Source organism: Spinacia oleracea, chromosome 6 (assembly GCF_020520425.1).
Source record: "Spinacia oleracea cultivar Varoflay chromosome 6, BTI_SOV_V1, whole genome shotgun sequence".
In the NCBI taxonomy this organism is placed as follows: domain Eukaryota; kingdom Viridiplantae; phylum Streptophyta; class Magnoliopsida; order Caryophyllales; family Amaranthaceae; genus Spinacia; species Spinacia oleracea.
In genome coordinates, this window is record NC_079492.1 from 146,237,885 (window position 1) to 146,381,066 (window position 143,182).

At 35.9% G+C, this 143,182-nt stretch overlaps 13 protein-coding genes, 3 long non-coding RNA genes and 1 pseudogene across 22 annotated transcripts; 6 read left to right on the plus strand and 11 right to left on the minus strand.

The window, feature by feature from the left end:
- Positions 1–5,032: 5,032 nt before the first annotated feature.
- On the minus strand, positions 5,033–8,387 carry LOC110795544 (uncharacterized). Of its 2 annotated transcripts, XR_008922483.1 has the most exons (4): positions 8,181–8,387; positions 7,301–7,610; positions 6,745–6,842; positions 5,033–5,982 (listed from the first exon to the last, which is right to left on the minus strand). It is a non-coding gene; the product is annotated as an uncharacterized lncRNA (long non-coding RNA). The 2 variants fall into 2 exon arrangements; XR_002535321.2 differs by having other exon boundaries at positions 5,033–6,842; positions 8,181–8,384.
- A 1,372-nt stretch (positions 8,388–9,759) lies between these two features.
- Positions 9,760–13,554, plus strand: LOC110795091 (plasmodesmata-located protein 6-like). Its single transcript, XM_022000070.2, has 2 exons — positions 9,760–10,037; positions 12,709–13,554. Exons 1-2 carry the CDS (start codon positions 9,839–9,841, stop codon positions 12,963–12,965), a joined length of 456 nt encoding a protein of 151 aa, XP_021855762.2. The 5' UTR covers positions 9,760–9,838; the 3' UTR covers positions 12,966–13,554.
- Positions 13,555–16,944: 3,390 nt separating this feature from the next.
- On the plus strand, positions 16,945–18,496 carry LOC110795529 (inorganic pyrophosphatase 2-like). The gene is made up of 4 exons (XM_022000544.2): positions 16,945–17,217; positions 17,302–17,423; positions 17,590–17,794; positions 17,908–18,496. Exons 1-4 carry the CDS (start codon positions 17,080–17,082, stop codon positions 18,271–18,273), a joined length of 831 nt encoding a protein of 276 aa, XP_021856236.2. The 5' UTR covers positions 16,945–17,079; the 3' UTR covers positions 18,274–18,496.
- Positions 18,497–18,795: 299 nt separating this feature from the next.
- LOC110795534 (uncharacterized) lies at positions 18,796–21,603 on the minus strand. Its single transcript, XR_002535320.2, has 3 exons — positions 21,451–21,603; positions 20,767–20,958; positions 18,796–19,731 (listed from the first exon to the last, which is right to left on the minus strand). It is a non-coding gene; the product is annotated as an uncharacterized lncRNA (long non-coding RNA).
- A 15,864-nt stretch (positions 21,604–37,467) lies between these two features.
- LOC130463683 (uncharacterized) lies at positions 37,468–38,268 on the minus strand. The gene has a single exon (XM_056832891.1). The coding sequence runs from the start codon at positions 38,266–38,268 to the stop codon at positions 37,468–37,470; it is 801 nt and encodes a 266-aa protein (XP_056688869.1).
- A 9,811-nt stretch (positions 38,269–48,079) lies between these two features.
- LOC130462671 (uncharacterized) lies at positions 48,080–52,727 on the minus strand. 2 transcript variants are annotated; one of them, XM_056831415.1, is made up of 6 exons: positions 50,819–52,727; positions 50,473–50,726; positions 50,297–50,380; positions 50,138–50,221; positions 49,361–50,059; positions 48,080–49,279 (listed from the first exon to the last, which is right to left on the minus strand). In XM_056831415.1, exons 1-6 carry the CDS (start codon positions 51,864–51,866, stop codon positions 48,479–48,481), a joined length of 2,970 nt encoding a protein of 989 aa, XP_056687393.1. In that variant the 5' UTR covers positions 51,867–52,727; the 3' UTR covers positions 48,080–48,478. The 2 variants fall into 2 exon arrangements, with proteins under 2 accessions (XP_056687393.1, XP_056687394.1); XM_056831416.1 differs by lacking the exon at positions 50,297–50,380.
- Positions 52,728–53,779: 1,052 nt separating this feature from the next.
- On the plus strand, positions 53,780–55,220 carry LOC110794636 (inorganic pyrophosphatase 2-like). Its single transcript, XM_056832946.1, has 4 exons — positions 53,780–54,053; positions 54,138–54,259; positions 54,396–54,600; positions 54,714–55,220. Exons 1-4 carry the CDS (start codon positions 53,916–53,918, stop codon positions 55,083–55,085), a joined length of 837 nt encoding a protein of 278 aa, XP_056688924.1. The 5' UTR covers positions 53,780–53,915; the 3' UTR covers positions 55,086–55,220.
- Positions 55,221–59,392: 4,172 nt separating this feature from the next.
- Positions 59,393–63,325, plus strand: LOC130463876 (uncharacterized). Its single transcript, XR_008924067.1, has 3 exons — positions 59,393–59,509; positions 60,055–60,180; positions 62,667–63,325. It is a non-coding gene; the product is annotated as an uncharacterized lncRNA (long non-coding RNA).
- Positions 63,326–68,886: 5,561 nt separating this feature from the next.
- Positions 68,887–72,639, minus strand: LOC110795520 (transcription factor MYBS3). The gene is made up of 3 exons (XM_022000534.2): positions 72,251–72,639; positions 70,255–70,463; positions 68,887–69,861 (listed from the first exon to the last, which is right to left on the minus strand). The coding sequence occupies exons 1-3, from the start codon at positions 72,525–72,527 to the stop codon at positions 69,307–69,309; spliced, it is 1,041 nt and encodes a 346-aa protein (XP_021856226.1). The 5' UTR covers positions 72,528–72,639; the 3' UTR covers positions 68,887–69,306.
- Positions 72,640–78,204: 5,565 nt separating this feature from the next.
- Positions 78,205–82,122, minus strand: LOC110794627 (2-oxoglutarate-Fe(II) type oxidoreductase hxnY-like; annotated as a pseudogene).
- A 136-nt stretch (positions 82,123–82,258) lies between these two features.
- On the minus strand, positions 82,259–85,745 carry LOC110795499 (2-oxoglutarate-Fe(II) type oxidoreductase hxnY). 2 transcript variants are annotated; one of them, XM_022000515.2, is made up of 11 exons: positions 85,505–85,745; positions 84,679–84,871; positions 84,510–84,584; positions 84,326–84,377; positions 84,079–84,203; positions 83,850–83,950; positions 83,714–83,772; positions 83,083–83,139; positions 82,908–82,953; positions 82,711–82,790; positions 82,259–82,579 (listed from the first exon to the last, which is right to left on the minus strand). In XM_022000515.2, exons 1-11 carry the CDS (start codon positions 85,598–85,600, stop codon positions 82,516–82,518), a joined length of 948 nt encoding a protein of 315 aa, XP_021856207.2. In that variant the 5' UTR covers positions 85,601–85,745; the 3' UTR covers positions 82,259–82,515. The 2 variants fall into 2 exon arrangements, with proteins under 2 accessions (XP_021856207.2, XP_021856212.1); XM_022000520.2 differs by lacking the exon at positions 82,908–82,953 and having other exon boundaries at positions 85,505–85,731.
- A 9,460-nt stretch (positions 85,746–95,205) lies between these two features.
- LOC110795510 (pEARLI1-like lipid transfer protein 1) lies at positions 95,206–96,077 on the plus strand. Its single transcript, XM_022000528.2, has one exon. It carries the CDS (start codon positions 95,310–95,312, stop codon positions 95,796–95,798), a length of 489 nt encoding a protein of 162 aa, XP_021856220.1. The 5' UTR covers positions 95,206–95,309; the 3' UTR covers positions 95,799–96,077.
- Positions 96,078–100,799: 4,722 nt separating this feature from the next.
- Positions 100,800–105,475, minus strand: LOC110795493 (2-oxoglutarate-Fe(II) type oxidoreductase hxnY). 2 transcript variants are annotated; one of them, XM_056831237.1, is made up of 11 exons: positions 105,258–105,475; positions 104,906–105,098; positions 104,367–104,441; positions 103,628–103,697; positions 102,607–102,728; positions 102,384–102,484; positions 102,212–102,270; positions 102,023–102,079; positions 101,785–101,830; positions 101,213–101,292; positions 100,800–101,105 (listed from the first exon to the last, which is right to left on the minus strand). In XM_056831237.1, the coding sequence occupies exons 1-11, from the start codon at positions 105,354–105,356 to the stop codon at positions 101,042–101,044; spliced, it is 966 nt and encodes a 321-aa protein (XP_056687215.1). In that variant the 5' UTR covers positions 105,357–105,475; the 3' UTR covers positions 100,800–101,041. The 2 variants fall into 2 exon arrangements, with proteins under 2 accessions (XP_056687215.1, XP_021856201.2); XM_022000509.2 differs by having other exon boundaries at positions 103,628–103,679; positions 105,258–105,465.
- A 1,745-nt stretch (positions 105,476–107,220) lies between these two features.
- Positions 107,221–110,915, minus strand: LOC110795066 (transcription factor DUO1-like). Its single transcript, XM_022000045.2, has 3 exons — positions 109,809–110,915; positions 109,058–109,310; positions 107,221–107,910 (listed from the first exon to the last, which is right to left on the minus strand). The coding sequence occupies exons 1-3, from the start codon at positions 110,000–110,002 to the stop codon at positions 107,437–107,439; spliced, it is 921 nt and encodes a 306-aa protein (XP_021855737.2). The 5' UTR covers positions 110,003–110,915; the 3' UTR covers positions 107,221–107,436.
- Positions 110,916–111,049: 134 nt separating this feature from the next.
- On the minus strand, positions 111,050–119,029 carry LOC110795485 (E3 ubiquitin-protein ligase HOS1). Its single transcript, XM_022000505.2, has 10 exons — positions 118,580–119,029; positions 116,891–117,281; positions 116,317–116,451; positions 116,020–116,195; positions 115,445–115,852; positions 115,178–115,336; positions 113,928–114,422; positions 113,437–113,574; positions 111,934–112,658; positions 111,050–111,829 (listed from the first exon to the last, which is right to left on the minus strand). Exons 1-10 carry the CDS (start codon positions 118,685–118,687, stop codon positions 111,652–111,654), a joined length of 2,913 nt encoding a protein of 970 aa, XP_021856197.1. The 5' UTR covers positions 118,688–119,029; the 3' UTR covers positions 111,050–111,651.
- A 3,264-nt stretch (positions 119,030–122,293) lies between these two features.
- On the plus strand, positions 122,294–123,837 carry LOC110795479 (uncharacterized). 2 transcript variants are annotated; one of them, XM_022000492.2, is made up of 4 exons: positions 122,294–123,083; positions 123,173–123,244; positions 123,332–123,392; positions 123,510–123,837. In XM_022000492.2, exons 1-3 carry the CDS (start codon positions 122,421–122,423, stop codon positions 123,335–123,337), a joined length of 741 nt encoding a protein of 246 aa, XP_021856184.1. In that variant the 5' UTR covers positions 122,294–122,420; the 3' UTR covers positions 123,338–123,392; positions 123,510–123,837. The 2 variants fall into 2 exon arrangements, with proteins under 2 accessions (XP_021856184.1, XP_056689127.1); XM_056833149.1 differs by having other exon boundaries at positions 123,186–123,244.
- Positions 123,838–137,018: 13,181 nt separating this feature from the next.
- LOC110795465 (homeobox-leucine zipper protein HAT4) lies at positions 137,019–139,033 on the minus strand. Of its 2 annotated transcripts, none has more exons than XM_022000486.2 (4): positions 138,420–139,033; positions 138,009–138,331; positions 137,832–137,911; positions 137,019–137,715 (listed from the first exon to the last, which is right to left on the minus strand). In XM_022000486.2, exons 1-4 carry the CDS (start codon positions 138,943–138,945, stop codon positions 137,352–137,354), a joined length of 1,293 nt encoding a protein of 430 aa, XP_021856178.2. In that variant the 5' UTR covers positions 138,946–139,033; the 3' UTR covers positions 137,019–137,351. The 2 variants fall into 2 exon arrangements, with proteins under 2 accessions (XP_021856178.2, XP_021856175.2); XM_022000483.2 differs by having other exon boundaries at positions 137,832–137,923; positions 138,420–138,876.
- Positions 139,034–143,182: the final 4,149 nt, after the last annotated feature.

The following is a 143,182-nucleotide window of genomic DNA, read 5'->3' on the forward strand; positions in this document are numbered from 1 at the left end:
AACTCTACTTAATACTCCGAGGGGCTAGTTAATATACTAAAGTAATCAAGGTTAATTCCTCTATAAACTAATGGTGTGTACTATCATATTCAAGTCCTTAAGTATCATTAAAATTATTGTGAATTCGTAACCAGTAACACTAAAACAATTACATATCATTGTAATAAAGAGTCATGTGCCAAATTGTAGGGGTGTCTTTCTAGTCGGCCACTTATACTTTATAGTGCTGCTAGATCGCATTTGATTTATAAATACTTAAGCCCCTAAAACGACAAATTTATTGATTTGGAGTAAACTATCCACACGCTTACTCGTTCGAAATGCATAAAAACTTGTTAAGATAATGCTCGTGCTAATATAACTTTCGTATCAAAAGGATTGAAGTGTTAACTTTCCGCACAATATGATGATACCATGCTAGTATGTCATAAGATCTGTATAATTAGGTAACCATCGCTTGTCTAAATGCATATATTCCTTTTAAGTTTCACGATTGAAATTACTCTCTTATCGGTAAAATGTTATTAACATCATTCGAAGTGCATATAATAAGCAGATTTATTAGCTTAAAATATAAATGATGTATGCTAAATGCACTTCATTATCATGCAATCTCACATATTGATATGATTTGTTTAACTTTGCTCATTATCTTATATTCTCTACAGCATGATCGCAAGAATAAAATAGTCGGTATGTTTGAAATACCGGCAAAAATCGATATCACATATCAAATGTGAAGTATGGCAACCAACGAAATGTATGGATGTGATCAGTAGCTTTGGGGAAAATAAATGCCGTAGGGGCACTCCAATGTGAAGCGTAGCAGTCCATAAGGAATGGATGTGATCAGTAGCTTTGGGGAAAATAAATGTCGTTAAGGGCACTCCATTGTGAATCGTAGCAGTCCAACGAAATGTATGGATGTGATCAGTAGCTTTGGGGAAAATAAATGCCGTTAAGGGCACTCCAATGTGAAGCGTAGCAGTCCATAAGGAATGTATGTGATCAGTAGCTTTGGGGAAAATAAATGCCGTTAAGGGCACTCCATTGTGAATCGTAGCAGTCAAACGAAATGTATGGATGTGATCAGTAGCTTTGGGGAAAATAAATGCCGTTAAGGGCACTCCAATGTGAAGCGTAGCAGTCCATAAGGAATGGATGTGATCAGTAGCTTTGGGGAAAATAAATGCCGTTAAGGGCACTCCATTGTGAATCGTAGCAGTCCAACGAAATGTATGGATGTGATCAGTAGCTTTGGGGAAAATAAATGCCGTAGGGGCACTCCAATGTGAAGCGTAGCAGTCCATAAGGAATGGATGTGATCAGTAGCTTTGGGGAAAATAAATGCCGTTAAGGGCACTCCATTGTGAATCGTAGCAGTCCAACGAAATGTATGGATGTGATCAGTAGCTTTGAGGAAAATAAATGCCGTTAAGGGCACTACAATGTGAAGCGTAGCAGTCCATAAGAAGCATTGATAAAATAAAAATATGAAATATACCGGCAAGAAATATCAATGCAAAAATGAGCGAGTTGTCCTAAAGAATCAAGGGGGCTAGTCATCCTAAATATTAAATAGGCTAGTCGCCCGAATAAAATCAAGGGGGCTAGTTGTCCTAAAAATTCAAAGGGGCTAGTCATCCTAAATATTAAATAGGCTAGTTGCCCGAATAAAATCAAGGGGGCTAGTTGTCCTAAAAATTCAAAGGGGCTAGTCGTCCTAAATATTAAATAGGCTAGTCGCCCGAATAAAATCAAGGGGGCTAGTTGTCCTAAAAATTCAAAGGGGCTAGTCATCCTAAATATTAAATAGGCTAGTCGCCCGAATAAAATCAAGGGGGCTAGTTGTCCTAAAAATTCAAAGGGGCTAGTTGTCCTAAATATTAAATAGGCTAGTCATCCTGAAAAATCAAGGAGGCTAGTCGTCCTGGAAAATCAAGGGGGCTAGTCTTCCTAAAAAATCAAGGGGGCTAGTCATCATAAAAAATCAAGGGGGCTAGTCGTCCTAAAAAATCAAGGGGCTAGTGGACCTAAATATTAAATAGGCTAGTCATCCTGAAAAATCAAGGAGGCTAGTCGTCCTGAAAAATCAAGGAGGCTAGTTGTCCTAAAAAATCAAGGAGGCTAGTCTTCCTAAAAAATCAAGGGGGCTAGTCTTCCTAAAAAATCAAGGGGGCTAGTCATCATAAAAAATCAAGGGGGCTAGTCGTCCCAAATATTAAATAGGCTAGTCATCCTAAAAAATCAAGAAGACTTCGTCCTAAAAAATCGAGGGGGCTAGTCGTCCTAAAAACCAAAGGACCCAATCGGCCAGAGCAAGCAAAATAAATTATTAGTTTTATCTGCATATCTTCGACTCATGAGCAGAATCAAGATATCCGCCCATTCTGCGAACCTCTGCAGATAAGGGGGCTAGTTGTACGGGGTGATTACTTTTTCAGAGCAAGCACAACAGTCTAAGACGGTTGTACTTACTCTGAGGGGGCTAGTTGTACGGGATACTCCCGTTGGCCCATTTCTATACCAGAACATCATATTCTAGTATTATGGGCCCAAAGAGTAATAAGGGCCAAGGCCCAATCCATGACCTAATAATCTAAAACCCCTATAAATACTCATTTATGGGGGAAGGTAAAAGGGACCTCTCTACACTCTCTACTCCCTCTTCTCTGTATTCTATCTCTTTATGATATTCCACTAATGTTGGGCGTCGGAGGCTTCGATCCGGGGAACCTCCCCGGGTTCGGGGTTCACTTTGCAGGAAATCACCTCCACATTCAAGATACGAAGATCCGACCACACCACCTGATTCCAATACCGGAACAGCTATACACCCAAGCTTTACTAACAACATGATCATCTGATGAGTAAAATATTTTAAAATCGTCGCTCCGAAAATCATAACCAACCCCAACCATATGAGGACTACATGTATTGTCATAGTTTAATACCAAGTGAGGTATGTTGTTAAACGTGGTGCCAGTTATAGGGTTACATACCGAAAACCTTATTGTATTTTTTATTCCGGGATCATCATAAACTATTTTTCAGAAACAAAGTAAGCCATTGCTAGAACCAACAACGATAAAATCACTAGGAACACAACGTCTACCTAGCTTCTTGAGCTTCAAAGTGATAGAACTATTATCAAAATTTATCGCATGTAAGTGAGATGATGAATTATTGAAATCAAAGAGGATGAAGGAGGTGGAATTCTCATTATGAATTTGAAATTGGCTAATGTGAGATTTTATGAAGTAGGGGTTGTTGATTTGATCACGCCAACGCTTACAAACGCATTGGAGACGGAAAAGCGATTTAACCGATATTCTTTCAAGAATATTAGATTCGAGCTCCGATGGAAGGCGACCGGTATTCATATTTTTTTTTTGTTAGAGATTCGTGATTATATTGGTGATATTTATAATGAATTGGAAACCCTAAATCTAAGCGATAAATTAAATATCCTAAAAGACATAGAACTCTATTATGAGATAAACACTATCACCTAAACCTGATTTATATGTTAAATAAACGAAATCCAATTACAGAGTAAAAGACAAGTATTCATATTGGAGTAAAAGTCGGACAAATTATTATTGCACGCTGCCAGCTAATACAAATATACAATAACTTTCATGTCAGATTGCCAAACAAGGTTACCTGCTGAGGCGCTGACCCTTTTATATTCTGTTTTCTTTGGTAGTTACAGTTTGACTTCCACCACAACTTAAATTAGAAATATCTTTAATTATTTACAAGTACAAAAAATAAAAAGTAAAATAGTAAGATTATACTACCTCTGTTTCAGAAAGTTCTTTACAGTTACTATTTGCACGGACTCCAATGCAATATTTAACTACTAATATATCCAATTTCGTATGTGGAAAAATTATAAAAAATTGATATTTTGAAAATAAATACCGAGACCAATCTAACAAGATGTTACATGTAATGTTTTGATGTATGTAATAGTGAGAATTTATGGTCAAACTTTTCATATTTTGGACACATATTTCAAAGCGTAAAGAACTTTCAGAAACAGAGGAAGTATGTGACTATATTGTAAGTTACCTGTAAATCACCGAAAACGGTCAGAAGAATTTACTCATGTAAATAGTGCAAAAGATCACTTAGTTACAAGTATTACAAACTAATGAAAAACAGAAAAAGGTACTCCGTATTATATTACGGCACACCTCAAACCGTTAGATTACTTTACTAGAGTCAAGGTGGGAGTGTTTTAATTGTCATTTACATAATCCATGTGCCCATTTATTTCACTTATTTTATCTTATCTTATCTTATTAGCCCTTAATTCATCTTATTTATCTTATTAGCCCTTATTTAAATTTAATTGTCCTTATCATATCGTATCTTATTTAGTTATCATTTATCAACTTATTAGACCAACAGAGCCCAGGTGATACTAGAAGTTAGGAATGTAATCTAAGCTAAGGCCCAATGGACTTAAAGAAAAAGACTCATTCTAAACTAAGAGTAAGATTAGCGCTAGTATAAGCTAAGACTTCCACATCATCTTTTTATTAATCAGATTCTTGTCGAGGCCCTTTCAGATTACTTAATTTTTCCACTTCACCCATCGTACTCATTCAAGACTCCTAAAATTTATGAAAATAAAAAATAAAAATAATTGAGATTGAATTTACAATTTAAACGTCTTAAGTAGAGTCTTGGAATTCCAAGACTCTTGCTCAGACTTTTGTCATACTCTTCCACTTAAATGGGAGGTCTTAAGTTAATACTCAATAAGACTATTGCGTAGACCAGCGCTAATCTTGCTCTAAGGCCCAGGTCGGCGTAGTAGTCAATCGCCCAACGATGTAGGCAAAAGCAATGAAGCACGGTAGAGTAAATAAATATTTCAGCTAAGGCCCAATGGACTTAAAGAAAAAGACTCATTCTAAACTAAGGCCCACGTGGGCGAAGTAGTCAATGGCCCACGTCTGTAAGGCCCACGTCGACGAAGTAACCAATGGCCACCGGCCACCGGTGTAGGCAAAAGCAATGAAGCACGGTGGATTAAATAAATATTTAAATACTGAAAAGTCAAAGTGCGATGTCGAGTCAAAGTGTAGTATGGATCCATTCATCAGCAAATTTTACAAAAGCCTCAAAGTGAAGAGCATTTTACGTCAGCAAACTTTACAAAACCTCAAAAGTGAAGACCATTGTCAGCAAACTTTGACAAAAGCCTCAAAGTGAAGAGTATTATACGTCAGCAAACTTCACAAGTATCATAACCTATAAAATTCACTTACTCTTAAACCAACATTCTCCAACATTAACAACAATCTCTCCCTCCTTAACACCAAACCTTCCAATCTCAGATGGAGCAAAGTGGTACTCGAGACCAGCCAAATTTTCAGCAAATTATAGTAATTTGCAACTTCTCCATGTCTCCCAACAACATTCATCAACCACCACCTACGATTGAGCCGCCGAAATCACTCAATCCAAATTACTTAAATTGTATCTTCACCTTCATGGTCACATTCCTTCTAAGCTTGCTTCAGTTAAAAAGTCAAGGAGAAGATACCATTTCCCCCTTTTCCACCAACCCTTTCACCATATTACTCTCTACTCTTTGGCTTCTCCTCTATTGTTGTGCTTTTGCTACTTGCTTAAAATCATCATCATCATCATCATCAGCACCACCACCACCACTACCATCATTGACGACATCATCACCTCCTCCACCACCAACCATACACTTGCCATCATCACCACAAACAACTAAATATTCTCCAAAAGAAATGATGATTATTTGCGGGATGTTGGCATTGGCTTCTCTAGGGTCCCTCCTCTTTCCTAGCTCTGCACAACTTTACTCTCTCTATACCATGTATGTCTCTATAGGACTCTATGTGGTTTTTCATTGGGCAAGGTTACGCCACCGAATTTCTCAAGCACCTAGGGGGAACATCCTTCCTTTGCATATTAGAGAAATAATTCAACCTTAAACACAATAACTGCAGTGAATATTAGGAACACTTACAACTGTACTATATGTAAACATCGTTTAGCTGTGATTTAAATTTTCATGGAACTAGATTTAGAGAATATGCATCAACCCCTCAAAAGATCTCAGTAGTTAACTGGGTTTTTGAGCAAAGATTTTCTTTGTGAATCCTAAATTCTTCAATCCGACAAAAACAAATCAAGTTGAGGAGGAATTACCAGAGATTAAGATGTGCATGACACATCCATTTTTTATGTCTATCTAACAGGAAAAATATTTGAAGGGTCATGGAACCACGGATACCCTCAAACTTCTTAGTTTACCTCTATAAAAACATGAGTTCTGCAATTTTCTAGACATTTTCACTTTTGTTCTACTATAGTGCCCCCTAATTCCACATGTGAAACAAACCAAAGCCCCTAAACAGTAAAGAATAATCATCACATCAACCAGTAGTTTTATTTATGATCTTCCAAAAGCATTTTGGGTCACTGGACTCACTACTCTTTCCTATTTATCCTAACATTATGCTCGTACATATTGAAGACCACACATGCATGAAATGGGATTTGTGCTTAATTTATAATGGTTTTACTGGACTGTCAATCAAAGGAGTTCCTAGTTCCTACTGATCAAACATGTATTTGATTTACAGTCAATTGCAGACGATGGAGAGGGCAAGCAAACTACTTAAGCATTCAACTGTTCTATTACTGATAACAAAAAACAGATTTACACAAAATGATAGTAGTGCTTACAGGGCTTAGGTGTGCAACCAATCAGATCGAGAAAAACTTAAGTTCAATCAATGACCACATAGTTGGGTTTTAGGCTAAGAATCTGCAGTCCCTCAGTCCTGATTCAATATTCAAATACCAAATCTGAATGACTATCTGCTTTGACTTGATAAGAAGCAACATAGTTCAAATACCAAATGATTGTTATTATATGGTGACATTTGCTAAATTTTATTGACATGTTGAAGAAATTTCACAGAAACAAGAGGAAACACCCAAATGGTTGATCTGTAGAATAGTACCAGATTGAAGAGAGAAATACACAAGGGCACAAGGAAAGCTTGCTACTCAATGGAAGAAGGCAGGGAAATATAATATTTGGAACAACAAATAAGAACTTGAGAAGAACGCATATCATCAGACAGTTAAAAAGAAGAGAATTCCACATAATATCCAAGTAACAATTGATCATAAATTCATATTCATTCATCAAAAAGCAGGACATCAGGACTCAGGAATACATGGTTATCTCTTTAAGCACAATGACATAAATGCTGTTATGAAATCGACAACAGACCTGTGGAGGCCAAGAGCGATCAAAACCTAAACAGGCAGTTGCACTTCAACTCCGGATATCAGCAATTTGACAACATTGGTGACCTCTGTTACAAGTGATTTTCCCCAAGCGCTATCTCAGTAGGCAGCCACCCAAACTGGTCGATGCTAAATGCAGTGCGCATTGGCTCACGAGTCATGAGGCCCATGAGTCTCACTACCCAGCTCATGTGATAAACATAAAAAACGCAACGGATAGATGAGTTCTTCTGTGAAGTTTTTAGGAGTTACATACTTACATATCCAGTGCTCTCCCTAAGTCCATGGAACATCTGAAAATCAGGAAGGATATCATTGTACACTTGTACATAGATAGGTAGAACTATAGCTTATGTCATTGCATATAAAGTTGCCAATCCAAGACAAATGCGGTTCATCAAACATTTGTTTCAAGAAATGCAATTATAAATTCAACCAACACTGTGAAAATGTTACGCAACACATAGTAATAATAAATGCAATCCAATGCAAAATCAACAAAAACAAAATAAAACACCACTACCCAGAAATCCAGAATATGAAAATAAGCATCAAATACCAAGAAGTAGACACAGTTAATTGATACTGGTTACAAGAACTGCAAGCAACCAAACATGGGAATTTCGAAGGAAAGGTGATTTTTCAATTCATTCATATATATTAATTACCAACAAAAATTAATTAAAAGAGTAATCAACATAATTCAGGTATGCTTAGAGAAGAGCAATAGGACTGATGCCCAATAACATAAATTCAACAAAAAAAAATCTGCAAATGAGAATAGATATCGCTAAATTGAAGGTAATTAAGATCAAATCTAAACCAAAAGTGGAATACAACGAATACAAAAGACTTCTACTTACTGGAAATCAGCACCGAGCTTAGCAGAATCATATTTAGCTTCGGAAGCAATGAGAAAACTCTCTCTCCTAGGGTTTCAGAAATTGGGAATTTTTGTTCAGCGGCGTCATCACAAAACTCACGACGGTGAAAATTCTACTGAGGAAAAGGATGAAAAGAGTCAAAGTCTCAACGACAGAACGTACTCGTCTCGACTACTCGAGTACTCGGAGTCTCGATTGGATTACAAGAATGTGCCCAAATAACACCATAGTTCTTTACGCTTTAAAAAACATATTACAAAAAATAATAACTTTGACCATAAATTCGTACTATTATATCTATTAAAAATTAATATAACATGTCTTGTTAGGTTTGTCTCAAAATGTATTTTATAAATATATTTTTATAATTTATTGCCATGTAAAATTGTATATATTAACGGTCAAATATTGCACCGGATTCCGTGCAAATAATAAATGTGAATATCTTTTTGAAACATAGGTAGTAAATTAGTAATCCTTAAACCGAAGGAGAGTATCATGTGAGGGCCCTTACAACCAAACCTGTCAAAAGTCGACCCGACTCGAAAACCGACCTGAACCCGATCCAAAAATATTGGGTCTTGAACAAGATTTTGAGACTCATAACCCGATTTTATCTGAACCCGAGCAACCCAAAAAGTAATGGGTCAAAACCCGACTGAACACGTTTTTTCAATTATTGGGTGTAATATAATTTTAATTTGAATTATACGTCATTTTATGGTTGAATTTGACTAAATATAAAGTTGTGTAGGAAAATTCGTTAATTTGTGCCTGTATTTTATATATTTATTACCTAAATTAATAAAAATATAATACGCGTTTTAAAATCTCTCAACCCGTTGGGTCGACCCGAACCCAAAACACTAGGTCTTGAACAAGCATTTGTAAACCCGAACCCGAAAGTGACCGACCCGATTTAACCTGAACCCGAAAATATTTTTCTATAACTCAACTCGACTCGACCGACTCGTTTGACAGGTCTACTTAGTACTTACAACCCTATTCTTACAATAAATATAATAAAGCGCAATTTTTTTCCCTCAAAAACCTTGTATATTTTTTTTATATATATATATTTTAATTTAATGCTCTTTTAAAAATTAAGTTCAACCACATAATGATCGTAAAATATTTAATGCGGAGTAAATTACAAAGTGACTCCCTTTTATTTATTGCATCTAAATGCAACTCCTTTTTTAATTGTTGATATTAAAAATCAATATTATTAACTAATGTCCACTTTAAAATTCATTGTCATTAATACTAATGTAACATTTGAATAAACTACTCTTTTTTTTTTTTTTTTAATTAAGTCGGTAATATGTTACGCGAAATGTATTTTTTTATTGTCCGGAAACTCGTACTAAATACTTCGATATCTATGAATGAAAGGGCACTGCCAAAGTCAAAGACATTTTATTTATTGGAATTATTCTCCTCTATAAAAAAATTCCAAAGACGACTTTATACGGATTAGTAAACATTATCAAGTATTTTTAAACAAAGCAGAAGAATTACTAAAGAGAATTGGTCCTAAATCCTAATAATACTCTCTATAAAATGCTGCTTCATTCGTCTAACCTTGTATACAACACTATTAGTTAATATATTAATATTAATACTTCTCTAAAAGAATGAAACAAGCAATAATCCAAGCACGATTTCTCATTCTGTTCCTAGTTTGCAAGTCAATTTATGGGCAACAAACTTCCACCCTTATCACTGAGAATGCCTTTCTCGGGATCAGTTGCTCAAAAACCGTCCCTCGTAGCGCCATGTACGGCCAAAATTTTATCAAGACTCTTGCCGCTCTCGTTGTTCACGCAGATTTAGGTGAAAATTTTTAACTTACATTTTTATTTTACATAATGTACTCATTGTTTTCAAAATTGCTAACCACGCCTCATAAGAACGATGCATTAGACCCTGTTTGGGTTCATCTTATTTCATGAACTTATTACTTCTTTCAAATTTTAATCAGATCGATCAGATCAGAAAAATAATTCAGATAAATTTAGATCAGATCAGCTTATTATTATTATTATTATTATTATTATTATTATTATTATTATTATTATTATTATAAAACGTTACAAGCTTAACAAGCTACAAAAATCAAATGAACTACAAGAAGTTGGAGGGGAGCCGAGATACAATCTGGGCCCCCACTCCTCTAGCTATGGCAAACCCGATCCTGCTGAAAATATGGGCAGCTGCCCGCGCCCCAATTTTTTTTATTTTTTGTTATTGATATATACTTATATCATTGTTATTATTACTTATATTTTATAACTACTTTTGCTTTAATACAAAATTTTTATTGTCTAGATCTGACCCGATATGTCCGGATCATAATCGGTATAATCATATCATATCCAAATCATGTCTAGATCAAAATCGATATGTACATATCATAACCGATCTGTACAGATCATGTGTAGATCAGAAGAGATATGTACATATCATGTCCAGATCAGAACCGGTCTATAAAGGTTATGTCCAGAGAACTAATCTGTCCATGTCAGAACTGGTATGATCTGATCATATCCATGTCAGAACCGATATGTGCATATCAGAATCGATTTGTGCAGATCAGAACCGATATGTGCAGATCATAATCAATCTATACATATCATGTTCAGATCAAAACCGGTGTGTCCGATCAGAACTTATCTGTACATATCATGTCCAGATCATAATTTCTCTGTACAGATCATGTCCAGATCAAACAAATCTGTGAAAATCATGTCTAGAGAATAACTGGTATGTGTAGATCATGTCTAGATCAGAATCGATTTGTACAACTCATGTCCAAAACATAACCGATTTATACAGCTCGTGTCCAAAACAGAACCGATTTATACAGCTCATGTCTAAAACATAACTGATATGTTCAAAGCATATCCAGATCAGAACTGATATGTACAAATCATATCAAAAGTGAACCAATCTGCCCAGATCAGAACCGGTATATCCAAATAAAATGTCCAGGTCAAAACCATTATGTCCATATCAGAATCGATAGTCTAAATCATGTCCAACTTAGAATCGATCTATCCAGACCATGTCCAAGTCTATCTAGTATATGGAATAATTAAATAATGACTAAGGTCAAATGAATAATTTATAATAACTATATTATGAATTTGAATAAATTTTATTTTACATGTAAATTATTTAATATTAATTAATAATTGTAGTTTTTTTTATTATCTAAAACTTAATTATGAAAAATCAGATATGATCAGAAAAAAAAGTTCAAATCAGATCAGATAAGTTTAGATCAGATCAGAAAAAATAAGTTCAAATCAGATCAGATAAGTTTTGATCAGATCAGATAAGGAGAAATAAGGTGAACTAGACGGGCTTTAGTTGTTATATCAAAAGGTCTTGCACGCACATGGTGTACACTAAACTTATTATATATCCGGATAACTTTATCCAGTTTTTAATGATAAAATAAAACACATTATCACAAAAAAATTGATAACTTTTACATATACGGGGATAACTTCATTTTGAGTTAAGTTTTACTCCCATATACAATATTTATTGTACTACACCACTTTTAAATAAGAATTTGTGTTATCACGTGGTATATAAGATGAGATATGATATAAGTTAGCTATTTACCAATTTTACTTTTTTATTCTGTTGTCTACAAGACCAAAACTACAAAGTATTCCTCAACTTATTTAAGTTTTTTCTTGTGCTTTATTTCATAATTTCAAGTTCATTTATTTAAGCAGAAATAACTTTATAGTAGAAAAAATAAAGTAAAAATATTGAAACTACTCATATATCGTGACAAATCCAACATCTTAAATGAATAAGTTTTTTCTTACAAATATAGATACCCATAGATGTTCGACGTTTCTATCTGCTTAAATGGAACTAGTTTTGTTGAACCTATGACTCACAATATTTTATTTTTTTATTTAAAAGTATGCTCATGTTTACTTTTTTTGTGCAACAATGGAGAAAAAGAATGAAAAACGAAATAGAAAATCAAACAACAAAAGGCGATAAGTAAATATGATTTTTTTAGAAAAACCGTAAAATAATTATTCAATTGAAATTGGAATGTGAAACTAATGAAAATAATTAAGAAAGAAAAGACATGATAATATATATAAAAATATTGGAAATACAAGAGGAAGAAAATGAAGAACTTTATTAAAAAAACAAAATAGATATTACAAAGGAAAGAAAAAGGGAAAAAAGTGGCGAACCGTTGTTCTAAATTTCCTATTTAATTCGAACAGAGTGAGCAAAAAACGAGATACCCGAAATGGAACCGGAACCTGCAAATCAAAACTTGGTGTTTTCCTATTTGAACTGAAATATGTTGGTATATATCCTGTAAACATCATTTTTAATATGGAATATCCGAAATGGGTAACCTTTATGTTTGTTGCTCATAAAATAAAATCGGGTTATGGGTCATAAAATCTTGTTCGTATTTTCGGGTGGGGTCGATTTTTAACAGGTCTAATTATTACAGGTCATCTATCGGGCAGCAGCACGGAGGGTAGTGATGCAGAAGCAGCACAAGGACTTTATTATTGTAGAGGAAGTGATACAGTGAGCGCTAATGAATGCGCTGCCTGTGTACGAAATGTAACATCAGGATTAGCAGATTCCGTAGAGTGTGCAACAGGAAATTCCGCCATAGTCTGGCGAGGATTTTGCACTGTACAAGTGGCTAACTTCGCCATAATCGGGCAACTACAAACGGAACCAAAGAATGTCCGTCCCTGAAAAAGTCACCCCGGATGCTTCGTTGGTGGCAGATGATATCAGGGATTTACATAGATTAACTCTCTTGAACGCTGAAGACAACTATAAGCAAGGTTTCTATTTTAGCAGCATGGTTCTTCAAAGCATGAGATATCACGTTATAGCTCAATGCAATCCTGATTTGCTCATTCAAGATTGCAAAACATGCCTAGACCAAGCCTTTTCCGAACCATGTGAACCACAACAGTGTGGCGCTTTTAGCTCCATGCTTTTGGTTTTGTACCCAAGCTGCCAATACATGTACGGTTATGAGTGATCGTATTACCCCGGCCCGGCCCGGCCCGGCCCGTCGTTTTACATGCTTTCTTCTATTCCAAGACCAAGATTGTTGCTCGTGTATGTTTTTTCATGTTTGATTGTACTAGTTGTTGGATGGCGGAGACCGTGCCCCAAAGTTATCTAAATCTATTTTGTGAATATTAAGCTATGACGTGATATCTCATGTTTTGAAATTATAATTTATTTTTATTGAATTGAACAAAACAAATAATGTTTACGTTATTAGGTTTGTAGCCGCAATAGAGAATGCTCATGAAATTAAAAAAGTGCACTTTTTGCATTATCTTAAATATGCTCCTCGTACTTGAACTTGATTTGGTTTCCCAAGGTAGCCAAAGTAATTTGTATAAGCTAATAGTCTAAGAAACAAACTTTTTGTCATAACAAAAGAGCAAATACATACTTCTTACTACCTCCGTTTCATAAAGTTCTTTACGCTTTGGAAAATGTGTCCAAAGTATAAATACTTTAACCGTAAATTATCACCAATATATACATCAAAACGTTACATGTAAGATCTTGTTAGATTGATCTCGGGATGTATTTTTAGAATATCAAATTTTTATAATTTTTTCACATAAGAAATTGGATATATTAATAGTTAAATATTGCATTGGAGCCCGTGCAAATAGTAATTGTAAAGATATTTTTGAAACGGAGGTAATACTTCATATCATCATATGTACTCCGTCCGTATTAAAATAGGAGACCCACTTCCCATTTTCGGCCATATAAATAGAAAATAGGACCTTTTACCAAACTGGCTACTTTTACAATTTTATTTACCAAAACGACTACTTTTGAATTATATTTCCTAAACTAGCTACTATTTATTTACCAAAATGACTATTTTGACTTTGAGTAAAAAAACATTAAACTAGTTTGGTTTGGTTTTTTTTTTACTCCGTAATATATAGTGAACCAATTTTTTTGGGTTTTTTTTAGTATCTTGTTATTATTTTTTTACTAAAATGTAAGTACTTTGTATTTTCTTGAGTTAATTTTTTAAATGAACCATTCCCCTTTTTATATAAAAAAAAAAAAAGCAAAAAACAAAAATGGACAATTTGCTTTGCTAATAGCCCCAAAGTCTTCTCAAATATAATCAATCCAAAACATAATCACAAACCAAAGAACAATTACTCCGTACTTTATTTTTAAAGAAATAATAACTTATACTCCATATTATACATTAGAAAAAACTATAGTACAAACATAAGGAAACAAAATTAACATGCATTTGAAGTAGAATAAAACTATGAAACAAAATACATTCAATCAAAAGTTCCTTATACATAAGGAAACAAAATTAACATGCATACGGAGTACTTAGAGTTTCGATTTCTTATTAGATTGAAACCAAAATTACAAAATATTGAATATAATGAAAAATAATTAAGCCTAAAATATGCATGAAAAATAAATCAGTTGGGGAAATTGGAAAACGCCAGGCTCCAGTGACGTCAACTTAAATATTAGAAAGACAAAAAGAACCCAAAATTTATATATTAAATCTGTCCGGAGTCCCTAAAAAACCACATCGGTTCCCTATTTTTAAAAAATAATTCAAACCAAATTGGTTCACTAAAAAAAAAAAAAACTCAAACCGGTTAATTAGTTTTTACTTCAAAGTCAAAATAGTAGCTAGTTTGGGAAATAAAATTAAAAAGTAGTCATTTTGGTAAATAAAATTGTAGAAGTAGCTAATTTGGTAAAAGATCCAAAAATAATACACTTGTCATTTTTAGTAACTTTTTAACCTCATCATATAATTAAATAATATATTTATTTTACCCTATGAGTTGACCCACTAACACATTAAACAATAAATTTCATAAACCCCCTACCCCTCCAAAATTTAATGGTCCCACTTATTTTACTTGATTAAAATATTTATCCAAACTCCACTTGCTTTATTATTTTATTTCATTCAACTATTCTTACTTAATACCCGTGACCGGCCAAGTATATCTCCTATTTACATACGGAGGGAGTAGTAGAATGCAATAACAAGACAACAATTACACAATTTAATAATTTATAGGAAGAATATTCAAGACACTGTCTTTCGAGAACTCTTGAATCACCTCACTTAGACAATTTGATGATTTATGTGAACAACCTTTTATACCCCTTATAAAGTTTATTTAAATGCAATTTTTTTTTTTACCATTATTGTTAATCCTCTACCAATTAATTAATTCCTCCGTTCTATTTTAGTTGACACATTTCTTTTTGTCAAGTTTGCCAATCACTCATTATAATACAAGCCTTTCAGTTTATTGCAAAAGAACATACATTTTGAGTAGTACATATACGCAAGGCCTGAGAGGCTAAGATCGTATCGAGTTACTAATTAACAACTTCACGTCATTGCCATTGTGTAGTGGCGCTCTTTCTCGTATTTATCTGCCTAGATTAGACGTGGTTATTTAACTGGTAGGTCGGGAGGCCCAATGCAATTCGATGAAAAGCAAATCGGGTCATAAAAGAGTCATTTTAAAGTAAGTCAATATTGGGCGAATCGTAGTAGGTTACGAGTCAATATCGAGTCCAACGTGGACAGATCCAATAAACAGGCAAGGAAAAATGAAAATAGATAGGGAGATAGAGGAGTACATGTAATTTTATTTTATTTTTATACGATAACTATTTTAGTTTTCAAAAATTTTGGGCTATTAATTTAACTCTGTATTTACTTTAGTCATGCCATGTTTAACTTATGCAATAAAAAAACACTTCAACAGGTCTTGCATGCACGGTGTACACTACAAAAATTTGTATCTTTAACGAAAACCTAATTACGACGGGTTAAAAATCCCGTCGCAAAAATCTTTTGCGACGGGGCTAACAACCAAACAAGGACGGGAACAACCATCGCAAAATGTCTTTTACGACGGGTTAACGACGACATTTTCCATTAACGACGGCCCCCTTTTATGACGGGTTCACGATAGGAAATCCCGTCATTAATCAACGATTATTGGCTTTTAACGACGAGATTTCTTGTAGTGGTATAATAAATTTATTGTAAATCGCAATAACTTTTACTCATTTTGTTTTGGTAATTTTAACATGTTTTGATTAACTTTGACTTACATGTTTAATTACCTTTATACCTATTAGTGAATGAAATAATTTTTATTAAAGCGAAAAAATTATCAATATAGAATATATAACTTTTATATTATACCGCGATAACTTTTAAACATTTTTACATTATTCCCGTATTCGATATACAATATTTATTGTACATTAACTTTTAACTAAAAATCTGTGAAAGCACTTCTAACTTGACCATAATCCTAAGTTCCTTAGGTTTCCAATAACTGGTTCTATTCCAAATTACGATAATTTATGGTAACGAAAGAAACACAGATTCCTTGGTGGTAACGCAAGAACAAATTAAAGAGAAGCTCAAACCTAAATTTATTTTAATATTAAAAAAAAACGCTAAAAAAGAATACATAAAATAAAAATCAGGATATTACTAGGATATCTGCTACTCCGTACAAAACAAAAGCATATTCCCCAAGATTCCCGCGCATTTTATTCATCTTCAAATTGCACAATTAACTAATTACCAAATTATTTCCTTAATTCTATAGATTCTATTCTCACCTAAATTCAGATCCTTCCTCCGTATCAAAAGATGCTACAGTATATTCCTTCAAAGTTTAAACTATAAATACCTGACTACTAATCCTCCAGGTTAATACACAAAGCCAAGAATTAATAGACCAAAAATCCCATCAAAGTTTCTGTACTTGTTTCAACCTAGTAATATTCTTTAGAAATGGAAGGAATAATGGTGGTTTTCGACTTCGACAAGACGATCATTGAATGCGATAGCGATAATTGGGTAGTTGATGAGTTGGGTTTTACAGAACGTTACAATCAGCTTCTTAATACCATGCCATGGAACTCTATGATGGTTTGTTTCTCTTATTTATACTCTGTTTTCATTCATCGTGTTGGTTCAATCGATTAATCTCTGTTTGTTTAAATGATGAAACAGGACACATTGATGAAAGAGATGCACACACAAGGAATAACAACCGATGACATTGCTCGAGTTTTGAAAACAGTTCCGATTCATCCTCGCGTTATTCCGGCAATTAAAGCCGCCCATGCTGCTGGGTAATTAAAATTCCTCGATCTTGTTTAAACATTAATTACTCCTTCTATCAGAATTGATTGTCTTGTTTATTGCATTATTTAACTAGTAACTAGTAAGACGAATAAAATTTTACATATTATAGTATGTTTTTCCTTAGGAATAAAAGTTTATGATTATCTTATGCAGATGTGATTTGAGGATTGTAAGCGATGCAAATACATTCTTCATTGAGACCGTACTGGATCATCTTGGATTAAAGAATTGTTTCACAGAGATTAACACAAACCCAGGTTATATTGATGAAGAAGGGAGATTAAGGATATTACCAATTCATGATTTCACCAAAACTCCTCATGAATGCAACAACCCTTGCCCTCCAAACATGTGCAAGGTAATTATATTTTGAAATACTTTTAATATAATTAAATTGTGTAACGTAGATTAAATGTATAATAGGTTAGTAATTCATGTCTAATTACTTGTTATTATTCTATAAAATTGCAGGGTTTGGTGATAAAAAGGTTATTAAGTGAGCATAACACCAAGAAATTCATATACTTAGGAGATGGAATTGGAGATTATTGCCCTTCATTAAGGCTAAGAGAAGGTGATCATGTTATGCCAAGAAAGAATTATCCAGTTTATGATATGATTTCAAGCAATCCAATGCTTATTAGAGCCAAGATCCATGAATGGGCTGATGGTGAAGATCTGGAACGGATTCTACAGTCTCTAATCCAAGAAGATATCATCATCTCTTCTAATGGAGATGATAATAATAAAGTTGCTCAGCAATTGTTCGACTTTGATTACAAGCGTGGAATGTCGCCAGTTATTACTTGCCATAAAGCTGTATGTGTGCCTTATTAGAAGTTGGATACCTCTTGTTATTATACCTACGATACTAAAAGAAGGGGAGAAGAAAACCCCTTGTAATTTTTGTTTGTTTGGTACTCCCTAGAAAAACTAAAGAGAATCTCTTGATTTTGTATTTATTTTTTAGGGTTTGATCTTAGGTTTATGTAACTAACTTTTGTTTCTCAATTGAAACAATTAATTGGTGAATGAAGATGTATATTACATTATTACTGCACCTGTCTCCTTAGTTCGTTACTTAGCTTTCTAGCACTATAGTTGATTCTAGTCGGATCAATAACCATTAGGGTTGATTTCGAGTTTATGTCGACTCTGATGGCATTTGTTGATGGATTGTAGTATTGTATACTTTTATTATTGGCCCAAATAATTTTAGTCTCTATTAAAAAAAGGCCCAACAAAAAGCAACATCCAAACCAGTTTATCGACCCACTTTAAACAGTTAACCTCGACTCTCTTTTTTCCGTTTTTTTCTTCACCCAACCGTCATTCCGTCAATCAGTAAGACTTGAAACAAGTTGTAAACTTCTTTATATTATATCATTACTCCATTGCCTTAAAGAGGCTCCCGCAAGAAGCGGGATAAGGGGGATCAGACATAAGCAACCTTACCCCTGCAATTGCAGAGAGGTTATTTCCAATTGACCCGAAAGCAATAGCGGGACGACAACGGGACGACCATCTTCTACTTCATGAAAAGGAAGCGAAATGGCTATGGGATATTTGGCTCCATTGGATATGGACAAGTATCCAAAATGGATATTGGATACATTTCGTAGGAGGTTCCTTTGTTGTGGACTTGTGGCCGTTGCTGACATGCATTAATATGTCAATTTTGTACATGTAAAACCAATTCCTATAAAACCAATTCCTCGGTCTGAAGAAGTCCTACAACCAAAAATCATCCTCCATTAACAATTTTCCAACTCGAGCTCTGGTGCTTCAAACCAACCAAAATTTAAGCAAATTATAGTAAATTGCAACATCTACATGTCTGTCAACAACATTCATCAAGCACCACCTACAAATACAAATACAATCCAGTCGCTGGAATCACTGAATCCAAAAGCCTTGAATACTATCTTCATCTTCATAGCCACATTCTTTCTTACCTTGCTTCAGTTGAAGAGTCAAGGAGACCATACCATTTCCCCCTTTTCCACCAATCCTCTCACAATACTACTCTCTACTATTTGGCTTCTGTTCTATTGTTGTGCTTTTGCTGCTTCCTTAAAACCATCACCACCAACAACTACTAAATGTTCTCCAAAAGAAATGATGATTTTTTTTGGGATATTGGCATTGATATCTTTAGGGTCACTCCTCTTTCCTAGCTCAGTCCAACATTACGCGCTCTATTCAATGAATACCATAATCGGACTGGGTATGGTTCTTTATTGCGCAAGGTTACGCCATCAAGTTTCTCAATCGCCAAGGGGGATCCTACTTCCTCTGCATATCAGAGAAATAACCCATCCTTAAAACAGTAGTCAATTACTGCAGGGATCACCAGGAACAGTTATAACAGTATACTTGTATATATGCAAACATTGTTTAGCTGTGATTTCTTTCATGGATCCAGATTTAGAGAATATGCATAAGCTCTTTGTGGTTAATTACTTAATTGGGGTTTTCAACAAAGACTTTCTTTTGGGAATCCTAAATTATTTTATCAAACCAAAATGAATCAAGTTGAGGCGGATTAAGATGTAACACAACACAACACAACACATCCATTTATCATGTGTATCAACCAGGACAAATATTTGAAGGGTTGAGGAATCATGGATAGGGGATACACTCAAGCATCTTAGTGTACCTCTAGAAAACATGAACTATGCAAACTTTCTAGACATGTTACCCTTTGTTTTAGTATAATCCCCCTTATTTCCACGTTAAAATTGTCTTTACCCCTGTATTGTTACTGAAAACCCTTGGTTTTATCTCTACATAATCATGTTAGTCTCTTCTCTATAGGAATGTAAAAAGAATAGACATAAAACGTGTTACAATGGGGGAATTTTGTACAAACAACAGGGCCTCCCGGCGGTCTGGTAATCTATTTTGCATGATTTTTTAGGGACAACATATACACACCAAACATGACATATGATTTGCTAAGAACCCTCAGGTAACTAATCATCAATACAAATACATAAAACTGTCTTGATTGCACAGATCAAAGAATAGCCGAAGTTAAAACTAGAACACCAAACTGAACACATTCATGTACTTGTGCATACTTAACCTATGCATATGCAAATGCAAATTTACACACGTGAAAAAAAACAAAGCCCCTGTTATCAGATAATTAATTTATGATCTTCCATTCTTCCAAAGGCATTTTGTGTCGCTTTTCTTTCCTAGTTAACCTAACATTAGGCTATCTAGATGAAAAGAGATTTGTGCTTATGTACTTCATTCATAATGATTTTAATGGGGTGTAAATCAAAGTACTGTGAAAACTTCAACTATAGCTAGGTTCACCTGTACTTCCAATGTTACCGAAATCAAACGCAGTACTGATTGGCTTAAGTCTCTCTTGAGTCTTGAGTCTCCTTATCCAGCTCATGTATAGTGATAACCACTACAAACGTGGCCGATAGCTCAGCTCTTCCGAACACTTATTAGCAGTCCTACATGGCTACATCCTGTGTTCGCCCTCAGTCCATGAAACACCTGAATAGTCAGAAAAGATTTAATTGCAATTTGCAAACAAAATTCCCAATCAATTTAAGGAAGAACTTTTGTTAAATCATAAATTCAAAACACAGTGCAGAATATGATTCAAAGACATACTACTGAGTACTGACATAGTAAAGAAAATGCAAGATTAATAGAATCAAATTGATAACAGCAATACCCAGAATATGAAAACAAGGCATAAAACAAATACCATGAGGGAGGCGAGGCGCAAACATGGCAATTTTGATCAACAAATGCGTCAAGTAATTCCGGAATTAAATTTAAAATTAAGACGAAAATTAACCGAATTTAAGAACCCGAAAAGAAGAGCATCAAGTCAATTTGAAAAGTTAGTAACCAGAATTATCTCAACTTCTCAAGCTTCAATTATACGAATTCTATACAACAAAATCTGCAAATGATAATTCAAATCGCCAAATTGTAGACCAGTAAAATCGCATCCAAAACAAAAACACTTCTACTTACCGAACATCATCTCGAGCTTCGGAATCCGGTCCCCTCTCTCCTAGGGTTTTGAAATTGGGAATTTTGGTTCTGCTACATTATCACAAATTGGCACTTCCAAATTTCAATATTAGTGGATGACGAAATGAGATTTGTTTTTTTTTTATATATATATTAAATAAAATAAAATAATGGAAAGTTGCGACAAAATCAAGATAGCCTTTTCACTCATTTTTCCTGAATTTATCTGAACTGAAATTAACTGAATTTATTTTAACTTAATTGAACTTATCTTAACTTATTCAAATTTATCGAAACTTATTTTAGTTATAAACTAGTATAGTGCCCGTGCGATGCACGGTTTATAATCCTAATATTAAATTTGCATGAAATCTAAATTTTATTTGCAGACAATCTATAACAAAAAAAAAAAAAAGAACTTATAATATTTTCTATTTAAAAATTAATGGTGGATAAAATATGTTGTTAATGTCTTATTTATTAAAAAAAAAAAAAAACTAAACAAATAAGGGTACAAAGATATGATTGTTTTCGTCCTCGTTCATCACCCGTGTCAAATATAAAATTATTCTCATCCACCCTATACTTCGGTAGTGATACTCCTCTAATACTCCCTCATCGTCTATCTCATTAGCCTATCACTTAACACCTATCTCCCCCATCTATTTTATTCGGCTATAAATGACTTTGAGGCGGGCGGATCGAGCCTCCACAACCGTACCCGCGTAAAACTTTTATCCCCTCCACCAACAGTATGTATGGTACCAAACCCCAATCCCATTCATGTTCGTCTTAATTATGAGATACGTAATTAAATTCATCCCAATTAAGTACCTCATTACCCAATCATTTAACACATACCCGCCCCATTTACTTTATTCAGATAGAGATGACTTTCAGGCGGGGAGGGACCTCCACACTCGTAACCACGTACCTAAGATCTTATCCCCCTCCTCGCCACCCACGATAGGAACAATAGTACCACCCAGGCCACCCCGCCCAATCACTTTCCTGGAGGGTAAACAATATAATTCATCCCCGTTCACTCACCCTCCCGTGTATTTACACCAGCCTCAAACCCACCCCAGAATCAACATTTTTTTTGTTTTGGTAAGAGAATTTTGAATTTAAAACTCTATTATAGAGTTTTCTACAATTTGATTGTCTGATTAGAGTAATTGAGTAAATGAACAAAACATTATAATATGTAGGTTAATAGTTTTTTTTTTATGAAAGATTCGCGATACATTAGTTGAATGATAAGAGAGGCGGGCGAGGCTAATAAAAGATTCATGCATCCTCGACCCGTCACCCTCTTAACCCAAAAAACCCGCCCCACTGACAATCTTTCGTCCCTATATTCGTTAAATACGTCACTTTGTCTTTCATGCATCTTACTTTTGAATATATTGACATAAGTTTATTATTAAAATTGATTTTATTAGCTATAGTATTGATGAAAATATCTAAAAGTGACATATATAATTAGAATTGGGTGAGGGTTTGGGTCCTCAAATCCAATAATTCAAACTCGCCCCATCACCAAGGTGGCCTGGTACACGTTATCCTCATATCTATTCACCAACACCAAATCTCTATTTATTAGACAATATTAGTCAATAATCTATCTTTATATTCGTCGTTAGAATAAATTAATTAAGTCTGGACTCGCCCATATCAAGTGTGATGCATGGTTTATATATCAAAATATTAATTTTACACAAAATTTTATATATAAGGGATACTACAATCCTTTACATTCACATAGAAAAATTATTTTTGTCGTTGCAAACATATTAATAATAATTTTGTTACAATATAAGATACTACAACGTACAATATAATAAACCCTTATTATAAGATATAACCATTATAAAGTCTATGTTGGCTTATGGAGTTAGAAATCAAAATCATCTTTGCCCCTTCACCCCAAATATGATATAATATGATATATTATTAGTAGAGCAAATATGCTTACCCACTTTGTTCGACCAAATATTCATTAAAAAATGGCATACTACACCCTCTTAACTCAATTGACCCATTTAAAAATTTATCTTATTCATCAACTTTTAAATCTAACTTAATATAAATCGTAAAATACGAAATTAAAATTTTACTAAGTTATATGTATGTCTATTGTCTTATCTTGTTATATCACAAATTAATGTTTTTGTAATATCTAGTTTTGCATGTACAATTGCGGGGTGTGCCCTTAGCACGAATAGTCCTTAGTTCAATTCACATAGACTCTCTAAACATATCCTACACTTGCGGTAGAATAAACAATGCACTCCGGCAATATTCAATAAGCTCAAAGTATGCTAGACATCCCGTACTATAGCATAATCATAATAACTTGCATGCGCAACACTCATACATGCATACCAACTTGAACAACATGCTTGACAAAATTCAACGATTATAAAAGTCCATAATATGATAGTTCAACAGAATTTATAAAGCATTAATTAATTCATAACATGCTCGTTCACATAGATTCAATAACAATTCTCACATGCTTGTCTACACATCAAACATGAATTCCCAACACATAAGTTCACATGATTCGCATTCAATACACTTCATAAAGTCCTCAAGGGATGGGTGGTCACCCTAGTCTTGTACGTACCTGGAATACCTAAGTACGGGGGCCATTGTGCGAATCTATCTATATAATATACTAAAAGAGAGGAAATCAATGTGGTGATGACAAATGTCACTCATTGATTGACCTCTCTTTTAATATTAATTAATTAATATGTAATTGTTTTTGTCATATTTAACTTATTGTATTTTAGGTAACAATAACTAATATGGAAAAATAGATAAATAATTAAAAGATATTTTTACTAATTTATATAGAGAATTTCCTATATATGTATATATAATCAAATTCTACACATAATCTAATTCAAACATACATCGCATATGTTAGGTTTAGTATTTGAAATTTATACGGTTTATAACAACCAATATATGACATAAAAATTAGTCACTTATAACAAAAACTATCATATAATCTATTTATCTTAGGTACTAACCCGAAGTTTACCATTTATACGTTTGGCCTAAATAGTTAACCGGTATTTGCCTGTTATTCTAGGTTTCATACGTAGTGTATAAATAAATGGTTAGTTAGCCAATACAATTGATTCATCACCAGTTAAAAATAGATTTGAGATATTTATACACACCATTTAACATTAAGGTATATTGTTAAAACCTTATATTTGACACATTTTTCGGAGGTATTAAGTTTTAACAAGTGTAATATATATAGAATCTTAGTGCATACGTGTAATACCTCATATTTTTCGTAATTTATAAATATATTTTATTATAAAATATATTTATAGGAATTTGTATGAAATTAATTTCATTTAATGAGGATTAAATGTGTTTTTATTTTAATTAATTTAATTATTAATTATTTACGAAAACCGTATTTTTATTAAATAAATTCAACAAATTTATTTAATCGGGATTTGTTGGGTCGTATTTTGAAAATGAATTTAATTTAATCAAAGCCCAGTTAAATTCCTTGATCAAACCCAACAAGGCTTGCAAGGAATTAATATTAAACAAGCCCGTAAGCAAGCCCAACCTTAAACCCTAAAACCTAGCCCATAAAGGGATGAGAACCTATAAATACCCCTCCCCTTCATGAGATCCCCAACCTTAATTTCTGAATTTTCTCTCTCCTCTCTCTCTCCTCTTTCGTCCGCCCTTTTCTTCAGCCACAAGGCACGAGCCTTGCTTGCTCATGTGCTTGCTCGAGTGCCTTGTGTCGTGTGCCCAGAACGCGCCTCACGCGCACCCTCGCTGCATCTCTCTCGCCTCACCTTGCAGCCAGTGCGTAGCAGTCGTGGATCGTTGCTATTGTTGTGCCTCGCGTGCCCCTCTCCCTCTCGCCCTCGCCCTCGCAGCCAGCGCCAACACTCGTGCTCGTTGTTGTTGCTGTGTCGCTGCCTCTCGCCCAGGCCCTCGCTCGCCCACTTGCCCACAACACAGCGGCTGCCCGCACGATGTGGCTGCTGTGTTGTGCGCGACTTGTGCTGCGTGTCGTGCTCTTGTTGTTGCCTCACCGTCGCTGCCCACACACACAACACATCAATTGTTGTGTGTGTGTTGTTGATTGTTGATAATCAAATTGTATACTTTCAAACTTTTCAATTTTTCAGTTTTAAATTGTTTTAATTATTTAATTGTGATTATTTAATTATTTGGAGTATTTAAATTGATTGGAACGGTTATGAACACCGTGTTTTAATATTTAGTATTCGAATTGATGAGATTGGTTTTGATTCAAAAGAATTATAATTATCAGATTTAAAGGTTAATTAAAGTGTCAATTTTTAAGGTCAAAACATGATTTTATTAATGATCCACTAGTAGGATTTTAATTCCGATTGTTCAAGCGATTGATTCACATAATTTAATGACGATTTAAATTATGGGAATCAACTTAATTTTTTAGATTTGTTGTTAAGCTTTAAAGGGTTGATTTTAATGATTTTTAAACCTAAAAAGTCAATGTTTTATGCTAGGACTTGAGTTGACTATTTGAGACTATTAAATTGATGAATAACGATTAATTTCTAATTAAACCAAGGGTTTTAGTTTCTTAAATAGTTGCTGGAAATTTAGTAAACATGATTAATAATTAAGTTTCTCCTTTGTGTTTATAGGAGTTTTGCATATCAAGTGTGATGCATGGTTTATATATCAAAATGTTAATTTTACACAAAATTTTATATATAAGGGATACTACAATCCTTTACATTCACATAGAAAAATTATGTTTGTCGTTGCAAACATATTAATAATAATTTTGTTACAATATAAGATACTACAACGTACAATATAATAAACCCTTATTATAAGATATAACCATTGTAAAGTCTATGTTGGCTTATGGAGTTAGAAATCAAAATCATCTCTGCCCCTTCACCCCAAATATGATATAATATGATATATTATTAGTAGAGCAAATATGCTTACCCACTTTGTTCGACCAAATATTCATTAAAAAATGGCATACTACACCCTCTTAACTCAATTTACCCATTTAAAAATTTATCTTATTCATCAACTTTTAAATCTAACTTAATATAAATCGTAAAATACGAAATTAAAATTTTACTAAGTTATATGTATGTCTATTGTCTTATCTTGTTATATCACAAATTAATGTTTTCGTAATATCTAGTTTTGCATGTACAATTGCATGGATATAATATGAAGCATATCAGTTGCGTTGACACATAATCTGTATGCCGTAGTAATTCCATTTAATGTTTACTAATTACTAATACATAAATTATAAATATATTTTTTAGTTTAGCAACAATATCTTTTAAAAATATACTTCGTAATAAGGTGTTGAACTGAAGTATATCCTCGTATAATTTATTTGTTTAATTAGGAAGGGGAAAAGAGCAGGAAAATATTTTTAGTATGTTTATTATCAACAGAATCTTTAGATTTATAATGAAAATCAATAATATTTTTCCTAAATTTAAGTGTTTTAATTATTATTTTTTAATTAAAAGAGAGGCGAATCAATGAGTGACATTTGTCATCACCACATTGACTCCTCTCTTTTAGTATATATATATATATAGATTATACTTAGTCAATACTTATTTTTCCCGAACTTATCTGAACTTATCTAAACTTATTTTTCCTGAAATAAGTGGAAATAAAGTGAACAGAACATCGCCGGAGCATATAACCCTAGCAAAAGTTAATTTTTTTAGCTGAACTAAACTAAAATAAATTGAACTAAACTAAATGATTAGTAAATAGTAAATAGTAAATAATAAATCATATAATAAAGAATACTTTTTTGGGAAGCAAAGAATATATGTGGGTCCATGGTTAAGTGAGAAATTATATAATATTAGTAGAAGTATGATATTTAGAGAAACGGAGCGAGTATTAAGGGACGACTTTGGAAGGAAAGCGGAGCGACTATTGAAGGATGAGGGGAGTAAATAACAAATAATGTTTACTTTTGGGGCTACAATTCCTCCCTACTACCAAAGTGTCTAGCCCACACATTAACCTGACCCAGATTGAGCTAAGAGTAGGTGTGTCAATTTGGACTAACAGTCGGGTTTGGGTCGAGTGAATCACAGCGGGTTGAAACGAGTTCATTTGGCTAACGGGTCGGAATGGATCGAGATTTTAAGTACAGGTTTCTATCAGGCCTGTCAGGTTCATATCGGACTAAGTTATAATCGGATTGGAACATGCATGTCGGCTTACAGATGGATAAAGCCGGATTGTAACGGGTTCAATCATATCAGGGTCAGACTCATATCGAATCAGGTTCATATCTAGCCGGGTTCATTGGATAGCGGTCAGAAACAGGTCGTGTTGAACAGGTTAAACTAGATTACATTGCGTTTGGGCTCTTGTCTGTTTGGGTTCTTATCAGTTCAGGTTAATATCGTTTTAGATAAATCAATAGAGGGATGAAATTGGTAGTAGGCTGTAATTCGTGTCGGGTCAATTTGTGTCCATATTATAAAATCACCCTATTCGAGTTAATACGAAAATCACAATTTCCAGTTTGGTTATAAATTATAATACTAATGCCTTATTTAAGGGACATGGACGATGGCTTACTTTTAAAAGTGTTAAGAAATTAACATCAACAGAGTTGGTGAGTAAATTGTGTATAACTTGGTTTAATAATCGATAGAGATAAACTAATATCACTTTGTATAAAACAAATATTTATTAATGAACTAATAACGTTATAACTAATAATTAATAATGATGAATGGATAAATAATAAATTTTTAAATTAAATTTTGTAAATGCAAGTCTCACGTATATTCATATTGGTTTAAACAACAACGAGACAAAAAAATTCAACAACCAAATGAGACAAACAAGTTTAATTGTTAATGAATTGAGTCAATTTAATTAAACAACACTGATTATTTGGTTGGTTATAAGCTGAAATTGTACTTCGTATTAAATTAGATCAATTTAATTTAAACATAAACGACTTAAGTAAGTTTAGCTCACAACATGTTCAAACAACAACGAGTCAATTAACGAATCAAATGAGTTCAGTTGTCAACAACTTCAATCAATCGGTTGAATGCGAATCAAAAGAGTGTAAGACTAATAAAATAATAAGAATATGAGTCTGTGACTACATAAGTTTTATAACGGTTTGTGTTAAACATATTAAGGGTTGTAAATGGTTTAGGTTAAACGGTTACAACTAGTAAACGGTTCGGGTTAAACAGGTTAATTACGCGTTGTAAATAGTTTGGGTTAAATGGGTTACGGTTAGTAAACGGTGCGGGTTAAATAGGTTACGGGTCGTAAATGATTCAGAATAATCGGGTTACAAGTTGAAACAGTTCGGGTTGTAAATGGTTTGAATTAAACATGTTTTCTTCGGGATGAAACGGATGGGGTCATTAATGGGTTTCATATCCATTTGGTTCGGGTTGCCGCTAAACGTTTGTTATTAGGTTTTGGATCTAAATCAGTTTATTATTCAGGTTGGTTCGGATTCGGGTATATTATAATCGGATCGGATCAAGTACGTAATGGGTTCCAACTCGCGGGTTATAAACAGTTTGGATTCCAAATGATTGGACAAAACTAAGGAGTTTAACGATTCGGGTTGAGAATTGACAGCTCTAGCTTTGAGTGATTCAAGCCCCAATAGAACGCTTCATTTTACGTATATACCTATAAAGAAAATGGGACTTCCTCAACAGCCCAATATTATTGCCTTTTCTCAATACTAAAAGAAAGTTTTTCAGTTCTCTACTGTATCACTATGTTTCTTAAAAAAAATTAGGCTCCGTTTTATTGGACTTATTTTGACTGAACTTATATTTATCTAAACTTTTTTGAATTTAACTGGACTTATCTGAACTTAACTGAACTTATTTTATCTGAAAAAAACTTATTGTATCTGAAATAAACTTATTTGTGTGTGAAAATGCATGAAAAAAACTTATTTTTGTTGATTTTATATTATCTGAACTTATCTGAACTTATTTTGTCTGAAATAAGTCAAAATAAATCGAACAGAACAGAGCCTTACTTGGTACACAAAAGACATTTCTAGGCTAAAAAACCCGTTAAATCTAACTTCTACTACGCATGGTTAACTCATTCACTCCGAGGTTGTTTTTTCGCGTATCAGATATGTGTGGAAACACACATATCAGCTAAAAGACAAATAGCTAAAAGACAAAATAGGAAGTAACATTTTGTAAAAAAAAGTACCATTCTATAAAAAATAGTATCATTCTGTAAAAAAAAGGTACCATTTTTGTGTTAAAAATTACCATTTAATTTCTTTTTTGTCATTTTTCCTATTTTGTATTTTGCTATGATATGTATTTGCAAACACATATCTGATATCCGAAAATACTTCTTCCATTCACTCTCTTCCTCACTGCTTACCTCTATTTTCCCCCTTAAAACTCACATTTTTATCCGTCAACAAACCTTCCCTTTCTCATTTCTCTACGGAATCCACCGCAATACGACAAATCATCTTTGAGCCCCCATGGAGTATGAATTACTTCTCATTTATTTTTAATAGCGGATATAAACATCATATCACATTATAGCGGTGTCAGGATTTTTTTATTAAAGGTTCGAAATTTTGAAACGCATATGAAAAAAATCAAACCCGACAATCCAAAATCCTTATTACAACTGATAATATGACGGTGCATATATAGGCCAAATAACATTAAAAAAATTACAGATGAACTCGAAGAAATGATGTTTTAGTTTGAACCTTTCATCTAATATCAACCTATTCAAATCATAATTTCTATCTAACAAAAATTTAAATTGTAAAGCAACAAGTGGGTTATAACTCTAAACTAAAATCTAACATTATATTGTTGAAATAACTAATTTAGCAACTTTAAATCAATTGAATGGAAAAGGTAATTGTAAATGTCAAAACAAAAAAAAAAAATTATTGGAGAGATTTTATATGTTTTGGTTTTCGAGATGTAAAGAAAGAAGAAAAAAAGGAAACAGAAAAGAAATGGGGCAGGATCCGAAACAATTCCAAACAAGAAAAAGAGCGATTTGACTAAAATATTACAAATTTAGAATAATTATTATTTACGTCGTATTTATTATTGCCATAATATATGCTAACACTTATTTTCATATATTATAAATAAAATAGGGTCAACGTGAATTATGTGAATAGCAAAAAAGGTCAAACCGTTGCGAGTTTTCCGGGACAAAGGGAGTAGTATAAAGAAAAGATTGTGTTTTACTTCATCTTAAAAAAAAGGAATTAATGCATTAAGCTGTTGACCTCCCTCCTCCGTAATTTGTACTTCCTCCATTTCTATATAGTTGCAATACTTCCCTAAAATGGAAATGTCACAATAGTTGCAATACACCTACAATGGAAATATTTTTTACCAAAATTTACAATTTTACACATAAGATAAAGTAAGTAATGTGACTAAAGTGGTTGTGGCCCCACTCAAGTATCACTTTCTTAAATACCGTGTAGAAGGGTATGTTGCAACTATAAAGAATCGGAGGAAGTACTTGTTTACTCGATGAATGAATCATGTTTCTGGTAATGGGTAGCCGTGAACAACTTTTAATGTGTTTTTTTTTTTTTTTTTTTTTGGTGTGAGCACCCGGTTCACCTTTTGGCTAATTCGGATTCGGGACGAGTTTTGGGTGGATAGGTTCCTATCCCCTCCCAATTACTGTTGCGGGGGATCGATCACGGGTTCTCCTACCAAATTTAGCCCCAATCACCACTGAACCAACATGCAATTGGTACTTTTAAATGTGTTTAGTTGCTATCATTTTCAGCTGAACGCAAGCTTGTTTGTATTATGTCATCCACGTTGACTTAAGTCTTAAGTTATTAATTACCCTTTAAAGCGAAAAGCTTTCCTTAAATTTTTTTTTTTTTTTTTGAAAGGTAAGGAGAATATACTTAGGAGCCTCTCCGCACGAGAGTCACTCCTGAGTAATCATTACACAAGATAGTAGCTAATCTCTGGCTATTAGTAGGATCTATATACATATTTCCAACAATTAGGTGACCGACATTCGCTATCCAATCTGCAGCCGAATTTGCTTCTCTGAAAATGTGCTTGATATCCCACGTGGTAAAGAGGGTGAGGAGATGTTTGATATCAGAAATAATGTTACTGATCTTCCAAGGAGTAGACCACACCCCTTTAACTGCATTAATGATAAGAAGATTATCACCTTCGATAAGGAGATTATCGATCTGAAGACGCCTAGCTTCTTGTAGACCTTTGTGGAGAGCGATGGCTTCAGCCATGAAGGCTTGAGTTTGACCAAGATTAAAAGTACATGCTGAAATTGAAATTCCTTCATTATTACGGATGATGATTCCTGCTGCTGCTGAAGAAGATTTACTGGAGCCGTCGAAGTTGAGTTTGAAGGTGCCAAATGGAGGGGGGTACCAGCGAACCATGATTGGAGGGGAAGGGAGAGGTGGAGGGGTGGAATTGAGGGTAGTGATAGGGGTGCCCGTAAGCTGGTGATAGTCAAGTTGGAGACGAGATTGCCATTCATGGTAAGCAGAGTTTGCCTTGTAGAAAACCCGGAATGGGTTGAAGGACGCATTGTTGAAGGTACAATCGTTTCTTTCCTTCCAAAGGGACCAAATTAGGAAGGTGAACTTACATAAAGCAGAGGGGTACTTCCTGAGAAGGGTTAGATTTTCAAGAAGGTCGTGGGAGGTGATAAAATAATCCAGCCAGTGTTTAGTTAATTGGAGATCCCACAAGAGTTTAGAGGAAGGGCATTGAATGAAAAGATGATTCATAGTTTCAGCATAAGTATCACAAAGTGGACAAACATCAAAAGGCAGGATATTACGTTTCTGGAGTGTACTTCGTACAGGAATGCTATTATGGCAAATTTGCCATATAAAAATAGCAATTTTAGGTGGGACGTCTAAGCTCCAGATCCAGTTATAGTTCCAAGTATGGGAATAGAAAGGTAACCCATGAGCTATCCAAGTCGCGGATTTGACGGAAAACTCTCCCGTCGAAGTAGCTCCCCAAATTGGAGAATCCTCAAGGTCTCTAGTTGGAATAGGTAATCCCTTAATTTTCATAGCTAAGGCGGGAGGAACTATAGATTTTAATTTATCACTATCCCATTCGTGGTTAGGGAGGATGAAATCAGCAACACGTAGATTCGAATTAACTGTATTGATATTCAATTTTAAGTGACTAAGGAGATTATCCTGGATAACCCAGTTGTCAAGCCAGAAATTAATAGATTTGCCGTTCCCGAGTTTCCAACGAATACCTTTGCGCAGAATCTCTCTTTGGCAAAGGATATGACGCCAGATAGAGGAGTCTTTTGGTTTAGGAATATATTCAAAAAAGGTTGAGTTGGAGAGATATTTTTTCCTAATTAATGAGACCCAGAGGTTTTCTTCGTTCATTAAGATTTTCCAGCCAAGCTTCGCAAGGAAGGCTTGGTTAAGAGGTCTTGTTTTCCTGAGCCCTAGACCCCCTAGACTTTTAGGTTGACAAATCTTGTTCCATGAGATAAGCGGGGTATGGTTAGAGGAAGCGGATTGTTTCCAGAAGAAGTTACGATGGATAGAGTCTAAATTCGAGCATGTTTTTTGAGGTAATAAGAAGGAGGAGCAGACGTAAGCCGGTAGTGCTTCGAGATTACTTTGAATGAGGGTAGACCTACCTGCTTTAGAAAGGAAATTTGCATGCCAATGGTTGATCCGAGAGATATTTTTCTGGATTATCGCATTATAGTCTGATTTGGAAGGTTTAAATGAAGAGAAGTGGGCACCTAGATATCTTCCGAGTGAGGCAGATTTAGTCATAGAGAAATTCCCAGCAAGTAAATCTCTACGGGAATGTTCTATTTTTTTGAGAAGATGATCGCCGATTTATGAAAATTGACTAGTTGACCTGATAAGGTGCAGAAGGAAGTTATCACAGATTTTAAATGATTTGTAGCTGATGAAGTAGCTTTAACAAACAGAAGACTGTCGTCAGCAAACAGGAGGCAGGGAATTTTCGGAGTGAGAGGGGCAATACGGATTCCAATTCCTGAGTTCGGAAGTGTGCTACTTTGGGAAAGCATAAAAATGAAAACTTCCATACAGATAAGAAAGAGATACGGGGATAGAGGGTCTCCTTGGCGGATACCTCTCGAAGGTAAGAAGTGATGCGTTGTAGAGCCGTTGATTTTAAGAGAGTAAGAGACTGTTGTAACACAAGCTTTAATCCAGGTAATCCACTTGTCCGGGAATCCAAGGGCGTAAAGGGCGGCCCAAAGGAAGTCCCATTCGATTCTATCATAAGCTTTTTCCATATCGAGTTTAAGCGCACACCATCCAACCTTTGAAGTGGATTTTTGGAAGGTATTTAAAATTTCTTGTGCTATCAGTAAATTATCGTGGATAGAACGTTCGGCCGTAAAGGCATTCTGATAGGGGCTTATGTGATGTTGGAGAATAGGTCTTAGTCGGTTGACTAATAATTTCGATATTGCTTTATAGATGGTATTACATAGGCTGATGGGTCGAAAATGATTGGGATTTTCTGGGTTATCGTTTTTTGGAATAAGAGCAATTATGGTGTGATTCAGGGCTTTGGGGAGTTTGGCATGGTAGAAAAAGCCCTTGATTGCAGTAGTAACTTCTGGAGCAATTATTGGCCAGTAAGCTTTAAAAAACTGCGGACCAAACCCATCCGATCCCGGAGATTTGAGCGGATCCATTGAGAAGAAAGCTTCTTTAATTTCATCATCAGAGTAGGGTTGGATGAGATCGTTTTGTTGTTCCTGAGAAATCCAATGTGGCAGAAAGGAGAGATCAAGTTGTCTATTAGGATCTGAAGTGGATACGAACCGATGTTTGAAGGATTTAAGAAGACAATCTTGGACCGTGGTGGGATCGGATTCCCATTGTCCTAAATCGTTTTGTAGACGATAGATCGTGTTCCTGGCCGACTGGGATTTGATTTTTTGGTGAAAGAAACGGGTGTTTCGATCACCTTGGGTAAGCCATTGTTTTTTACTAAAACTCTTCCAGGTGGATTGACCGAAAGCAAGTAATTTTTCTCGTTGTTTAATCATTCGAAGGAGGTGATCCTGAAGGATATTATTGAAAGGTTGAATTATTAATTTTGTTTGCAATTCCGTGATTTTGTCGCTATTTTTTTGTAACTTAGTAATATGATTCCCATATTTTGTTTTTGCCCAATCCCGAAGGCGAAGCTTAATATTATAAAGTTTAGATCGGATCCTGTAAAAACGAGAGCCTTCCTGTCGGACTCTCCATTCTTTTTTAACAATGTCATGAGAGTCTTGATCAAGCGTCCACATGTTGTTAAAGCGGAAAAGGCGATTAGAATGGATGTATTCAGAGTTTGAGTCAAATATGACAGGAGCGTGATCAGATACCGAAAAAATACCATACTTAACGGTGCTCTTAGGAAAAAGGTTGTAAAAATGTGAATCAACAATGGCGCGATCAATACGTTCAAGGAGGGAGGAGTCTTGATTAGATTTCCAGGAGTACGCCGTTTGTACACAAGGAACATCGACAGCTTGGTGGTTAGACAGAAAGGTCGGGAGGCGTTTACATTGATGTGAGTGAATGGGGTTCCCCCCCAGTTTATCAATTGGGGAGAGGAGTTCATTAAAGTCCCCAATAAGGAGCCATGGGAGAGTGGTGTTTGCATAGAAGGAGGAGAGATCATCCCAAAAGAGCGATTTTTCCTCCTCTTTTGTTGGGCAATAGATACCTGATACGAGGAGAGTGGTGTGAGTTGGTTTATATAGAATTGTTAAATGTGCACATCTGGGTGTTAAAGTTGTATTCAAAACCTTGATGTTATCTTCATTCCAAAGCGCCCAAATACCCCCACAATGATTGACAGGGTCGATAATGAGATGTTTCTGGAATCGAGTCGCTTTAGTTATAGTTTGGCTGTTGATATTATTTGTTATTGTTTCAATCACAAAACATAAGTCCGGTTTTTCTTGATATTTTAGGTTCATTAGTTCTGCTATGGCGTGATCACGTTTACCACCTCGGATATTCCATGCACAAATTTTCATAATAATTTGGAAATGAGAAAATTGTTCGTTGACATACAGTTTTTGACATAATGTGTACTAATAGGTGTGAAGTGTTGTTCCTGAAGCACAAAGGAATAAAGAAAGAAAAGATACAAGGCGGATTTAGAAATCCGGTCCCGATAAGGAGTAGAATCCTTAGGCAATTCAATAGCAGAGCTTTGGCTCTGGTTCACAATATTAAACAAAAACAAGGCGGATTTTAAAATCCGGTTCCGATAAGGATTGAAGTCCTTAGGCAAGTCCGTAGCAGAGTTTAAAGTCTGAGTTGACAAAATAAAAACCCAAAAAAGTTCAAAGCAAAGAGAGTCCTTATACAAGCGGAATGAAAAATCAAACTTTGAGAGCGAACATAAAAAGAAATTCGCAAAAGGTCCAATCTTGGAAGAGCTCCTGAAAAAGAGCAATCCAGCAGCAACCACCCTGTACTATCAGCAAGAACCAGAGAAAAGTTGAACCTTCTGCAGCTAACAGAACACCGTAACACAAATTAGAGTAATACAAGGTATAGAGAACCCAAATGACCAGGCATAACAAGGAAGAGCTTGCAATAAAACTGGTTAGGGGGAGACTAAAATAGTTCTCAGGCCAAGAATGAAGAGCATTCTTAATTGCATCATCGAACTTGGACTCAAAGAAGGTTTGCCTCACAGAATTAGGCATCAACCTTCCAAGCAGCATCCCAAAGCATGGGTACCTCAACATGGAAGGGAGCCAAGTCTGGAGAACTGAACCTACAAGACGAGTCCACCTCATACAGGTAACCAAGGGGACGAAGGGGAAGGCAACCACAAACATAAAAAACCCAGTGGCAACCTGAATAAAGGTAGCAACACAAGACAAGAGAGCAGAAAAACAATCATCCAGGAGTAATACTGCAGAAGATTGAAGTAACAGAGGGGCAATTCGAACAAAAACAACCCAAACTAAAATTCTATTAAGAAGCCTGCATTGGAGCCCAGAAAACCAGTACATGATTGAGGAACGTGCCATAAAGAAACCTAAATCTAGAACATACAGACAATAAGGGAAACGAAGTCTAGAATTTAGAGAAAACATGCTACATAGCCAGTTAAAAAGAGTAACCCACAAACTACACCATTTGAAATTCAAAGGCTGCATAGTAACAATAGGATTGAGGAGCGAGCAGCTGCAAAAGTCTGGGCAGAACCAGGCAGCAAAAGTAGACCAAAAAAGCCAATGCAGGCCTATCATAACTTAATTGATAGGAGAAGAGGGTGGAGAGAGGCTAGATGAGTCTCTCTTTCTCCTCTTTTGAAGATCAGGCAGCCTTGGGGGCGTTCCAGGATTGAGAAAATCATCATGATTCTCCCAATTATCCATCTCATCATCATCAACCATATTAAGAGGAACATCATGCCTTTCGGGGGCAAGCATAATATCATCAGAGGTGAGATCAGGAAGGATGTCATCATTGCCCGGATTAGGCAAAGAAGCAGAAGCAACATTGGTAGCATCAATGTCATTGATGACACCACAGAATTCAGTAGTCATAGTAGGTGGTTTGAGAGTCACAGTCTCCCCTGTGGAGACTTGAAAATCAGCCAACTTTGTGAAGGGATTGGCAACAGGAATGGGCTCACCAGCAACAACCAAATTCGTATCAGTAGGTTTGACAGTAACTGGGGGGACATAAGGGTGAAACCTAGAGCGGTTGCCCTTAACAAAAATACGAGGTTTGGCTCTCCTCTTAGGAAGGACAGTACACCAATCAGATGAGGTTGCCTTATCAGTGTGGGTTGGAGCAGAGAGAGAAGCAGAATCCAGCTTTGCAACAACTAATTCAAGGCAAGGAGGGGGCTTGTTTGGGCATGAGTTCATAGTGTGTTTAGGATCTCCGCAAAGCGGACACACTTCCTACACTCCCTCGTAAGATAAGAAATACTCTTGACAATGAGAGCCAAAGTTAAGAGTGATTGATCGTGGAACAGGTTTGGTGATATTGAGATTAACACAAACACGAGCAAATTGCCCTTTTTCAACATTTTGTTGGGTAAAGCGGTCAAGTCTGATGGGGTGACCAATACAAGACACAATTTGGTTAAGATACCTCCAAGCCCAATATTCAGTAGGTAAAAATGGAATCTTAATCCATTGATCCACACTAGTAATGCGACAAAACTGAGCTCTAAACCCTGGATACCAAGGCATCAACACAAAGTTCAGACCTTGGACAAACCAAGGTCGACCATTCCAAACATCAAGCTTAGTGAGAGGGTTATCAAACTGAATTAAGAACCACCCATTGCCCAAATATCTGAATTTAATCTCACCCTTAGTGTTATTCCAGTCTTTGTTAAGTCTAGCTAGAATAGCAGCTTGAGGAATGAACTCCCCCCAAGCTTTCCCAAATAAACAAGACTTTTCCATAAGAGAGACCTCATCATCAGCAAGACGAGGGGCATTGAGGGAGATTACAGCGAGAGATTCACTGTGAATCTCTGCAGGGACAGTGTGTGAAGTGTGCGAAGGTGGGGAATTGGGAGCATCAATATAATTGTGACTTCCCACAGACTCTGAGTCCGAGTGGGAGAAGGTGTTGGGGATGGTGTTAACTGAACTACCAAGAAGACAGGCAGATTGAGGTTGAGAGGAAACTGTAGGATTGTTTGTCTTGAAAAGTGAGGCATAGTTGGAGGTTGAAAGATTATCAGACATGAATGAAATTAACAGGTAGTTGTGATTATAGTGAGAGTGTAGGAGAAGGAGATGTGAGAGTGTGATGGTGTGATCACAACAGTGCAATTGAGGTTCATATTTATAGTGGTGGTGATTTAAAAAAGGGCGGGGAAAAACAACCAAGGTAATTACTGAGACCATACAGAAAGACATATTAAGAGACATCTTATTAACCACAAAAATCAGAATCCCATGGCAAAAAAACACATAGTTAATGAGAAAGTAGATAATATTAATACCAATTAACAATAATCCATAATCAATATTAGATCTGAGGGTAGAACAGGCAATTAAGGGGCGATTATACAGGAGATTAAGAGAAACGTGAGCATCAAGGTGAGATAAATAACACACATTAAACCAAAAACCAAAACCAAAGGCATCATGAATACGAACAGAGCAAGAAAACACCAGATCAGAAACGATAAAACGAATATGACAATTTCCAAGATAATAATTAGCTAAAAATAGGTACTTCCCTGAGAATTTCGAAGGATTAGAGCAACTCAAGCAAGCAAAGGCCGCCGAACTCGTCAACCAAGACAAATCAAACAAAGGATTGGACAAGATGGAGTAGCAAGGATTCTCAATTAAGATTAAATCCATTAAAAGTGGATTTCCCTCATAATTACAGACGGAGAAACCAAGGCCGCCGCCCAAGACGAAAATCTCAACCCTCAGATTAAGATCCAAAGGTGGAGAAAAAGAGACTGAAAAAATCTCTTCATTAATCTTAATTAAAAAGGCATTAATGTAGGAAGTAGGGTAATAATTACCCTGTAAACTAGAGGAGCTTTTCTGGTTTTGGATTTGGAGAGCAAATCGAACAAAATCAAGGTTCAACAATGGATGCGAAGGAGAGGGGAAGGAGGCGGATGAACCGAGGTGTAGGGGGCTAGGGTTTGTTTTGTTCTTTGGAATCTCATATGGCTTTTTTTTCTTTTTTCTCTTTCTCTCTCTAAGTTTCTTTCTCTCTCTCATTGTGTACGGAGTATATGAATATGACATCTAACTTAATACATGATGCTGCTTTCCTTAAATTACAACATATATTGTCTATTGGAAGGCGGACATGCCAATATCTGATATGTATTTCAATATACATATTGCCCCACTAAACGACAAAATAAAGATAAGACAAACATTAAAACAAGTGCCATTTTTCAAAAACAGACATTTTATATGAAACCAGAGAGCCCAGAGAGGATACTTGTAATAACTTTGTAGGTATTTGATTTTAATATGAATATTTATTACTTTTGGGATGATATATTTTGTTAGTATTAGTATATACGGAGTATTGTGTGTTATGGACGATGGTGACATAGCACCCTAAAAATCCTGAATACGCCATTGCTGAGAACTCGATTTTTTTTTTGCTCCGCCACTGGGCAGGGACAATGCTGGATTTTGTACACGCCATTGGTGATGGGGCAAGGATGGGGATGGAGGGACCTACATCCACATTCGCCCCCACCCAATATTGACATCCCTATTTGTAAGATTGACAATGTGGGTCGCAAAGAGTAATAAAAACTATAGTTTGTTAATTAGTTAATCCGTAAGATTTATGCAATCCGAACTTTAAAGAAAAAGTAGATATCTTTACTAATTTAAATGATACGGAGTATCATTTAAAATACTAGTACAAACTTATAAAATCGGGCAATTACACATCAACCTAAAGGTTATTGGTGGTAGAGAGTAAATAACAACTAATAGAAAAAACAAGAAAAAATAGTTTACCATCAAACTAAAGGTTTTAGTTGGTGGTAAAAGCCTAGAAGAGAGAGTAGAGAAAAAAAAATTGACTTTATGCTACTGGACTAAAGGTTGGTCATCGGCTAGAAGCCTAGAAGAATAATCACAATTCAGTGAATTCACACATCGTCACATCCCCGTGTTTGATAAGTGTTGCTTTTTTCTGATTGAAAATGACTGCAATTTCTAAGAAAATTAAGGTTACAGATTGGTAGTATAAAATGTTCAAAGTCAAACATAATCCTACATCAATAATCTGAGAATTTTCTATTATTTTTTTTATTTTTTTGACATAAATCTGAGAATTATTGATGGAGGAAAGTGGTGCTCCAAACCAAATAAATTTGCAGATTATAGTAATTTGCAACGACATCTCCATATCTGTCAACAACAACATTCATCAAGCACCACCTACAAATACAAATACAATCCAGTCGCTGGAATCACTGAATCCAAAAGCCTTGAATACTATCTTCATCTTCATATATAGCTACATTCCTCCTTACATTGCTTCAGTTGAAGACTGATACCACTTCCCCTTTTTCCACCAATCCTTTCGCCATACTACTCTCTATTCTTTGGCTTCTGTTCTATTGCTATGTCTTTTTAAAACCATCACCACCAGTGGTGGATCTTTGTGATGGCTGGGGTGGGCCTGGCCCCCCGGCCGAAAAATTTTATAGTGTATTTTTAGTTACGGCCACCCAAAAGTTTGTGTATAATTGTATTTTAATTTTTCTCTACCGGCCCCTCTCATAAAACCGTTCAAGGTCCGCCACTGATCACCACCATTGTCATCCTTGAGGTCGCCACCAACAATAATTACTAGATATTCTACGAAGAAATGATGATTGTTTTTGGGACAATGGCATTGGCTTCTCTAGGGTCACTCCTCTTTCCTAGCTCTGCCCAACTTTACTCTCTGTATACCATGTATGCTTTCATAGGACTCTGTGTGGTTTTTCATTGGGCAAGGTTAATGATGAATGGCAGTGGCGGCGAAGCTATGTGGGCCATGCCCCCCCTAAGATTCTAGAAATATTTAGTAAAAGTTGCATTAATGAATAACTTCCCCTTGACTGAGTTGGTATTTGATGTTTGCTGCCTATATGCTAGTTTTGTAATATTTGATAAATCTATCGTTTCTTGTTTACGAAATCCATTGAACTTATATTCGTTTCTCAAACTTCTTTTATTGTTTCCATTACATTTTTTAAGTGCTTTAGATTTTTCATGAAATATTATTCAATGGAAATAGATAATAAGTGTTTGGGCTCCCAATTGATTCTCAATTGGGCCACTAAGTCCAAAGCCCAATGGCTCTAAACAACAATATCAAACCTACCAATGGCTATTCAGCCATCCATTAAGGCCCAAGGCCCAATAACAATAAGTGACCTATGGGCATTTATTATGCAAACACTATAAATAGGCCGCCAAGGCTCACACCTCAAGGTACGTCCAATTTATCGCCTTAAGACTACTCTTCTAGAGAACTTCTCTCTAGAATCCGAGCATCATTCTTACTTAGGCATCGGAGGGGCTTTCCTCGGAAACACCCCCGAGGCCAGTGACTTTGCTCTTGTGCAGGTGAATTCGGACTCCACTCATTCAAACAAGCAAGATCTTCAACACATACAAAAGGGCCTTCATTCGAAGCCCATTGTTTCCATCTTTACAACACCGGAACAATTTGGCGCCGTCTGTGGGGAAGAACACTTCAAAGCCTTTGGAAGACATCAACCACCTCTTTCCGCGAAAATGGTGAATGATGTTGTTAACAATGACGACGATATGATGGTGCGGTCAGATTCAGAATCTGACCAAGAGGGGCACCCTCAATCGATGGCGAGGTCACAGCCAAGCAGAGCTACGACCGCCACAAATGCAGGACCTCCGATTCCAACTAGGGAAGAGCTCACTGCGGCCATGACCATCATGCAAAACTTCCTCTTCAATGAGAAGCAGCAAGGACTGGCAAACGACCGCAGAGAAGAGAGGAGGACCAGGCGAAGGCTGAACGAGCCACCCAGTGCGGAAGTGTCCAGACCCGAACGAGAACTCCTTCCCTTGACAGGAACACACTTGACGTCGAGGTGGACGGAAAGCACGTGGGACACCCAAAAAAGGGCACAACAGCAACCAGATTGGTTTGCGAGACCATCGCCTACTCCAACAGCTCTCCAAAGCGAATCAACTACTCGTAACACTCGGATCCGAAGCTCGGTGCTCAGCAGGTTGAGGCCCTCGGTCCACTCAAGGTTAAGACCTTCGATCCACACGAGACTCGGGGTAGGTGAGTCGAGCAGATCTGGCGAACGACCCGAGGTCAGTAGCCGAGAAAGAAGAAGAGACAGGAGGCATGATCGAACCCCTAGCCCCCATCGTACGCCCGAACGTTCTAATCATAGAACCTCGGCAAACGAAGGCATCAGGGCTAGACTCGGGAAAAGAATCATGACTCCTACGTCATCCCCTTTCTCGGACGAGCTGATTACGGAAGAAATACCGAAGGTAAGACTGCCAGCTCACCTAACCTACAGCGGAATCACAGATCCGAGGGATCATGTCATCTCCTACGAGCAGCAAATGTTCTTGAGTCCCTACTCCGAAGCATGCTGGTGTAAATACTTCCCAACCACGCTAACCGGAGTGGCGGGAGAGTGGTTTAGATCGCTGCCGAAGGGATCGATCAAGAGCTGGAAAAAGCTGAAAAAGAGATTCTGCACACAGTTCGTGAGCAACAATCGCCCCGAGCGAACCACAGCAGAACTGACCTCAATCCAACAAGAAAGAGACGAAAGTCTGAGAGAATTCATGGCCAGATTCATGAAGGAATCAACAAACATACCAAACTTGCAGCCAGACGTGGCCATCTTCGCCTTGAAGCACGCGCTCCAGGAAGGGAAGTTCCGTGACGAACTCTCAATGAAGAACCCCTCCAGAATAGCTGACGTGCTCCAAATGGCTGACGCGTTCATCAGAACCGAGGAGTTCAACAAGGCCGCTGCAAGACTGAAAGGATCGTCGGATCCGAGAGACACAAAGAATACCCAGAGCAAGCCCGAGGGTAGCTCAAGGAAGGGGAAAGAGAAAGTAGGAGCTAGAGAGATGAGCCCGAAGAAAGACGGGAGAAGGGGTGAACTTCAACCCAAGTACACCAACTACACTCCACTAGCTCTGCCCCGAAAGGAGATATTCAGCCTCAACAGAAATGACGAAAAGTGGAAACTACCTGGGAAGCTCAAGTCCAACCCAGCTCGGAGAAACAAGAACAAATGGTGCGAGTTCCATGATGACTTCGGTCACCATACCGAAGAATGCAACTCGCTGAAAGACAACATTGAGGACCTCGTTCGCCGAGGCTACCTGAAACAGTACTTGTTAGACCGAAGGGAGGAAAAAGAAAAGGCCGCAAGCGGCAAACAACACGAGCAACCCCAGAAAAGGGTCTACGAAGCAACAGGGCACAAGAAAAATGACATCCTAGTGGTGTTCGGGGGACAGAAGTCTGGCCAGGCCAGCAAAAAACACCTAAGAGCCCTCTCCCATCGGGTCAACTTCAGCGCGGTGGGAGACAACCAGCCACACCCCCCGAACATGACCTTCACTGCTGATGATTGCTTCGGAGTCCAGTACAAGCATGATGATCCTCTGGTCATCTCCATGGACCTCAATAACCACAACGTACATCGAGTATTAGTCGACGGAGGAAGTGCCGTCAATATCATCTTCAGAAACTGCTTCGAGCAGCTGATCCTCGAAGAGCCAGAGGAAGCACTGACGAAAGTCAGTTATCCTCTGATCGGATTCAACGGATCCGCAGCTATCCCTCGAGGAAAGATCACCCTGCCAGTCACAGTGGGCGAAGGCCAGGCAGCAAAAACCCTTCGGGACGAATTTTTGGTGATGGACTGCGACTCCGTATACAACGTAATCATGGGGAGAACCATGATTCACAAGATGCAAGCAGTCCCCTCCACATACCACCAGCTGATGATATACGTCTCGGATGCAGGATTCGCCGAACGAATCAGGGGTGATCAAGAAGTGGCGAGAAGAACCTGCCACACTGCTGTCCGAAAGCCCAAACTAGAGGACGGCCCCGAGGAAGAAAAAGGAGCTAAGGGAGAAGAAAGCGAGGCAAAAAGAAGAAGAGCAAGCACGAGCAGCTTGTCTCCCGCAGAAGTTGATGCTCGCCCCGAAACCCTATCTCCCGAACCAGATCAAGAAATGGAGGATGTCTTCCTCGAAGATAATTCAGACAGGAGCGTCCGAATAGGCAAGGGCCTAAGCTCGGGGCTCCGAATCGATTTGATCCGACTACTCAGGGATCACAAAGACATCTTCGCATGGTCAGCAGCAGATATGCCAGGGATAAATCCGAAGCTGATTTGTCACAAGCTGGATGTCAACGCTGAAGCTCGGCCAATCAAGCAAAAAAAGAGAAATTACTCCTCGGAGAAAAACAAAGCCATCGCCGAGGAGGTTAAAAAGTTGCAAGAGGCCGGATTCATCGAACCATGCATGTATCCGAAGTGGCTGGCCAACGTGGTGATGGTCAAGAAAGCGAACGGCTCATGGCGAATGTGCGTAGATTTCACAGATCTGAACCGAGCCTGCCCCAAAGACTGCTATCCCCTGCCAAGGATAGATCAACTGGTTGACTCCACCAGCGGCCATGCACTGCTCAGCTTCATGGATGCCTTTTCAGGCTACCACCAAGTATTCACGCACCCCGATGACAGGGCAAAGACAGCGTTCATCACAAGCGCAGGAGTGTTCAACTACAAAATGATGCCTTTCGGCTTAAAAAATGCCGGAGCCACCTACCAGAGGTTAGTTGACCACGTCTTCGCCGACCAGAAAGGGAGGAACGTGGAGGTCTACGTGGATGACTCCATCGTAAAAAGCATCAAGGAGGAAGACCATGTCAAAGACTTGGCAGAGACCTTCGGAAATCTGAGGAAATACAGCATGAAGCTGAACCCAAAAAAATGCGTCTTCGGGGTGAAGTCAGGGAAATTCCTCGGATTCATGGTGAGCGAAAGAGGAATTGATGCGAACCCAGACAAAGTCCAAGCGGCATTGGATTTACCCGAGCCGAAGACCAAGAGAGATGTGCAGAGGCTAACCGGCAGGTTAGCCGCACTAACAAGGTTCATATCAAAAGCCTCGGACAAGGGAGCCCCCTTCTTCAAGGCACTGAAACCAAAGAACCTCCCCGGAGGAGAAGCAGAACCAGTCAAGAAAAAGGGGGTCCCGAGGAAAGTGGATCCCGAACTGATATGGGAACAGGAGCAAAAAGAAGCTTTTCAGCAACTCAGAGCCCACCTAGCTCAACTGCCGACACTGGCCAGACCAAAGGAGGGGGAAACCCTGTACCTATATGTCGCAGTTAGCCCTGGAACCGTCAGCGCAGTGCTTCTTCGGGAAGAAGAAAAGAAGCAACAGCCAATCTACTTCACCAGCCGAACACTTACAGGAGCCGAAACCCGGTACCCACTCATCGAGAAAGTCGCATATGCAGTAGTGGTAGCTGCACGAAAACTGAGGCCATACTTCGACTCCCACCAGATCACAGTGCTAACTGACCAACCGCTCGAAAAAGTACTCGACAAAATAGAGAGGTCAGGAAGATTGGCTGCCTGGGCCTTCGAACTATCAGAGTTCGGCATCAAATATCAGCCGAGGACAGCAATCAAAGCACAAGCATTGGCAGACTTCTTGGCCGAGTGCTCATACCAGGAAATGTTGGATGATACGAAAAGCACTTGGGAGGTCTTCACTGACGGATCTTCCACAGTAAACGGCTCAGGGGCAGGAGTTGTACTAATCCCCCCGACGGGGAAAAGCATAGAGTATGCATTGAAGTTCGGCTTCAAAGCAACCAACAACGAGGCCGAATACGAGGCCGCAATCGCAGGGATAGAGCTTTGTTTATCCCTGGAGGCCGAACATGTTCGCCTCAAAACTGATTCCCAGCTTGTAGCCAACCAGATCCGAGGAGAGTATGAGGCCAAATGGCCCAGCATGACAGCCTATTTAGCAAAGATTAAAACCTTAACGTCAAAGTTAAGATCCTTTGAAGTCATCCTCATTCCCCGAGGACAGAACGCGCAAGCAGACGCACTGTCAAAACTCGCAAGCTCGACACTCATCGACCTAAACAGGTCGGTCCACGTGGAAGTTCACCAGGAGAGAAGCATCGACTTGCTACCCACCACAGTATGCAGCTTACGCACCGAACCGAGCTGGATGGACGCAGTAGTTGCATACAAAGAAAGGGGAGAACTTCCTGAAGATAAGCTGCAAGCGAGAAAACTGAAAAGATTCAACAGATGGTTCATCATCAGCGCCGAAGGAGAGCTCATGAGGAAATCATTCTCTGCTCCGCTGCTAAAATGTGTGGGTCCAACAGACGCTGACTACATCCTAAGGGAAATCCACCTCGGGATATGCGGAAACCACATTGGAGGTAGGACATTAGCACATAAAGCCCTTCGGGCTGGGTACTGGTGGCCCACTATGGTTTCCGAGGCAAAGCAGATGGCAAGGAAATGCGAGAAATGCCAAAAGTTCGCACCAGCCATCCATCAACCAGCTCAAGCCCTACAATCAACACTGTATCCCTTACCATTCGCACAGTGGGGGTTAGACATCATTGGTCCCTTCCCCTCAGCGACGAACCAGAAGAAGTGGTTGATTGTAGGAGTCGACTATTTTAGCAAATGGATCGAAGCCGAAGCTGTCTCCTCCATCACCGAACCTCAGGTCCGCAAGTTCATATGGCAGAACATCATCACAAGGTTCGGCATACCAAGACTGATGGTCTTCGACCACGGGAAACAGTTCGACAACACCCCGTTGCAAAAGTGGTGCAAACAGTTCGGCATACACCTAGCATACTCGGCAGTCTGTCACCCACAAAGCAACGGGCAAGCCGAAGCCGCTAACAAACTCATCCTCAACGCACTCAAGAAAAGAGTCGAGGATGACAAAAACAAATGGTTAGAAGAGCTACCCGGAACGCTATGGTCCCTTCGGACCACTGAAAAAGAAGCTACCGGACAAACACCGTTCCACCTTGTATACGGATCCGAAGCTGTAATTCCTGTGGAAATCGGAACAGAAAGCCTGAGGATCCAGGCATACAACAGGTATGATGGGCTCCAAGGAGAAAGCAACAACCAGCTTCTATCCGAAGCTCTCGATCTACTGGATGAAGCTCGGAACGATGCAAGGACACTCAACGCAGCCTATTTGCAGAGGGTCAACAAGCATTACAACCGAAGAGTCAACGCCAGACCCCTAAAAGTCGGTGATCTAGTACTCAGAAACGCCGCCTCGGTTCAGAAAGGACGGATCCATGGCAAACTCTCAGCCACTTGGGAAGGACCATACATCATCCATTCCGAAAAAAGGCCAGGCACGTATATGCTGAAACAGTTAGATGGAACAATTCTGAAGAACCATTGGAATACCGATGTTCTCAAGAAATATTTTGTATGATCTCTGTCTGTAAACCAAGTAAGTTGTTTAATGAGAAGAGGAAAGCCATTGGCACCATGTGTTTCATTAAACTTATCTCTACATTTATTGTCCCTTTATATATATTGCAGCCTCGGATCTGATCAATCCGAGACCAAAAACAGGTTGACTTTGCCCATTCCTTGATAAAATGCAAGAAATGACCAAATCATACACTTCAGGGAACCGTCCAGAATCCTCGGATTCGCGGTACCCTAATAAAATTTGTTCGCAACAAACAGTCGCTCGAATCAAGTTATAAAACTCCGGCTCAGATCCACGGATCGCCGAAGGCATAACTAAAGAGGCAGACTAGCGATCTCTTGCCCAGGTTTCCGAACCACAAGAGATCGGAAGAACAATCCAAACCTCTGAGCAGATCGACGGATTTGAAGAGTCTGGAAACTAAAGAGTCTCTTAGCAGATCTACGGATTTGAAGAACTCACAAAGTCAAAGAGTCTCTTAGCAGATCTACGGATTTGAAGAACTCGCAAAACTAAAGAGTCTCTTAGCAGATCTACGGATTTAAAGAGCTCGCAAGATCAAAAGGTTTTTAGCAAGTCTACAGAAAGAGGAGCTCGAGAAATCTACGGATTTAAAGACCTAAAAATTGCGAAAGAACAAGTTGAAAAGAAGCAGCCAAGTAACAAACATTCATTTTTTATTCAATATTTGGGGGAAGTACAAACACATCGAAAACCTCAAAAATTGAAAACAAAATGAAACAAGTTAAAATCGGCAGCCATCAACAGACAATACCGGCCTACCGAAGTACTAAAGAAAGCAAAAAGAAATGAGTACAACGCAGCGCCGAGGCAAAAGGGGGAAAAGCAAGCACATATTCGGAAGTCCTCAACTGGAACCGACCGACTCTGAAGAAGACGACTGCCCGAATCCCTAACTCTTGGGAGTCTCAGAAGCGGCCCCTAGGGGAGCATCCTTCGAAGAACCCCCAGCAGTGGTATCACCTTCGGAAGTTGCCTTCTGGGCCCGAGCCTCTGCAAGAGCAGCTTGGCGTTCAGCTTCAGCTTCATCTCGATCAGCTTGGCATTCCACCAAGTGGTCCTCGGCCTGCATCCATAGAGGAACTTTCTCGTTCCAAGGGAAGTGAGGCATGTGCTTCGCAAACATGCGCCGAGCACCCAGGATGCCGTTCCAGTACTGCTCTCTACACTGATCAGCAGTGTAGAGGTTGACTCGCTCCTGCTCCAGCTTCCGAATATAGTCATCTTTTTCCCGAAGCTTCAGCCGAAGGACAGGCACCTTATCAGCTTGCTGCTGGATCAGCTCCCGATGCTGGACAAAATGGTGGAGCCTTAACTCCGCCTCTTTACGCTCCTTGTCGGCCGCTTCAAATTTAGACTTCATCTCCTGGAAGAGTCTATCTTTTTCCTCAAGTTCGCTAGCGAACTTAGCGGCCATATCCTTCTTCTCCTCAGCAAAGGAAGCGATCTTCTCAGCATCCTCTTCAACTCGGAAGATGAGCTGGCCAACCTCGGTCCCGATCTTCTCAGCAGACTCTCTAGCCTCGCGACTATAGTGAAGGTACAGCTGCTTGAGTTCCGTAAGCTCGGAGAGGAGTTGCCCAGCCTTCTGGTCCAAAATGGGAATATCACGAGCATAAGCCTCACGATATTTCCTCAGTTGTTTCTCCTCAACCGAGCTACACTCGGAAGCGAACGAAGACCAGAAAACAGCCTGGGAACGAGAGAAAGATGAGCAAAATAGGAAAAACATAAAACAAAAACACAACTCAAAGAGAAAAATCTAGCAAATTACCTCGTTCAGATAGTACTGGGCCATCATTGCCGGATTCCTCTCTTCGGCCCCAGGAACCCTCCACTGCGGGTTAGCACGAAGCAGATTCTCCCGAGCAGCCTCGGGGCCCACCAAGGATCCCACGTGAGCCAAAGGGTCCTCTCCCAAAATCGGAGCCCTGGCATATCGAGCCATCGCCTCCCTTACTTCTTCGGGGATCCGTTTTAGCGGAACATCCGAACAGGGATCAGCATGGATCAGCCTATCCAGGGCCGAGGTAGAAGTAGAACCCAAAGTTGAGTGGCGCCTCTTCCTCGTCAAACCTTGCTCGGGCTGCTCCTCCTCTCCAGCAGAGGGAACCTCCTTCTGAACCTCGGGGACCGCAGCTTCGGGGCCCGAGAGATCTATCATCTCCTTGTCTGGACTCTTCTCCCTCTCGAAGGGAAGATCAGCAGACTCCTTCTTCTCCCCAGCTACCTCAGGGACATCCGAACCAGGAACAAAATCGGCTTCAATCGCCTCCATCACCTCGGTGATATCCTGGATTTCGATCCCCAAAGCAGCAGATGGTTTAAGGGGAGAAGGGATGATATCTTCCTCGATCAGCGGCTGATCCACGGCCGGCGGTTCAGCAACCACCACACTCTTTAACTTCTGCCCTGGCAAGGGCATGAAGTGAAGAAGATTCTTAGGAGGAGGCATGACTTCCGAAACTGCTTCCTGCATAGCAAGCATTCAAAGATTAGTTTCCGAAAAGGGGAGAAACGAACTACAAAAACTCCAAGTCAGAACAAATACCTTCTCCGAGGGCTGAGAAGCCTTCGCTTTCTTCGGATGCGTGGAAGGCCTCAAAAGAGTGCTACCCTTCCTTTTGCGTTGATCCTAAAAAGGGGAGACCAAGGGTCAACGAATGTAAAAGAGGAAAAAGGAAGAAATAGAGAAAAAAGCGGGAAATACCCGGTTCCTAGATAAAGAGATATCTATCCGAGCCGGAGATGAAACCGAAGGAACGGCACGCGGCACAGCGTCAGTCCCAGGACCCTAAAAAGATGGTCCAGGACCAAGACGTTAGCCGACGGCCAACCGAAAAGAAAAAGATAAACAGAAAATCGAGCCTATAAATGAACACTCACCGGATCCGAAGTCGTCTTCAACTCAGGAAGCACAACCTTCACAGGAACAGCTTCAACAGAAGAGGCGGAATCCCACGGATCAGCTCGAACTTCGGATATCCGAGCAACCCCCAAAGGAGACAACACGTAATCCTTCAGACGAGGATTACGAGGGTTATCTTTTCCGAACTTGTACTCGGGAGCCGGGTCGTGAATAGTCTTCAAATCCAAAGAAATGCCCAACTTCTTAGGATCAATGCAGCTAAAGCCGTACTCTGCAAAAACAAAGCACAAAACATGTCAGCAAAACGAAACAGGAAAGAGGACAAACTCACTGAAAAAACGGTCTCAGCCGAAAGACACCTACCCCTGTCAAAAATCCTGCTGAGACCGGCAACAGCAAGAATGTCCTCCCTCAGAATGTAATTGAGATTCGGGAGCCAGCTAGACGGCAGTCGGTGGTTATCCTCTTGAGCCAAGAACCACTGGAGGAGGTCCACATAGTGGCGATGGTTCCGATCTGGAGCCGCCACACCCCTCATATCAGGATCAGGAGCCACGAACCACTTCGGAGGACGATAAAAGTTGGGATGCTTCGGATCCGTCGGCACACGGACGAGCAACCACTCCGTCTTCCAATTGTGGTCAGAGCTAAGGTAGGGGTACGCCGTGATGTAGTTCGGATCCCCCCTCTTTCGGGACTTCTTGTTGACAATGGTCCACCAACCATACCCATCACCCTTGGAAGCATGGTTGAGAACCAGATCGTGAAGATCCCGAAAAATAGCGACAGAGCAAGGGAAATTGACGAAGTCACACACCCATCTAAATCCGATTATGTGCCTCATAGATTTGGGTGTGAGCTGGGCCAAACTAATGTTGTACGACACCAAAACCTCGGATACGAACGGATCCAAAGGAAAGCGGAGACCATTCTCCAAATGGTGAGTATACACGGAAATGAACCCCCTCGGTGGATGAGTCACCCGAGGACGCTCTTGTTCAGGAAGCTCGCACCAGTACCCCAAGGCATGCTGAATTCCGTATAGCTCCTCGGCCTTCCGATGATAATTCCCTAACTTCGCTTCCACCAACCAGTCACCGCTGACCGATTTCTCCAACGGACCGTCGATCTGCGTGGTCTCATGCAAAATTGAGGCATACTTGCCCTTCGGATCAGCTTCCGACCAATGAACTGGAAACTCGGAGTAACGACGACGAACACCCGAAAAACCAGCTCTCTCACCAGAGGTTGCACGTTCATCTTCGGAAGCATCCCAACCAATCGAACTCTTCTCCAACGGCCTCTCCGAAGGTCGACCCCTCGAAGATTTCGGTAACCTCCCCGAAGGCACGTTCTCTCTCTCACTAGAGGAGCCAACAACGAACTTGTTTTTGCCCCTATTCTTTGCCATGGTCGCGAAATCTCGATCTAGGGTTTAGATTGAGGGGTAGAAGGAAGAACGAAGAAAAAAGGAGAACTCAGAAACAAATTACCTTTTTCCGAAGCGGAATTCGCCGATAAAGCGAACAACACAAGTTCCCGAAGTCTAAAGTTGGCCGAATTTCGTAGATCTGAAGAAGCAAATTGCACTGCGATCGCCGGAATTTAGAGAGAGAATGGGTTTGAAATAAGGAGTAAAAAGTTTAAAAGGAGCAAGGCACCCAGTATTTATAGAAAAGAGAAAGGGCGCATCAACTTCCTCAAACCCACGATCTCCATGACACAGTACAATTCCCAACACTTGTCATCAATGCAAATCATCCCTTTTCAAAAAAGAGAGGGAACTTTCGGACTTCTGACAGCTGGAAACCCACCCATTTAATTCTAAATGGACCGGGTCTGGGGGGCATGTTGTTTGGGCTCCCAATTGATTCTCAATTGGGCCACTAAGTCCAAAGCCCAATGGCTCTAAACAACAACATCAAACCTACCAATGGCTATTCAGCCATCCATTAAGGCCCAAGGCCCAATAACAATAAGTGACCTATGGGCATTTATTATGCAAACACTATAAATAGGCCGCCAAGGCTCACACCTCAAGGTACGTCCAATTTATCGCCTTAAGACTACTCTTCTAGAGAACTTCTCTCTAGAATCCGAGCATCATTCTTACTTAGGCATCGGAGGGGCTTTCCTCGGAAACACCCCCGAGGCCAGTGACTTTGCTCTTGTGCAGGTGAATTCGGACTCCACTCATTCAAACAAGCAAGATCTTCAACACATACAAAAGGGCCTTCATTCGAAGCCCATTGTTTCCATCTTTACAACACCGGAACAATAAGTATGTTGCCCAACAAAATATACGAAGTATATACGTTTAATACTTAATTAATAGATGTTACTTAATGTTCGTTACCTAGCTACTTTAAACATAACGGTACTTAGCCGGTGTTATTTAAAACTTATTTGTTTATGGTGTTCAAGTATTTTAGGGTTCGTATCTTCAAATATTAAAAAAAATTGGTCAATTTATATTTTACTATAATAAACAACAAAAAAAAGATAGTTGAATTGATTATTTAAATTGTAGTATTTTATTTTTAGGAAATTAGACAAGTAATCCAATACAAAATTTCGGCCCCCGTATACAAAAGATCTGACTTCGCCCCTTGAATGGAATTGTGGCACTCCACTCGCCGCTTAGGGGGAACATCATTCTTTGCATATTGGAGAAATAACTCAACCTTAAACATAATAACTGCCGTGAATATTAGGAACACTTATAGTTGTCGTATGTGTAAACATTGTTTAGCTGTGATTTCAATTTGATTTTTACTTTTATTTTTGGTACCTCTTTGTGAACCCTAAATTCTGGGCACAACAGTGGGAACCTTTGGTCTTATGATCTTATCTCTACATTATCATGTTAGTTTCTCCTTTAGGGGGTAAAAAGAGTAGATCTGTAGATAATTAGATATATATCATATTATCATCCAAAACGTTGAACTAATTAAACGCGTCACAAAGGGAAATTTTGTACAAAACACGTACAGTGCAGTAATCTGAAACTCTGAATACACAACATATACTACGTAGTATGTACACACCAATAATGAGTAGTCCTGTCAAAAACCGATCTAGCTAGAATTCCGTATTTATCAATCCAAAATTTAATGGGTTCAAAATGTTGTTATAAACTAAAGTTTCACTTAAACTAGGATTTTGCCTTGCAACAAAAGCATATTCTCAAAGATTCCCGCGCATTTTACTTGTGTTCCAAGTACACCTTCTAATTTTTAGTTACCCAATTACTATATCCTTAATTACGTACATCTAAATTCAGATCCATCATTGGTATAATCCTCTCGTATCAAAAGATTCTACAGTATATTCCTTACTAACCCTTTCAAAATATAAATACCTCACCACTAATCCTCAAGGTTAATACACAAAGCGAAGAATTAACAGCAAAAATCCCATCAAAGTTTCTGGTTTTTTTGCATTAGTAATTTCATCAGCAATGGAAGGAATAATGGTGGTTTTCGACTTTGACAAGACGATCGTTGAATGCGATAGCGATAATTGGGTAGTTGATGAGTTGGGTTTTACAGAACGTTACAATCAGCTTCTTAATACCATGCCATGGAACTCTATGATGGTTTGTTTCTCTTATTTATACTCTGTTTTCATTCATCGTGTTGGTTCAATCGATTAATCTCTGTTTGTTTAAATGATGAAACAGGACACATTGATGAAAGAGATGCACACACAAGGAATAACAACCGATGACATTGCTCGAGTTTTGAAAACAGTTCCGATTCATCCTCGCGTTATTCCGGCAATTAAAGCCGCCCATGCTGCTGGGTAATTAAAATTCCTCGATCTTGTTTAAACATTAATTACTCCTTCTATCAGAATTAATTGTCCTGTTTATTGCATTATTTAACTAGTGGAGTAACTAGTAATATTATGAATAAAAGTTTATGATTATCTTATGCAGATGTGATTTGAGGATTGTAAGCGATGCAAATACGTTCTTCATCGAGACCGTACTTGATCATCTTGGATTAAAGAATTGTTTCACAGAGATTAACACAAACCCGGGTTATGTTGATGAACAAGGGAGATTAAGGATATTACCAATTCATGATTTCACCAAAACTCCTCATGAATGCAACAACCCTTGCCCTCCAAACATGTGCAAGGTAATTATATTTTGAAATACTTTTAATATAATTAAATTGTGTAACGTAGATTAAATGTATAATAGGTTAGTAGTTCATGTCTAATTACTTGTTATTATTCTATAAAATTGCAGGGTTTGGTGATAAAAAGGTTATTAAGTGAGCATAACACCAAGAAATTCATATACTTAGGAGATGGAATTGGAGATTATTGCCCTTCATTAAGGCTAAGAGAAGGTGATCATGTTATGCCAAGAAAGAATTATCCAGTTTATGATATGATTTCAAGCAATCCAATGCTTATTAGAGCCAAGATCCATGAATGGGCTGATGGTGAAGATCTGGAACGGATTCTACAGTCTCTAATCCAAGAAGATATCATCATCTCTTCTAATGGAGATAATGATAATAATGTTAGTCGATTGTTCGAGTTTGATTGCAAGCTTGGGGTTTTGCCTGTTATTTCCCATAGAGCTTTGCCTCAAACTGTATGTTGGCGTTTTTAGAAGGTGGAAAGGAAAACCCTCTGTAATTTTTGTTTGTTTGTAGAATCAAAACTAAAGAGAATCCCTTAGATTTTTTGTATTTGTTTTTTAGGGTTTGATCTTAGGTTTATGTAACTAAAATTTATTTCTCAATTGAAGAAATTAATTGGTGAATGAAGATCATCTCATAACTAGTTTTGAAACCCGTGCGATGCACAAGCTTCTTTTATCTTTTATTTTTATTAATTATTGTTTGGGTGCCCAAATTGACTACAATTGGGCCTACAAGGCTACAACCCAAAAGCCCAAAAGGTTAGAATAACAACATACAAGTCATTCACCCACCAAAGGTCGGTCAGCCAACCTATATGGTTCGGATACTGAAATTGAAAGCAATAAACAAGTAAAGCATCACCACAATAAGTAAAGGAATTATTGAAAGTGCGCACACAACCACATCACCTTAAGGGTGCAATATTGAAGTGCAATATTGAAATGCGGTATTGAAAAGTGCGATATTGAAATTGCGGAATTGAAATTGTATTATTGCATTTGAGATCCGAACGCCAAACGACTACTTAATAGAACTTGAATGTAGAACTTGAATATTGAACTTGAACATTGAAATTAAGAGTCTTGAATCTAAAAGATTAGACCTTTTAATGTTAAAAAGGCCTCACCTTTAATGTGCTCCATAACTTAAAATTGATTATAGTTTAAGGAAGTGATTACAAGCAACCTTAAACATCATTGAATCTTGAAAGTAGGACTTGTATATGAACACCAAAAATGAGGGTTCATGTGTTCTAGTTTGGAAAAGGGTTTGCACTTTTCCAAACATCTTTGAACTTGTATAATTAAAGTTGGGGTTTTTGAAGATTTGATGCTGATTGTTGTAAGGAATACTTTCAAGGATGAAAGCTTCAACTTACTAATCATGTTTTTTGAAAAAAAAGCATAAAGATTGAAACTTGAAACTTGTAGAAGGAGTTTGGATGATCATTTGAGGGGGTTTAATTCAAGTATGAAATCCCCTCAAATATTACTCTTTTTTGACATATCCTAGTTCAAGTGTGTATAATCAACACAAGAACATCATAGGATTAGTAAACTTGAAATTAAAAAGGTAGAAACTTTGATTTGGAGAGTCCTCGGAAATTTACCTAGATTTAGGGGTTGATTGATTTCCAAGTTTGGACTCCCAATTTGCTTAGGACATTAGAACATTGAACTTGTATCTTGAAGTGTTTGTATGAGTGTGTTTTGTAGAGATTTTATGTTGAATATTGAAGGATTTGAAGCTTGAACATTGAAGGATTTGAATATTGAATTTTGAAGAGTTTTGAAGTTGGCAGAGCTTTGCTACTCGAAATTGAGCGATTCTTCTTTGTTCGTGGAAAAAAGGGGATATTTATAGGAAAGCTTGCTGGGATTAGGGCACAAGCGTAGGTACACGTGGCACAGGGCAGCTGGTTCAAGCCAGCGCGCCGCTTTTGTCCTTTTGCGCGTTTTGGCGATTTGCAAAAGATGCGCTTTGTACCTTCTCCGTCCTTTTTCTTGGAGGTTAAGGAATGGATATTTATGTATTTTAAAGATATATTTTCGAGGAAGATTCTTGAGATTTCTGATTTGTACGGGTTTCGCTCGGTTTTACGGGTCGGCGCCCAGAATGCTCGATTTTGGGGCCGGCTCCCGAATTTGACTTTCCATACATGATTTTGAGTGGAAAAGTACCACGAAAAATGATGTTGGCATCCGTTTCTTGAGATTGAACTTGGATTTTGAAATTGTATTTTGGAAATGTGTTTGGGCTTGAATTGGAACCCGAGGTTAGGATTTGGGCCCAAGGTTTGTATCTTTGAATTGGAAGTTGAATTGAACTTGTATGTATTGGAATTATGAACTGGAGTTGGATTTTTGGAATTATAAGTTGTTTGGATTGGAATTGTGTTTGCTTTGAGATTTGTACTTGAATTTTGAACGAAAGTTCAGAATTGAATTGAATTATGTCATTTGCAACTGGTCGCTTGTACTTGGAAATTGATCGCCTAAATCTATTGGAGTTATCGTCATTGGACTCTAGGGGAAACACAAATTTGGTGTCTTCACTATGAAAATTAGACACTAGAGCGGAACAGTCAGTATCAACTCGTAACCGTTGAATTTGCCTTTGAGAGACCCATTTTAGAGCCAGAAGTTAAGCTTTTGCCTCTGCATGATCAGAAGAAACTACCCGTCGTTGCCCCGCCAATCCACTAATCCCGAAATTAGAGTAGAAGAAATCGTCAATCCACTAATCCCAAAATTAGAGTAGATTCCTTCAATGTTGCAGCATACAAGAGCTTCTTCCCGCCATTTTCTACCTCTTACTTGATGCGATTTTATTCAATGTTGGAGCCCAGGGATGAATTATTTACCCTTTCATTTAAGGGGCGGGCCATTCTTTCCATTTTCTTTTCTTTTACCTTTTTATTTGGGTGAGTATGGGTGATAAAACCCATTGTCCCCCCCAACGATTTATCACCCCTCATAGGTCGCGAGAACTCCACTTAACTACTTTTTCCCCTTTTTTCATTTTCATTGTTTAACATTCTTTATCCATTTTTATTTTTAGTAAATTTTTTTTAAGAAAAAATATTACACAACCCTTAAGGTTATGAAAGGTAACTCTAAGTATTGATTAAAGTAATTCCCGACTAATATGAAGGTACCAAATTTTATATGACAATAATATCTTTACAAAAATAAAGTAGTTTCACAAGATTTACATTGCTTTTCTAATTTCCAGTAATTTTTCCAGTTAGCATTTGTCAAAAAAAAAATAAAGAAAAAATAAAGTAACACTTAAAATAATAGTAATGTGTTTTATTCATAAAAGTAACTACGCTAAAATTGAAAAAGTAATATACGTAGAAGTACTTCAGTGTTTTGTTTATATATTATCTGTTTAAATGAATTAAAGATAACTACCTTAAAACTAAAAAAAGTAAATGAAGAGAGTAATTCGTAGTAAATAACTATTATTAAATAAAACTAAAAATATTTTCTCATTCTAAGTAAAAGTAATTGTGCATATATATAATTTAAAAGTAACAACATTAATATAAATAAGGTAACCCTATAACAATAAAAGTAATATTCAGTATTGTTGAAAGTACCTATAAACTATAAAAGTATATGGCCTAAGACTATATTAGTAACTACGTTAGAACTATAAAAGTACCTGACTCAAAACTATAAAAGCATCGGAGCCTAAAAGTATAAAAGTAAATGAAATTAATTATGCTTAAGTATAAAAATAAATGAAATTAATTGTGCTAAAACTATATAAAAAAATGAAAGTAATTGTGCTAAAACTATAAAAATAAATGGAAGTAATTGTGCTAAAACTAAAAAAGTATCTGTGTAAAATTATACAAGTACATGGCCTAAGTCTATAAAAACAACTCTGTCTAATACTATAAATGAAGATGAAGGAAATTGGTTTTTTTTTTTGGCATACTACCTCCGTTCCTGAAAGTTCTTTACGATTTTCCTTTTAGTCTGTTCCTGAAAGTTCTTTACACTCTACTTTATTCCATTTTTAACATATAAATTTTACCTTTATACCGTCATTTGACCCACTACAATAATATTTAATATTAATTTTTATCCACTCAAATTGTTGGACAATTCTTAGCCATTGACTTTCTACTTTGTTACCCCGCCGTCACATATTCACCAAAGTTTCTTAATTACCGTGCAAATAATAAGCGTAAAGATCATTTAGAAACGGAGGTAGTACATAATATGATATGTAGAAAAAAATTAATAATTAAATGTGGTCAGGGGAAAGAATTGATCCGGCTCCTACGCTTTGTGCTGATAAGGTCCAAACCACTAATTCGTTGCTAAAGGTTACATATTGATTCCTCGAGATAAGAAATATGCGATTTGGGCGAAAGATTTCACACTTGTGTGAACGCGTCACACCATCAAGTTAGATGGTGTTTATTAATACTTCGTATGAAAGAACGGAAGAAAATAATAATTTCAACAAGTAAAAAGTAACAAAGGTTTACTAAATATAGACAAAAGTGATTTACATGGAATTTTATTTTCTTACAAAAGAATTCATGAGTCATGACAACTTCCAGTTTACAATTATAGATCATGCATAAATGGATAAAGTAATTAAATAATTTAATTTCTAACAAACCTGGCTAACAGATTGTAATACTCTATATGTATATATAAATAGTTATTTTGGGTGGAAGATATATCAAACCAGCTAAACTTGCATAATTATAGATAATCCTTAACTTATATAAGATAGATACTTCGAAATATATCAATATACTTAGTAATCTTCGAAATATATTACTTTGTACTTAAAATGGAAGGAAAATTTCTTTTCTACAAATCCACAGAAAAAGTAGCAGCCATTTTTTTCATACTAACTCTCGGTTAGTGATTACTCTTTATTTATAAACTAGATTAGATCCCGTGTACGCACGGATTTTGATATTTTTTTCACAAAATATTTAACTGAATATCTCCCAAAGTACTGCATAGTTATAACATTTTTAACATACTCGTTTAAATTTATTCATCTAATATGCATATTTAAAATGAATATAACAATTTGACCAAAATATTGAGTGATATATTTTCCATTATTAATATAGCAATTTGACTAAAATATTACAAATTTAGAATAATTATTATTACGTTTTATCTATTATTTCCATAATTTATAAACTAAAATTTGTTTCCATACATAAATAGTTATAAAAAACGTGGAGAATAAAAATTAAATAAAACAGATACTCTTTAATTTCTTGGGAAAGTGGTTTTTGGCGGGAAAAAATCGCACCAAGAATTGACACGTGTCATTCCTGGTGTCTCTTTTAGTATATAGTAATAGATAAATTGGTTGTAATTTTTTTTATAAACTCTAAAATTATTCATATAAGTAATAAAGATTAATGTTATATTTAAATCTTGACAGTGCAAATCATGACCGGTAAAGCCGTTGGTATGAGTTGTGGTATAGACGGAGACTCCTGCCAAGCCACAGATTATCATGTGTCGTGTTGTGTTGGATTTCACTGCCTCGGAAGTAAATGTATAAAAGGTCAGTGGAATTATTTTGTATTACATGGGTTCACTATCCCTTCATCACAATCGAAATCTACCCCTCAAATCTTTTCTCATCATAACAAAACAATCGTAAAGCAGATTTCTTCTGTTTGTTTCCTTATTGGAAAAACTATAGAAGAAAAGAAATGCAAGTGGAAAGTAGAGAATGGATAGAGGAGAGGAGAGAATACGACAGAATGAGGAAGTACAAATACATATCAGATATGTATGGGGAAATACATATCAGAATAAAAGACAAAATAGGAAAAATAATAATTAAATGGTACTTTTTTAAACACAAATGGTACTTTTTTTTTTTTACAGAATGATACTTTTTTTACATGAATGGTACTTCCTTTTTTATCTTTTAGCTATTTGTCTTTTAGTTGATATGTGTGTTTCAGATATGCGAAAAAACGAACCCACGAGAAAATAGGTAAAAAAAAAAAAAAAAAAAGACATTCCTTCATTTAAAAAACTAAGGAAATTATTTTACATTCTATGACAAAACAAATAAAGGAAAATGAGAAAATTAATTTGCGAACTTTTCCTTCAAAACAAATGAAGTCTTTACTCGTTTTTTTTAAAGGAAATTAAATTAATTGATCTAGGATGAAAAATAAAACTGGAGGATTTAGAGGGGCATAAAAATGAGGAATTGAGATTCTTGTTGAAGAGAGGAAAGAGATACCGGGTGTGGAAAAGAAGAATATCGAGCATGTGAGAAATGTAGAAAGAATGTATATATAACAACGACTCGTATACATGTATTGGGAGAAAAAAACATCTCATAATGGTATTTTCCGGTAAGTTTAAACTACAGATAATTGATTTTATTCTGATTAATTTGGCCGAAAAATGTTACTAATTGATAAAGTTTCACTCTGGCCCATGAAACATCATATGTGACCCATATAAAAGAAAGGAACCTCGAAAGATTTAAGATCTAACCATGGAACATCACATGTGAGAGTCCCACGTTGGTAAACGAGGAGAGAAATAATCACTTTATTGATGGTGGGTGGTTTTAAGGTGGAACCTCGTACTGTTTTGTAAAGTGAACTCTCTCTTGATGGCGGGTGTGGCTCAGACTCGCATTTAATACTAATGAGTCGAATTGCACAATTTAAAGGGTAATGTCTGAACTTGATATGGTTAGTGAGTTAAGCATACGTGTAAGGATCCACGTTTGAGTTTTTTCATCTTTAAGGACCTTATACAGGTTAGGTCCTTTAAGGACCTCGTTACACTTTTCTAGTGAGTTTACCACACCCTTAACTCAATGAATTTTGATATGGTTAATGAGTTAAGCATACGCTTAAGAATACACATTTGATTTTTTCATCTTTAAAGACATTATACGATTTTTTCTCCTTTAAGTACCTTGTTGCACATTTCTAGTGAGTTAACCATATACCCAGATACCCTTAACTCAATCATTGGGCCTCGTTACACGGTAAAATATCGTGATAAAAAAATTATTATTATATAATGATAAAATGTAACTATTTAAATAGAAAGTACTCCATTAACTATTTAGTTAGAAAGTGTTACTATTTAGTTGATTAACTAATTGTACCTAATAACTGTAGTTGATCACAGTGTGTTACTATTTGATTAGGTAGTACCTTTATTCGGTTTTAAATTGGTCTTGTAGTCTTGTACAATGTGTATGTTTTTGTAAAAAATATTATGGACAAGGGAGTATGAATAAAGAATATACGATGTTATGATCTTTTTTTATCGATAATAATTTATTTGCGATTATCAATGAGATATTTGTTTTATTATCAATATAACAATGACTTTTCCTTCTCCGTAAATTTTTATTAAATTAATATTCCTTAACTACATTACTATCACTAAATTATACGTAGCATTTACCAAAACCCGAATATCGTCATCATAAACTTTGCCCTTTAACCCTTTAGGGGATTGATTATAGTATTTTCAAAAAAATATATTTAAATACTCAATTCGCTTGATAATAATATTTTGTGTGTATTGATAAACATGAAAAGTAAAAACTGAAACGTCATATAGAACGGAAAATGAGCGGATTTATGTTACTCCATTCGTTTTCTTTTAAATGTATTACTTGTCTTGAGCCTTTTTTAAAATGCACCATTTTTACTTCATTTCTACGTTCTTTTTTTAATTGACAAGTTTTGACTTAATTTTAATACTATTCACATTCAGTTTGACTATATTTGGTATTTATAAGAAAAAATACATTTATGGGGAACCATATTGGATTCATATAATTTTATATTTTGAAATCTCAAGTTTATAATTTACTTATTGATCATTAAATATGTTGATGTTTACGTTGTGTATTGACAAACGTGATAAAAGCAACGTGTCAACTAAAAAGAAAAAAAGATGTATGCTTGTAATTTAAACTTTTTTTTTACCATATTTCACTATATTGATTTCATAATTATATATAACTAATGTTCATATCCAACGTTTTTTTGGTAGACAAGGGGAACTCATGCGCAGAAGTCGGAGATCATTGTGGAATTTTAAGTAATCTATGTTGCGGATCACTTAGTTGTTCAGGCCACGTTTTTAAAGGCATTTGTAAATAGCAGTGATAGTTGATACCTATCACAACACTCATCTTATATGGTTCATGGGGACTTACTTCTTTTGAGTTTGTTTAATTAACTACTTTTATGCATGGGGGGTTTTCTTAACTTTGTTTGATTTAATTTGTGACAACTTCATTTTTATTTTTATATATGTCGTATGACTTTTTATTAATGAACTGATTTAATTAATTACTTAAAAAAAAATTTCTATCTATGTTAGTGTTTTATAACATAAATCTTTGTAGTTTGTACCACGTTCAAAGTCGTCTAACCTTTCTGTCTTTCTTATTTTAACCGCGAATCCTTTTTTTATATTTTATATTTTTAGTATTCACTCGATCGTTTGTGTTCAATATTCTTAACTTTTCAACTCTTTATTACGCGACCCTCTCAAAGCTATAGTATCTCTTATACTCTTATGCAAAGATTTTTGATAAGTGTTATCTCCGCCAACTGAAGATTTTAATCCTGAACATTCTTATACTGTTGGTTATTAATTTGTTGCACATCGATTGTGTGGAGGAGTGGATGCGGTTAAGCAAGTACATTGCGAGCAAAAGAAGAAAGTGATACCCACTATTTTATATGTTTAATAACTTTACTTCAGTACTAAGATTTTGATTTTTCAATGGGATATATTAGTTGTAACAAAATAATTTTAAATTTTTTAATACTTTTACACGCATCGCGTGCATATAAGACTAGTACCCTATATATGAGTTGTCCTGGATCACCAAATCAATATAATAGAAATTGCAATAAGAATTATGTTAACGTTTTGCGCTCGTTTTTACTACGATGTACCTTTCCATTCAGGCATTCATATACATATATATACGTATATATGAATATGTGTACTAGACTACTAGACTACGATGTACCTTCAATTCATGTATCTTGCGCACTAATGTTCTACTCCGTAATACTAGACCCATCATGAGAAACCACTCACCAGTATTTTTTTTTTGTTAAAACATGTTGGTTCAGCAAAAATTCTTGCACGCATTAGGTATATAATAAATTTATTGTACATCATGTTAATTTTATCTAACTTTTATAACTTTAACATGTTTTGATTAACTTCTATATATATTAAAAAAAAATTGATGAATAAACATTTTAAAGGGTTACATGTATAGTTACCATTATACAGTTATACTCCCTCCGTCCCTTAATATTTGTCCTGCTTCCTTATAAAGTCGTCCCTTAATATTCGTCCCGTTTCAATAAATGACATATTTTTACTAATATTATAGCATTTCTCTTACTTAACCATGACCCACATATAATCTTATTTTCTTTAAAAGCGTTAAAAATTCAACCCACCCCCACCTTTTTATTTGACACTTTTTCCACTAACTATATTAAAAAAATACCTCACTGCCAACTACTCTGTACCACCTAATAAATAAATAAGTCAATTCCCTCAAAAAAAAAATTAATAAGTAAATTAAATTTTCTAAAACTTTGTGTTGGTCAAACTCGACGAGTATTAAGGGATGGAGGATGTAATAGCCCTGATTTTAAGCAGTTATTAAAATGATATTAAGAGTGATTATCGTCTTAAACGTGTCATTAGAATTTCTCTTAAACCTAATTTGAGATTACGATCTTTAAATTTTATTAAACTGGTGAATGAATTTGATGATTTACCTCTTAAAATTAGTCTTTAAATTAATTCTTGAGTTTTACCTCAAGATAAATGTTAAGAAAATAATTCTTTTAAAAAAAGTAAAAAATATTTGTTTGAACTCTAAGATTTACTATAAAATAAAGATTTCTATTTATGCTTATTTGTGCTGATGATTGTACCACAAGGCAACAGAGAAAGTCTTTTGCTAGGGTCTTGGTGGAGATGGATGTTACTGCAGTCCTTCCTGACCATGTCTAGATTGAGGATGTTAATGGCAAAGAGTTTAAGCAGGTTATGTTTTACGACTAGAGACCTTCTTACTGCCATAAATGCCAAATGACAGGGCATGATTGTTCAGTTGTAAAACTCAAGCAAGTTCAGAGTAAGAAGCAGCCACCTCCAGTGGGTAGAAAGGTTTGGGTACCTAAGAAGAAGGTGGTACCTCAAGGGCCTACTACTCTTGTGACACCTATGGCTTCTCAAGCCTTGACTCACTCAGGAGCTGATGGAGGGTGGAGAGTAGCAACTAAGAAGTCTAAAAACATGGGGATTCCTGTCTCAACTGATAACCATTTCAGTGCCCTTGATGAGGAAGCAACTGATGAGGAGGAAGAAGGTAGTGAAGAGGAGGATGTTCAAGTGGATGAGGAGGACATTCCCCCTGACCTTTGATGTCCAATCTTTGTACTTGGAAGGTTATAGGGCTAAATGATCCCTCTAAAGCTGCTGAGGTAAAAAAAAATTAGTTAGTAGGCATAACATTAAAGTCATTGTTATTCTTGAAACTAGAGTAAAGGAGAGAAAGAGCCAGGGTATCCAAAAGAAGCTTGGTAATTCATGGAGTTGAGTTTATCATGGGTCTGTGATGTTCTCAGTTTTGGAAAGGTTGAAGATGATTAAGAATAAGCTGAAGGGAATTCATAGCAAAGAGTTCAAGGGGATTAAGGATAAGATTGACTTATCTAGGCAGCAGTTGGATCTCATCCAAACTCAGCTCCAATTGCACCCCACTTATAGCTCTTTGTTGGTTCAAGAACAGGAGTGTTCAGTGTCTCAGGAAGTGGTTGAAAGTGGAAGAAATGACTTTGAAACAAAAATCAAGACTGCAATGGTTGAAGAGTGGTGACTCCAACAACAAGTTATTTTTTGCAGCTGTAAAAGAGAGGCACAAAACAAATAGGATTTATGTGTTGTTGGATGATAACAATGTCAAACTTGAAAAGCCAGAGGAGATTCAGACGGAAGTTCTTAAATTTATTCCTCTTTGCTTGGTTCTTGTGCTACTCAGCTTCCTTCTATTGATGTTACTACTATGAGAACTGGCCCCAAGCTAAGTTATGAAGATAGGCTCTCTTTGTGTCTTCCAGTGACTGATGTTGAGATTGACATGGCACTTAAGGGGATTGATGACAGCAAGGCTCCAGGCATTGATGGGTTCAATGCAGTCTTTTTCAAGCAAACCTGGTCTGTGATAAAACATGATATGTATGCTTCCATTAAGGAGTTTTTTCCCATAAGAAACTCTTAAAGTAGGTAAACTGTACTACTGTAACCTTGGTCCCTAAGGTTGCTAACCCTACTAAAGTCAAATATTTCAGACCCGGCCCATTGCATGTTGTACTGTTGTGTGCAAAATTATTTTAAAAATCTTGACCTCAAGGTTGCAGAGAGTGGTGGGGAAAGTAGTGAGTGAGTGTCAAGCTGGGTTTATCCCTGGTATACATATTGCTGATAATATTCTTCTTGCTATATAATTGGTTAAAGGCCGGGTATAACAGGAAGCACATGTCCCCAAGGTGTATGATCAAGGTGGATTTGAAAAAAGCATGTGACTCTATTGAGTGGAGTTATTTAAGAGATGTGATGAATGAATTGGGGTTCCCTTCTTTATTCCTTGACTAGATTTTCTCTTGCCTGACCTCTGTATCCTAAAGTGTTCTTATTAATGGCAAGCCATGTCCTCCCTTCCAAGCAAAGAAAGGACTCAAACAGGGTGACCCCTTGTCCCCTTTCCTTTTTGCTCTTGGCATGGAATACCTGTCTAGAAACATGCAGCAGTTGAAAGAGATCCTAACTTCAATTTTCACCCTAAATGTGAGAGGTTGGATGTCACTCACATGATGTTTGCTGATGACTTGCTTATGTTCTGTAGAGCTGACCTCACTTCTGTTACAATGTTGTTTCAAAGATTCCTTTTGTTCTCTCAAGCATCAGGTCTAGCTTGAAGCAAATTTAAATAAGAGTAATATTTACTTGTGTGGTGTTACTGAGGAGGTTCAAAGGCAAATTTTGACCGGGTTTGTATATACTCCCTTCGTATTTATTTAAAGGATACATTTGGCCGGGCACGGGTATTAAGAATAAGAATTGAATGAAATTAAGTAATAAAACAAGTGGGGTTGGGTAGATATTTTAATAAGTAAAATAAGTGGGGACAATGTCATTTTAGGGGGTGGGGGGTGGCGTAGATATTTTAATAACTAAAAATGACAAGTGTATCTCTTAAATAAATACGGCCGAAAAAGGCAAGTGTATCCCTTAAATAAACACGGAGGGAGTATTAATTATTACTCCTAATTAATAAAATATCTACGTGGCACCTGATTATTTATCTACGTGGCACTAGACTTTTTTAATTCAAAAATAAATTAGAAATCTTATTTCTCATTGGCCAAAATTATTACATTTCCTATGTGGCGCTCTAATAACCCAACAAATATGTCTCCTTTATTTATCTAACATTAGATATATTAGATTAGATTTACGGTTACAATTTGCATAAAAATTAAGACAAAAGTAGAACACTTGGTTAAATAAAACACAAATTCTTATTTACAATGGGTGTACAATAAATATTGTACACCGAAGTAAAAGTTAACACAAAATGCTTAAAAGTTAAGCTTATATATGTAAAAGTTATCTATTTTTAAGTAATAAATTTTTTCATTTTAGTAAAACTTATTTCTTCAATAATGTATAAAATCAATCATTTAACCTTTCAAAATATTTATCTATTAATTTTTTTTACTAATATAAAAGTTAATCAAAATTAGGTTAAAGTTATAAAAAAAAGGGTTAAAGTTATCTTGGTGTACAATAAATTTATTGTACACCTTGTGCGCGCAAGACCTATTGTAAATAAAATAAAATATAGATAAAGTAAGAGAAATATGTAAAAAGGTGGGTAGGTATAAGAAAAAAATGAATAAAATAAGAAAAATATAAATATTCAGGGGTAAAAAAAAGTAAGGTAGGAAATTTTCATATTCAAATATAGAATAAATGAAATTGTAAGGAACATTATGAAACAGATTAAAACAGAAAATACAAAAATTATTTATTGTACACCGCCTTTAAATAAGAATATGTGAAACCTTTGTTGGACTTGAAATTAGTTGGGTCCGTTTCCGTTTGGCCTTTTAGCTTCATGAAACAATTATTGTGGGCCAACATGATTAGAGATTGATCTTGTTTACTACGGAGTATAAATAAATACACTAACTACGTAAGCAATTTTGTTAACCCTAACATTGGGAATTCGCACCTTTCAGGTTTCTTGTTTTTCCTATTCAACGTGCGTTTTAGGTAATTCCTGCAATTTTTCTTTAATCTTTATGAACTTTAACTTTTAAGGGTTTATAACTTTATATATGTCTAATTCTGTGATTAACTTCACTTTATTTCCCTATACAATATGGTATTTTAAACCTTTTCAAAAAAAAAAAAACTTATTGAATCAGATCATAAAAATGAGATCAGGTCAGATTCCACCATATCAGACCAGAAACAACAAAAGTCAAACATCAGGTGAAGAGAACAAGACCTTAGACAAGCTCCCAAGGATAATTTGCTTGAAAGATTTATTAGCATTGCGTTTGATACACTGGAAAAAAAATGTAAAACTAATCTAATACTTCGTAATACTCCGTATAAAATAATCCTATCTTTGTCAATGTTATAGGATTCGATCTGGAATTGAGTCAAATTCGGGTCTTTGTAATTTGGTTCATTAAATTTTATCAGTTTTAGTCATTATGCTTTTTCAGGTTGGATCAACCACAATTTGGATTTGATTGTAAACACAAATTCTTATTTACAAGAGTTGTACAATAAATATTGTACACCGGAGTAAAAATTAACTCAAAATGCGTAAAAGTTAACTCAAAATGCGTAAAAGTTAAGCTTATATATGTAAAAGTTATCTATTTTTTAGTGATAAATTTTTTCATTTTAATAAAACTTATTTTTTCAAAATCACTAATAATGTATAAAATTAATCATTGAATGTTTATCTATCAACTTTTTTACTAATATAAAAGTTAATCAAAACTAAGTTAAAATTACAAAAAAAATGGGTAAAAGTTATCTTGGTGTACAATAAATTTATTGTACACCTTGTGCGCGCAAGACCTTTTGGATTTTAAAATCCAATAATCCGAGTCGGGTAATTTGTGATGTTCACCGGTTTCATTACTGACTGCAAAAACTGTACTTTTATTCAGAAATTGATTAAAAACAAAAATGAAAACATACAAAAAGTTTACAAACGAACAAAATCCCTATTACTCTCTACAGCCCTGCTAAATTTATAACCAAAAAAAAAGTAAAAATAAATAAGGCATGATTCCAACTTCAGGACATGATCCAAATCCAGGTTAATATTTGTATACCTTACACACAACTGAAGACCCTAGAAAAGAATTGATTACTTGATAACAAACCATACCCACCTACCCTAATCAACATCCCAAGAACAAAAACATTTGTTATGAAAAACAAACTGCACATATACGGATTACGGAGTATCATTCTCATATTGACATCAGAACTGCTAAAGCTCAAGAACGAGCTTTTGTGCTAAAACCTAAAAAAACACTAACCTGCACTTTTACAATCAGACTGCATGAATTGGACTGCCACCAGAGTTCATATCCGGACTGGCAGGGGCCGGATTAGCATGAAATGCAGATTGTCTAGATGTACCGTCGAGCAATTTCAGAGACAAACTTGATGGCTCACCACTACCAATAGTTTCTCCCAAGCTCAATTTCGACATACCAACAAGCTCATCGACATTAATTGGGTTCTTTGAATGTACTGCTGTAGGCTTAACCACCTCGTGCTTCTCTTTGGTTGGTTCGGGGTTACAGCTGGTCCAATACGGGACGGGATATGGGTAGAAAGGTGGCACATAAGTAGGATATACAACAGGGTAATAAGTTTGGGAAGTATCCGTTGGAATAGAGCTACTTTGGGTGGGTTCCACGGGTTCTGGATTAGATAATACGGGTTCTGCCTCGTTGGAGTTTGAGTTGCTTGATGCCATTGACTCGCATTCTTCATCCAGGATAGGAGCAGGAGGCAACGGGTTGTTGTTATTATTCTGTGTTTCAGTATCAGGTGCATGCTCAGGTAGGAAATCATGTGCTTCCATTGTTGTATCACCCTCCTGAAAAATCAACAGGTAAAATATGGTTACGTAAAAGTATGAAACAGTTGCGATAATTATGCTTCAACTTAATGTGTATGAGTCAAAAGATTGTAAATTTTGAAAGGGTAAATGAAAGATAGTCCTAAGAACAAACTTGAGGAAGGTTATGTAACAACTCACATAGCAATAAACAAGACATTCTGAATCAAAATATGAAGTTCAGAAGATTATCATAAACTGGTCAAATCTTCATAAAAAGCAATCTTTTTCAGTATTACATGAGAAAGGACTAAAGGAGTTACATCTACCACCCATCAGAAACTGGCTACTACGCAAGTATTTACTATGCAATTGCAATCAAAGTAAATTATTATGAGGATGAAGATGAAAATGAAGAAAAAAGGTTATCACCTCATCAGCTACAATATCAAACAAGCTAGAGCGTCTTTTCCTTCGAGAGACATTACACTGCCTGATGAAATATTTCTGAGCATGGCTAGCCACTTGGGTTGGTGTCCTTGATATCACATAATTACGGGAAATTCCCCGCCAATCACCCTTCCCGAGTTTTTGCAGTCCAAGCAAAAACATCCTATGTTCCTCTTCTTTCCATGGAACACCTGTTGAAAGAAAGAGAATATCACTGTGAACAAATATACATTGGGGTAGACTTGGATGCCAGCTAAGTAGCCTATCCTATACAATCACATTCAGACCACAGGCAAGGAAAACAAAAGAAATTTCCTAGACCTATCAAGAAGTATAGAACACAAACCACAACAGAAGATGCTGCTGAATGCCACTATTATCAAGAGCTATGAACATTGAACACTTGGTCAAGATAGATTCGACAGTCAAATGCAGTGTAAGAAAGCAAAAGAAATTATAATCAGTAATTTATTCAAAACTTGTAATGGGAGCAAAATCGCAAATGCAAGAGCACCTTTTTAGGTTCTGTTTAACTTGTTAAACTCAATTTCAGTGAAAACCAGCTTTGACTACAAGGATATAATCGCAATTTGCAAATATAAATTTTGACAGGTAAAAATCAGTTTTATTAAAAATCAGTTCCCACTTCAAATAGCAACAATCAGAACAAAAATCAGTTAATGAAACATGGCCCTTACGGAAAAATCCCATCATAGGAAGATACTGGGTATCAGTCAATCCTCAACATATAATGGAAAATAAAGTCCAAATAGAAAGGAATGAAGTGAGTAATCACTTCGAAAAGGAGGCACAAAGTATATCCACAAGAAGCATTGACATACAAATTCTAATATTTGACATGGTCAAAGGAAATGAAAATTAGCCACAAAAAGAAGCAACACGCAGTAAGTCGTATAGATGCTAAAATAAGTCAAGACATCCACAATCGTCAAACACTCCGCATGAGATATACTCTGTAATAGCATAAGACTCAAGTCAAAAGTAGAGGAACAACATCAAGTGACATAATAATCTCATATCAGGCTATCAGCATATGGTATAATGTGGCTAGCAAGAAGCAAACAGTAAAGTTCTGCTCTGCATCATTAACCATCAACGAACTACAATCTCTAAAGTAACTAGCTTCATACTTCAATAAGCAGTTTCAATGAAGCACACTGACTATGAAGGTTTCGATGAGCAAACACTGAGATTGGATGAAAATCATACGTGCTGACTTGAATACGACAAGTTTAATCACATTCCTTACGAAATTTAAACTATAATGAAGCACACCCCAACCGATGTTTATAACCAGTTTACCAAATCACCTCTTCGCTATGACAAAATCTTCCCCAATATCAATCAAATCTTCAACAATGATTCATACACATGTCCACATCCAATCCAATCAAGATAATTCGAGCACGTTGAACAATTCTAGCTTGCTGTCTGAGTGTCTGCTAATAATAATCCGAAACATTCCCTATCCAACAATCAAGCCTAGTATTAACTTCAAGGGAATCGAGCACCGGGACCAATGCCCCAATTCACCAAAACTCCAAAAGAATTTCCAATTTCGTAAACCAAAATATCCAATTCACATGTCAATTCCACAAAACAAACCTGATCAAAACTTCCCCCAATTCAATCCTCACGCCATCTCAATCAACTATTTACAGGAGTTAAAATTCAAATTTTCCCAAGAATTGAATGTAAAATTGACAACAAATCCTCCATTTCCCGGGGGAAAAAGTGAAATACACAGGGAAATTAAAAATGAAAACTGTATCCCACCTAACTAACACCAGCTGAATGAATCAATCCCTAAAAAATCACAGACAAAACAAACAACAATTTTCTATATTCAGCAAAACATAATATCCCTTATACTACTTTATACCTAAATCAATCTTAATTCCCACCCAAAAAAACCCAAACCACAAAAATTACAAAAATAAAATAAAATCGGACAAACCTTTTTTACGTTCCCGACTAGAAGAAGTACCAGCGACAAAATCCTCGGAAGCATACCCATCGGCAGACGGGTTCCCATGATCAGGAGTAAGATCACCGGCGGCGGGAGAAGTGTTCCCAACGACACCGTTTTGATGAAGAAGAGAGAGATTACCCATACTGGCACTCTTACGGATTGACCCATCGGTTAATCGGACCCCAAAAAGCTTGACCCCGCGGTTCGGACAGGTTCGAGAGTTGTGCCCATTGTGGCTGCAATGGGAGCACCGTCTTGTCATGGTGGCTCGAACCCGGGTTTGGTGATCGGCCTATTGGGTTTGCTGCTGCGGATAAAAAAGGGGGAGAGATAAATAAATAAAAAAAAGAGTAAAACAAAAGAAGTTGGTTAGGTTAGAGAAATGGAGAAAGGAGACGCTATTAAAAGGATGTTTTAATTGGGTGCGGTTCGGATAAATAGGACCCACCTTGGTGATTGTATCTCTGCCGTTGGATTGGAAATTTGTGTTTCTTTTTTTTTTAGATTGGAAATATCAAAAATAGGAAACTTTTTTTTTAAAATAGGAAAGAAATAGGGTGTATGTATGTATTCATGTATTTGATGTGCCTTGTGGTTCACTCAAATGGGGGAAACAAAGATTTTTATTTTTTTTCCTTCCTGAGAAATATCTGGTTGATATTTTCAAGTGTTTTAATAATTATTTTGGTTTTTAGTTGTAAAATTATTAGCATTTTGATTAATGGTTTATATTGACGTTCCGTTGACCATTAAAAATATCATACTCCGTTATATTAAAAGTATTTTGTATGATGAGTTATTATACGTTGGAGAATACAGAGATGAGTAATACTCCGTGGTAAGGAGTATGTTTATTACTCCTTCTATTTTCGAATATTAGTCTCTTTTGGAATCTTAACACTATTCACAATTGAAGATAATTTTCTAATTTTTTTCCAATATGTACATCAAAACATATTCATGTGAGATTTTATTTTGTTGGTCTTAATGTATAGTTTAACAATATCAAGTTTTTACACTACTACATAAACGAGCATAGGCAACGGGTGAATGCAACGGTTAATGTTATGGCAACGGGTGAATGCAACGGTTAATGTTATGGCAACGGTTTTTGTAACGGATGTCAATGGCCGTTGCATTAGATGAAAATAACTGTTACAGTAAACTTAAGGCAACGGTTTTGGGTAAATTGAACAAAGCGTTGCAATAGGTGTAAAAACCGTTGAAATAGTTCTATTGCAACGGTTTATAAGGATTGTTTACAAACTGTTGCAATACCTTGATGGAACCGTTGCATTACACCTAAAGCAACGGCAGCAACTGCAACGGTTGTATAACCGTTGCAATAGAGCTATGGCAACGTTTATCCGCTCTATTGCAACGGTTATTGGCCGTTGCATATGCTCGTTTATGTAGTAGTGTTATATTTTTCTAACATATGTATTTAGAGATATTTACGTTTAAATATTGAGTTGAAACGAGTTGAAAAATCAAAACAAGACTAATGTTTAAGAACGGAGGGAATAACCAATTTTTAATCTTAAGGAGTTACTCTTATTAAGTACAAAATGAATAATTTTAGTCCTATGAGTGTGGTTCAACCTCATTTGACAAAGTTCTTGCATAACGGTTCACCTAATATGGAGGTCGTGTGCTACTTTTTTTTAAAAAGGCCCTTTATAAATTTATTTAGTTTGGCACAATAACGAAGAATTACGGATGTTATATAAGAAGGAGAAGAACAACAAGAAGAAGATAGAAGGTGCAACACTGTTATTGTTGTGGTTTAGGTTCTAGGAAAAATTGATTCTAAAAATACAACATTTAAGCGATCTGCTTAAAAATGGTTGACTTTATATTTATCTAAGAATAACCACCAATTATTAAATGGACTTGGTCCACACTAACTTTATTGTGAATTATGTCTTAAAATAAAGTCAACAACTTGTTCCCAATTTATTTTGGCATTTTATTAAGATTATTATGATAAAAATGTAAATTAGTATCGTTGATACATGTTTTGTGCTTGAATAATGTGATTTTAAGTCACGATTCACTTTTAAAAAATAGGGTTACTATGCTTCAAAAAATGGTTACTATGTCTAAGAATTTTGGTGTTTAGTTTATTATAGTTACTATATGAACAATAAAGGTCACTATGAGTGTCAAAAGGTGCTAAAGAAAACTATTAATTTTGGGTCCACACTAATATTATTGTGGACCAGGTCCACGCAAGAATAATCCATACAAGAATAACACAACCTTTTCACTACAAGAATTTGTATCTTTAACGACAACCTAATTACGACGGGTCAAAAATCCCGTCGCAAAAGCCTTTTGCGACGGGGCAAACAACCAAACAATGACGGGAATAACGATCGCAAATGTCTTTTACGACAGGTTTACGACGGATTTACGACGGGATTTCTATTAACGACGGCCCCCTTTTATGACGGGTTCGCGACAGGAAATCCCGTCGTTAATCAACGATTATTGGCCTTTCGCGACGGGATTTCCCGTCGTTAATAGTACAATTTCTTGTAGTGTTTGGACCTATCTTCTTTTAAAAGGCTCCCCTCTATAATAACTTGCTAAAATAGATAATATGCTACAATATTTTTTAATCTTCTTGTTAATTATATAAAGAAAAAATGTTTAATTTGTGAGGTTGGTTTTCATATTACATATTGTAGCAAGTCCTTTATGAGGGGAGCCCTTTAAAAGAAGACATGTCTAAAAAGTTGTGTTATTGTTAGTTAAACGGACAGTCAGCCCTATTTAAGTAGATTGCTTAAAGGTTGTATTTTCAGAATCAATTTTTCCTAGAACCTAAACTACAACAATACCACCTTCTATCTTCTCAATATAGTCATGTAAGATGTTGTTAGATTCGTCTCAATATGTATTTCCAAAATATAAATTTTTTGTAATTTTTACTTAAAGAAAATTAATAATTATCAAAATTGTGCATTAATATACGTAAAAGTAACAAACATTGCAAGTATTAAACATCTTGAGGAAGTATAATATTTGGTTTTTTTTTTTTTTTAATCTTGAGGTCATGTTCTGTATAACAATTTGAACATGTTAAGGCCGGGCCTCGTAATCTTGTTCGGCTGTTGACTGGTGTATAAGAAGATTTTTATTTTATTTTATTTTTATTTTTTTAAGGGAGTATAAGAGAAAACTTAAATGAGGAACGTGGAATAAAGAAGATAAAGTTACACGTGGAGCGCCCAAGAGGCAAGATCTAACGGAGAAAGAGATTAAGTACTTCGTAATTAAGAGAGAGTGTCAAAATTGTAAATCTTGGTCGGTTTAGCAAACAGGAATCCACGTGAGAAGGAGCATATTCTAAAACCCACGATTCGGACATTACTTTGGGTTTACTACTCTTTCCATGGGTTCGTTTTTTCACATATCTGATATGTGTGGAAACACACATATCAACTAAAAGACAAATAGCTAAAAGATAAAAAAGGAAATACTATTTATGTAAAAAAAGTAGCATTATGTAAAAAAAAAGTATCATTCTGTAAAAAAATGTACTATTTATGTTTAGAAAAGTACCATTTAATTTTTTTTGTCCTTTTTCCTATTTTGTCTTTTGTTCTGATATGTATTTGAGTATTTCCCCATACATATCTGATATGTATTTGTACTTCCTCCTCTTTCCATGGCCCCTAATTAACATCCACCAATTCCATTTTAATATAGCACCACATATATATAAATATAAATATATTGTTAAAATGCTTACCCACCTTATCCAAATTGTTGTTTAAGATAACATATACTACTACTTCGTAAATATATTATCCATCTTATCCAACCCCAAGACTTTATCAAATCCCTAATCTCCTTTCAAATTATAGTTTTTGTGCTAATCATATTATTATCATCGTTTTGTACTAGTGGAATATATACTCGGACGTTATCAGAGTACCGGGTCCACAACTGATATTATTGTGTTAGCTCGGCTTATTTGCGGTGCACAATATTCGGTAACAGTTAATAGCTATTCTTTGCGCCGGAGTTACAATATTCCGTAATATTTTAATAACCATTACGCACAGATATATAAGTCGTACACTTTTACGGTAGGGTTTTCGTTACTTTTTAAGTTATCATGTACGGGAAATGTGTACCCTTTATGTATTCAAGTGACCCTTCATTAAATTCATTAACACACAAGGCCCTGAATTGTTTTAATTGTTTTGTTACTTCAGTTTTTTTAGAAAACTAAACACGAAAAGAACAATTTTTCTGGACAGTTGATGAATTTTCAAAATCAACATAATCATTATATATATGATTGTTTCCTCATTAGACCTAACCATAGAAAACCAGCCAAATTTCAACCCAACATTGGCACGGCCAAAGCCTTTGGACGACCTTGATGCCCTATAAGTCTATAACCACTTTTGTTACCGAATATTTCATACTATGCTTGTTTGTTTGTAACATATACGAATATACTAAAGCTATTGTCTCCGTTTATTTAAATCAAATTGCAACAATTTAACTTTTGCAATACTAATACTTTGACCACATGTTTTTTTTGTGTGTGATTTTGATGGAATCAACTTGAAATATATTTTCAATGAATTAAATTACACTATTTATGGTTAGAGGTAAGAATGATCATAATTGTATATCAATAAATGTTATAATCAAACTAGCACGGTACAATTTTTAGAAAATAGAGGTAGTATTGTGGAGTACTCCGTACTTTTTTATACAGTTCAAAGTTTCATTTCATTAGCAATTTGTGCAGGAAAATGCTAAGTGTGAAAATAAGAGAAGCCTCGTCAACTAGGGTTGTTGTTTTACTCAATCGGGCTGTCATTTTCCTGCACAAGGGCAAACGTAAACGTAAAACAACAACCCTGGTTGACGAGACTTCTCTAATTTTCACACTTAGCATTTTTTTCGCGATTACTTCTATTTGCATGCTACTCGCAAGAATTGATATTGACACTCTTATTAAGAGTGCAATTTCTATACTCATGATCAACACAAAATGTAGTAATTTCGTATTTTTAGCCTTTTTTTTAGAGTGCCAAAATTAGCATCGAGAATTCGAGCATATTATATAATCACTATGTATTTTAAAAATAGCTGCACTTTGACCAACATATAATTTTAGGAGAGTGAGTAGAGTTTATTAAAATAAGATGAAAGTATGATAGTGGGTGAATTATTTATTAGAGTACAAAAAATGATGTGAGTAAGTATGGAGACCACACGAAAGAGATTTTAATATAATTGAAAATGAGACTAAAACATGTCAAAAAAGAAAAGTATCTCTTTTTAAAATATGGTCGTTTAAGAAAAATGTTTTTTTTTTTTAAAGATGGAGGAGGGAGTAACGTAAAGATCTGGATTATATGTAAAATAAAAAAATAAAACAAAATAAAAAATAGAAAAAAAATAGAAAAAATAAAATAAATGAAGCAAGAGTAAAATGTAGGTGATCTCCCCGGGAGGCCAGGACCACGTGAGCACATGAGGGGAAAGAAACGGGTAAAAAAATAAAAACGGCTGAAGTTGATTTAGTCAAGAGAATCCAAACACGTGGTTTACTAATCCAAACATGTCTTTGTCCCAACTTTTATTCTACTCCGTAAACATTCTATCACTATCCACATTCAATCCAAAATTAGCTAATGGATGCTTTCCCCAATTCATTAAAGTTTGATTATATAGTTAATACCGCATTCAGGAAAGTTTCTCAATCAAAAGTTTTGTCCTAGACAAATCATGGGGTTGTAGTCTAATAAATATCGGAAATTATTAAGAACACTTTTTTATGGCTAAAAAAAAAAAAAAACTTTGATGGCCCTAATTATTTGAAGGTAAATAATATATGCAGCTCGAAAGTGTTATAAATAAGCATTTTAATGCTTTTGTGAAACTGAAATTAATTTAGAGATGCATTTCAAAATCACGCGTCGTGATAGAGTATAAAACTAATATGGGATTTCAACCATCAGCTTAATAGAGAAAGCAATACTCGGCTAAATGGCTAATAATCCAGGAAAGTTTACAATACAGATAGGTGGTATAGCTCTTTAAAAAGGGTACGAATACGTAGGTATATAATTGGCTAAGCGTTCCCTAAGATGCAAATGTAACCCTGTAACGTTCTTGAAGGTAGTCGATGTAACGAATCGGGGGAAATCTGCCATTAGAAAAGAGAAGAACAGAAGTTATTCCGTATTGGAAGGAAATTTATGAAATCCATCCATATTGGAAGGAAATTTACTCATCTTTTTAGCATTCACATCACACATTGCAGGAAAATAGAATCCTGATTGTGAATTTGGGAGACTGATTTATGAACTTTGAAGATCTGATTAAGTAAAACCCATAAATTTTGTATACCTGGGAGGATTCGACTCATTGCAGCAACTTTCTAAGCACTCCACAGAGAAATTGGGTGGAGGATTAAGGAACAGAGCTGCCTGCACAACCATATTCATAATTTTGGTGACTTTCGATCGGTATACATGATAATCTGCATACAATACTTTGCCTACTTTCTTATATACGAACTAGTCGACTAGATGGAAACTGGTTTTGGCACATCAAAGCCACAACCACCTTGTAAGTAAAGCACGGGAAACTGTCTCACAAATTCACAGTGGGTGTGCCATAAATCATAATCATCTCCTTGACTAGATACTAGATAATGTATGACAATATCCCATTTCACTAGACTTAGGTACCGTTCTCTTCACATGAATTTCACTTATATTATCTTATCTTATACTCCGTAGGTTCTTATTGGAAGTTATAAAATGTGTCATTTGAATTTATTGACCCTTATTTTATCTTATCTGAACTTATTGACCCTTATTTTACCTTATTAGACCTGAAATTAGTGAAAATAAGGTGAATTGAACAGAGCCTTAGACAGTTGCTGGATAGAATATGTGAATCAGTTAAGAGTGTTAAGACACTAGTCACACTAATGAGCAAGAAAATAAATAAATAAATAAATAGCAGGAGGAGAACAGAAAAGAGGATAAGTATGATTTACAGAATATCGTTCTCGTCCCTTTGGCACCACCCTGTGCAATGTTGACCTGTCACGAAAAGAAAAATAAAAAATAAATAAACAGAAGAACTGGTAAGGAAAGAAGCAAAATCAGGGCAACGATGCAACGTCTTGTGTGCTAAGCTGAGCCTTTACCGGCTAAACCAGCTGACATCCCTAAAACGTAATGAAATCACGTGTGTTTTTTGACAAACACCATCAAAACTTTACCTAAACAAACAATTTGTCCATCTCTCTGTAATGTCTCCAATGTTGACTATTATGGCCCTGCAATACATAATACAAATTAGTCCTTTTAGTACAAATTTCGGCATTTTTGCCACTGCGACGTTCTTTTGCACACTAAAAGTCCAAAAACTTACCCCTCAACATGAGGAACATCCTTCCAAATACGCGGCTGACTATCCTTTTCCGGGCAGACCTGAGAAAATATGATAGAAAATAATTTATGATTGAACAATTAGCAAATGAATTTTTGTTTCTGATTAATTCAGACATATATATGGATATACCTGTAGTCCAGGAACACCATCAGTAGCCAACAGAGTGATCATTCCATAATCAGAGTGAGCAGAAGCACCTAAAACTTCATCATTCTGGCTATGATCACCTGGAATAATAATAATAAAGTAGATTAATTACTAAGTAATACTAATTAAGATAGACTTCCCTTAACTAGGTAGTAATGTTAATCCAACAAGGGAATATAGATTTTTGACATCATGGGAAGTAATTAAAATCAAGTTAAGAAATATCATTGATATGGTAAATACTAAATACACAGAATTTTACTGTACTTTTTGGGTAATGTAAGAGGCGAAGAACAGGCATTGGTGGATTCAGAGCTCCTACATTCTCGAAGAAATTCTCATCGAGGTTCAAGGCCAACGCAAGAAATGATAGTAAACTTTTTGCAGCGGCCCTGAGCAACCATATGAAAAGCGTTATATACTTATATAGTAACATGGACAATGAATATATTAGAGATGATGAGATCGAATTACTTACAGAATTCGTTCACGATACTCTTCCATAGTTGGTCTCCAGTTTGGTAGAAGTTCTGGTAAGACATAATCAGCACATGTTTTTTTTAGTATCTGAATTCTGATGAAATCCAACAAAAAAAAGAAGAGAAAAAGTGTGTTATAACATGTTCTTTGGCATGAACAAGCTTACCTTCAGAAGGCCACTGGTTCAAATTGCTCATTTCATCATGAATTGAACCAATATAGAAAGACTCCTTTGGGTCACCTACAATCCAAAAAGATCATCAAACAATTGGTAGAAGTACACCAGGTTGTATGTAGATTTACATGTAAAACGGGTAGTTTGTATTTTTAAGCACATTTTTCAACATCTTTAAGCACATTTATTTGACAATTAAATGAGAAAATAGTTAAAGATAAAACCTTTAGCGTCCAAAGAAGTATCCAACTTCTCAGAATATAAAGGTGTATATCCCCTGAATTATTTCCTGTCATATTTCATTTTTTCTTCCACGGGAAGTTGAAAGAAGTTTCTACTCTCTTCAAACAATTTCCCGAGCATATCTTTATCCAATCCATGATTCACAATGTAGAAAAAACCAACTTCAATGCACGCCTAAAAGCCACCAAATTGTAGCAAGTTAGCAACACACAAAGGTATCGCCCTCATATGCATTTCTACAGACTACAGGGCCACAGGCAACCCTGAACCCTGCTGCTGGAAATTCATCCATATCATACGACATTTTTCGGGTGAATAGAACATAGCGTAAACATTAGAAATGAGGCGTCCCCTATAGGGGTGTGCACTGGTCCAAATACGAACCAGACCAGACCAGACCGGAACCGTTGGACCGGTAAACCGAAATGTTTAATTTTCTTGGACCAAGGACCAGACCGGAATCATTCGATCCGGTCCGGTCCAAAATTGGAATTTTTCAGGTCCGGTCCAAGTCTGGACCGGTTTGGACCTGTTTTATCCATAAATACAATAAAACAAAGTATAAAGCATCAATAAAGGGGATAAGGGGAGACTCTTATTTGGATGACTCTTAGTTTCTCTCCTATGCCACCTAAGCTACAACTCCAAATAAGAGTCTCCTTCCAAAAATTGTAGAAATGCACTGAACTCGTAACACTAGCTCTTATTCTCTCTTACTCTCTTTTGTTTTATTTTATTTTCATGCACAAAATGTTGACATGACACTAGTTCTTATTTGTTGGAGCTAGCTCTTATTTCAGAATTTTCTCTTACAAACTCTAATTAAGAGTCTCCCATTTCTCACCTGAGAGTTAACTCTTAATTTTTCTCTCTCCTTAAAAGCTACCTAGATCTTTTTGAAACGAAGGTAGTATGTGGTTAGTTCAAGATTAGTTGCGGTATTGCTAGTTTAAATTACAGTATGACAACTACTTTGGGGAAGGAGGGATTATATAATAACAGAATGCTGAGTACTGATGATTAGAAAGAAGAAGCAGACCTGACGAATTGTAGCAGCGGTAGATATTCGATCAGGCGCCGACAAATCGATGATTGGAAGATTTAGAATTGAATTATCTTCTCCCATTTCACTCTGCTCCTCTCTCTTTCCTACTTTGAAGTTTTAGTTATGGACTTATGGTTGGTTGTCATCAATGGAAAAAAAGTTTATCTTTTGAATAAAGTTGGTATCATTTGTCTGCACTCTATCAATAATTCTAATGTTCGGTTTACTTTTTTTTTTTTTTTTTTTTTTTTTTTTTATTATTTTATTATTGATCCTCCAATTAGGTACACATATTCCAATGCGTGGCAATAAGAAAGTTGATATTTTAAAAATATATATTGAAATTGAACTAATAAGACTCTGCCAAGTATTTTTTTTTATAGATTTGTGAGATTTCATGATCAAACTACTGAAGTTACACAATAGAAATTCAATCAAAAGTTTTGTAGAAAAATCATTCAACGTCTAACAAATAATCCGTATTTTGCTTATAATTTTACCACTAATATATCCTGTGAGAATTTTACATGGATGGATTTCCTGTTATTACTCACTTCAGAGTTCACACAATACAATACAGCAACACTTGGCTAATCATATAGCAAAATAGGTACAATGACACTCATACGAACTCATTTATGAACGCGTAAATCCCAAGTAAATGTCGTACCACCACTTGCTCTTTTAAGGTACGAGTACGTGAATAAGTATCTGCTAAGCTCCATATGTAACCCTATAACGTTCTTTGAGGTAGTCATTGTAGCGGATTGGAGGAAATCTGCGGTTAAAAAAAGAAAAGAACAAAATTAATAGCCTGTTTTAATTTAAGAACATGACAGGCCAAGTAAATGGAATACTGATTAATCAAAATGAAGATCAAACTAAGCAAAACCCAGAAATTCTGTATACCTTGGAGGATTAGACTCACTGCAGCAAGTTTCTAAGCACTCCACAGAAAAATTGTGTGGAGGATCAAGGAACAAAGCTGCCTGCACAATGCACAACATGTTGATAATTTTGGTTACCTTCGGTATATATTGCTGATACTACAATTAACCATATGAACAAAAAAAAAAATCATAGAGAAAGGAATAAGAAAGATTTACAGAAAATCTTTCTCGTCCCTTTGGCACCACTCTGTGCAATGTTGACCTGTCGTTAGATAATAGAGAAGAACTGGTAAGGAAAAAAGTTTAACTTGATGGTGTGGGAATTGATACTGGTAAGAAGAACATAATGTGTAATCATGCGAGTTCTTTGACAAACATCATTAACATTTACCTAAATAAGCAATTAGTCCACCTCTCTGTAATGTCTCCAATGTTGACAATTATCGCCCTGAAATTCATAATAGATATTACTCTTGAGTTTCTAAGCAGACATCTCAAACAATATGCAAATGCATTTGCTTGTTAAAACTTCATAACTGCTGTTACTTCAACGATTGAACTAGGAAGACGTATTCGCCAGATGGATGTTCAAAAGAATCAAAAACAAGAATTTCAACCCTTTGTTTCCCTTGTACAAGCCATTATTTAACAAATTTTTAACATACAGAGAAAATAACATCAGAAAATCATTGTTTTTTTTTATTATTATCCTGTGCTCATGTGTAAGTAGGAAGGCCACCTTAGACATAAAGGTCAACTAGTGAAGAGAAGTCAAGAAGCCATTTATTTAAGAGCTGAACGCCTTCAACTGTGAAATTTTGCTACAGTAGAATCTGGAGTAATAAATTCAACTAATTATGTACAGGATAAGATCACATTCATCCAAAAATGTTTGAGCAACATAGATCATTTCTTAGAAACAGCAGTAATGGTTATTTTAGTGCAGCTTCGTTTAACTAACCAATTACATCAACTTAGTCATGGTAATATAATTCACTTCACAGTTCACACCTAGAACTCACCCTTCAACATGAGGAACATCCTCCCAAATACGTGGCTGACGATCCTTTTCCCTACAAACCTGCAGAATGATGATATACATTAATTTTATCATTGAACAATCAGCAAATGAAGGATATTCGGAAAATTAAGACATACCTGTAGTCCAGGAACACCGTCAGTAACCAACAGAGTAATCATTCCATAGTCAGAGTGAGCAGATGCGCCTAAAACTTCATCATTGTTGCAATTGTTGTCACCTGAAGAAAAAATTGATTTCTAAACAGTACATTAAGAAGGACTTCCTGAAACTAAGGAAAACATATTAAGAAATATGAAATCAAATTGAGAAATTATCACTGAGGTAAATACACAAAATTTACTGGACCTTCTGGGTAATGTAGGAGGCGAAGAACAGGCATTGGTTGATCCAGAGCTCCTACATTCTCGAAAAAGTTCTCATTCAAGTTCAAGGCTGGCGCAAGAAGTGACAGTAAACTTTTTCCCGCATTCCTGAGGCAAAAACAAATCAGGGAAAGTAGCAAGTTTCGAGAGTCTAGAACTGACAGCGAAGTAATGTCTCTCAACAAATCACTAAAATGATAACATGGACAATGAATAATAGTGTAACTTACAGAATTTGTTTATGGTATGCTTCCATTGTCGCTCTCCAATTTGGAAGAAGCTCTAGTTTGACATAATCAACATGTTTAATTTAGTAAATGAATTCTGATGAAGTCCATTGTGTGCTTTAACATCTTCTATTTAGGCATAAACAAGTAAAGTAAACCAACATGTGAACCGGATACATAAGCTTACCTTCAGAAGGCCACTGGTTCAAATTGCATAATTCATCATGAAGCGGGCCTATGTAGAAAGACTCTTTCGAGTCACCTACAATCCAAAAAAGGTCATCAGTTTTTCAAAATCCTTTGCGTTATTTTACACAAAATAAGGTAATTTGACAATAAATAAGAACAAATTAAACCTTTGGTATTCAAAGAAGTATCCAACTTCTCAGAATATAATGGTGTGTATCCCCTAATTTCCTTCCTATCAAGTTTCATTTTTTCTTCTACAGGAAGATCAAAGAACTTTTTACTTTCTTCAAACAATCTGCCGAGCAAATCTTTGTCCACTCCATGATTCACAATGTAGAAGAAACCAACTTCAATGCACGCCTAAAAGCCACCAATGTAGCAAGTTAGCAAGTTATGCAGCAGAGTAAGTTGTGAACAAGTTTATCTCACACATTCAGTATGCCTATTGTGGAGTTTGAACAGTTATCTATCAACAATCAAATTCAAAATATCCATCTATTTGCCTATTGTTTTAGATAACAAATTGTCATCCCAAATGTGAATAAGTCACATTTAGGTGTAAGCAATTAGGCTTTGTTTTCTCACCTTAACATTTACTAACCCGTTTCAAAATGATCTTTATACTTTCCATTTTAGTTCCGATTCATAAGTGGTTGTTTGATTGAACATAGAAAATAGTTTTGTTTGGTTGAGACTTGAGAGAATTTACACTTTTTATGCAGATTATCACCTAAATAGGGGACTTAGGTAAGTAAATTCTACTTTGTGGAAAATAAAACTTTCAAGGAAGTTCAAATTTCAATGTTTTTGCCAACAAAACAACACCACCATGGCACCATCCAACTGGTATTTCCAATTCTCATGTTTTCTTTTGTCAACCAAACAACCACATAAACACTTGCAAATGCAAACATCATACCATTAACATGATTACTAAGGAGTCCATTAACATGAAAGAATGCGAGTAGTGATTAATAGAAAGAAGAAGCAGACCTGACGAAGTGTAGCAGCGGTAGAAACTCGATCAGGCGCCAATAAATCGATAATTGGAAGATTAACAATCAAACTATCTTCATCTTCTTCCCCCATTCTCCTTTCCTTCTCGTCTGCTCCGCTCAATTGCTTCTTCAGTCTTCACGGACTTCACCTTCACCCACTTCCCCTCTCTCTGTCTCTCTCTCCTTTTTAATTTCTTATTTGTTCTACTTTTTAGCACACGAATTTAATTACCATTTGTTTATTTTGGTGTTTTCTCTACACCCAAATTAATAAGATTATTTTCTATCATTTTTTCTTCAATAAGATCATTAGGTATGATTTTGTCTGCATAGAAAGAAATAATTTTTTTTGTAACATTTTTTTTTTCATTGGCCAAAACCATTAGATTTCCTACATATCGCTCTAATAATTCAGCAAATATGTCTCTTTTTTATATATATATATAATATAATATAATAGATTAGATTATGATGATTAACGACGTTTTGACCGGCCAGTTTGATCCAAAATACAATTAAGCGAATGTTTTATTGATCTAAAACTCGTGTTTAACCTTTGTACGTATAACGATCACAGGAATAGCTTATAAATGAAGTACTCCTTTAGCAGGGTACTAGTTCAGACCCCGTGCCATGCACGGTTGCTTATAAATTTTTAATTTATTATTTTTATACGTTCATGCATCATATAGGAACTTTATTTAGATCATTATTTAAAGTAGAGAATACATTTCTGAAAGAATATGGGTAAGAAATTATGAATTAAAAAGGAGATAATGCATGTATAGGCTTATAGCCAAATAACAAATTTTTTTTTTTTGACGGGGAATAACAATTTCATTAATAATCAGCCAAACGGCATCTACAATGATAAAATAGATCTGCATACCACATATTTAAAGAAAATACATAACTATTACAATCAAAACAATTACTACTCTGCATATCCTAAAGCACATCTCGTACTCCACCGCTTCTAGCTTGCTTAACGCGAGCAGTGATTTTCGATGTTTTCGCATCATTCCATGTAGAGCTCTTTGCAATTTGCGCACATATTGTTCTGATCGACGAGTTGATGATAAACCCTAAGCCTGTATGAATCCAAATCTCCTTCCCAATTATTGAAACCCTAAATAAATTCTCATCCATGGATGAGAAGCAAGAACCTAGAAAACTCTAGGAAAAACCTAAATAAATTGGGAACAACCCAAGAATAAATTGGGAACAAATCAATGGAAAACAAAACCAAAACAAGACAAACCATAAAGAAAAACAATGAAAAAACAAGAAAAATGGTCGAAAATAATCTAATTTCCGAAGAAATTAGACTATTTCCGGCCTAAGCGGCAAAGAAAACTGAAACTCTAAAAGATGAGAGAGAAGAGAAAAAGGAGAGAGCTTTTTTGATTTTATGTTGTTATATAATTAGTCTCCCTCAATTGCCAAATAACAAAATAAATGTATAAATGATCACAACAAAAAAGTTCAAAAAAAAAGCTAAAACTCATACTCAGTATGTAAATGGATAAAAGAAAGAATAAAAAATATAACTTTAACAATTAGTTTCAGTGGCCATGGGCGACATTTCCAATCTAAATAAAATGAAGGATCAAAATCTTCTTCGTCCTTCTACCTGACTTCGCCTTCTTCGTTCACCATCTTCCCATTCCTATAAATCCGCACCGAATGAATATTGTTCGGAAACGACAGTGTAGTATAGTTTATGGGTAAACACGTATCATTTATATAGTATAAATAGACGTCAAATAACCAACTTCTTTTTTTTAATTCAAAAAAGAAAGCTAAACTTAAATTCATAAAATCTTTAAGCGTACATGTTTTGTTATAGGAATCTTTTTTTTTAATTGAGGAAAAAAGATTTAAAAAGTTGTTAAAATCATTTTAACTGTACACGTTTTTTATAGTGATTTATATATTTTATTTTGTTTTTTTTAATCATAAAATTTAGATATCCTTTGACTGCCTAATATTAAGTAGAAATTTCAAAATCGTGCAACTACCTTTTTAAATATTTGGCTAGGTACAACAACTGCCTTTTTCTAAAAAAAAAAAATATTAAAAAAATAGTACTCCGTATATGAAATCAAGGAGAAAGAAAATTTTATTAAGAAAGAAAATATTTGCTAAGAAAGTGACCCGTGTAGTTCAGGAAAATCCTTTGGTGATTACTTTAGTAGTTTAGTATATACTCCCTCCGTAACAAAATTATTGTCCTGTTTTCTAAATCGGGCGTCCCAAAATTATAGTTCTGTTTCTAATTTTGGCTACTAAGGTCCTCACTTTCTCATGTACTATATTAATTTAAAAAATTATTGAAAACTCCACCCATGTACTATATTCCACTTTCTTATGTCTATATTCTCTTTCACATGTACTTTATTCCACTTTTTCATACAACTCAATCATCATTTGTACGTTATTCTACTTTTTCATGTACCATATTCTATTTTTCTTAAAATCCGTATTTTTGGTCAAACAAAACTATAATTATGGGACAGAGGGATTAGTAAACTTTAGTATAGTAATGATAGTGCTCACATGCTTTGCGGAATTGCATATCATGAGATCATGACCAAATGCCGCTCTTTTACATCAATCAAAATGTCAAATAGCGGCATTTGGTCCCAAAATGAAAAACAATTGGAAAACCACAATGTTGCTAGGAACTTTTCTATATCATGTTCTATTTAACTTATTTTCACTTACTTTAGGAAAATAAGTTCAGATTAAACAAATTTAAGAAAATAAAAAGGGTTAACAAAGTATAATGTATAACTAAATAAGTTTCATAAATTTTTGATGAGTTCAGGTAAATTACAATATTCCTATACTCCGTATATTACGCAAACATCAGATGCACGAAAACTGACAAAGATATTAAAAAAGTTTTAATACTAAACTTATGCTTTATAGGTAATCTCTCTTTATACGGAATATTATGAATTGTGAATGCCATTTAATTAGAAAACCACAACGAAGTAACGACTCCATACACTACAAGAAATTATTTTATTAATGACGAGAATCTGTCGCTAAAGACCAGCAGTGAAGGGATTTTATGTTGCTAACCCGTCATAAAAGGGGCCGTCATTGATGGAAAACCCCATTGTTAACCCGTCGTAAAAAAATTTGTGACAGTTGTTCCATCTTTATTTAGTTGTTAGCCCGTCGCAAAAGCATTTAGTTAGTTAAAGTTATGGGTTAATTAACAAGCCTAAAATTCAGAGTATTGCAACTATTTTAAAACGGTGATCGAATTACATACACTCCTAACTAACGTGAACTAAATTTCTGAAACCTGAACCTAAAGAGGATGTCTTTAACCCATAATGGTTGGTTTAATTTTTGAATGAGCACAACCTTTGTTGTTAATGATAAGTGCTTTTGTTAGTACATGATTAATAAGGTATCTGTAATTTTTTTTTTTTTTGGGTGCATTAGAAGAGGTGAGATCCTCAAAAGAAATACAAAATCAAGTAAAGAAAAGCAAAGCCAAAACTCTAAAGCTACAGCACGAACAGAAAACGAAAGGAAAAACAGAAACTAGAAACAGAACAGAGTTAGCCTCATGTTCAAGCAGCTGACGCCGGAACTTGACGAAGCAAACCCACCCCACTCCAGTCCTCCAATAAAATGTCTCGAAGATCCGCCGATAGCAGAACCATCCTTGCATTCAAACCTACTCCATAGTTTGCGAGCCAGTCCGCGGCCCTGTTTGCTTCGCGGTAACAGTGATGAATTGTGACTCTCCATCCCGGTTTCTGAAGCAGTTCCTTGCATTTTCGAATTATGTAAAAATACGGGGAAGTGCGACTTATTTCCCCCTCCAAAAGTTGGGCCACAACCAACGAATCAATAGTGAGCCTAACACTCCGATGACCTCCATTCCATTCCAGGCCGTTGCCAAGCCTCTCATCACAGCCAGTAGTTCAGCTTTGGTGGAGGAGTAGACACCACAGTTTGCTGCGAACATTTCGAACAACTCACCTCTGGGTCCTCTAATTATTCCACCCGCTCCTGCTTCACCGGGATTTCCTTTAGCAGCACCGTCAGTATTCAAGCGTACCCACCCATCTTCGGGGTATTTCCAACTCACCATCGTACTGATCTTTACTCGGCCATTCGGATGAAGTAATTGGTCCTCCTTGGACATGACTCTCGTCACTTGTCCCACCCTCACCATTATAAAGCTTAGTTGGTATAACGGAATATCCACATTCCTCCCAAAACACCGGCCTATTGTTTCTCCACCTCCATAGCCACCAAATAGTCATTGCAAATACGATAGGTCATTTCTCGTCCCGTGTGTGTTGTGTCGAACTCAAGTTCGCTGCAACCCACCCCTTGAACTCTTTGTCGAACAATTCATGAGCAGTCATGCCTGAGAACTTCCACCACACCATCCTAGCTACAGGGCATTGGCGCAAGATGTGGTCTACGTTTTCCTCCACTTCTCCGCAAACCAAACAACGGGGATTATCCGTCATTTAATTTTCCTGATGAATCTGTTTGCGTTTGTCATTAATCGGTCATGCAGTGCCAGCCATAGGAAAAAACGCACTTTTTGTGGGACTTTGAGTCTCCAAACTGTCTCCCAACATTCATTGGCACCCATCTGTGTCTCATTTCTTATCAGCTGAAGGGCATATTTGATTGAAAAGCCACCTGAGTTCGTACCGTTCCAGAAGACCCTATCAACATCCTCTTCATCTTCTTGTAACTCGAAAGCTTCTATCTTCTTCAAATCCACGGCTGGAAGGAAGTTGGCAAACTGCTCCCATCTCCATCCGTGCTCTCGGTCCCACAACTCTTCTACCGTTTGGTCCTGCATTTCCATGGGTACCTCACTGATTGTCATGTCTATCAATGGGGTCTCCGACATCCACCTGTGATGCCAGAAAAAGGTGCGTTTCCCATTGCCAACCGCCATGCCTACTCCCCTCCTCAAAGTGTCTAGATTTTCTACCATGCCCTTCCAAGCATTGGAGGCATTTGCTTTGGGCACAAACATATCTAAGTCGCACCGTCCCGCACAATACTTATTCCTCACTACCCGCGACCACAGTGTTTCCGGTTCGGCTAAGAGTCTCCAACCCAACTTTGTGAGGAACGCTGCGTTCGCTTGTCTCATCGACCACACTCCTAATCCCCCAATTGGCTTCGGTTTTGTAATGTTGTCCCATGACACCAGGTGTGTCTTCCTTTGCTCCTCCTTTCCGCTCCACAAAAATTTTCTTGAAACTCGGTCGATGCTGTCACACGTACTCCGCGGCAGCCTTGTTGTTTGCATAGCGTAGTACGACATTGAACTAATGGCTGATTGGACCAAGGTGGCCCTCCCTGCCATTGAGATAAGCTTTGGTTTCCAACCACTGAGTTTCCCATTAATGCACATCACATTCAAGTACGGGGATAGAGGGTCTCCTTGACGAATTCCACGAGAAGGGGTGAACTTTTCAGTCGGTTCTCCATTCCACAGGATTTGGAGTGACGGCGAGGTAACACATTGCATGATTACTTCAATCATTACTTGAGGTAGGCGGATTTCCATCAGAGTTTCTTTGATAAAGCTCCACCGTAAGCGGTCATAAGCTTTTTCGAAGTCGATTTTAATAGCCATGGTCCCAACAACTCCCTGTTTTTTCCGCATAGTGTGGAGCATCTCCTGTACAATGATGATATTGTCCGTTATTTGCCTTCCCGGAACAAAACTACACTGGCTTGGTGAAATTAAAGCTGGGAGAATGGGTTTCAAGCGGTTAACAATGATAAAATAAAAAAAATGATAAAACATATTGATTTATAACTCTTTTAAAATGAATTAAAATCCTCTAACCAACCAACAATACTGTGTATCACTTTTTTCTATTGGATGAAAATAATGTAATTTCAAATATAGAAATAAAAATAGTTCATCAATTACGAATATCAACCGATAATAAATTTAGTGAAAAATATATAAGTAGTGGACAGACGATTCAAAACCACAACTAGCATAAATCTAGAGCATATTACATGCACGCGGGTGCACGGTGCACCCTCTCTCATTTTCTCCTTACCTATAAGGAGAAAATATGGTAGAGACCACAAACGTGCATAAAAATATCTTTGGTTGTACCTAATAATTTCCAGCATAAATCAGGTGCGCGAAAGAGTTGAATTGCCGAAATAATTAAGTGTGAATACGCCGGCGGAAAGCAAAAGCAAAGGATTAGATGTGGATGTTAATTACTACTTAATTAGTGGCAAAAGTTGACATGTTATTATATACGTACATATATATCCAAAATTAGCACCGTCAAGAGCTCTTGTTTTAATTTGTAACTAGTGTGTGGCCCGGGTGATGCTACGCTTGCTACATTCAATACTTAAAATTTTAGATTTTTGAGCTTAATATTTGACATAAATACATGTATTTCATAAAGTGAAAACATCCATGAAGTTCGTCAACTACACAGACACATTACGTCATTTATCATGCTAAGTAATTTTTCAATTAGATCATTTTACCATTTGTATAATTTGTTTTCTAATGGAACTAAGTGCTTCAAATTATTAAACACCAAATTATATATATAAAATTTAAGTCAACATGCTTTTCATGTTTTAATGCTATAATAATAATTATTATTTCAAAATAGTTCAAATAAAATAAAATGTCATGTAAAAATGTAGTTGTGTTTAGACTCATGTTAACATTCATTTATAAATTAATGTGAATAAATAAATCACAATTGGTGGTTGATTAAGATGGTAATAAAACTTATCATCTACACATGAGGTCTTGTGTTCGAATCTCATTGATGAGTGAATGATGTGGCGTAAAGGGGAGAGTACTACGTGCCACATATACATTTTTCACAATGCCTTTTAATATATTAGTATAGATTGGATTATTATTGTTACGAATCTCTTGTACAATTTCATCATCAGCAGTATCATTATCAATTATTTTAATTAATGGCTCACATCATGGTCAAAGTCAACTATTTACCAATTGCAGATATGAGGTCCAAAATATCGTCCAACTTCTTGGATTCTTGTTTCCTGATCCAGCGTATTCTCATACCAAGACGATGTTATGATGAAAATACAAGCTAGTTTATATGTAAATGAACCATTATTTTCCAACACAGTCAATGTTCCTTTTACGTCTCATCTTTCTTGGATTTATATGCGTGCTATGCGCATCAATTTTGAATAATTGCATCTTCACTATAAAATACGGAGTACTACCCTTGTTAAATTTTTTTACACTTATGATTTGTCTAGATTTCAATGTAATATTTAACCATTAATATATCCAATTTCGTATAAATTTATTATCAAATCTATATAATTACAAATTACATATAAGATCATTATCAATACTGTTATTTATTGCCCCCTGGACATATATGTTAAAATATTAATTAATACGATAGATTGAGATATATATAAATAACGGAGTACGGAGTACTACGTATTACATAGTAGTATTACTTAAGCTTCACAAAATTATCAATGTCGACAATATATGTAAATATTAAGTTAACATATCCAGCCTACAACCCACATGAGAGGAAAACCTACATTTGCGGCCCATATTTTAAAAGGAGGAAAATGCGTATATGCGTAATGCATATTCCCTTATCCTAAATCCTAATTTAGTGGCTCGCATAGTCGCATCTGAACTAATAAGAAAATACTCCGTAGCAATGTGAACAATTATGCTTGGGTGGACTTGGCCCCAGGTCCATAATAATATTAGTTGATCAAACTTAATAATTTTCTCTAGTTTGTCACTATAATAAATTAAACACGTACTAGTTTTCTCAAAAAATTGTACCATTAATGACGGGAAATCCCGTCGCTAAAGGCCAATAATCGTTGATTAACGACGGGATTTCCTGTCGCGAACGCGTCATAAAAGGGGGCCGTCATTAATGGAAAATCTCATCGTTTACCCGTCATAAAAGACATTTACGACGGTCGTTCCAGGCTTTGTTGGGTTGTTAGCCCCGTCGCAAAAGACTTTTGCGACGAAATTTTTGACCCGTCGTTATTAGGTTGTCATAAAAGATACAAATTCTTGTAATGATAATAAATTTTTAGTGAACCAGTTCTATTTAAGAAAGTGGTGCAAGGTGAAAGTGAACAATTAGCCAATTACATATGTTAGGTCCAAAATATCGTCGAGATTCGTGGATTCTTGTACACCAATATTAATGTTGATCGAAAGGCATACGTACTATGTACGTACTTAGTAAGAAGTTGAGATTGGATTGAATGTAATTTGATACTACAAATGTCAAATGAGGCTATGCTTGCTAGTTTGAAGTTAAAGTACAAAATTAGCATTGATTAAACTTTCCAAATGACACTACAAAAAAGTTGTACTATTAATGACGGGAAATCCCGTCACTAAAGGTCAATAATCGTTGATTAATGACGGGATTTCCTGTCGTGAACCCGTCATAAAAGAGGGCCGTCGTTAATGGAAAATCCCGTCGTTAACCCGTCATAAAAGAAATTTGCGACGGTTGTTCCGTCTTTGTTTAGTTGTTAACCCCGTCGCAAAAGACTTTTGCGACGGGATTTTTAACCCGTCGTAATTAGGTTGTCGTTAAAGATACAAATTCTTGTAGCGTGAAATTCAATTTTGTGATAGTCAAGTTACCCCAATGCATAAGGTAGTGCATGATTTTGATGGGTTATATTTACTTATTTAGCAATTAATCCAGCAATATATACAACTTGTTCATTGTTTTGTTGTGCACTTGTGCGGCTACATCGATCAACAACATGGCCATCATATCTTGTTTGAATAGTAGAACTACTACTACAAACATATTGATTGGTTGATATGTCTCCTCAGCTAGTATTAAAATAGAATCACGAACAATATAATATGGATTAACGATCTACTCTATTTTTTAGTCATCTGATTTAAGTTTAATCATTTTAAGGCATTTGTACGTAGACATTGATTGCTCACTAGAAGTCCCTAGCTATATAAAAAGTTTAAGGTCGATAATTAATATCGTGAATATACGAGCTTGAACAAAAACTTAATCTCTAAATAAATAAATTAAATGAACTTGAACAAAAGTTTTAGGATTGATTGATAATCAAGTCTGACTAGAACAATTGTGTGTTTGACTCGTTAAGGCTCACGAACAACTCATTTGTGTCCGTTTATAAACTCATTTTTATTTTTTTATGCTCGTTTAAAACCCACTTAACCTTGAGTTCTAAACATTAATGCGTATGATTTTAATAGACATTTTATTTTGTTTATACGACATTTAATTTTGCAACTCAACTATCGATCACTAATATTTTTCTAGAGATCAATTAAGACAATACTTCTTGTATTAGATACCTTAATTAATTCTTAAAACTTAAAATATAGGTTAATTACTAAAAGTAGCACTCCTTGTTCTTAGTTGTAATTCGTAAGTAAATGGAGATAGACAAATTTGAAATGATCATAAAACAATAATAAAAAATTATAATAAAAAAAAAAGTGTTGAATAATTGAGCTTATACGACTATACGAGTAGGTATTATTAGTCCTTCGATGGACCATCTTTTGGTTAACATAATATCTATATAGGTGCTATATTTTTTAATTATTATATTCCGATTCTATTAGTTTCGCAAAATAGGCTCCTATAAATAGCCGAAGCCCAATTCCTAAATTTCCCACAACAATCTCTCTAATCTCTAATCACAAAGCATAGTAACCACTTAAGAAAATATACTACTAGAGTATTTATTTTGTTCATCATTTTAAGATGGCATCAAGAGCTTTGTCATCAATTGCTATCTTCCTATGCCTCAACCTAGTGTTTTTCACTATGGTAAGTTCCCATTCTGTCCCCTGTCCACCACCACCATCATGTAATAGATGTACTCCACAACCACCTAGCCACGGTGGCCAAGGAGGGAACCCACCACCAGGGTCGCCTAGCCACGGTGGACAAGGAGGGAACCCACCAATGTCTCCAACACCACCATCAAAAGGAAACTGCCCCATTGATATTCTAAAGTTAGGGGTGTGTGCCAATGTGTTAGGTGGCTTGCTCGGAGTTGTTATTGGAAGTCCACCACAGAGTCAATGTTGCACTCTTCTTCAAGGGTTGGCTGATCTTGATGCAGCAGTTTGTCTTTGCACCGCTATTAAAGCTAATATCTTAGGGATTAATCTCAATGTCCCTATCTCTTTGACTTTGTTGCTCAATCAGTGTGGCAAAACTAATACCTCCGGCTTCAAATGCACTTAAATATGGATATGGACATCGATATTTAAGCTTGCCATGAAGTAATAATTACGTTACTATACTGCATGTTTTATTCAAATTTGTATACGTTTGATATTTCTTTGGTACGTGTAAGTTAGTTTTGTTGGTGATTAAGCTAGCTAGCTATAAGCTAGATAAGCCTGGCCTCCATCACTTTCACCGTTTCACGCCTAAGATTATTGTTGTAACTTCTTCATTCAAGTGACTAAATATACTTTATTTACTTTCTCCGTTCCGGAAATATCACACCATGGTTGACTTTTACTCATTTAAATATTACTTTGACTCTTAATATCTCAAATTGTGTGCAAGTAAAAATTATAAAAAAATTAATATTTAGAAAATATATATCAATATGAATCTAACATAACATTACCCCACATGACTAAAATTTCCATACGTACGAATCACAAAAAATGACCAAAGTCGTAGTGTGAATAGTGTAAAAAACAAATGGTGCGATATTTCCGGAAGTGAGAAAGTATATATATATATATATATACAGGTATTTCTTAAATAAGACATTGCAACGTATGATCATTAATCCGGAGCTACATCATAATTAGCAGCTATTAGAAGTAACTTACTTCCTCCATTTTTTTTTATAATTGCACCATCTTGGTTTTAGCACTATTCGCTTATTCTTATATAGTTATTTTTTGTGATTTATATGTAAGGAAAAATATACTCATGTGGGATCTTGTTAGATTCGTTTCGAAATATACTCTCAAATTATCAAATTTTTATAATTTTTTAAAATACATAATGGGAGATATTAGTAGTTAAAATAATGCATTGGCAAGCGTGAACTCCCAGATGGTGCAATTAAAAAAAATGGAGGAAGTATTAAATTAAAGTGACTTTAATATGTTTTCAGCTTGAGTTTAAACACTAAGCTAGAGATAGAATTAACCTGGCTGGGGGTGGGAATCATGGTAGAGGAAAGTTGGATAATGGAAGGGGTAAAGGGAATGATTGAAATGGACAAACAAAGAACAACAAAGGGTATGAGAGGTGTTGATACTCATTGATTTAACCCCGTCCTCCACACATGGTTTCCATTTTATTTATTTGATTTGCAACGATATTAGAATGGAAGAGCTGCGTGGCCAAGGATGGTGCAATTAATGGAGACAGCTTGAGATCAGGCTGGACGTTGTGTTGTAGTGGTAGCTTTTGTTTCTTTTATCTCTGGGTTGGTTTTCTTATTGTTGTTGTATTTTGTTTTCTTTGGGCTTTTGCCCCTCAATTTCACCATACCCAAAAAAGAATGGGGATCTTATGGGAATTGATATATGTCCCGTTGCTTCGGAAGGTTCGGGGGGTTGGCTCTCTGTACCATTCTGGTCGTTTCTCAGCCACATCTTGAGAGTTCCAGGCGCTCTCCGTCCAATCGGTTCCCACATTGGTGGAGGAGATCAACGAGACCTGGAATCTGTGACGCTCGATTGTGGATCCAGATCTAACCATCGCCTTGTCCTTCGGTGAGTACGACGGTCATTTCTTGAATTTTGCTCTTTGTCTATGCAAAGAAATTCGGCATTATTTTATGGTTGCGTTTAGTTGCTCCCTCGTCGTGAGTGGGGTCTGGAGATTACCGTATGAGTATGCGTCGTCCTACTCGGGTTACAGTGGACAAGTTCTGCAGATTGAGATCCACTATCTGAATAGTTGAGGTTTTCGAATAGTTGAGGTTTTCCATATTAGAAGCAAAATGGGGTATTATTCAAGGCTTTATAATATCTTCCCCATAAACGGCACCAAATTATTCCGATATAAAACAATGGGCTTTGGATTGAAGGCTCTTTCATAGTGTGGAAGATCTAGTTTGTTCTTGAGTGTTGTTAGTCAATGAATACCTGCACACGAGTAATGTTACTGGCATCGGGGTGGTTCCAAGGAAAACCCCTCCGATGCGTAAGTATGCTAGACTAGGTTCATATCAGAGAGAATTCTCTAGAGATATGTATGTGTAAAGGCAATCAATGAACGTACCTTGATATGTGTTTGTGTAGTAAATGCAACTGGACTTTACGGCCTTGGGCCGCTTATAGGAGGTGTGTAGCCTTTAGAGGGGAAGCTGATTTATGTTGTACTTAGCTAAGTGGACTTTTGAACCGCAGTCCCAATAGATAATCAATTGAGCACCCAACAATGTCTATCAGTCTATGAAGATCCATTTCATGAAGATGCATTTCCTCTGTGTTGGCCAAGCTTAGACAAAGTTCTCGTTCCTGTGCGACATCCTGCTATTAGTTAAACCATATCAGTTGCATTATTGCGAGTTCATTTGCTTTTTTATGAAAACTCCTTCATGGTGTATGCTGTATTTCGATTTCAACATACTTTCTAACGAGAATAATCAATTTATAATGTGTGTCTCCTCAACAGCCTCATCTGGAAAGTCTAGAAAGCTCAATGGACCGACACTCGGGCATTTGTCAGTAAGTACTCTACTGCTTCTAATTCGTCTTTGAATCCTGCAAACCATTTAATTCCAATTGTTTGGAGGTTTTCTAACAAACAAATAGGAACACTGTCTGGTGGAGCCCACGTGCATGGTTCACGATCTTTAAGGCTGATATTCATCCTTAACTGGAAGTTTAAGAATTAGCTTCAGTTCACCATCAGAGTCTTTAAAGAACAATATGGAGCTTTTCGATTTTACACCTAAGAGCTGTGGAAATCCACGCATTCATACGCGATAAGCCTATATTATCTGGACAGGAAAGCTTAATTGAAAGTAGGTTTGTGGATTTACAATTGTCAAGTACATGTTCCACAAGGTTCGCAAATCTAACAGGATCAGATTTACTACCCTGTAAGCTAACACAAATTCTTATTTATAAGGGTTGTACAATAAATATCGTACACCAGAGTAAAAGTTAACTCAAAATGCATAAAAGTTAAGCTTATATAGGTAAAAGTTATCTATTTTTTAGTGATAAATTTTTTCATTTTAATAAAACTTATTTCTTCAAAATCACTAATAATGTATAAAATTAATCATTGAACTCTTTAAAATGTTTATCTATCAAATTTTTTTACTAATATAAAAGTTAATCAAAACTAAGTTAAAGTTACAAAAAAATGGGTAAAAGTTATCTTGGTGTACAATAAATTTGTTGTACACCTTGTGCACGCAAGACCTTTTGGTAAGCTAATACTACTAATGCCTTTCCAAAGGTATTTCCACTTCGAAGACAAAATGCTAGTTCTAATTGCCTCTTCTGTTGGAAGGAAAGAAATTATGTGTGCAATTATATGGTTAGGTAAATTACTAATGTTGTCCAATTGTTCTAATTGCTTCTCCCTCTTCATCTCACCTTCCTGCTTAAAAGACTGCTTATATATCAATATTACTAATCGTTGATTAAATGATAAAATGCTCTGTAATGCATCAACATGTTGAAATCGAGTTAAAATGCTCACAAATTAGAGCACAACAAGCATACATCTTTTAATCCAATTATTGGCGGAATATAAATCAGATAAATTTACAAGAAATTGAACTCATGATTAAATTCCAACAATATGTTCACAACAAATTGGCTATAATAACAAAAATATCGGCTATCGGAAATCTATTACGGTTCTTGAAAGTAGGAGCAACTGAGTCTAATAATTTCAAAAATGGGGGATAATTTACAGATTAAATTGGGCCAAAAACATTGCTGGAAATTTCTCCATTTTTAGTGAACAATTTGCACAAAATTCAGCCGTAAAAGAGAAACAAAGTAAAATGAACACGTTAATTGAACTGAAAAGAAACAAATTGAAGACTTAATTCGATTAATTGTTCCCCAAATCAAAACCCTAACTAAAACTTAATGCGCATGCATCAAACAAGTAAATAAGTACTCCAGACTAATAAAATCAAGAACACAATTGGAATAATAATGAACAGAAAGCAGAATTGGAGATGCGAACCTGAGTAATTGATGAACTTTGAGGGTGATAGCTGATGCGAACCTCGGTCAGTCAAACTTGTTTATTGGAATAAAGTCAAACCCGAACGATTTCATGGATTTGGCTCGTAAAAAAATATTTGCACTTTTAAACTATTTGGTTTTTAAATACACTTTGTACTTCGTATCTTTTATAAGAAATAAAATATTTAATAATAGAAAAAATAAATTAGCCTTAGCTTTCTATTGGAAAAGAGCTTGAGTTGAATTAAATGGATTTAGATATTTGGAAAATGAAAAATAATACCCCGGAATATATTTTACGCATTGTTTATTTTTATCAAGCTCAAAATCAATGCAAATGGCTTGTTCGTGAATAAAGGCCGAACAAAACCACTCTTAATGAGCTAAGCTCGAAGTTCTTTATCAAGCTTAGTTCAAACAAACTAAAACTCAGCTCGACTTGACTCATTTGCAGCTCCAATTATAGATACAAGGCGGGGATTAGGCAGACATGTGGATCCGTAGATATGGGCCCAAAGACTAGTTACTAGTTAGGAATCAAAACCATCTCTTCCACAATTTTGCAGAACTGGTCTCAAGTGTAACGCGCTCATATATACTCCCTCTGTCACTAAAAGATTGCCTCAATTTCCATTTTGATTCGTCCCTTTGAATTTGTCCAATACCATTTATATTATGTGGTCCTCACATGTTTCATCTCATGCACTATTATTTAATTTATTAAAAAGACAAAAGTATCAACCCACTTGCTTTATTTTTGCAAACTTTAATAAAGTGAAAATTTTAATTTGAGACAATCTTTCTAAGGACGGGAGTACAAGTTTTAGAGGCCTGAATAAAATTCTTATGTCAAACGCGCAATTTTGCAATGCTATAAATCTATGATGCTCTTGGATCAGCGGCAAACCTTGTACTCTACCACTTTATCCTTTCTTTTTACGTCTCTTTATTCACCAGTTGTCATGAAGTTCACAAAATATTTAGAATATATTATCGATATAAATCTAACAATATCGACTATAATTTTTTTAATCACAAAAGTCAAAGGTCCTAATATAAATATTATAAAAGTTAAAATGGTGCAATATTTAAGGAACGAATAAAGTATTTAACATAAGACGAATTAACAAGAGATGAAGCTGCCCTTACCATCAAAGCTGACAAGGGTAAGTCTATACATAACCTTATACCAAAGCCCTTAACATAATATAATTCAGCCTTTTAAATTATAGGGCTTTACAAGTTTACATGATACTTCATACTTATTTACTAATCCGTATATATAACTTGAATTCAAGCTTCAAATGTGCCCTCAAAACGTTCTAAAAGGTAGTCAATATAACGGAATGGAGGAAATCTGCAATCGAACAGAGAAGAGGTCTTGATTAGATAATACACATTTAAAGTAGAACCTATAACGTGAGGGGAAAATGTGAGAGGGTACGTGCACTTAAAAAAGATCACCTTGGAGGATTTGATTCGCTGCAACAAGTTTCTAAGCACTCCACCATAAGATCATGCGATGGGTCAAGATAGAAAGCCACCTGCAGGACAATTTAATAGTTCTATCACTTCATCATCACTACAAAAAATTGTACCATTAACGACGGGAAATCCGTCGCTAAAGACCAATAATCGTTGATTAATGACGAGATTTCCTGTCGCGAACCCGTCATAAAAGGGAGTCGTCGTTAATGGAAAATCCCGTCGTTAACCCGTCGTAAAAGACATTTGCGACGGTTATTCCCGTCTTTGTTTGGATGTTAGCCCCGTCGCAAAAGGCTTTTACGACGTTTTTTGACCCGTCGTAATTAGGTTGTCGTTAAAGATACAAATTTTTGTTGTGCATTCAACTAGCTAGTAAATCAATACACAAAGTAACAAATTCTCAAAAAATAAATAAAAATGAGACCTACGGAGTATTATTTAGGGATAAAGGGAACAAATAGATCGACGAAGTATATATAGTAAGTTGAACAACAAAAGAAACGAAGGATATATGAGAAGAAAAAGGAATAAAACTATAAATTACGTACTGAATAACGTTCTTGTCCTGTTGGCACAACTCTATGCAATGTTGACCTGTCATAAAACAAGATTTATTTAAGGCGAAAAACACGATATCTTTTGACATGCATGTTTATATTAAAGCAATTAGGGTACTGAGTTACAAACGGTAATGATGTAAAACGATTGATTCGATCCCTAGTTCTTGATACAGTACATCATTGTCATTCAAAATTAGGGTTGCCCGTTAATTAATTAAACATTTACCTAAACACGTTATTCGTCCACCTCTCAGTAAGGTCCCCAATGTTGACAACTAAGGCCCTGCAAATGTAACAAACTTGTCAATAATCACGTACAAGAGCGCAATTTAGATCATGGACATGTGTCTATAGTTCAGGCTTAATTTGAAAAGTTTCATGGTCATGCAGATCTAATATATGTAGGATGACTCACCCCTCAATATGAAGAACATCCTCCCAAATACGTGGCTGACGATCTTTTTCCCGGCAAACCTAAGGAAACATGATAGGTTATGTAACTTTATAGTTTAACAATTAGGATATGTAACTAACATATTGTAACATGCATATATATGATATTGTAACATATATATGTATAGGTGTACCTGTAGTCCAGCAACACCATCAATCGCTAATAGTGTCATCATTCCATAATCACAATGAGCAGAAGCACCTAGAACTTCATTAGTGTAGTAACTGAGGTCCCCTAAACATGTTTAATCAAACACTAATTACAGCCAATTAAGCAAATCCAAAATATAACAGCTCAAGTCCCCTATACATATATAATTATATACGTAGTATCATGTTTCGTTACAGCTAGCTAACCTGGGTAACGTAAGAGGCGAATGAAAGGCATTGGTGGATCCAAAGCTCCAATGTCTTCGAAATAGTTCTCACTTAGGTTTAAGGCCACAGCAAGAAGTGAATATAATCTTTTTCCAGCTTTCCTAATTAAGGCACCACACTTTGTGTTACATACTTACATTGAGAGTATTTAAAACAAACTAAATATCACGATATGACCAAGGTTTTGTTATGTTCACCCTATTTTTACTTATCTCGGGAAAAATAAGTTTAATCAGATAAAATAAGTTTAGGAGAAATAAAAGTTGACCAAGTTATTAAGGAGTACAATTTATAACTAAAATAAATTTTGACAAGTTCAGAAAATAAGTGAAAATCAGCTAAATAGAACACACCCTAGCACCAATGGGCAATGGCAGATCTTAGTTGGTGTTGTGGTGGGACTTCTCCCCCCTCCCTCGGCCGGAAAATTTTATAGTGTATTTTAAGTTACAGCCCCCTAAATTTGTATATAGTTGTATTATTACATAGTATATTGCTTAATTTTTTTTCTACCGGCCAATCCGACCCCCCTCGTAAAACTGTTCAGAATCTGCCCTTGCCTAACACCAAAATTATCTTAACAAATACTACCTCCGTTTTAAAATGATCTTTACGCGCGCTTTCTGTTTTAGTCTATTCTTATTGTTCTTACATTGTGTTTTATTCTATTTCTTGACATGAAACTTTACTATCTTACCCCTATTACCTCCACAACATTTATCACTTTTCACTCACTTTCTCTAATTTTATTCATTTTTTCTCCACCCACCTTATACTCTCCCTCACTTATTTTATTCATATTTTATTTCATTCACCCACATTTTTAAACACTATAGCTTCTCTTTTTTCCTTAATATTTGTGCAAATAATAAGTTAATAACCGTAAAAAACATTATACAACGGAGGTAGTAAGCGGTAATTAGACAAAGCGACCACTAATATTGATATGCAAGGAAAGCGAACAAATAAGGCAATGAAAATTTAGTACTTCATAACTTACATGATTTTATCATGGTATGCTTCCACGGTTGTTTTCCAGTTTGGAAGAAGCTCTGGAATGCCACAATCATCAGTAGATGATTAAAGAAATTAATTAGTATCCGAATTCTAATCAAATTCTTATATTAAATCCTAAAGTACATTGGATGTATGCTTTAACATTAGTTGTCACGTTGATATTGTTATTTTTAACTAATTTTCACTATTTTTGCTTTAACATTAGTTGTCACGTTGATATTGTTCCCGATTTTTGCTTTAACATTTTTTTAACTTTGAAACTAAGAATTATATACTTAAGGTTTTATCCTATAATAGTTTATTTTTGCTTTAACATTAGTTGTCACATTGATATTGTTATTTAAACTAATTTTCACTCTTTTTTTATTGCTCGCAGAACAATAAAAAATTATGCAAAAAAAGTATAGGCACCCCTTAGATAAAGATAAACACCCTAATCTTACACATAATTAAGTTTATGTGGACCATTATCGTACAAAAATTTTGTCGCAACTAAATTGAGGCAGAGATGGACAGATTGTCCATACTATATGCCAAAATCAACTTGACTTTTAGATGAATCTAGATTCTAGAGTAGTCCCTCACCATTTTAAATATTATTCCATTTGGCTTAATTTGTTTGTACATATATATTTTGATGAGGAAATTAGAGGGGTGGCTTTACCACGTCAGCGCGTCTTATTTAGGAGACTATTCCTTCCTTTATGTCTTTGTTTTCTTACCTTCAGAAGGCCACTGGTTCGAATCTCTAACTTCATCATGAAGCGGCCCAATGTCCAAAAACTCCTTAGAATCACCTAACATCAAAAAACTCCCTTCAAATTTGCAGCACAATTGTTATTCACACTTTCACAGTAACATGTACACGATTCGATTCCAAGTTTATCTACCACGTAAAACTTTTATACCAATAAATAAATATTCCCTCCGTCCCGGACTATTTGCACAGTTTTCCTTATAAAGCCTTTTCAGATTACTTCTATAAATGGTAAATTTTTATAAATATTATAACAACTACCTCCTTCACATGTCATTTTGTGGTCTCATGCACCCCCCCCTACTCTTTAACCCCTTTAAAAAGTTGTCACATATTCCTATCTATATTAAAAAATACAACACTATCAACTACAATCTCATTAAATAATAAGCCAATTACTTTGTACTAAACTCTGTGTCGGTTAAATCGGTTCAAATATTCCGGGACGGAAGGAGTAAAAAAATAGCGGTAAAAAGAGCTATATAGTTTTAGAGGTAGAAAAACCTTTGGTAGAGGTAGCGGTATCCAACTTCTCATGATATAAAGGTGTATATCCACGAATTCCTTTGCGAGCTATTTTCATTTTATCATCCAAAGGAAGTGTAAAGAACTTTTGACTCTCCTCAAACAATCTCCCAAACAGATCCTTGTCCACTCCATGGTTCACAATGTAGAAGAAACCGAAGTCAATGCATGCCTATATTATATTATAATCACAAATACCAAAAGGGTGTTACATTTTTAATACGTAAAAGTAATTTAATTTAAGTTAGAAGCAAAATATATCAGTAGATCGAGATTATATCATAAAAGTGTAAAAACTAATTTGAGACAGATATATATAGAACGAATCTACCTGGCGAAGTGTTGCAGCCGTGGATTCTCGATCAGGCGCCGATAAGTCGATAATGGGAAGGTTAGCCACCGTCGTAGTAGTCTCCTCTCCGACTCCCATCCTCGATCGATCCTCCTTTGCTAATAACAACACTATGAAAGTTCTCTTGTATTATGAGTTTAGTTTTAGGACAGTCAATATAATAATTAGACGTCATTAGAAATTAATATCGATTTTGTCATCGACTTTTCATGTTTCACGTTGTCAGATTGCTTGCCACCTACAGCTGTCAGGAACCTACTCTCTTTCTCTTTCTGCATGGGAATCAATTTTTTTTTTTTAAAGGAAAAAATCAAATTAATGTTTAAATATATGGACGATGATAAAGGTCGCAAGTTGCGACAACATTTAGTTGTCGCAATCTTACGTGTCGCAGTTTAATTATTACATATAGGCGCCACGTAGGATACACGTCAATATAATATTTTTGCTATCAATGCAATATTTCTACTATGAAATATGTAAATAAGGTAGTCGATATGAATAAGGAAACAAATTAGAATATTAAGATTTTCCTACCCTTTTTTTATAACATGTAAAATAGATAATATAAGTTAAATATTTTAATTTCTAATTTAAATCATGACACATAAGCATGCCATGTCATCATTGTGACACGGCTTAAAGGTCGCATGTTGCGACCTTTATCATTTTCGTAAATATATTACTCATTTCGTCCATTTTTGTTCGTTCAATTCGTTTTTTTTGGTTCTACTACGAGGAATTCCCATCGTTTTCGACAAGTGGATTATTCTCCTGTTTGTATTGGTGTCTCGATGGACTGCATCCCTCATGCTATTAACCGCTCATGCCAACCTCAATTGTTAGTTTGTTCCATTTGTCGTTTTAGTCTATTCGTTAATTCCTTAAACGTTGTCCATCACCATAAATGTTCCCAGGACCATAACTTTAAACCACATAAAATATATTTGTTCCCGCTGTTTTTGTCCCTTCACAATTCTAGTAGATGGAGCAAACCATTAGGGTTGAAGGACGATGGGAAAAATTTAAATATATATGGTCATTTAGAAGTAGGGTTGGCAATCCTTGACCCGACTCAATAATCCGACTCGAACCCGAATCGAAGTAACTGAGTGAAACCCAAACCCAACCTAAACAGAATCCGAATGACCTGAAATCAACCTAATTTGACACATTTATTATATTTTGTTGTAATATATTTGTTCCCGCTATTTTTGTCTCTTTAAAATTCTAGTAGATGGAGCAAACCATTAGGGTCCAAGGACAAAGGGAGTAATTTAAATATATATGGGTCACTTAAGGCTAGAACCCATAACTCAAATTGTAGCTGTAAATGAGACAAAAGGGTGGTTGGGATTGCTCAATATTTGAGAGTTATTAAACTCATTTTCAGAATAATTAAATACGAGTATTTTAATTAGAAGATAAGGACTAATATATTATTACTCGATCTATGTTTGATGAAATAATGGACTTAATTGATTGGTTTTTAATTTTTTATAATACTATATGTTTATGGTACACCAAACTTGCACTTAAATTATTTTTCTTGATTTGCTAGTGTTCAATCTTTAACAAAGGCACTAGATTTGCATAAAGTGGGCCCATTACACAATTTTATCCCAACCATAAATCACAAAATGATGAAAATATTAAAATCCATTAAATTATCATTGTCCTTGTGAGTTGTGACTCTCTCTACACCAAGACTAAAATGAAATTAAAATAATTCTAAGGTTGTGTTATGTTCACCTTATTTCCACTTATTTCAAGAAATATAAGTTCAGGAAAAATAAGGGTTAACCAAGTACAACTTATAACTAAAATAAGTTTTGATAATTTCAAATAAGTTCAGTTAAGTTCAAATAAGTTCAGATAAGATAAGTTCAGGAAAAATAAGTGAGAATTATGTGAATAAAACGCACCCACTCGTTAAATAATCATTGTCCTTATGACTTTCTCTACACATACCAAGACTAAAATGAAAATGAAATCTAACTCATTAAATAATCATTGTCCTTGTGACTCTGCTCTACACCAAGATTGAAATGAACACAAATTCTAATGAATCATATTGCAGAAGATTTGTGGAACAAGTAATTCTGAAATAGACATGAAAAAGAGTAAATAAATATTAGTTCAACAAATTTCAATGGAATTAATCCAAAGAAGTTGGTAATGGATCAAGACAATCAAACACATCAGTTGGGAAATCATCAAAGAAACCATCTGGGTTGTTGATCAAATTTCCAACTGGATCTCTCTGAACAGGGACAACAACACTCTTGCTGCAGCTACCCTCCAACGACCCTCCGAAAAACGACATATCGAAATCATAACCATTTGTGGAATGGAATGATGATTGAGAGAAGCTTGTTATTGATTCAGCAAAAACAGATTCAAAATCTATCATTTGATGATGATCAGGTAAGAGTGGAAGAGTGTTATATGACTCTGATAATGCAGGTGCAGGGTTAGGGTTAGGGTGTTGGATGAACCATGATGACTCTGATATTGCAGACTTTTTTGAGGGGTTTGTGCTTATCAGTGAACCATTTACTGTCTGTATGGATTCAGAAGTCAAGGATGAAGGTGCACCCACTTGAATCATAGAGTTGCTACTCTCAGGAACCTGAAATTGTGTGTGTACATGTATTGTGTGAGCACCATCATAAAGGAGAAAATTTAATTACTTGGATATGGGAATAAGTACTAGAATAAGAACCATGTAAACATATTTAGGGTACTTAAAAACATTATGGTATAAATTAAATAAACATATGAGCCTTTCAACAATTTGGCCTAAATCTCTCAAAATGCTGTGAAATAACTAAATAAGTGAATTCATGTAGCACAAAATGATGCTATCATGTATTGTTTTTGTCCCAATGAAGTAAGATATATTTCGTATATTGTTTTAGGCCTTTCAGGGTATCGTGAGATAGATTTTAACTTACAAGTCATGACTGGAACAGAGTACAAAATACAATACATGATCATTTTCTTTTTACTAGGTAAGAAGACATTATGGTGCCTTTCAACAATTTGGCCTAAATCTCTCAAAATGCTGTGAAATAAGTGAATTCATGTAGCACAATTAAAATGATGCTATAATGTATTGTTTTTGTCACAATGAATTGTAAGATATATATATATATACTTGGTATTGTTTTAGGCCTTTTAGGGTATCGCGATATAGATTTTAACTTACAAGTCATAACTGCAACGGAGTGAGTACATAGTAGTAGTATAATACATGCATGATCATGTCAACAGGAATTTAGGGCATGGAGATAAGATTTACTAGGTAACATTACAAAGTGCATTGTTTTGTAATGCCAAAAATTCACAACTTTGTAAGTTTTAACAAGCTTTAGGCCCTGTTCTGTTCACCTTATTTCCACTTATTTCATGAAAAGTAAGTTCAGATAAGTTCAGATAAGTTCAGTTAAGTTCAGATAAGTTCAGATAAGATAAGTTCAGGAAAAATAAGGGTTGGCAAGTAAATTTATAACTAAAGTAAGTTTTGATAAATTTATAACTAAAGTAAGTTTTGATAAATTTATAACTAAAGTAAGTTTTGATAAGTTCTAATAAGTTCAGATAAGTTTTGTTAAGTTCAGATAAGTTCAGATAAGATAAGTTCAGGAAAAATAAGTGAAAATCAGGTGAATAGAACGCAGCCTAATTAAGGAGTAGTAATAGACATACAACAAATGCACTAATCCTATAGTATTAATTATCGGTCATAATCTATCTAGAAGTATTAAGAGTTTTACCTCCAAGTTAGATGGGAGTTGAGGAAGTGGTGTTGAATTCTGTTTGATCTGATTTCGGCACGGGTGCTTGTTGGTAGGCTGTGAAGTGGAACTCAAAGTTCTAGCAAGCCTTTTCTTCCTAGAACTCCAGAAATTTTTGACATCATTATCAGTTCTACCTGACAAATGTGAAGCAATTGTTGCCCATTTGTTACCAAACCTTGCTTGTAATTCCACCACTATTCTCTCCTCCTCTGCTGAAAATTTGCAACCTCTTTATACCCCCACAAATGTCACACAAAAAAAAAACCAAAAAAAAGCACGTCAAAAAATCAAAGATTACAATATAAGAAATTCAAATATTCTCTTTGCATATATTACTATAATATATGCACGGCCTTTGATCCATTATCCATATATACAATATGAAATTCCTATAAAGAAATTCCTCCACCACTCAAGATCTTATGAAACTCGTGTTTACTCGCCTCTGAAAGTACCCCTCCGTCCCTAATTGTTTGCGTCATGTACTGATAGGTCTTTATTAAGATTTGGTTGTGTAGAATTGAGAAGATAAAAAGATGGTGGGACTAAATGTATTTTATGTGAGAGTAAAGTTTAGGTCTCCTAATCTTTTATGGTAGATTGGTAGTAGACAATTTTTTTTTAAAGACGGCCTAAAAACAACAAATGTGGCAAACAAAAAGGGACAGAGTGAGTACTTGATTATGTTTATTAATTAAACCATGCAACGCTATTCAGAGTAACTTACACTTTAAGATTGGGTCGGAGTTTATTGACCCAACGAAGACGGCATGATTTGCCGGTTCGTGGAAGAAGACCTTTGGATTGAATGGAGCTCCAGCCTCTAGGTCCATTTTGGTTGACAAAGTTGATAAGAACTTCATCTTCTTCAGCAGACCATGGACCTTTCCTTACTCGAGATTCGCGCCTGCAACTTCTCATAATGTATTCATCTGATGCTTGAATTTTTAACTTGATATGACTTCACTTTGTACTTTGTAGAGTTAAGATGTTTATGTTTTCTGCTTAGGATACATCCCCGTACGGACTACTTCTGATTTTGATTTTGAAAAGTGGCGGTTAAAACGGTTAGTGGCTTGCTTTCCATATACACCACTAAGTAACCACGATTTATTTCTGTCTACAATCACGTCAATTTCCTACAATACCCCTCATTTTCTTTTCTTGTAATCTTTTTTTTTTCTTTTTCATTTTTACTTTTTAGTTAGGCCTTCTTTTACCCCCTCAAGTTTGCGTAGCATTTCTATGTTTAAGCATGTTGATCGTTGTGTAGTTCATTGACTTGTAAATTCTCAATAGTCGAGTCTTCGAAAATGGGGAAATTGTAAATACTCCCTCCGTCCCAGATTAGTTGTTACACTTTTTTTTTTCGTCCGTCCCAGATTAGTTGTTACACTTCTAAATTAGGAATGACCCTACAATTATTATATTATATCTCTCTTCCCACTAAATTTTTCTTTGTCCCCACACTCTCTCTCATTCGATTAAAAAAAATACCCCACTAACTACTATCACATCTACTTTTTCAATAAAATAACAATTGATAACCAAACAACCACTTATCACCTAAAACTTTGTGCAAAGGTAAGTGTAACAACTAATTTGAGACGGAGGGAGTATTGTGAAAGTAATTCACCAAGTTCAATTGCATTTTCCACGAAGCAGAGAATTAAAAAGAGTTAATAATTATTCTAGGCTTCCAAGATCAAGTTTTGAAATAGTTTGAATTCTAAGGCTATGTTCTTTTGGACTGAACCAAACTGCACTTATTAGACCTGAACTGAACCGAACTTATTACACCTGCACTAAACTGAACTTATTGGACTTGAAATGAACTGAGATATTAGACCCAAACTGAACTGAAATTATGAAAAAGAAGTCCAAAAAAACAGGGCCTAACTTCATATTTTTTTACTTCCTTCTATAGCCCACTGGCCATTCATACTGATTGCACATATTCAAGGGAGCTATGACAGAAATAGGCAACATTAAAATTCACTAAATATGATGTTAAATCTACTTAAAAGCAGCGGGAGATCAAACACAGATACACATGGACAAAAATTGAATTTCACTGCATCATTACTTGAGCTTGGACACTCTAAAACAAATCCCATCAGTTTGCAGCTGAATGTGCATATGATACTCAAGTCAAGCTCATATCCTCTGCTTCCCCCAAAATAAATTCTTAGCACATAAATTACATCAGATGAGAGAGCAGAAACTGCGAGAAGATGCACAAATGCAGAAACACAGGTGCAAAATTAGCAGGCTCGTGTTGTTTAAAGGATGCATGATTCTGCAAAATCACTCCCTTTCCAATAAGAAAGAACACAGGATAAACACTATACTGTGCAACTTTGTGTTCCCTTACCAAATATTTCCTTTCTGCACACTGTAGTTCAACCATCATAGGCTGTAGTCGGCTGATCAACTTTAGCAAATGAAATATTGCTATTTTTCTTTTTCTTTCCGAGCCAAGTTTACAACTGCTTATCATCTTCTTGCAAGTATATATTGCAGCCTCTCACTACTAAAAAAAATCCCTGTAACAGTCAACATTCACAATTTTACCTCCGCGATAGTTTACCCCTTATAGAGCTTCTTTTTACTGGTGTCGGATGAGAAGAAATAACCCTCAACTTTTCTGGACTTGGCTGCTCTTCGTCATCACTAGTTTCATCGGACCGCCATCTTTGAGCACCACTAATGTTGAAATCCGTGGCCGGAGAACTGTATGCTTCTCGGCTATAACGAGATAGAACATATGTTAAAAGTTATGGATAAATATGATATCATCCTTTATTTCAGGGAAGGGGGAATAAAAGGGTACAAAATCTGAAGTCTGTTACCTCCAAGAAATATCCATTGCATCTCCTAAAGAAGCTGTAATTCCAGGTCTATCTAGGTCTCTTGGTGAGAACAACCTCTTACCAGAAGCAGTTTTGTACCTTTCTTCAGGTGAGTCGTCAAGCAAGCCACGATTACTGCTAGGCGTCCTTGTAGGTTTTGCCATAACCCTACGAGAATGTGGTGGACTAACCTTTGGAAGAGGTCCAAACAGACCATTTTGCTCTACTTGGGGAGAGACCTCGTCAAGTTCAGCATCTCGAAGTTCACCAAGAAAAAACCTTGATGAAGCTCTACTAACATCTTTAACGACCGAAGCATTCATGGAATGAAACCCAGAGGTTAAGACATCATCCAATTTGGAATTTTTTACCATGCTGAATGGAGGCTTCGATGATCTCCCAGTGTTTGTGAAGATATTTCCATGAGAAGTAGATGGAGAAGAAATATTAACAAATTCAGGTTCAGCGTCTCCAACATGCCCAGCTGAATTCAAATTTGGATAATTAGATGGCTTGAAAGAAGTCTCATGATCCATCTGAAGAATAAGGGAAGAACACAAGGGTGAGGATGCTGAAGGTATAGAAGCAGCTTCTTTTCGTTCCCTAACTACATCTGCTTCTCTTTGATAACCAGCCTTGTCTACACCTAAAACCATATCCTCCGGCAATTTTCCAGCCTTCAGTTGCTGCTGCTCGACTTCTGGAAGCAACTCCACAGCTTTATTCTGCTCAACAGAACACCACCAACTCAGTCACATTTGGTTGTTTGGTGTAAATTATTGGACAAAGCCAAAACAGGTGTACATGCAAGGAAAACAAAATCAAGAGTGGAGAGAGAGAGAGAAAGAGTAAACCTAAACAAAATCTAATGCTCTACAAGAGGTCGGTTCACAGTGGTGGCCTTGATGGAGGTGCCAAGAAAATAACTATGAAAATGTTAGCTTAAAAACCCGGAAGATGTTTGTGGGGAATTCTGAGAACAAATTTGCCTATGCTCTGAAGTCAGCAAAGCCTTATTCTTTGATTAGAATTTGAGACATAGCTATTCAGCATTTAGCATCAAGCTGCTCAAAACACTACACGGCTATATGCTTTATACAATTAAGTGTGCCTTCACATGAATACGTGATATTGCAAACAACACAAAAAGGAATACTTCTTATTGTATGAAAACAAACGCCAACAAGAAAATGATCTTGCAACAAATTAGAACTCATTTCCATAAATTGCCAACAAAGCTCCTGAGAAAATCTTCCCTATCATTCACATTTTGACAGAAGAATGTGCAAATCCAGCAAACAGACTGCAGAACCAAGATTTATTCCACAACTAACCTCGAATTGCGGACTCATTCTAAGAAATAAGAATATGAGGCTCATTGAGAGAACTCAAGTACTCCGTAACTAAATAAGTCAAGGGTAACGTAAATCTGGATGGAAAGAAAAACATTATTCTACAACTACCAGATTATTGATAAAAAAAATAAAGATAAGAGGTACTTACAACCAATCCTGATCTCCAGTCAGCTGATGATCTCATTCTGTACAAACCCTCTTCATCGACATTATTATTTGATATGAAATGCTCCTCCACTGTCTGTAGCTCCCTATCTGTATGATATGCATCAACATACCGGTGGCGCTGAAGTATGTAAACAACCATATAATTGCATTAGTTTCCAGCTAAACACAATTGTAGATTTAATTCGAAAAATATGCAACTCCGCCACAGTTAAACTTCTTTAACAGAGTATAATAACATTCCCCAAAAACTAGGGCCATGTCCTTTTAACTTCCAGCCTGTATAGTATTCCTCTTCAGAGACAAACAGAATAGCAAACCACAAAGAAACGACAAAGCATCAAATACTTGATCTTTCAGAAAGTGGAAAGTCGTATATGAGATGACCCATGAGTCCATGAGTAGGGCAAGTAACTGGAATTGCAAATTCTATAGATGTACAGGAGATAGAGAGGGAAGAGAGGGAGTAGTCACCTGGAGATAATACACAACAAGAAGACTTCCAGCAGTTGAACGGGGATTATCTGTAGCACAATCAAAGAGGCATTTATGAATATGCCTCTCTTCATCAATACTCCAGGGAAGCTCTATGAAACGGTCTATAAAGTTCCTTCGGACACACAGATAGCAAATCTCGGTGATCAAAACAAGCACCCAATCTGTCCAACTACTGAGTTCGTCTTCAGAATCATCCAAAGCATCTACTGGAAATTTATGATTCAATTGCTTCTCTTTGACTTTCATGCAAAGCATCCTCTGGTACATGAATGCTTCGGTTAAAAGGCCACATTCCACTCTGACCCTAACTGCTGTGACTGCCTCACTCAAGGACACCTCAGCTCCACCATCACGGCCACACCACCGCATAAACATAAGAGCTGAATCAGGGCTATTCCTTTCTAACAGAACTTTTGCTATCTTAGGATGAGATTCTGGACTTGCTATCTCTGGCAGAAGGTGGCAAGCTTTCTACACAACAATTTTTTTGGAGCAATTGTTTGTTAGGAAGTGCAACAGATGATATAAGAACGGCAATTTGGAACTTAAAATGCTAGCCTCCAATAATGCATCAATAACTTTCACATAACAAAATAGACAAAAGCGGAAGAGATAACCTCCGGTATGTGAAGTCATTGTTACAAAATCCATCAACTTAAATCTAAACATTAATTATGCAGTAACAACATAAAAACAAAATGACAGAAATAGAATTTTTCAATGGAAAATATCCAAGACTAATTGCAATTCTTTTAACTAGCCATAGGGACCATAAAACTTGGATGATGAACTCTGCCTCTACTGTTCTAAGCAGAACACATAGACCCAAAAAGTCTTGTCAATAAATCCTCCAACCAATGACACACAGTTAACTTTTAACAGTAGTAAAAAAAATCTATCAATGGCCTGCGATACATTTTAGATGACTAACCAAATATTCAGTGCAAGTAACTTGTTTGGAAGATAAGAAGATATTCAAGCTGATGGACAATAAAAGGATAGAGCAAAATATAACTCCATAAGCATCAGATTTTCTTGAAGTGTGAACTCAAACTTAATACCACGGGCAAAAGCCGCAAAATCTTCAACATAATACCAGTTGTAAGTTAAACTAGTGCTATAAGTTTAACATAATTGAGAAGTTAAAGATCTAGGCATAGGTCATTTTGTTTTATCCAGCATAGTGCTACAACATAATTCTTAAAGTGGAATTTAAAGGCAGTCACCTTAAGGGCTTCATCTGTGTGATCATCCAGAAGATAAAAGGTAAAAGACTCCAGTAAAGAGTGTCTGGTTATACTGAAAGTAGCTGCAAAATCATCTACAACATGCCTCCATTCCTCATCAGCCGTCGTCCAATGTCGGTCATACAGATAATACAAAAACTGAAGTGGAGTTAAAGAATACCACCCTCATGCAAAATTTATATAGGCTCGCATAAATAAAGACAGAATTTTAATATATATATATATGAAAGCACCGCAAAAGGATACAATAGCACGTTTGGCAACCACCATATCAGAACTTCCACAAAGGAAGAGTACATCAATGGCAGCCCTCACATTTTCGAATGGATAGCAGCCTCCCAATCCCTCAATCTTAAACCTGAAGAAAGATGAACCTCCGTCCCTTTGTAATGATGCAACCTCTAATTCAAAAGCACTGGCCTGCTCATCACCTTTGTCAACTTCAAGGTTCAATATTGCGTCCTCAATAAAGAGACTCGAGAAATCCTGTTCAGCGGACTCTCCAGAGAGTGCAACTGGTTCAGGCCATGCCCGTTTCACAGCAGCAGACTTCCTATCACGCACAATTGAACGCCATGAAAAGACATTATCATGGCAAGACCGGACATTCTCCAAAAACTGATGTCTAATGCACCACAACATCATATCCATATGCTGAAATTCAACAGAAAAAATCGTTAGCAGACTCAGACCGACTTTTCTAATGCACAGCCAATTATTATATGGAATATGCAGGAAGTAAATGACAAGTACGATTATGTATACTATAAAACAACAATTTTAACAAGATAGGCTGGAAAAAGATGATTTAGATACTAAACCTGCTTAGCTTTCATTATGCTCTCTTGAAGACGGTGAAGATCATCAAGCTTTGCTGAATGTGTATCCTTAAATGACAAGTTCAAAACTTCCAGCACACTGGACAAGCCAACCAGCTTTTCCAATATCTTTAGAAGTGCATCAACTTTTGTTTTCATCTCATTTATTTCAAGATTATCTGGTCAGACAGTCAAGAAACAAAAAATGCAAGCAACAGAGGATAAAAAGAGAAAGAATATGCTAGTAAACAGAGGCATAAGAAAGTAGGAAACCAAGAGAGACGTAAGCAACAAGGATACAGATCCCTCGCACTTGTTCTATGATATTTTTGAATGCCCTCTTGCACCAGTCCTTGACAACCACCTCGTCCAGCAGAAATGCAATTACAGGATCACTTGATACAGCACTTTCATCCATGCAAACATCTGTAACATCTATTAGATTTCTGTCAAGGAAATACTATCTCCAAAACATCAGTCTTCTGAAGAAAAATATCACAAACGGCTGGAGGGAGAAAGGTAAAATAAGAAATCACAGCACGAACCCAACAAAAATAAAAACAAATACTGCCCCTTAACTCTTAAGCATTAATGTCACTATGATCAAGTAAAACTGTTGGTTAAGGGTTTCTTTCAAAAGATTCAATCCTTTCTGACATAAAATACAAGAATTTGACAAGGGGGTTTTGAAGTCATAGATGAAGATTTAGAAGAATGTTATTAAATTTTCTTCTAACGAAATATTGGTCCATTCAAAAAAGAAAGCAAGGGAGAAATCGGAGTTTAACAGATTTGTGTATAAATTCAGTTTGTGGTTGCCGATTAATATGCAAAAGAACTTAGGAAAAAGGTAATAAATCATATTGGTGGATACAGTGGCTTATCAAACAACATAAATTGTTCTCCATGGCAACATCAAACAGAGAATAAAGACGTTGGACATCAGCAGTAAGGTGTTTTTCGCCATCTTCTTTTCCTGGAGATCTGTCATTGTAATCTTTTGGTATAAGACCTGCTTCAACACATTCGTAGTAAAGGCGGAGTCGGAGTATGTTTCCGTTCTTAGGCAAAGAAACTCTACAGATGGGGCAATTTTCACAACGCTGACTACACTCTGCACACAAAGATGCATGTCCGCATGAGTTAAGCACACACTCCACAAGACGACCACAACTCCTCAGGTCTCTACTGGCCCGACATCGTTCAACTTTTGCTTCGTTACATAAGTCAATCAGATCGATTGATGCCAAGTGTCGCAGCGCATCCTGAATTTTGCATGATTTGTTAGAATGTAACCAATATGATAGTAGTGCTATTGTTAATCATGAAGCAGAACAGGAAATTCTATTTCTAACAGATAACAAGTAGAAACAGTATCCCCACAAAACAAATGTCACGAATTGGACATTCCTGTGTAATCCACATTGGAATCTCGCCAACATCACTAGTTAGAATTTACAACCTCTACCGCTCTACGTACAGTTTCAAGTGCCATAAGTTCCTTCTCCAAGCAACTAAATTCCATCACATCCATTTCAAAAACAGTCTTTGGCTACTTAAAGGTAAGGCTACATTCATCTAGACTTTCCCAAACAGCTGAAATGAAATAAATGATATTTTATTTCTTGTTGCATTTACACATAATAAACAAGTGCCACTCACAAACTTGAAGGAAATGGATAGATTTCAAGACTTCAAGTATTGGCAGTCCCAAATAGCGATTTGTACACCCAAGACAGATAGCAGGGTGTATAGCAGCAAGGTTCTCTAACCATGAGGTACCATAGTTATCAATCTTCAGAAGAAAACCCATCATTAAACTGTTTTCACTTTTCAGAGTGCCACATAGCATTAGGCATCCTAAACCCACTCCTGTTTGCACACAACTCCGCCAACACTCTCGCCCCAAAAATGCCCATCTTTTTATGCTGAACATTTCCTTTATTTTTCCCTTCTTCCAAAACATCTGGACATTAATTTCTCACTTACCACTACTAAATAAACTCTAATTCATCTTTCTTTACTAGCCCAACAACTTCTTTTATTCACCTCTTTTTGCCAATGGAACTCGCATCTACCACGTACATATTGAATCCACCATCCCCTCAACTCCAATTTTGATTTCCAGTACTAAATTTCGTGTCCTTGCAATAGCTCAAGTGATGACTTCCCAAAACTTACAATGGGATCTCAACCTCAGCACTCTACATAATGAGCAGGCACATGAATCTATATAGTTTTAATATACGCTATAGTTACCAATTTGCATCAGGAATATCACCATGATTCTAAAATTAAGCATAAAACGGTCCAGTTCTTTGTATGGCACAAAACTAAGTTCAACAATCGTAAAAATCTTGGCAAGACAACTAATACACATTTGCTAACCTAATTGCATTATTCCCAAGCTCCAATACAAGTTCACCAATTGGCAAAATCACAGAAGCAAATCAATTTCCACAATAATCAATGTGGGTATACGCAAATCAAGCAATTTTAGCGCTCAAACTTCAGTATGTACTCGACGAGCGGAAATGAGATTTCAGAAGAGTAAAAAACAAACCTGAACAACTTTGCTGCTGTAATCTGGTTGCCGAGTAGAAGGCGCAAATCTGAAACCATTAGTCGATTCGGAGTGATTATTAGTGGAGTCATGTCGAACTCGGTCCATTGCAGCCAATTAATCAAAGCAAAACCCAAATTGGGAGTGAGTAAAAGTGAGAAAAAATAATGTTAGGGTTTTGCGTTTATTTTTGAATTTGGTGACTGAAGAATCAGAATAAGGTTGTTCCAGTTTACGAGGAGAGAGAAAATATTACTCCATTGTTTAATTTGATTTGGGGAAATTGAAAATTAGGGTTTATGAAATTGAAAGGAGGAAGGAAAGGAGGTTTGGGGGTTTTGAGGCAAATGGTTGCTGTTACAGAGCCGTGGCATGAAGGAGCTGGTTGGGGGAATCTTCAGGAGTATTTTTACTCCGAGGTACGGAAAATCGAGAACCAAGATAATAACCCGATGGCCCGAATAATTACCCAACCCGGAAGGCCAGAAGGCCCGGAACCATAACTCACACGGACTGAGGTTGGTGGGGATTGCGCAATTAGTTGAATTCGGCTCCAAAAGTGTTAGTTATGTAGAAGAAAAATCGAAGTTCAATTCAATCTAAATTGAAATAACGGGTTTTTATTATTCGGGAAAGATTGCATTAAAAAGTTTCTAAATCGATTTTCAGTTAAGATAAGAACGTAGGATCGTAGGAGTTTTTTATGCAAGCTGGGATTTAAATCATTAGTAAGAAAATACAAGAGCTTTGGGGAGGTTTATCCTCCATGATTACAAGATTCGTAAAATATGAAGGAACATCCCACAAAGACACAAGGTTTGACATAACAATGTTGCTCCTACAATGTTTAGCAAGCTTGTTTGCCGCTTTGTTGCTTTCACGTGGCTCATATTTGAGTTCAACACCTCAACAAGAGGGCCCTGCATTGATTAAGAATTAGGAAATTAACATTTATTGCCCTTTCATCCAGTTGAATCAGTTTTACAGCCTACTGCGAATCAGAACAAACAATAATATTTCTCCATTTCCTCTCATCAATCAGTTGAATAACGAAAATTTCAGCCATGAGGGATGATTTAGCCTTACTTGTTGCCCATATCCCAATTTCCAGCAACCCCCGAGAATCTAAAAACTCATGCTGTACCAACATAATCCCCCTTTTTAGTAAAAGAAGCATCACAATTCAGTTTAACCCAGGGGAGGGGGGTGTCCAATTCAAATGGGTGGGATTGATGAGCTAAAATGACAGAAATGTGTTCCCTCGGAGTGTAGAATTTCCAAGCTAAAGCTTGAGCTTCCAGGTAACATTTGTCCGGGTCTGAGAGGTGTTGATTGAAGACATTGTCGTTTCTCCTTAACCAAATTTTTCATAAGGTAAAAAAGAAGAGGGTCTGCAAAGTAGAATGATAGTTTGAGATTGAGGGACATACTTAATGTTGAGATTTGAAAAAAGCCAAAGATGAAGAGGGTCTTGGAAAATCATGTCTGGCACATTAAAAAGTTCTCAAACTTCTCTAGCTTGAGGGCAATCCCTAAGGATATGGCTTGTATACTCATGAGAGTTTGCGCACCAAGAACAATAATTAACCTGAATAATATGTCTCGACTTCAGCAAAGTTTTGTGTGGAATACGATCTAAAAAAGTCAGCCATGTAAACTAGCAATTTTCCAAATCCAATCCAAATTAGAAGGCACCAGAAAATCGTTTTTACCAATACATTTCATGGCACCAGAAAAATCAAACTTGCCATTTGAGGTGAAATCTGAATACATGAAGTCAATATGATTAAAACTTTGATCAGGGATAACAATACTACCACAACGGCTGACCACATCCGAAGGCAAAACAAAGGAGATATTCCCAAAGAACCACTGATTTGCCTCCTAGTACTGACTCACATTATTTGACTCCTCTTCCTTAGCTAAAGGGCCATAAATGAAAGATCCAAGAGTGCTAAGCCCATTCCAATAGTCATACCAAGAAGAAATAGAGGAACCACACCAATCCTCCATCTAAGGATATCCTTAAACAGATTACAGGCCTTACCCATGCCTCTCCACAAATGAGACCCCGTGGAAAACGCCCTAAAAGTGTTATTTGGCCTAAAATATTTGTCTTTGAGCACCCTAGCTGCTAAATTGTTCTCCAACTTTAAAAGTTTCCACCACAATTTCAGCAGGGCCTTATTAAGCTTCTTAGCACATCTAATCCCCAAGCCCCCTTCCTCTTTGGAACGCACAAGGTGAAGCCTCTTTTTGTGCCCCCCCCCCCCCCCCCCACAAGAATCTTGCTACATCAGAATTTAGCTTGTTCAAGGTCTTTCGGGAGGAGAAAACACTGCATGTAGTAGTTAGGAAAGGTGTTGAGCGTGGAAGAGATAAGACAAAACCTACCCGTTTTGGAGAGAAAGTTCAATTTCTAAGAGGCTAGCTTACCCATGATTTTTTGCACTATGAAATGCACTTTGTTTTTTGAGGGTCTATTGCTAGAAAGAGGAAAGCCTAAATATGGGTTTATGTCGATTGTTTCCTTAATGTTCATGCCATCACAAAACAAAGTTATATCCTCTAAGCAAGTGTTTTTGGAGAAAAGAACATGACTATTGTCTAAACTAATAGTTTGGCCTAAAATCTCACAAAATTGATCAAAAATCCCTTTAAGAACCCAAATGTTAACCAAGGAAGATTCCCCAAAGAGAAGAATGTCATCAGCAAAAAGAAGGTGAGAAATTGAGTCCTCTTTCCTACCCATCGAGAACGGGGACCAAGCACCCTTATAAGTAGCATCATGAATTAAGATCGATAAGATCTCCATACAAATAATGAGCAAATAAGGAGAGAGGGGGTCCCCTTGGCGAATGCCCCTAGAGGGGGAGAAAATCTCAGTAGGAATACCATTGACAATCACTAAGGAGGAGAGATACAGCTCATAATCATGGCCCCAGAAGGGAGATCAAGGCCAAACAGAATATCGAACTTTCACTCTAGCCTGACTCCAACTTCCCATAGCTCAACTTAAATGAACACACAAATTTGAATGAACATATTTTTTCGAGATAAACCATAAAAAAAAAAACTCTCATAACCTTCAACTTTTCACGAGAGAAAAAAAGTTTGCAAATGCAATGATGTGTCGTTATTGTTTAAACAAACATTCAAACAACCACCATAAGCGAACATTTGACTCTTTTAAAGACAAAAAACTTGACTAATGAAGTATTTCTTTTGTGTATAAAAAATTATAAAAGCCAATGATACACATAAGTTTTTTCGACGTCTAGTCAAAGATAAGAGCATAGGTGCCTAGAAGAAAGAAGAAACATCTAATATCTATGACTAAACTAAAGTGCACTACAAATACAAAAAACCTAGCAAACGATATTTTGACATTTTCCTAATTTCACATATTCACTTGTTTTACTTAATTGTAATGACAAATAATTTTAACGTATCCACTCTGAAAATGCAATTTTCTTTGGCTTATAGGTTTCCAAAATAGAGGTGTTACAAAATAGGTTTCCAACTCCATGTACTTGACCACTTCCTACCCCTGGCCCACCTTCCCATTTTCAATAAACTTAAAACGACAATTTCTAAACCGTAATACGACCAGCCTCCCCTCAATAACCGTCAAAACGACAATTCAACAACAAAGGACATAATCGTCAAATTAGGAAATCCAATTCCCTTATACTAGTACTCCACGTAGAAACCCCACTCTTGCACACACACACAAACATCAAACTCTCGCTGCTCCTTCACGGCAACCACACCAAGAAAAACCAGAGAGAAATCTTAGGAGAGAGAAACCTCAAAACTGAAAGTTTCTTCTTGCTTATTAATGGCGGCAGCGCCAGTGAAATCACCTCTACACAATTTCCCCTTAACATTTCTCAAATGGGGCTCCAAAAAAGATCATCGATGTCGCCGCTCACCATACGACACTCCTTCTCCTCCTCCTCCTCCGCCGCCTGACGCCGAACCTTCCCACTCTAAAGGATCTCGGTCTTCTCGAAACCGTCGCAACAACAACCACAACCAAAATCATCCGCCGACGCCGCCACCACTACTACCAACAACTACTACAACAACTGCGCCTGATGATGATGATGAGGAGAGAGATTGTGGGAAGAAGCGGGAAGTTGCAGAAGAAGGTGACGGTGGAGAAGATGGTAGTGAGAAAGGATGGAATCTACGGCCCAGAAGAGCTGCCGCTATGAAAGGGACTTCTTCAACAACAACTAACACTAACTATAATATTCATACTCCTACAATGGTCGACGGTGCAGGTGATAATTTGCCGAAATCGATGAGGTTGCGCGGGTCGGAGACGCAAGTTTACGGCGGTACTTACGGCGGCGGAGGAAGTGAGAGGAGGGAGACTAAGAGGTTTTGGATCTCTTTGTCGAGGGATGAAATTGAAGAAGATATTTACTCTATGACTCATTCTAAGCCTTCTCGTCGCCCTAAGAAGCGCCCTAAAAATGTTCAGAAGCAAGTAGATGTAAGTTTTACTTCTTCTCTTTTCCTCCAAATGTTACTGATTCCTTTGTTATTGATTTCCTGATTTTGGGTTTTTCGTGGGGATTGTAGAATGTGTTTCCAGGGTTATGGATGGTTGGGTTTTCGCCGGAATCTTATCGTGGTATTGATGTTCTGCCAAAGGTATGTTTTTAATCCACAGTTGATTGATTAATTTTCTGGGGTTTGTGTTATTTTTGGTGGATTGTTGAATTGGGTTGTTTTCTGCAGAGGTAGATGTGAACAATAGTGCAATTTTTTGCTGAATTTCTGGGTATTTTGGGGGTACAAGGTAAGCTATTTGTTTTTGTGTTGTTTGAGCATTGATTTTGATTGGTCTCAAATGATTGAAATCCACCATTTTGAGGGGTTTGAATGTTAAGATTGTTCAGTTGTTTCAATTTTACAGGTGCATAGTATTGGGATGACCTAATGGAACTGTGAATTTTTTGAAAGCTTGCCGGTCGTCGTGTCCAGCCTCGATTCAGAGGTATAGTTCTCTGTAAAGATGGTGGTTTGGGATATAGGGCTATATAGAAGAAGGATGTCTATTGACTTTTTGGCTTAACATGTTTTGGTATAAATAGTGGATTAGGACCGGGGCAAGGGCAAGCAAAGGGGTAAGGACATTAAGGTAGTAATTTTATTTTAGATTAGCTTTTCGTGATCTTTTGGGTGGTTGCAAGATGTAATCATGGATCTTTGATTTTATGATGAAATGATAGTGATTATATCAATGGGATCTTTATGCAGTTCTCTGTGATTGTTATTTTTGTGGCTTCATCTGTTTGATGTTTGGAGAAACCGTGGTTTATCGAATGTGGATTATTACGATGTTTGCAGAAGCTTCCCGAGACTTACTGGGGGCAGATTAACACTCATGTTCTTTATGTCAAAACCCAGAATCACAATATTGAACTCTTATCTGCATTCTTAATTGTGGATGAACTAATAACTAATTCACTCATTTCTTCTCGGGATAAAGGGATTCCCGATGATGTTGAAATTACATGTGCTTCTTGCATATTTCGTTCTTCTTTTCTCTTAAGCTCTTTTGCTTCGCTTGGATAGTGAAATGATCAATTAGATTCTTACATGGCCAGTGTCATTGCATGGTGCATTGAGCTTGACTTTGCTATAGATGTCATTGCTGCTCGTGTGGCATGAACAAGCCGGAGATGGAATGTGGAATAAGCTAGGAACTGGAAAAAGATTTTCAGGTGTTAATTAGTTGAAGTCTGTATTTGTGTTATTTGGTCATTAATGCATATTAAGAGTATTGTTCTGTTGGTGTTGTAGCCTGTGATTCTCTATATTTACTTCTGGTAATCCATTTTCACCTGTTCTGAGTTTGTCTACTGTTGTTGTTTATGAACTTAGGTAGCGCCTTTTAGATGATAACCACGTTCATTTCAACGTTAACTGTTTATATTGTGTGTTGAAGAGTTTAAATGCTAAAATTAAATGTTGGGTTTCATTGTTCATTCCCTTCAAGAAACCATCCCATTTCACAATGCCATGTGATTCTACAAAACCTTCATTAAGGAATGTCTTCAGAAAAGAGTAATTGACTTGTTTTTAGAAGTCTCTGGCCCTTGTTTTCTCTTGCCATACACATCACTTCCTCGAAGGGTGCCCCCTTGTTTCCATTAAGCAAATTTTTTTGTTGATTCTTTTCCGCTGTTTTATGCGGACGTGACTGTTTTTCCATGAAAGTCTACTGCAAGCTCTTTCCGTCCGGTATCGGTATTACTGGTATGCATCGTCCTTAAGATTTTAACTGGCATGGATAACTTTCATTGATCATGGTTTGTAACCCTGTTACTCATGTAGACATTGATTGGAGATCTAATTGCATTGTCAATTGGCTTATTTTAGTTACTGTTCTGTTAGAGCTTGTTTATAATCCCTATTGGCTCAGGTTTTCTACATTTACTTGAATATATCAGTAGGCCTTTTATTCAGATTGTGTCTAACTGCTTCATTTACATCCTCCTTTATCCTGTCCAGTTTTCTTCTGTTAAATTGTGGTTTTTGGTCCTAGTTCGATTCATCCATCACATTTGAACATTTTTTGTTTGTGGTGATCTCGGATCTTTGCAGGCTACAACTGTATGACCTGCTATATTTTCTCTGATTAGAAGTAACACTTGTTAAGTTTCTGCCTGCTGTTAATGTAATTGGTTTTCATTCCTGATAATTATGCATAATTTCATGCATTAACTTACCAGGACGAAGCGTGAGTTCAAACTGTCAGTTGTTGAACAAAGGTAGAATATTCTTTATTGAGTTGAATTTTCTTCATTTGTTGCTAGAACAAGGAAGTCGTCATCATATCAGGCAAAGTAGAATATAATACCAGCTCTGAAATGGTCCTACTACCCATGAATAATCTTCATTCTTTCCTTTCTAGGATCAATCATATGCCATGTTTGTTACAGTTTTTTCACATACTAGTCGTACTATTGTTATATCTGGAGTTAATTTTCAGCAGCGCAGATTTTCCCAAGTGTGTAATATACACCCGGGTATATGTTGCGTGCAGCGTGATTGACACCCGGGTATATGTTGCGTGCAGCGTGATTGTGCGGATTGCGTGAACATCGCAGTACACCATATTTTTTTTTCGTATTTTGTGTTTTTGGGTTGCGTTTGGTGGAAGTTATTGCTTGCATTTAGGAGTATCACATGATATGAGCTTGTTATAGGTCATTTTAGATGCTTTCTGTGCTGTTTCTTTATGGTTTCAAAAATCCAGTGTTTGTAGTGCTTCCGACGTCTGATGTACACGTTTTTATTAATCACTAGTTGTTGGGCCCGGGTGATGTCGTTGATAACATTTGATTTTACTATCGCAATGAAACATTTCATTCATGTCTTAGTGGTAAATGTTGTATTGGTTAAACACAAGGTTGAAGATTCAAACCTTAAGCAACTCATATTTGACATTTTTTTATGTATGTGGGATCACATTAAGGGTATGACTCATAATAAGCAGATAGCCACGTGTCATATAAATTTCCTTAAAAACGCCTTTTAATATATACGAGTATACTTTATTTATAGTTTTTATTTTGCTTTTTCATTTGGGAGAGATTAATCGTTAGAACCATGGGACAACATCAAATGGTGTTGCAATGGGAGCATCAAGTAAAGATGGTCGGGCCGAGCCAACGGGCCTAACCGGGCCGGCCCCACACTAGGCCCACGTTGTTTCGTGTCGGGCCGAAAAGTTAAAAATAGGGCACAGGCCCGACCCAATCCCACATGCTTTCGAGTCGGGCCGCCGGCCTATAGTGCCAAAGGCTAATTTTACTAAATTTAGTGTGCTTTTCCAAAAAAATTAGGCCCAAGCCCGGCTCACGACTTTGTGCCAGTGTTGGGCCGTGATTTTTTCGTGTCGGGTTTCGGCCCGGCCCTCAGCCATCTTTAGCCTCAAGTGGTAGAGTATTAATCTTCCTCAAACAAATAAATGTAACTGACATTCCTGTCTGGCCGTCTCGTTTTACTTGCCCTAAGAACCAATTTTTATGAGAGCTTTTTGGGTTAAATGTAACAAATAAAATGAAACCGAGGGAGTAGTATTAATCACATTTCAGTTTATTAGTAAAGCCAAATAATTAGATAACGTACCAATTGAAGTTGGCATGAGTGGCTAAGGGCCTCTTGCTCCTTAACCAAGGTCTCGGGTTCGAGCATTGGAAATAACGTTAAAAGCGAAATATCTGACTTAACAAAAAGCTATTAGAGTAGAGTTTAAATTAATGTTAATGCTCGTTACTGGTTAGTCGTTACCTAAGATGTTACTATGTTAGCTACTTGGCCTAGAAATAAAAGGGCGAAAGTTAAATTGAAACCTCGTGTCGACATTATTTTGGATTTTTAATCCATTTGACGACCTATGGTACATTTGAAACATTTGAACATGATCTCAACCTCTTAAGACACTAGTTTAGAAATGGGAGTAGAAATCACTCGCTGATGCTTTTCAGTGAACCGTATTATACGTAGTACGAGTATGTATTATGTGATGTAGCGAGAAAGGGAAAATGACTTATGACCTATATCATGTTGGATTGTGTAAATCTCCTTGGAAAAATATTATGGGGGTGCTTGGTTAGGAGAGGTTTGAGGGAAAAAGAGATTTTTGGAGTGAATTAGAGGTTTGATCTTTAGAAAAAGCTAAATGGGAGTGTTTGGTTAGGAGAGGATTGGAAGAGAGTTTTGGGGTGAAAAGGCTAATTTTGAATAGAGTTTAAATTAACGTTAATGTTATGCTCGTTACTGGTTAGTCGTTACCTAAGTTGTTAGCTACTTGACCTAGAAATGAACGGGCGAAAGTTAAATTGAAACCTCGTGTCGACATTATTTTGGATTTTTAATCCATTTTGCGACCTATGGTACATTCGTAACATTTGAACATGATCTCAACTTCTTAAGACACTAGTGAAATGGGAGTAGAAATCACTCGCTGATGCTTTTCAGTGAACCGTCTTATACAGTTATACATAGTACGAGTATGTATTATGTGATGTAGCGAGGATGGAAAAATGACTTATGACCTATATCATGTTAGGATTGTATAAATCTCCTTGAAAAAATGTTATTTATTGATCAATAAAATATGTATTATAAAGAACCAGTTCTAACTATGTTAGGAATCTAGTATTCCGTATATCGTAAACCTATAACGTGAATATTGGGTGTGTAGTCTCTATCACATAGACTAAAATGACATTAAGCAAATTTTATCACACAAAAAAAAATGACATTAAGCAAATTACAACAAAATGAATTTTGGGTGCTTTCGTTGAAGTTTTGAACGCTTAAAATTAACAATTTGACAGACTTGTCCAAATATAGTGGCGTATTTCAGACAATGGGCTTGAATGTTTTGTACTATCCAAAATAAAGCCCAATCTAAACTAATACGAAGTATGATCCATTGGCTTTAGCTGGAAAGCCTATTTTGCTTTCGGCTTGGCACTATAAAACCATACTTTTGAAATACCTCAAGTTTTATATGTGACCAGCCACACCATTAACTTGATGGTGTGGCATGTTCATACTTATAAATAAACCAATATGTTTAAAGCCCAGAAAATAAAGTAACATCAGCATAAAAAATAAAATAACATCGGTATATACAAATAACTTGTAACCTTAAATTGAAGAAAATGCAATAAAACAAGAAAAGTAACAGCGAATACAATGTATAAATAACACTAGCATAGAAAGTCAAGTAACACCCTTCTATACAAGGAACCTCTAACATGAAATTGAAGAAAATGCAATAATTAAAAGTAACATCGAGATAAAAAGTCAAGTAACACCAGTCTATATAAGGAACCTCGAACAAGAAATCCAAGAAATTGTAATAAAACAAGAAAATAACAGCAAATGCAACGTATAAGTAACATTATCATAGAAAATCAAGTAATATCAGTCTATATACAAGTAACCTCTAACATGAAACTGCAATAAAACAAGAAAAGTAACAACGAATACAATGTATAAGTAACACCAGCATAGAAAATCGAGTAACACGATCATAGAAAATCAAGTAACATGAGCATAGAAAATCAAGTAACATCAGTCTATACAAGGAACCTCTAGCATGAAATTCAAGAAACTACAGTAAAACAAGGAAAGTAACAGCGAATACAATGTATAAGTAACACCAACATAGAACGTCAAATAACACCCGTCAATAACTTTTTCCATATTAACTGCGTGCGTCACACCGTCAAGTTGATGGTGTGGCTGGTCACACATGAGACGCACTGTTTGAAATATAGATATAAAACCATACTTTTGAAAATATTTGCACACATCGTATATTCACCGAATGCTAGTAAAATGTAACGTAATTATCGGATGTTGAAATTAAACCGCTTTCAGCTTGGCATTATAAAACCATACTTTTGAAATATGGTTATAAAACCACACTTTTTAAAATATTTGCACAAATCGTGTATTCACCGAATGCTAGTAAAATGTAACGTAATTGTCGGATGTTGAAATTTAACCAATGAAAGACTGAATGTTAATAACCCAGTTGAACACGATGCATAACCATCCTACTATCCCAATACACCTATCCATATCTATCAATGAAAGTGATTGAATAAGATGATATAGACGAAATCATAGGTTATTGACGAACCTAAACGCTAACACTATAGAAGAATCAGACCACATATAACTCTAATAAGATTTTATCATATGATAAAATCAATTGACAATTGATGTTGCATTTCTCAACAATTGAGTTTGACATGGAGCTTCATAACTTCATTTGACGATGTTAATTATCTTTTATGTTACTTTCAAATCATGTTTTTAGTGTTTTGTGAATTTTAAACTTAATTCTATGAAATTTAAGAAGTTTCAACACACAATCATGGGAGAAGTTAAAACCTTCCATGCGATGCTACTCACTTGATAACAACCTAGTTGGAGTAGAAGTTATAACTATTTATTGAAATTAAAGTTGAACCAAAATTTAAGGTCCACAAAATTATTTGTATCAAATATTATGATCCTTATGGATAACATTCAAACATGAGATTACGACCTAAAGTTAATGTCACAAAATTTAATGTGAAACAAAATAATATAGGTGTTGTGAAGTGTGAACCAAGAGGCAACAAGTAAGAAAACAAAATGGGACCTCGTTGTTAAGGACAAGCAACTCAAAAATGGAACCAAATGAAAAGTATAAAATTTCAATATTAAAGAGTACGGAGTAGTAAAATGCTTCAAAACTTCTATTAATTTAGTAACACGTAATAGCATAATCATGTTAGTAATTTATCTTTCTTAATTTACTCTCTGAGTGATACGTCAAAAAAGTAAAATTAGAAAATACGTAAATGTTGTTTTAATCCTGCTATATGTGCATCAATATACGACATCCGATAAGGATAAACATATCTAAGTAATTATTTTTGATATTGACTTTCCTTAGAATTAAAAATAAAATATTGTATGTCAAGGGTAAACCTATCTAAGTAAGAATTAAAAAATAAAATATTTCTAAATATGGCTTTCATTCCATACTAGGGTAAGCAGATTTTACCCTAGGTAATCCAAATCTTGAAATCCACAAAATTCTCAATATTAGGGATGTCAATGGGGCGGGTTTCATGTGCGACCCGCCCCGCATACGCTACAAGTAGCAGGGATGAGGGATGTTTGGCGGGTGATGGGGCGAGGATTTGTATAAAATTGTACCCACCATCACCATGGGTGATGGAGCGGGTGTAGATTTTGTATGGGGCCCTCCCCATCCCCATCCCCATCCGACCTGCTCCATCCCCTCCTGCTCCGCTTCATACCGTCAACCTAACTCAAATATCATTTAGTACATTAATTTAAAATTTTATATTAAATTTTTTTTAATGTTGAACCTTTTTTTTTTGGAAAAATTACTTTAAATAATCCAACCTTTCGACGATTTTCCATTAATAATCCAACCTTTCGATTACACCCCATTAACTTTTATTACACCCATATGACCGTTTCCCTGCTAATAAGGTCACTCTTATTTTTAATAAAAAAAAACTAAAAAACTTTAGGAAATACAGTATAATTATTTTTTATTTTAAAAAATAAAAAATAACTCCTCCCCTCTCGTTTCTCCGTCTCTTTCCTTTGTCTTTCCCGTATGAATTTTCACCAGTTCGTCAATCGTCCATGCCATTCACCACCTTCGAGTTTCGAATTGTCATCATTGTTTCAAATACTTGAAGCCCATATTCGCACAAGCCAACACCAGATTTATAGAAGTCCCAAAAATCAAATTGGGGGAAAAAATTCTGATTCTTGTTCAAATATAATTTCAGGCAAATGTTTGAGCAATTCTATCGGGATTGCACATGAATTTGAGTATCTCTTGTTTAATTTCGATCAAATTTATATTTATTTTTTACAATTTGGAGCTTTCACTACCGTTGTCGGAATTCCAAGATGAATTTCTTACATCGCCGAGCATCATCGTTGCTACCGCCAATCAACCCCGCACCTCCGGCGGCGCCACTGGTGGATCATCGTCTACTTCTTCAGCAATATCATCAAACTCAATTCTAACACTAGGCTTAGGAAAGCCTGAAATTGAGTACCTGATTGTTGTCGGAAACCACTTCCGCCATGAGTAGAACCACTAGCACCACCCAAATCGCGCGTCACTCGGCGTGTTAATCACGGTCAACCACTGCGTCAATTGTACCCTCGCTGCTGATTGCTCAACCAAAACTCTTTCAGATTCATCTAGTGACAGAATATTATCATCCGAATCAGAAAAATCAAGCTCCGGAATTGGTTCGATCGAACCACTAAGTCGTTTGGTCACGGGCGGATTATCAGCTCCGGCCGCCGTCGAACACCCTTGCTTCGCACTGATTCTACAGGAGTCTCTTTACTCTTCGCCTTCTTACCACCCTTCGCCGGTGCCTTCCGTCTCCTTGTCATGGCTACGAATTCCATAAAGAGGAGACGAGGTTGAATGAAAGGGGCAGGAGGGATGAAAGAGGGAGGAAGGAATGAAGGATGAATGAAAGGGGAAAAAAAAAGAAAAAAAAATTTAACTTTTTATATAACGAATGGTTAGATGACACGTGTATTAGTTACCTGTTGTATCAGGTTGGTGACCGGTTGGGTGCAATAAAAGTTAATTGAGTACAAAGGTTGGATTATTAGATAATAATCGAAAGGTTGGATTATTAATGGAAAATCGTCGAAAGGTTGGATTATTTAAAGTAATTTTTCCTTTTTTTTTGGTGTTTATATGTGTTTGTAAGTGATAATATGAACTTAGGTAAGGTTTTTAAGTTCATTTGTCTGGATTTTTCGTTATGCTATACTTTTTTCCCTTGTTATATGTTACTTTTAATTGTCGGGTTTTTTTAAAAAAAAAACTAGGTGGGTATTGGTGTGGGTATGAGGCGGGGATGGATACTCAGGCAGATGTTAGAGCAGGGATGAATTTTTGTTTGTACGCGTTCGGACGGGGATGGAGATAAAAATTTTAGCTGAAAATAGGTATGGATGGACCTACATTCGCATCCGCAACCGCATCCACATCGGCCCCTCCCCCGTTAACATCCCTAATTCTCATCACATAAACTAACTCTATTTTACAAGGAAAATCTTGATATCTTTGACTTTTTATTTTCCCTTATGATATACCTATAATGCCCCTACTTGGCTACTTATTACTTTAACTTTCTATTTACTTTTGCACAAAGGTTAGTCCAATGTATTTCTTTTGTCTTGTATTTTGTTTTCATACTTTCTTTAAGGCAAACAAATATCCCGTGAACTGAAAGCTCTTGTTTGCTTACTCTATTTCACAAACTTCTTTAATGTACTCATCAATCTCATGTTACCAATTATGTTTAGTCAAAAAGGGTAAAATGACCAAACACCACCTATTATCAAACTCATGTGAATATGACTAAGCAAAAAAGTTCCTTACATACAAAGAGTTCAACTTGGGCGGCATAATAATAATTACGTCTTAAAAACCTCCATGTCTGAATCTATTCCTAGACAATCTCTATGCAACTATTTCGATGTGTGAAATATTCTCCTACTTTCAACAAATCATATTCAATCGAATTATATAGGTAATCAAGCATCACCACTAATATTCTTTCATGTTCATGTTCATGTTCATGTTCTTCCCTATGGCTATTATACGTGGTTGTCCGCCACATTCCACATTAGAATCACATATCGTATTTTTGTTTCTCTTTCAGAATAGTCGTATGAAGTTGAAGATCCCTTCACGAGTAGTAAACCTCTATTATGCATCTCCAAGACACCAAAATGTTACTTTAGGAATAAGATGCCTTATAACAAAATATAAGATGATTTTGAAATTTAATAAATTGATAGAAATTCGATTCTTAGGGTTAGTTTGTCACAATCTTTTGGTCCCCAATAATGTGGGTTTAAGCAAAGTAGATGTAGTGAAATGGAAAAGTGTGTGTACCAAATTGGGCTAAAATGGTAATAATTGATCAACTTGAGGGTGGGAATAACTTTTGGGCCGACTTGTGATTGAGCATGAGATTATTTGGGATGTAAGAAATAGTGGCGTAATCGATGATGTTTGGACCACCTTTTTCATGACCTTAAGTTTGTCTTTTTGGGCCCATACACATCTTCATATACATATGGTTTTGTAAGATGTGGTCCATTTTGTCAATTTACAATTTATCATTATATTTCTACTTACCATTGTCTTTGTCTTAACGGCAACTTTTGTGTAAGACCGCCTTACCGGAAAGACCACTTTGGTTGCTTAACTAATTGGTTTAATTTCTTAACTAATTAGTTACATTGCTTAATTAACTTATATGATATCAATATGGTCTTTTGCGTAAGACCGTCTTATAGAAAAGTTTATATTGTCCTAATGGGGGAATATGGTTATTTTGCCTTTTGGGATTATCAATATTTGCTGCCATTTGCTTACAACTCTCTATTTGTCCAATTGTCCCCGCTGATAATTGCTAGAACTGGGAGGATGGTGTCCGTTTAAATGTTTAATCCACGGGTATCAAAAAAATATTGATCGTCGACTTTCTATATCAGTCATACGATATTTACAATGATAAAATTATTTTATAAATCAAACATTTAGAGAAAAATACATTTATTTAAGAGTGTGTTTAGACCAAAGTTGGAGCTAGTCCGTAAAAAGTCCCCTTTAAACCAAAAATCCCGTACCAATTTTACTAGTTTTTGTCTAAAAAGTGGTCCGCCCCGAATTTTTACCACCTCTACGGCTCTACCTGACACTAGTTAAAAAAAAAGTCAAAATAATACTACAAAACTTACACAAGACCAACTTATTACCAAATAAGTGTACTTTTTAATCAAATAGTTATGTTCTATTAATTATATATCCAATCAAATAGTTATCCAAAATTCTTATATGAGACTGTCCTCACCATCAACTGATGGTGAGACCAGTTCACACTTGCGAATTTAGGTATGTTACTTCTATAGTTTAGACATGTTACTTTTTTTTATATAATTTTAGAGGAGATACTTTTTTTTAGTTTAGGTATGTTACTTCTATAGTTTATACATGTTACTTTTTTTATACGGAGTAGTTTTAGGGGAGATACCTTCTTAGTTTAGGTATGTTACTTATATAGTTTAGACATGTTACTTTTTTTTAATAATTTTAGAGGAGGTATTTTTTTTAGTTTAGGTATGTTACTTTTTTTATAATTTTAGATGAGGTACTTTTTTAGTTTAGGTATGTTACTTCTATAGTTTAGACATGTTACTTTTTTATATATAATTTTAGAGGAGGTACTTTTTTAGTTTAGGTATGTTATTTCTATAGTTTAGATCTGTTACTTTTTTTTTTATAGTTTTAGGGGAGGTACGTTATTGGTTTCGCGCTCGTCACTCCATCAAGTTGATGGTGTGACTGACTGACTGGTCTCACAGGAGACGCGCTGAATAGTTATAGTTTCTATTCAAGTAGCTATAGTTTTTATTCTAATAGTTATATTTTGTCATCATGTATTATGTCTTTTAATGCTGACATCAACGGTCTTATGCATAAGGACCGAAATAATATCAAAGGGTTTTTTGGATTGACTAGTACACCTTAGTCCTTAACTAATTGATAATATTGTTTGTTTCACTTACATCAAGATTTGATCGGAGAATATAGTACTATGGAACTGTCAAATCTAGTGTACTGTTGATTACAGATAGACCTGGTTATTGGACAGGGTAGTCCAATGGATATAGGGTTAAGGTCAAGTTAATAGGGGTTTTATTGGGCAGGGCTCCTATTGGACAGGGCCTTTATTGGACAGGGTCATTATAGGGTCAAACTTATACTACAATTATTTTGAAAATTAAAATAGTAATGATACAAAAAATTACGTGTATAGCTTCGTATTTACTTGTACTTGCACATGGCTCTTTTGTTTTTCATTTTTCATTGCTCGTTTATTGACCCGCCCACTAATGACCCGCTATTGACCCGCGACCCGTTTTGACCCGCCCATTATCGACCCGCTAAAAATGACCCTTTCAATACCCGACCCTCTTTTGACCCGCACCGACCCTGACCCGCCCCGCCCGATAACCAGGTCTAATTACAGATAGTTGAAGTCAGTTTGTAATTTTAGATGTATTTTTATTATATTATCAATTATGATAAAACGGAGTTAGTTTGTGACAGTTCTAATCTTATAAGGATTATACATAGTACCTCGGAGTTCTTACAAGGAATTGTGAGCAAAGTTACGATTATTACAAAGATGGATTGGGGCTATATAGGAAAAAGGGTAGAAAATTGTAGAGTCGTTACATTATGAATCAAAATAAGACAAGAATGGATGTTTTAGCTAAGAATGGGTTAATAATGAGATGTTAGGCTTATGAGGCTACAATGTAGACATTACATTGAGTATTAATAAGAGTGATTAGACAGATTAATTAAAAGTTAGGTCGGCTTTGAGTTGCCGGTGCCACTTCTGACTTGTCCAATCACAACCAAGTTTGACACCAATCATTCATGTTTTTATTTCCCATTTAAAGATTATCCACTTAAATCAATCAATTACTCATCATTCATCAAATAGTAATTTCCATGCTTATCAAAATCACAAAATCAATTTAATTACATGTTCATGAGGAAGAAGCTAAAATGTCTATGTCACTTATAAGATGCCAAAAATATAACGGTCCCTCCTCTTTTTCCATTCAAAATTAATAATCATGGTTACTACATCGGAATTTTCTTAACAGTGAACTTTAGTGACGTTTTCCTATTCAAGTTAGAAAAATAATGAATCAATATCAAAACAATATTGATTTATAAACATAAATACTGATTAGCTAATTATAAAAAACTTCTAAACGCGTGAGCTAGTAAACACTCATTAAATGCGAAATGAGTTATTTAAAGTCATTATGGTGTACAAACTTGTGTTAAACACCAACCTAATTAGAAAAAAATGAGTCACCCCCTCCTATCAATAATTCAAGAGTCACGTCACAAAATTAACTAAATCATTAATTCATTAGCGTACGGTAAATAGTAATCCTATATAGATGGATAAGTAAATTGTTAGGAAAACATTCCATTAATATGAAATAATCAACTAATATAACCATGACGTGCTCATCATGTAATTGACCAATACAACCATTTCCAATTACATTGGGGATAATCAAACCCTAAATTAGCTTCTAACAATAGAAATTGGTCTTCTCACCCATTTCCCAATCTGTTGGTTTGATCACAAAAACGGAGTGGCAGGTGAGAAAACAAAATATTGGTGTTTAATTACTCAACTAATCTCCTTCTAAACAAGATTTTTGATTCATACCAAAATTAAACATGCTTTTTGTACGACTAAACAAATTAACGGTTGAGATATAATCAACTTTTATTTACTTCAAATTAGATCTGATTAGGAATATAAATCAAATTGAGATTCCGTACTTTTAATACTCCATATGAAAATGAATCAAAAGGGTAATTGCGTAATTATCCCCATGGAATGTGTTGATTTTGCAAACATAAGCAGAATTTGCTTCCTAAACACAATTTGTTGATGTTATTCCCTAACAAACTTCAAAATCTACATTGACCCTCCAATTTCCAAAGATCAAAATTAAAAAAATTCTCTCCATTCTAAATTAAAATATTTTTTCGTGTTATAATACAGAGTATCTGATTTTCATAATTTGGACTGAGAGTCACAATTGATGTCACATTTATGTTAATTAATCAAGATAAACAAATATAAAATATATTAAGAGACCTTACTCGTGAATAAATGATTAGATTATGCAAATGAAAATGGAAAAGTCAAAAAAACAAGATCACCACAAATACTGGAGATTTTTTTTGCTGATGAACACTAATTCGTATATAATAAATTTAATTAATTAGATACTGATAATAATTTACAATAAAAAGAGACTTCTCTAGTTCTCTTTTCTCCCTACACCTTCATAACTTTCTCCTGAATCTAGGGAGCCAAATTAGCTCTAATTTTCTTTTAAAATAAAATTAAAATGGACCTAAACATTAAAAAAAAAAGATAAATTCCATTTTTCTTTTTCTTCCGTTGGTTTTATCTAATCTGATTGATGGGTCAATAAAAACCAAAACATATTAAAGACCACATCAAAATATTACACGACCATATATTTCCAGATCTCACCCCCAAAACTTGTCAAAATGACGAAAACACCCTAATCACGACCGAGGACGTAGCGCTTCGAAGGACCGGATCGGGACCGGGGCAGCTGCCCATGGGTTAACGGGCATGGTCCTGTGATGGTGGGCCGACGGATTGGGCCTTGGATCAGGGATTTGTGGTTGTGGATGTGGCTGAGCAGGTGTGGTTGATGTGGTGGCGGAGGTTGGGACCGCCACACGCTCACAAGAAGGGCACATGGTGAGGGTAGTTGGTGGGGTCATTTGCATGTAAAATTGTGGGGACAATTTTAACGCTCTTAATTCTTGCACTTCCTTTTGCAGCCTCCTGTTTTCTTCTGTTAATTGCTCACAACATCTCTTCAAAAACTCACAATCTACTTCTGTTTGCTTCAGCTTTGTCCTTTATTAATTAAAAAAAAAAACATTAATACCATGTTCTTAGAAAAGGGTAAAATGGGGATTAGATTAAATTAAATTTTATTTAGAACGTAGTTGAAATGTCGAAAATGGGCCTACCTTGCTCTACGGTTCTGGAACCAGACCTCCACCTGACGTGGACGGAGACCAAGACGTTTTGCCAAAGCCAGCTTTTGCTTCTGTGAAGAAAGCTAAAACCGTGTGAGTGAAAAGACTTAAATAACCTTACAAAAGAGAAAATTAATTTAAAAAAAAGGTGTAATGAGAAATACGTACGGGGTTGAGGGTGTTGTGTTCTTTGAAGCTTTCTTCTAAGATGGCGGATTGGTCTTTTGTTAACCGGAGTTTCTTCCTTGAGTTTTCGCCGCCGTCATCGTCATCGCCATCGCTTAATCCACGAGAAGAAGCTCTTTCCACTTCGATTTCATCTCCGGCGCCGGCGGTTGTAGTTGAGTCTCGTTCACCGGAGCTTCTCTTCCCGCTCACCGTTGAAACGGTGCTGTTCGGGGATGAAACTCCGGCGTCCTCTTCGTCACCGCCGGCCGGTCTGTTTACGTCAATTCCTCGGAGAAACGAGCGGCTCGAGTCCGAGTTTCGATCTATATAAAAAACAAAAAACCGTTTTAATAACGAGAAATTTTTGTTTTAATAAAAACAAAATCATAGATCTAATGACGTGGTACTTACCGGAAGAGGGAGGGAAGGAGTCGGTGCTGCGATTCCAAGGAAGCTTCTGGAGAAGAGGAGAAGGAGAAGGACAAGCTAAGGAAGGCATCATCATGAGATTAAGCTGTAGAGGAGAAGCGTTGGACGACGTCGTTTGATGCGGCTGATGAGGATGAACTCGATTAATATTATTATGATTCATGAAAAACCCAATATTATTATTTTGATTAATATTGGGGGTGAGAAGATTATGGTTGTTGTTGTTGTTGTTTCCACTAGTACTAGCAATATTGCTAGTATTGTTAGAAGATCCTAAACTCAAGCTTAAACCCAAATCTTCTTTCCCAGCTACCATCATCTTGTTCTTGAGATTATTACAAAACCAAACCAAAACCCAGAAAAATTGCAGAGAGTCAAAATGAGAAGAGGAGAGAGAAAGTGAGAGATGTGAGTGGGAAATGATGGGGAGGAAGGGAGAAGAGGAAATGGGGGTTATATAGAAAGAAGGGAAATAAAAGGGGGGTGAGGGGTGTAACAGTTCAATCATGACATGTTGTCAGTGTGGAGAGAGAGAAAGTATGAGAGAGAATTTTTATTTAATTTTTATTTAATTTTAATTAAAAAAATAAAAATAAAATGTGTTAGAAAAAGGAAGGGAGGGAGTGCACTATTTCTAGTCGTCCCCTCTCTCTCCCTAATTTCGTCAATCATTTCATTTACCTTTTTTTCTATTATTATTGTAACTAAAATAAAAATGGAAAAATATAAGTTACAGTTACTGTTGTTAGTTTGGGTAATAAAATCTGGAATTTACTGTTTCTTGGTTAACTAAACTTACCTCTATTCAGACTATTTTGCTCAGCTGCAGAATATTTTTTGAAGGATTTTGTAGGACATACTTAATCAGATTAGACTTTTTTATTTGTCAGGTTTATCAATGCAAGGGTAAACGTAAATCTAAATCTGTTCAAGGTATTGAATTCAGACATTCTATTCCGAAAGTGCTTGGTAAATAATCCAGATTTTTTTTTATAATCAAATTAATTCATTGCTTAAACATCTACATAAAGATTTGAATCTAACAAATACATAACAATTGAATCAAATAGAAACTTCCTTTCACCATGGCTACGATCAAAGTATATCAAACATTCTTTATACCCTCTTCTATATCGCTGTGATTTACAGTCTTCATCAACGAGGGGATCTATAGATCTATGGTAGCCGTGACAAATATGATTTCCATCTGATTCGTCTGATTGTAGTCGAAAGATTGACCTCCTCTTCGATCCCGCGTAAATCTTTACCAAAGAAACAACCTGAACTAAACTAAACACACAAAACTTAACTAGAATCAAACCCACCATACTTACTACACTGGAACGATCAAACCCACTATAGGGGTACTAACTACACTGAAGTTATGTAGTTTTATTGATATCTAATACAAAATACAAAACATAATTGAAGAGAATGGGCGAAAATAACCAAATTTCCGAAGAAAATTGGCTAATTTCGCTCTGAAAAACCCTAATTTTTGTAAACCCTTGGTAAATAACCCAGATATGAGTTGGGTAATTATCTTAAAGATTAAATGAATAATTAATTTAATTGAGTAGTTAGTGGAATAAGAAAAGTAATTATGGGATGAAAGCAAGAAAATAGCGACAAGATTAAGATCCTTTAATGATAATCTGAAAAGGAGGAGGAAAAAAAGGTTAGTAAAATTGATCTTTGTGGGATGGACTGACTTTATGTATGTTAAGAGGGGTTAATTGTCATAATCTTGGGTTTGCTTTGCAAAATGCATGCGTATGGGTCCGCTGCTGACCGTTGACTGTAGAAGGTGAGTGAAAGATATCAAAAAAATAAAATAAAATAAAAAGTTAGGAGAGAGAAAACTTAGAAGATTGGTTTCCTTTCAGGTGTTTGAAAATGCATTTTTTGTGTTTCTTTTATTCTTTTTTTAATCCCTTTACCTAAACTTTTTACTCCACCTATACATGAATGAGAAAAGGGTTATTCGAATCGAATATAAGCCAATATGGGTCAAGTCCGGTAGTTTTGTGAACTTTCGGGTTGGGTCGCGTCTATTTTGCTATTTGGGTACGGGTCAACTTCTACTATAAGTTTCTTGGATCGGTCAGGTACATTCGGATCGTATTGATTTCACGACAATTAAAAAGCATGTAAATTATTGTGGCATACCATGTCATTTCAACTATACTTTATATCAGTAGGGCCAATTTAGGTTGGGTATATTTTGGGTCATCTAATTTTAGATACGAGTCGAATCTAATTCAATTTTGGTCAATTTCTGATCATCCGATTTCGAGTACGTTTTGAGTCAATTTTTCCAGGTCTACATCCACCTATTTTTTATTTTAATTTTTAAAATGAGGTACCTTTTCGTGGTCCAAAAACTCTTATTGTTGCCTTTATTTTTTACCTCGATGTCAATAACTCATTGGGGGTTGAAGGAGGCAATGTTAAGCAAACAAAAATGCATTTAATTTAATATTAATTCTACTTCCCTTGTTAATGAAGCTAGGAAATTTGGTTAACTATAGCTAATTAAGGATACATACACCTAATCAATAATCAATACTCCGTAATAATCACACGCTACTTTAATTGGTGGATGGGTAAAAAAAGGAGTTACTATACAGTAATAAATAGTTGTAATAACTCCAATTGGTGAGTGAAACGTGAAAGCATTTAGAGAATTGAATTAAATTGTTATCACAAGGGGAAGCACCTCATTCACGAGGTAGAGGTTTCACATTGTGGGATTGCATCACCCAATTAATTGATTTCTTTGTAGTAGTTACACGCCCATTCAATTCAAGCACCAATTTTACATGAACTTGCAATTCTCTTATTTGTTTCTAAGCTTTTAATGTGGAGTGGAGTGGAGTGCTTATTAATTCATTATAAGTTTATTCAAGCACGGAGTAACATTTTATGTTATGTTCTATTACACTCAATATTTATACGAGTATTTATTTCGGTCAATAGCTTAATTATCAAAGTTATTTTGGTGAATAAACTATTAATAAAGTTTAATTGTACTGAAATATCAAATATGTCGATTTATCAACTTTTTTGGACTATATGTTAATCTCTTGAAAACGGAACTTAATTTTTTGCGGGAAAATAGCGTGTGTGTGCATACATAATTGTATACGAACCAAATTCAAAGTTTTTGCCACCAGAACATTGAAATAACACTTTTAGATCTGAGTTTTTGGTGTGTTAATGCCTATTCTTATATTTAAGTTCCTTAATATTGCACCATGGTTAACTTTACGTTTTTCAACAAATACTTGATACTTTTACTATAATATCCAAAATCATGTATAAGTAAAAATTGTAAAAAGAAGAAGAATTTCTTAATTACGAATCACAAAAGACGACCAGAGGTCTAATGTGAATAGTGCAATACGAAGTATTATGGATTTATGGGATCGAAGGAAGAAGTAACATGACTAGGGGCGCGTTGATTTGCTTGGTAAAGTGTGTCACACACAATTTTTTTTGAAGGGAAGTTGAATTCAGTGGACGAAATGTTGACTATTTGGTTGGAATGTTGGTCAAAGGTCCGATTTTTAATATAATTTTTTAAATCACACTACAAGAATTTGTATCTTTAACGACAACCTAATTACGACGGATCAAAAATCCCGTCGCAAAAGCCTTTTGCGACGGGGCTAACAACCAAAGAAAGACGGGAACAACCGTCGCAAATGTCTTTTACGACGGGTTAACGACGGAATTTTCCATTAACGACGGTCCCCTTTTATGACGGGTTCGCGACAGGAAACCCGTCATAATCAATGATTATCGGCCTTTAGTGACGGGATTTACCGTCGTCAATGGTACAATTTTTTGTAGTGTCAATGTGGTTTTTAACAAAATCAAACGAATAAGGTACTATTACGTAGTTCACATATTGGCCTAAAAACAAAGTATTTTTTTATAATTTTCCAGAAAACTTATCAAATAAGTTTTTAAAAATTCTCGTATACATCATAAGCTGGTACTCTATATAAGTTGAAAATTTTCGATAAAGATACAATATAATTCATGTACTTTTATTGTTTAAAAAAATAAATAAAAAACAGCTTCCACATTTACCGGTACATCCTTACCAAACAAATAAAGTGAAGTAGGAAAAATGCACCACAATAGAAAGAAAAAAATGACAAAAAAAAAAAAAAAAAAAAAAAAAAAAAAAAAAAAAAGGAGAGTTCACAAAATTGACTGTGTAATGATGCAATTAGGTAATCTTACACAAGAAGATGGAAAAAAACTCCAATCCACTTGGTAAAAATGGGAAGATATCGAGGACAACAAATTAACACCCCAACACAAGAAAACACCATCATATGAATATCACACTCCTCATCATTCCATCATTAATTTACACACACCCATCAGATAGATAGACATGACCTATCAAAAAGTCTTTTACATTAATCATCAACCGTTGATTTACAAAGTCTCATCTTACTATAAATCAACGGTCTTGATCTTCTAAGAACTCAACCCCTATCATTGAACAATATAATCAAAGCCTAACCTAACAAGGGGCTAATAAATTCAATTAAAATAAAATAAAAATAAAATAAAAGAAAAAGGCAAAGACATTGACAACCATCAAATCATGAGCAGATTGGATGGCCATGATTGGGGAGAAAACAATAGAGATCAAAACCTCATCATGTTGTTTTAATCACACTTGGTCCCACCCTTTCTAATTCTTCTTTTTTTCCCATTAAATT

Coding starts and splice junctions, on each gene's coding strand:
- LOC110795485 (XM_022000505.2), bottom strand. CDS start 118,687: ATGGACCGAGTTCGACATGACTCCACTAATAATCACTCCGAATCGACT. Junction 115,853..116,019: donor GCATAATGAAAGCTAAGCAG/GTTTAGTATCTA, acceptor GTTGAATTTCAG/CATATGGATATGATGTTGTG. Junction 115,337..115,444: donor TGGTTGCCAAACGTGCTATT/GTATCCTTTTGC, acceptor ACTCCACTTCAG/TTTTTGTATTATCTGTATGA.
- LOC110795091 (XM_022000070.2), top strand. CDS start 9,839: ATGAAACAAGCAATAATCCAAGCACGATTTCTCATTCTGTTCCTAGTT. Junction 10,038..12,708: donor CGTTGTTCACGCAGATTTAG/GTGAAAATTTTT, acceptor TAATTATTACAG/GTCATCTATCGGGCAGCAGC.
- LOC130462671 (XM_056831415.1), bottom strand. CDS start 51,866: ATGGCAAAGAATAGGGGCAAAAACAAGTTCGTTGTTGGCTCCTCTAGT. Junction 50,381..50,472: donor TGAAGACGACTTCGGATCCG/GTGAGTGTTCAT, acceptor CCATCTTTTTAG/GGTCCTGGGACTGACGCTGT. Junction 50,222..50,296: donor TCTCTTTATCTAGGAACCGG/GTATTTCCCGCT, acceptor TCCCCTTTTTAG/GATCAACGCAAAAGGAAGGG.
- LOC130463683 (XM_056832891.1), bottom strand. CDS start 38,268: ATGTCTGATAATCTTTCAACCTCCAACTATGCCTCACTTTTCAAGACA.
- LOC110795479 (XM_022000492.2), top strand. CDS start 122,421: ATGGCGGCAGCGCCAGTGAAATCACCTCTACACAATTTCCCCTTAACA. Junction 123,084..123,172: donor ATGTTCAGAAGCAAGTAGAT/GTAAGTTTTACT, acceptor TGGGGATTGTAG/AATGTGTTTCCAGGGTTATG.
- LOC110794636 (XM_056832946.1), top strand. CDS start 53,916: ATGGAAGGAATAATGGTGGTTTTCGACTTTGACAAGACGATCGTTGAA. Junction 54,260..54,395: donor AAAGCCGCCCATGCTGCTGG/GTAATTAAAATT, acceptor TATCTTATGCAG/ATGTGATTTGAGGATTGTAA. Junction 54,601..54,713: donor GCCCTCCAAACATGTGCAAG/GTAATTATATTT, acceptor ATAAAATTGCAG/GGTTTGGTGATAAAAAGGTT.
- LOC110795066 (XM_022000045.2), bottom strand. CDS start 110,002: ATGAGAAGTTGCAGGCGCGAATCTCGAGTAAGGAAAGGTCCATGGTCT. Junction 109,311..109,808: donor CTCCGACCCAATCTTAAAGT/GTAAGTTACTCT, acceptor GGGGGTATAAAG/AGGTTGCAAATTTTCAGCAG. Junction 107,911..109,057: donor AACTCCCATCTAACTTGGAG/GTAAAACTCTTA, acceptor ACACAATTTCAG/GTTCCTGAGAGTAGCAACTC.
- LOC110795499 (XM_022000515.2), bottom strand. CDS start 85,600: ATGGGGGAAGAAGATGAAGATAGTTTGATTGTTAATCTTCCAATTATC. Junction 84,204..84,325: donor GCATACCATAAACAAATTCT/GTAAGTTACACT, acceptor TTTTTGCCTCAG/GAATGCGGGAAAAAGTTTAC. Junction 82,580..82,710: donor AGTGAGTCTAATCCTCCAAG/GTATACAGAATT, acceptor TTTTAACCGCAG/ATTTCCTCCAATCCGCTACA.
- LOC110795465 (XM_022000486.2), bottom strand. CDS start 138,945: ATGATTGAACTGTTACACCCCTCACCCCCCTTTTATTTCCCTTCTTTC. Junction 138,332..138,419: donor CTCCTTCCCTCCCTCTTCCG/GTAAGTACCACG, acceptor TTTTTTATATAG/ATCGAAACTCGGACTCGAGC. Junction 137,912..138,008: donor AACACAACACCCTCAACCCC/GTACGTATTTCT, acceptor CTTTCTTCACAG/AAGCAAAAGCTGGCTTTGGC.
- LOC110795520 (XM_022000534.2), bottom strand. CDS start 72,527: ATGACAAGACGGTGCTCCCATTGCAGCCACAATGGGCACAACTCTCGA. Junction 70,464..72,250: donor TAGTCGGGAACGTAAAAAAG/GTTTGTCCGATT, acceptor TTCTTTCAACAG/GTGTTCCATGGAAAGAAGAG. Junction 69,862..70,254: donor TTGATATTGTAGCTGATGAG/GTGATAACCTTT, acceptor TTGATTTTTCAG/GAGGGTGATACAACAATGGA.
- LOC110795493 (XM_056831237.1), bottom strand. CDS start 105,356: ATGGGAGTCGGAGAGGAGACTACTACGACGGTGGCTAACCTTCCCATT. Junction 104,442..104,905: donor TACCGCTACCTCTACCAAAG/GTTTTTCTACCT, acceptor TTTTGATGTTAG/GTGATTCTAAGGAGTTTTTG. Junction 101,106..101,212: donor AGCGAATCAAATCCTCCAAG/GTGATCTTTTTT, acceptor GTTCGATTGCAG/ATTTCCTCCATTCCGTTATA.
- LOC110795510 (XM_022000528.2), top strand. CDS start 95,310: ATGGCATCAAGAGCTTTGTCATCAATTGCTATCTTCCTATGCCTCAAC.
- LOC110795529 (XM_022000544.2), top strand. CDS start 17,080: ATGGAAGGAATAATGGTGGTTTTCGACTTCGACAAGACGATCATTGAA. Junction 17,424..17,589: donor AAAGCCGCCCATGCTGCTGG/GTAATTAAAATT, acceptor TATCTTATGCAG/ATGTGATTTGAGGATTGTAA. Junction 17,795..17,907: donor GCCCTCCAAACATGTGCAAG/GTAATTATATTT, acceptor ATAAAATTGCAG/GGTTTGGTGATAAAAAGGTT.